The sequence below is a fragment of the Sander vitreus genome, chromosome 2 (genome assembly GCF_031162955.1).
Source record: "Sander vitreus isolate 19-12246 chromosome 2, sanVit1, whole genome shotgun sequence".
NCBI classification, from domain to species: domain Eukaryota; kingdom Metazoa; phylum Chordata; class Actinopteri; order Perciformes; family Percidae; genus Sander; species Sander vitreus.
In genome coordinates this window covers 4,263,287-4,406,700 of record NC_135856.1, presented here as the reverse complement: position 1 = coordinate 4,406,700, position 143,414 = coordinate 4,263,287, and the positions used below count along the sequence as shown (strand labels likewise).

At 41.5% G+C, this 143,414-nt stretch overlaps 8 protein-coding genes and 1 long non-coding RNA gene across 11 annotated transcripts in view; 4 read left to right on the top strand and 5 right to left on the bottom strand.

The window, feature by feature from the left end:
* The window catches only part of slit1b (slit homolog 1b (Drosophila)), an 80,665-nt gene extending 80,207 nt beyond the window's left edge, over positions 1-458 (bottom strand). The window contains exon 1 of the mRNA XM_078273884.1: positions 1-458. This exon is cut by the window's left edge and continues 269 nt beyond it. Coding sequence (XP_078130010.1) covers positions 1-54 — 54 coding nt within the window. The 5' untranslated portion in view covers positions 55-458.
* An 8,775-nt stretch (positions 459-9,233) lies between these two features.
* On the bottom strand, positions 9,234-19,522 carry arhgap19 (Rho GTPase activating protein 19). Of its 3 annotated transcripts, none has more exons than XM_078273861.1 (12): positions 19,438-19,522; positions 18,098-18,372; positions 15,593-15,673; positions 14,940-15,149; positions 14,402-14,628; positions 13,894-13,980; positions 13,716-13,781; positions 12,256-12,462; positions 11,977-12,090; positions 11,387-11,500; positions 11,037-11,138; positions 9,234-10,777 (listed from the first exon to the last, which is right to left on the bottom strand). In XM_078273861.1, the coding sequence occupies exons 1-12, from the start codon at positions 19,479-19,481 to the stop codon at positions 10,718-10,720; spliced, it is 1,587 nt and encodes a 528-aa protein (XP_078129987.1). In that variant the 5' UTR covers positions 19,482-19,522; the 3' UTR covers positions 9,234-10,717. The 3 variants fall into 3 exon arrangements, with proteins under 3 accessions (XP_078129987.1, XP_078129978.1, XP_078129997.1); XM_078273852.1 differs by having other exon boundaries at positions 18,098-18,375; positions 19,438-19,514; XM_078273871.1 differs by having other exon boundaries at positions 9,234-10,774; positions 18,098-18,375; positions 19,438-19,514.
* A 4,937-nt stretch (positions 19,523-24,459) lies between these two features.
* LOC144532885 (pregnancy-specific beta-1-glycoprotein 7-like) lies at positions 24,460-32,233 on the top strand. The gene is made up of 10 exons (XM_078273840.1): positions 24,460-24,879; positions 25,474-25,551; positions 25,623-25,711; positions 27,528-27,884; positions 28,012-28,224; positions 28,337-28,591; positions 29,057-29,305; positions 29,565-29,652; positions 29,787-29,841; positions 31,367-32,233. Exons 3-10 carry the CDS (start codon positions 25,642-25,644, stop codon positions 31,481-31,483), a joined length of 1,404 nt encoding a protein of 467 aa, XP_078129966.1. The 5' UTR covers positions 24,460-24,879; positions 25,474-25,551; positions 25,623-25,641; the 3' UTR covers positions 31,484-32,233.
* A 10,298-nt stretch (positions 32,234-42,531) lies between these two features.
* On the bottom strand, positions 42,532-44,742 carry LOC144529140 (rho-related GTP-binding protein RhoU-like). The gene is made up of 3 exons (XM_078268105.1): positions 44,472-44,742; positions 44,224-44,282; positions 42,532-43,020 (listed from the first exon to the last, which is right to left on the bottom strand). Exons 1-3 carry the CDS (start codon positions 44,740-44,742, stop codon positions 42,532-42,534), a joined length of 819 nt encoding a protein of 272 aa, XP_078124231.1.
* A 14,345-nt stretch (positions 44,743-59,087) lies between these two features.
* dla (deltaA) lies at positions 59,088-65,850 on the top strand. Its single transcript, XM_078273830.1, has 11 exons — positions 59,088-59,758; positions 59,914-60,216; positions 60,505-60,565; positions 60,665-60,922; positions 61,952-62,012; positions 62,121-62,251; positions 63,056-63,225; positions 63,537-63,753; positions 64,167-64,947; positions 65,042-65,150; positions 65,262-65,850. Exons 1-11 carry the CDS (start codon positions 59,690-59,692, stop codon positions 65,265-65,267), a joined length of 2,166 nt encoding a protein of 721 aa, XP_078129956.1. The 5' UTR covers positions 59,088-59,689; the 3' UTR covers positions 65,268-65,850.
* Positions 65,851-69,660: 3,810 nt separating this feature from the next.
* zbtb45 (zinc finger and BTB domain containing 45) lies at positions 69,661-80,829 on the bottom strand. Its single transcript, XM_078273797.1, has 6 exons — positions 80,508-80,829; positions 78,019-79,385; positions 77,520-77,654; positions 75,696-75,836; positions 73,323-73,593; positions 69,661-71,085 (listed from the first exon to the last, which is right to left on the bottom strand). Exons 2-6 carry the CDS (start codon positions 79,096-79,098, stop codon positions 70,673-70,675), a joined length of 2,040 nt encoding a protein of 679 aa, XP_078129923.1. The 5' UTR covers positions 79,099-79,385; positions 80,508-80,829; the 3' UTR covers positions 69,661-70,672.
* On the top strand, positions 79,915-83,126 carry LOC144532873 (uncharacterized). Its single transcript, XR_013503383.1, has 3 exons — positions 79,915-80,593; positions 81,175-81,279; positions 81,754-83,126. It is a non-coding gene; the product is annotated as an uncharacterized LOC144532873 (long non-coding RNA).
* On the bottom strand, positions 82,364-105,095 carry LOC144532848 (hexokinase-1). Its single transcript, XM_078273786.1, has 18 exons — positions 104,671-105,095; positions 102,188-102,350; positions 97,528-97,676; positions 96,081-96,200; positions 95,641-95,736; positions 95,281-95,380; positions 94,778-94,961; positions 94,040-94,195; positions 93,592-93,825; positions 92,547-92,851; positions 91,713-91,861; positions 91,352-91,471; positions 90,872-90,967; positions 88,631-88,730; positions 87,861-88,044; positions 87,567-87,722; positions 85,191-85,424; positions 82,364-83,661 (listed from the first exon to the last, which is right to left on the bottom strand). The coding sequence occupies exons 1-18, from the start codon at positions 104,731-104,733 to the stop codon at positions 83,511-83,513; spliced, it is 2,760 nt and encodes a 919-aa protein (XP_078129912.1). The 5' UTR covers positions 104,734-105,095; the 3' UTR covers positions 82,364-83,510.
* A 14,879-nt stretch (positions 105,096-119,974) lies between these two features.
* Positions 119,975-143,414, top strand: part of myom2a (myomesin 2a) — a 41,515-nt gene continuing 18,075 nt past the window's right edge. The window contains exons 1-13 of the mRNA XM_078273811.1: positions 119,975-120,041; positions 126,434-126,526; positions 127,530-127,668; positions 129,280-129,434; positions 129,974-130,066; positions 132,583-132,671; positions 132,779-132,817; positions 135,664-135,828; positions 136,180-136,341; positions 138,524-138,665; positions 139,652-139,851; positions 139,937-139,990; positions 142,529-142,656. Of these exons, the coding sequence (XP_078129937.1) occupies positions 120,007-120,041; positions 126,434-126,526; positions 127,530-127,668; positions 129,280-129,434; positions 129,974-130,066; positions 132,583-132,671; positions 132,779-132,817; positions 135,664-135,828; positions 136,180-136,341; positions 138,524-138,665; positions 139,652-139,851; positions 139,937-139,990; positions 142,529-142,656 (1,494 nt within the window). The 5' untranslated portion in view covers positions 119,975-120,006. The remainder of the gene's footprint in view (positions 120,042-126,433; positions 126,527-127,529; positions 127,669-129,279; positions 129,435-129,973; positions 130,067-132,582; positions 132,672-132,778; positions 132,818-135,663; positions 135,829-136,179; positions 136,342-138,523; positions 138,666-139,651; positions 139,852-139,936; positions 139,991-142,528; positions 142,657-143,414) is intronic.

The window sequence follows — 143,414 nt, the reverse complement described above, 5'->3', positions numbered from 1 at the left end:
CACTCCAGCACACTGCAGAAACCAAGCGACAGATCCTATCCCCTCCTTTACCATCCTTCTCCCAGGGATGACTGACCACCAGCACCACCAGGAGTACAACCCCCTCCTAAAGTGGACGAAAAATGCTTAAAGTACAATGAGTAAAATGTTTGAAGAGGCTGAGACAAACAGCAGCACAGTCAGGTGAAGTTTAGCACGGACTGAACGGCTGCCACTTGATGCCAAAGTGGCCTTTCAGAGAGAGAAAGACAGACGGGGTGGGGGGGGGGGGAGAGAAAGACAAGTATATCGTCTTCTCCTTCTTCTTGTCCCCGGCTTTAGAGCTCCTTCCAATTGGCGTCTCTTCTTCTACTCTCCTGTGTTCTCTGCTCTCTCTCTCTCTCTCTCTCTCTCTCTCTCGTGCAGCCGTACAGTGTGTTTGCCTCTCCCCTCCACTTTTCATTGAGTCATTGTGCACTGAACAGTGAGCCACTAGAAAAAAAAAAAAGGAAAGGGGGGGGACTCCCTCACTCCCTCTATCTCTCACACACACACACACACACACACACACACACACACAGAGCAATCATCCATCAAAAGCTTTTACAAATAACAGCACCAAGACTCCTCCCACGCCACCACCACCCCCCTAGTCACACATGTACACACACACACACACACACACACACACACACACACACACAGCAGCAGCACCCAGAGTGAACTCACATCTATTCAGTGACAGCAGTAGCGGGAGCCACCACCTCCAGTGACGGCAGCCTTTTTCTCTCTCTCTCTCTCTCTTCCCCTCTCCCTGTGTTTGTCTATCTCTCTCACCCACATGCGCTCTCTTCTCTTGGAAAAGAAAAGAGCCCAAGGCTGCAGGGACATGATGAGAAGAGAGAGAGAGAGGGGGGGGGGAAGAAAGGGAGAGAGGAAATCGTGATCACATTGAAGCATTCGACCGGGAAGCCCCAGCGAAAATGTGAGGACAGAAATGAAGAAACAATTTGTGGAAAGAAAAAAAAATGTAAATGTGAGATTAAAGAAGCAAGGGAGGGAGTTCTGCTGCTAAATGAGATAACATTTTTTTTTTTTTGCAACAGCCCAGTGCCAAGAGAGCCCCCCCCGGGGCTGTAGGAACTTGGATTGGTTGGGAAGGGAGGGGGGTTTCTTGTGAGACTGGCATAACTGGAATGCCATAAGCTGCCACAGAGCTTACTCAGAAGTCTTTTATGAATTCACTGGCAAGGCTCTGAAATTCAAATGGAGTGTGGCTGAGTTTTTATCTTCACAGAAACGCTGGCTTCAGCTTTTGTGATTGCCATATTACCAAGAAAAAGAGAGGAGGAGAAAAAAAAATAGGAATCACCAGGAGCGCGGTGGAGGGTAAAGCCACTGAAAGCTGAGCCTACCACTAAAGAAGATTACTACCTTTTTGGGCCGTAAATTGCCAGAATTGTAAAAATGGACGCAATTTTCTAGAGCTCAAAGTGATTCCTTCATATTGCTTATTTTGTCCAACCAAAATTCAAAAGACGTTGAATGAATCGATATAAAATGATATAAAACAGCAGAAAAGCAGCAAATGATCACATTTGCGAAGCTTAACCCTGCAACTCTTTGGACTTGTGACTCTCTGCCAATCCATCAAGTAATCGACTGACCTTACATCGCAAAAAAGACTATGATAGTTTGGAAGGATAGCAGCGTGAGCCGGCTAACTTTTATTTTTTGATGTTTCTGTTTGTAGCACTTGTCAAATTTGTCACATCATCAGTGATTTGTACAATTTATAATGGCTCGATGGTGTTTTAAGCCCCCGTCGACTTCAAGGCACCTAACACTAACCATTGCCTAATTGTAGTCAGCGCTGCCTGGAAGACGACGTTGGGGGCTTTAACACCAAACACCTTTATAATGCGGATATGTGCAGTGCACTGCAATTACATTTTTTCGCTGAACAGATTTGATGCAGCGTTCGTTTGCAGGATGATGATCAACAACTGGAGGGCACAGTTTGCGAAGCTTTTTATTCATCACCATACATGAGTGATTATTGCTTGTGGCCTCACTTTGTCTTCTCCCTGCAGACTCAGTCTGATGGGTTAATTTAACCAGGCGCTTTTTACAAGTGATGGAAAACAAATTGGCCCCTGCTGCAGCTGAATTGAATGACTCATTCGGGCGATAATCAGCAACAAAGGAAGGGACGAGATGTTGACATCTCCATGGGGGTGGACCCCCTTATTTCTGGGGACATAATAGCTTCTGAGGCAGGGGTGGGTGATGAGGTGGTGGGGGGGGCGGCTCTTTTACTCCAGACGCGTCTGAATTGATTTCTGGAACGGCAGACCAGATGCTTTGGTCTCAAACGCGTCAATTCACAAAACCTTCAGATCATTTTCCTGCATTTAATATCATTTGGCCCAAAACAATTCAAATCTGATTCACAAGACTTTTCTATTGACAAATTAGCAATGCCGATAACAATAAATATGTGACGTTGTGACGAAAAGAGAGCTGAGCCAGAAGGCAAAGCTCTCAATCTACCGGTCAGTTTTTGTTCCTACCCTCACCTATGGTCATGAAGGCTGGGTCATGACCGAAAGAACAAGATCCAGGGTACAAGCGGCCGAAATGGGTTTCCTCAGGAGGGTAGCTGGCGTCTCCCTTAGAGATGGGGTGAGAAGCTCAGTTATCCGTGAGGAGCTCGGAGTAGAGCCGCTGCTCCTTTGCGTCGAAAGGAGCCAGTTGAGGTGGTTCGGGCATCTGGTAAGGATGCCCCCTGGGCGCCTCCCTAGGGAGGTGTTCCAGGCACGTCCAGCTGGGAGGAGGCCTCGGGGGAGACCCAGGACTAGGTGGAGGGCTTATATCTCTAACCTGGCCTGGGAACGCCTCGGGATCCCCCAGTCGGAGCTGGTTAATGTGGCCCGGGAAAGGGAAGTTTGGGGTCCCCTGCTGGAGCTGCTACCCCCGCGACCTGACCCCGGATAAGCGGATGAAGATGGATGGATGGATGGATGGATAACAATAAATAAATCATTTGGGTTAATATGATCACTTAAGACACCAGATAAAACAGATGCCAAATGTCCTCCTGGTTTTTAGGACAATATTCACACGTCCCACTGTTGTCGAGTGCAGGTGCAATGAAAAATATAAGGTTAAGATATTGTTTAAAGTGCTCATATTATGCTCATTTTCAGGTTCATAATTGTATTTAGAGGTTGTACCAGAATAGGTTTACATGGTTTAATTTTCAAAACACACCATGTATTTGTTGTACTGCACATTGCTGCAGCTCCTCTTTTCACCCTGTGTGTTGAGCTCTCTGTTTTAGCTACAGAGTGAGACATCACACTTCTGTTCCATCTTTGTTGGGAGTCGCACATGCGCAGTAAGTACTGCTAGCCAGTCAGAAGCAGAGTATGAGGGCGTGCCCTGACAGTACCTAGGTAAGGACTACTAGCCAGTCAGAATCAGAGTATGAGAGCGTGCTCTGACAGTAGCTAGGTAAGGACTACTAGCCAGTCAGAAGCAGAGTATGAGGGCGTGCCCTGACAGTACCTAGGTAAGGACTACTAGCCAGTCAGAATCAGAGTATGAGAGCGTGCTCTGACAGTAGCTAGGTAAGGACTACTAGCCAGTCAGAAGCAGAGTATGAGGACATGCCCTGACAGTACCTAGGTAAGGACTACTAGCCAGTCAGAAGCAGAGTATGAGGGTGTGCCCTGACACTAGCTAGGTAAGGACTACTAGCCAGTCAGAAGCAGAGTATGAGGGCGTGCCCTGACAGTACCTAGGTAAGGACTACTAGCCAGTCAGAAGCAGAGTATGAGAGCGTGCCCTGACAGTACCTAGGTAAGGACTACTAGCCAGTCAGAAGCAGAGTATGAGGGCGTGCCCTGACAGTAGCTAGGTAAGGACTACTAGCCAGTCAGAAGCAGAGTATGAGGGCGTGCCCTGACAGTACCTAGGTAAGGACTACTAGCCAGTCAGAAGCAGAGTATGAGGGCGTGCCCTGACAGTACCTAGGTAAGGACTACTAGCCAGTCAGAAGCAGAGTATGAGGGCGTGCCCTGACAGTAGCTAGGTAAGGACTACTAGCCAGTCAGAAGCAGAGTATGAGGGCGTGCCATGCTAGCAGCTAGGTGAACATTATAACGTGTGTTCCAAAGTGACCACGTTTGTCTCTGAAGTAAAGGCTGGACTACAATAGAGCTGTTTGGAGCAGTTTGTGAACAGTGTTTTCTGTTGGAGATGGTAAGTCCCTTTGGGGGGGACTTTGGGCTTTTTCACTTTGTAAACCTATAACATGCACAAAAAAGATATATAACACAATAAAGGAAAGTGAAAAAGCCAAAAAGCAGAATATGAGCACTTTAATATTCTGGCATGGCACCTTAATTCATTCAGCTGGCAGACATTTCTAGAGCGGAAACAATCAGTGGATTAATTGAGAAATGTATTGACTATTTTGATGGCGATAAAGTAATTTCTCAACAAAAATATCAACCATTGACTAGTTTTAGATTCTCAAATTTTAAGGATTTGCTGCTTTATTCTGTCTTATGTAACAGTAAACTGAATATATGGTGGAACAAGTATTTAGATCCCTTACTTAAGTAAAAGTACCGTTAATAGCAAATACAACACTGTAAAAAGACTGTGTTACAAGTTAAAGTCCTGCATTGAAAATGATACTTAAGTAAAAGTATGTAGGTATCATCAGGAAAATGTACTTAAAGTACTAAAAGCAAAAAAAAATCCTCTCATTTTAGAATCTGGAAACGATCCAAACAATTCTGTCAAACAACAACAAACTTCTAATCTGCTAATCATTTCAGCTGTCCTTGTAGGTCTATATATTGTTGGGTAGTTTAATTTATAATACAACATTGTATAGAATAAACTACATGTATTTTGTGTACAATATTTCTCTCTGAAATGTAGCGGAGTAGAAGTAGAAAGAGGCATGAAAAGAAGAGACTCAAGTAAAGTACAAGAACTTCAAATTTATACTTAAGTGCAGTAATTAGTTACATTCCACAACTGGTTTTTGGACTGTTGGTCGGACAAAACAAGCAATTGTACTAATCAGAATTCTGATTAAAGTTTTGTGTTCATTATCAATGTATGGGTGACATAAAAATGAAGATCTGGTGAGTTCTACTTGTGTACATTTGATTTTTAAGTTGCACTAAAGTGCCTAAAACAAGATGAGCTTCAGCACAGAAATTAAGAGTCTACAAAAAACAATCATATCGTGGTGATGGGTTTAGTTCTGACAACAAAACCTAAATAGCTAAAAAGGAGAATGTTGTGTGCTGGTAATGTCACATCAATGTACACCTCAGTGAAATGTTCTTTTACTGTGTAACTACATCAAAATCTTACTATTCAGGACCCTGGGTAGCTCACCTGGTGGAGCGCGCGCCCGTATGTAGTGGTTCACTCCTCGACACAGCGGCCGCAGGTCGGAGCCGACCTGCGGCCCTTTGCTGCATGTCTTCAGCGGTCCTATTAATGAAGGACTAGAAAGCCCAGAAAACAATCTTTAAAAAAAAAAAAATAATAATAATGTTACGCTACAATATATTTTCCATGCAGCGCTGAGCATTACACCACGATGTATACTACACTGGAAATTTTGTAGTACTGTTGCTTCAATCATGAAGAGGTTTTATTAAGAAACAGAATTGATTTTACTCCAGGGGAAAACCCTAATGCCCAGTCCTAATAAAAGGAACATGTCAAACCAGAAAAAAAAAAAAAAAAATCTATATATATATATATTTATTTATTTATATTATTTATTTAGTTCATACTATAACTGTGCTTAAAGCTATAGTGCGTAGTTTCTATCGTCCCCATGAGGAATTCTAAGTAATGACAACACTGTCGGTGCGTCCACATGATACAAGCCTTCCGTGATCGCGCACCAGCCCCACCCCTCCTCCAAGCAGTTGCTAGTAGCCAAGGAGGACACGGAGGATTAAAAAAACACGGACTCTTCAGAAGAGGTCATTAAAAGGACAATTCCGGCGCAAAATGAACCTAGGGGTTAATAACATAACATAAAACAGTCGCGTGCAGTCAAATCACGAACGCTGCGTTTGAGCTATGTTACTGGTCGCACGGCGTTCGTCTGCTCACGACTGTTTTCCAAGATGGCGCCCGCATGTAAACATGAACGCTACTGTCTTTATAATCTCTCTTTTTAATAAACTGTCTGTACACTTACAAAGTTATCAATGCTTCGGTTTACATGTAGGGACCATCGTTATGCTACTGTTGAAGTGTGGTGATATTTTGAGCCTTGTTTGTGGTATAAAATAGCGATTTACCATCTGCCCCAAAATGTAGCGTTAGCAGCTAAACACCCGTTTGCGGTAGCTTGTTTAAAGGTAGACACATTCGATTAGCATGAAAACATATCCCAGAGAACGTTCGACTCGGTACACATATGTTATTAACCCCTAGGTTCATTTTGCGCCGGACTTGTCCCTTAATTATCTTTAGCTTCTGCGCGCGAAAGTCACCGGACGACTTCAATTTCTAAACATAGCCATACTGAGAATAGATACAGAGAGTTTTGTGGAGCCAATAATCTTAATTTGCTTTGCAGCAACTCATTTGGCATTGGCTTGAATGTAACAGACGTTCATTAATATAAAAAAGTTATGACTAAAGCTTTAACTTTTGGCATTGTTCTTTGTTTTCTAGAGATGTGTATTTATTTACTACATTACAAGTAGAAGTAGGTTCGGAGGTTTAGGAGGCTACTATCTGTAAACCAGAGGAATCACCCTGACTGCACTGCTGAATCCCTACCAGCTCCTGGGACCCTTCACTGGTTGAGTCTGACCTCTGACCTTCCTAAGGGGAGAGAAAGAATTTCTCAATGGGTAACATGTAAAATATGATATTGCAATTATTATAATTAGGTTTAAATATTGATAAGTAGGAGCTGTCAAGATGGGCAACCGAGTAAATGATAATTAAAACTCCCAATATAAAAACAAAAGCATAGCTGCAACTCCGAACATGGCTCTTATTAGAACAAGATCAGATAAAATTAATCAAAGATTTAATACATGATAAATGACGGAAAATACTGTACGTTGCTTGTGAGGGCTTTTAGGACACAAGAAACTTATGTCTTAGTGATATTTTTAAAATCAGACTTCCACCTCTAAGTTATCTAATATCACCCTCTAGTGGGGAAACCAAAGTACCGCATTGATGTAAATCCTTATCATTAGGTACTTTGTTACAGTATCAGGTTCTGATGGGCAATTTTCTTCTCATACCGACAACATACTGTAGAGTAAACACTGGGAAATTAAAAAAATACTATGAAATCAATTGAAACATTACAACAGACTTTCTTTAGGAAACAAAAAAAGTTTTAATCCAAAGCGTTCGTTTTGCCAAGGAATCCAATGTACTGTACAAGGTTAACTTATTTTACACTAAAATACAGAAAACAAACAAAAAGGTTACCACAGTTTGAACCAGGCGGTACAACACTCACAGATGAGTTCATTGTGACACTGGAAGAATTGTGCTTGGACAAATGAGGAGGCCGATAACCCAATAATACCTTGTAAAAGTGATGTTTCTTTACGTCTTATTAAAAAAGGAAATAAAGTGCAAATAACCATTCAGGTAAAGTTTAAGTTCAAGTTCAAGTACTTAAATCCCACCCACTTTTGTCACATTTAACTTTCTGTAATTCTGTTGTCCTCAGTGTATAGAATAACTCACCAGTGAGCATGTACAGAAAATAAGTAGAGATCAGTAACTAAAATGGTTCACATTTAGGTAAAGAGAAAAAGAGAGAAACAAAAAAACTGACGGGCAAACAGACAGACTTAAATTGCTTCAAATATAAAACAGCATTTCCACTAAAAGAACGAGAGAAAAAAAAAGGAAAGAGTTTATATAAAAAATGTTAAAAAAAAAAAAATAATAATAATGAATGTACCTTAAATCTAGTTAATAAATTTCATCCACACAATACATTTGTTTCCCAAACAGCAATAAATATAACAGAATCCAATTAGTGCTCAGGATTGTAAACCTGCAGTCAACAGAGAACTGAAAAGGACAAGGAGACGTCATGAGAAGAGAAAAAGATGACGTGAAGAGATCCCAATTCAGTTTCAAAAGGCTGCCGAGATTATTTCAGTGAGTGTCCTTCAAAAATAAAAAAAGCTTGCGTGCGTACTTTTGTACAAAATGACAATCCGAATGTGACATATTGTGACACAAAAAAGGAGGCTAAGTATTTAGTGTCCATCTGCACCTGACATGTCAGTCAGGTTATACACCTCAATCACTTTCTACAAGTCCCATCGTTACGACATCCACAACACTTTCAAAACAGGATGCACCAATAACAGACTCCTAACACAAGAGTGAGGAAAGAATACAGGCATTTCAAACCAAATGATATAGCATGAGACATGAGTTGCACATCATCAATAAAAAAGTAACAACTTTTAAGACTTCTCCTGCATCATTTTTGGATTCTACATAAACTGATGAAACCTAAGCCAATTGGAGTTTTGGTCCATGTTGCTGATCAGGGAAGTGGATCCTAACCAGCTCTGTAGCTGACCTCTGACCTCCATGTGGAGGGGTTGGACAGCCAATGAAAAATGGCTACGTGGGGGGGTAAAACTAATTCAATTCTCGGTGCTGAAATTTTTAAACTGGTACTGGTGCATCCGTATTCGCGATACGACAAAATGGGCAGATGTCAGTTGAGTCAAGCCATGAAGAGTAAAGCTGAAGGAACTGAGAACTGTGCATTAAAAAAATGACACACTGCCAAATATTTAAAAGGGGGCATTAAGTAATATTTCCAAACTCTACAAAACACAACTGAAAAGGGAGTGGGCTATAGTCGACATCTATGCTCTCGTCAAAGTCAACACAGGAGTTGGTGGTCTACTGCTGCCTCGGTTGGTTGGTTTGTTAATTCCCTAACAACAGTGTTAATTAACCTTTTTAAAACATCATAGTCGACAACAACAAACAAACTAACTGATCAAGGCAGCGGTAGACCAGCAACTCCTGTGTTCTGTGTTCTGCAAGGTAAAATTAATGTTTTTGGCAATGGAGTCTGGTGGCTTTGATGAGAGCATAGAATGGCTTCAGTTCCCTCTGTGTAAACTTCAACAGGGCTGTCTGGAGGCAAGTTAAGGCTGTGATAATATAGCATACACTTAAACTGATTTAGATTTGTAGGTGTCTAAAATATGTTTAGCTGCTGTCCCCGATCACAGCAGTACATTGCTTGGCTTCTGTGTCGTTACCCCGGCCTGCTTTTCCAAACTGGGGGGCGTGCCGACGGCCATCTACTGTAGGTTATACACAGGCTATGGATAAGTAGCTCATACAACCCCACTTCAAAAATATCCAACCTATGACTTGAAGTTCCTTTCTTACTTTACTCGGACTCATGTCTTGACAAGAGCGTGGCCTCTTCTTAACACAGTTGGCCTCACATACACACCATGTTGAGAAGAGAGGACCAGACTGTAACAGATTACTGCTCATTTCAACCGGAGTAAATTCATACAAAAATCACTCCTCATGCTTTCATTTAAACAATCAACATAACAAATCTCTCAACCACTTGACCCTTCCATCATCCAGCTAAAAGGAAAAAAAAAAAAAAAAGGAATATTTTAAGTCGCATGAGACATTCTGGGAATGTAACATTTCATATTTCACAGACTCACAAACAGGGATCCCATTCAATGGTTTCATATTAAACAAGTCTCTGAGAGTAGTAAAGGTGATTATCAATTAAATCATGTTTTCCATATCCGGATGAAACGTTTGAAAAATAAAAAGTGACCTACTCACTGATTCAATATTCAGTAGCACAACACCGAGCAATTATCATCAAGTAACCAAAGAGTTACAACACGTCGTACAAAAAAACCCAACATCACAGTTCCCAAATAAAAGCAAAGTTTAAAACCTTAAAAAACACACACACAGAGACAGACTGTACAACATGTATACATAGTCTACACTCTACAGCAGGCTGTAAACTCAGCATGCTAGTGGTCATAGATGCTGATGGTAGCAAACTAAACCTGTTTCAAGTGATGACTGGCACAAAGAGGTGTGAGCCAGCGAAGCCAAACCAAACCCAAGACCATGCTCGCTGTTTAATTTAAGTTATTCACATTAAGGTAGAGCTATAGCAATAGCCCCAAAGTTCAGACGACGTTTAATCAAAAACAGAGCAACATGCAATAGGATGAGTGTTAATGCTTCTATGTGAATCATTTAGCACATTTTAAAACATGATCTTTTAGCAAATCATATAATGCCGACTTATCGCCTGATTTCAAAACTCTTACGTTTGAAAGATCCCAAAATACTATTGAAACCAGACTATTGTGTGGTATCAAACAACAAATGTGGATTCGTTTTTATCCACATCATGCAACTTTACGTCTAAGAGCAAAGCTAGCAGTGGAGGATTTCATTCAGCTGTTGGTACCGGTTTGTAACGCTCACTCCCGTCTTGAAGAATGTCCAGCGGTAAGTTCCTGGCTGTTCTGGCCAAGGCTAACGCTTCTGTATGTTAGTCACAGTTAAAAGAGAGACGTACTACAATAATAAAAAAAACATGATGATAAACAAGAGGAATAATAATGAATACACTGCCCAAGTCCTGTCCGCGATGAGGAAGAGGTGTGGGGTTTCACAGTGAGATCTCCTGAGCAGGAGAGAAACAGATCCTGGTCACAGGCGGAGAGTCCTGCTGAGAGACGAATGGAGGGAGGAAAGAGAGGTGGAAGGATGGATGGGGGGGGGGGTGGGGAGTCATACAATTATAGTTTAAAACGCTGGCAAAAAAAAAAAAAAAAAATCAAATAAGGAAAAAAAAGTGCCATCAAGTCAGCACAACACAGATTTTACCATTCAATGTATTTTTGTATTAACTAATTAACTATGGAGGACAATGTGAGTCTTGAGTGGTGTCTCTGTTGATTTCCTTTGGTTGGAAAACTGTGCCATACCTTGGAAACCTTTAGCGCTTTGTCCTTCTTGAACGTCAAGTCTGGGTTTTTCACTACCAGCCCCGCCTTCCCCAACACAGGACCATTCAATGGGCTGTTCACCTAAAATATAACATTATGATATGACAGCAAGAGATAATTAAAATGTTGGGTCATCGGCTAATTTTTGTAGATGGACGAAAATAGAAAGAAAGGACTATCATTCAAACACAACGTCAGAGCCAAAAAAGGCGATAACACAAAGCGAGTAGTCACCATGAAGAAAGAGTACAACAAAAATATAAAAGTGCATTGGATATTTACATTGGATATTGTCTTTTAAAAAAAAAAACGATGAAAGAAAGGCTTACCCCTTGCCACATGGCGTTCTCTTTACCAGGTTTTCTTTCTGTCTTGGTGACAATATCAGGGGAGATGTGTTTGAGCCGCCTTTCCGCTGTCAGCTGCTCACCACGAGCTTTGCGCTTTTATCGGAGCATCAGGTGGGAAAACAAGTTGTAAAAGGTAAGTTTAAAATCAGAAAATAAATGTCATGTTAAGTCTGAGCAGGTTGGCAAAAATGTGTATGTGGTAGAGCGGTTTACCGATAAGACATCACAGGATTTCTATACAGCAAAAGATTTCTCAAACCGCTTTCCAGCTGCAGAAATATTCCACATGAAGAGCTACCAGCAAATGTTTACCACATATTTGATAAGAAATGTAAAACTACTCATTATAAAGTTTGATCTGGCATCATTGATTTGGTGACTAAAGCATAGCGACTAATTATTTGAGCACTAATTTAAATTGCGAGCCAAAAACTAAAAAAAGTGGTCGCTATTACAAATATGGCCCCAACAGCCTTTCAGCCTTAAAAAAAAAAAAAAAAAAGATTTTGTGCAAACTCCCCATCCTCCTCTGGTGCTCCTCATTGTGACTTTCACATACGGTTTAGTACCTTGATGAGGCCACCGAAGGAGCGGGAACGCGGATGTTTCTTGCTGGGAGCTGGGAGGAGCAGGTGCTGCTCTTTAGTAGGCGTCTCTGATGGATTGGATGTCTGCTTGACTAACTGCACATGGGGGGGGGGGAGGAGAAACACTTCCATTTTATATTAAAAGACTTTTAAACACACAAAGTGAATTGCATTCGGGAGGATCAACAGCAGAAGCAGCTCAGTTTCTACATGTATCAGCCAGTTGAAATCTAGGACTGTAAAAAAGACCCTGAGGGGAACCTGTCGGACGAGTTTCTTCTTCTTGGCGGAGTCTGGCATGTTGTGGTTGACGTGTCTGAAGAGCTCCTTCAGAGCCTCTTCTGTGTATTGTTGAGCTGGTGACTGGAACTGCTCCTGAGAGCTGGGGCCCTGAACGGCCGTCCTCTTCAGGGGCAACACTGTCCGCTGAGCAGGAGAGCTGCTCGCCGCCAGCAGCTCCAGCTCATCCTGAGAGAGGAGAAGGCGGTCAACTTCAGATGGAGTCTATTACACGTGCGTGAGCAGGCAAAATGACGGTTTATGATAAAAACAATAGAACGCAGCATTTGGCTTTGATCGCCACATTGTTTGCAGCATAGCGACCCAAACTTGAAATGGTCGTTCTCCTTCACTGCCCCAAAATATATGGAATACTATCACTGTTGCTAAACATTTTTCACATTCTTTTTTACAATAGAAGCGGTTTCTCTCTTTACCAACACTTGAGGTATTTATCTACTTCAGGGGGTCACCAACTGGCGGACTCCGGTCCAAAACCGGACCGCAGGATGCTTCCATCCGGACCGGGAAGCCTTTTGATACAACTGGGAAGTATATACAAGTTATATGGGTATTTATCTTGTCAAAAAAGGAATTTTTAACAGGCAGAACGAGGCCAGCTCTGTAGAGCTGTATGGGTCCTGCGACCGCCTGCGACTGTTGCTAGCTTGCAAAAACACGCGAGCTGACCGAGGTACACAATACAATAGAAGAACACGGCATTATCAAAATATAGAAAAGCTGACAGTGAAAACCGAGTCTTCCGAGGGGAGTGGGCAGAGAAGTACGCGTTTACTCTTCCTGCTACGAGTTCTACGAGGCCGGTGTGCCTCATTTGCATGGAGTCTGCTGCGATTGTCAAAAGTGGAATTATTAAAAACGCCAATATGAAACTAGACACAGACACTTGGAGAAAACGTAGCCACAGCAGTCTGAGGTCAAGACACTGTGTGCAATGTGCCCAAAGCCCAATAAGGGCGATCTATATGAGTCCTGTCTCACTCTCTCACAGCGGGCATATGCGTGTTTGTTTTTCCATTCATCATATGCTTGTTTAATATAGGCACTGTACTTTTGCCTTTTTTTAAGCTAGGAACAGCATTTTTGCATCTTTGAGTTTAAAAATGTTGACTAAACTGATCCCTTTAGTATTATGATTAGTATTATTAGTATATATTTGTAGGTATCAAATTCTTCGGACCTATGCGGGGGCGGAGGGTTGACTCACTGGACCTCTTGCACTTTAAGATGAATACCCCCTATTTTTTTAGATTTGACATTTAGAATGTTTTCACAAAGTTCACCTTCTCTAAAAGCAGGGAAGAGAATCGATGAATTAAATGCTATTTTAACAGCAGGGGACGTGAGGACAAAGTGCTGGACATGGTCTGGTGTGTTTGTGTTGGAAAGGTGGTGCTGTGATGTGACCTCCTTCCACTAACCTTGGTCTGCAGAGCCTTGGAGCCAGTGAAGTGCACTTTGGCATATTCCCGCAGGTAGACTGGAGCCTGAACAACACGCAGCAGACACCAGTCACATTTTATGTACCTAGAGCACAATTTGTTTCTGTGCATCATTCTCAGGGTATTTAATAATAACAACAGCAGCAGCAGTAATCACCCTGAAGAGTTTCTGCGAGTGTTTGATGAGGAAGGCCATGCTGTTGTTCAGTTTCTTCAGATTGTCTTTCAGGTCACTGGCTGTCATCTGGAACAAGAGGGAACAGAAGTCAGACAACACCCAGTCACTTAAAGCTGCATTCAGAGATTTTTGACCACTATGGGGCAGAAAGACAATCTCAGCTGAAGTGAGATCCATCAAAAGCTAGCAAAAAATATGTTGCGTCTGTTTTTCGGTTTCTTTTCTGTGCTTTTTAAGGCATTTTATTGCCATATTCACAAAAGAGTAGCAGCATGCTTGCTGTCTGGCACAGCATGTGGGGGTGACGAAAGTGAACATTTTCAAATTCTACACAGAGTGGCTTTAAGGAGAGCGTGTAAATATATGGCAGTTTTTAGGCATTTTTCTTTAGGGTGAATGAATAATTGTGGTGAACAATTGTGCTCCCAAATTGAGCAAAAATAGTCTAGATCTTCCTTGAACCGTAGTTATAAACAACAAATCTTACATGTCTGGGCCAAAGGACATGCGGGGCAAACATGAGGGCCAGGTTAAAGGCGGACATCTTGTTCTTGTCCTGCTGCTTGGCAGTGTGGTAGAGCAGGTCCAGCAGGAGTTTCAGCAGTGAGCGGTTGGCCTGGGGTAACAGCAGGAAGAGGAGCTGGAGGGCCTCTATCTGACGCTCCTTGTTGGGTAACGCAGTCTTGTTGCCGTGTTCGTCAAACAGAGTCATATCTGGGAGAGGAACACGGGTGGAGGAAGTAAAGTCATGAATAGATTTACTAAAATCACAAAAAAAAAAAAAAAAAAGGTGTTGCCATTTTCCTTTTAAACAATAGCCCATGACAAACAATTCAAAACAAATCATCAGCATTTGTGACATCTTGACTGATGCATTTCAGATGTCCTGCTTTTTAAAATATGCAGCATTTTATGTTTAATGTGGAGCAATCATTTGCTGCATCTTTAAAAGTTTGACAAAACGTGTGACTGTGTGTGTGTGTGTGTGTGTGTGTGTGTGTGTGTGTGTGTGTGTGTATTCCTACCAGCTATCTTGAGGTGTGCGTGGAAGTGTCTGTGTGTGAGCAGGGGCTCGGGCAGCTCTCCCAGGAAAGTCTTGAGCAGCGTGGCCACGTCATTGGGGTGAAAGTCCCCAGACTCCAGGTCGACTTCGGCCCCGCTGTTGAGGAGCTCTTTCAGGGTCTGCTGGCGAACACTGTTCCCCGGCACCCGAAACAGACCCTCTACGTGCAGATCTGAGTGCGTAGAGTTTAGTTTATTCAAGTATCCTGATTAGAAGCACACGTATTTGCCTCTAGTCTTCCTGGGGGTCCTGAACAAGAGCAGGTAGGAACCAGCAAGTAAAAAAAACTTCTGACGTCTGATAATTCCAAACCAGTTTGGGCTATTTATTTGTGTGCTCACTCATTCTTGGAATTTGTCTTTTTTAATTCTAGCTAAAGAAGAAAACATGACATGCACACTACTCCAAAACAAATAGGTAAAATACTATCCACATTCATCAGTGGTAGGACTGAGGGTTGTTCATTGTTATAAAAACCAAAAACAAATGGGGTTATGTTAAATTCCGAAATTTTCAGAAAATGTTGTTCTTCCCCAGATAATAGTTAATGATGTTGCTTTTCAAAGTTTCTGGAATGCAGATGTAAAAACAACTTTTATTATTTAGAGGACTCACTTTTGCTGAGGTACTCAATGAGCTGGTAGATCTGGGCAATGCAGCTCTCTGTCAGCGTGGTTCCAAACACAATGCCTTTATCTGTGAAAGTATTAGAAATGAGAGTGATGGATATAATCAAAAGTTACTGAAGGAGCTCTTCAATTTCGACAAAATGCGACTTAAAACCATGCAGTGCATCACAGACGGGCAGCGCATCACAGGTTTAAAGCTGACACTAACACTAAAGAACAAGTCCGATGGCATCTCATACGCCACATTGAAAAACCTATACATAAGATCAAACAGGCTAGAAAACAAGCAGGTTGGCCTGTGTCTATTTAGTGTCAGCTGTTAAAATCCAATGTTAAAAATAGGAAACGGACCTGAAGGGAGAGCCCCCTCTCGATCAGCACTGATCTTGCAGAACTGTTCCGAATTACATTTGCACGCATCCTGTCTTTTCGGTGAGAGACAGAGCACGACGCAATCCTCACTTCCACAACACTGACGTGATCCGTGCAGTTCATCATCATCATCGTCTCTGGTGTGCTCTGTGTTACAGTGACACAGGGTCAGAAAAACTGGGGAGGGACTTACACCTCTATTAAGATCTGCGCCGTAGCAGGATCAACCGTGGCCGTACGCTGCAGCTACACATACCCACCCAGTTGCAGAAACATTGTGGGTCATTAAAAAAGGGAGTGATTTTTGCACCAGTGGATCTGACAACAGATGCAGAGTACGCTGGGCGTGTACAGTATCCCTGTGATGAGAACGGCTGAACTCAGAGAATAAGAGACAGTGTTTCCTCTATGTTGATTGGCAAGTGGCGGTCCGCCACGGTTAGATTTCTCCCGCCGCGGTATCAGAAATGTACAAAAAGCCGTCTGCATCTGTATCATTTCATACATTCATGTCCCGAAACATATTGGGGGTTAATTCATTCAACATAATTCACAGCCAAATAACAATTAAAAAGTATTGTACTGTTATTTGAACATTTATAACCTAACCTAACACTGCCTCCGTTTTGGTGTCTGCTGTGGCGCGCCGCTTCCCTTTTTTTTCCTCCATAAACTCCGCTCTCAGCTGCTTTGCCAGTTGCTGCATGAACTTCCTCCGGGACATTTTACAGCTGGTGCACTCCTTGGAGAGGATGTGTGCAATGACTCCAGCCAGTTGTAGCATGTATAAAAGTTATATGAACACGTAGACAGCCACCGGCCGTCTACGTGTACCGCGCCTCTCACAGAGCGCGCGCCCGGTGCTTTTCTTCTGATTCAGAACGGAGTCCACCCACGCTGTAGTGGCCTACGTTACGTTACCGACTCTGGCTTTGCCTTCGGCCCATCGGTGGTGCCCACACTTGTTACTCGAGACCGCTAGTTACGTTTCTCTGACAGAGACTATGGTTATTACTAAGCAACCAAGATGCATCTTCAACCACGCAAAAGATTAAAAACAAAACCGCGAAAATCCGAGCGGTCCATATGACCGTGTATGGCCAAAATAGGTAAAAGGGATTGTATTTTCTTTGCCTTTTGTGTAATGTATATAAAAACAATTTTAAATGAAAATACAGACTCTTTTAGGAAAAAGTCAGGTACCAGCAGGATTGTATTTTTTTTTTTACAAGATTGTATTTATTTATTTATTTTTAAAAGTTATTACACATATAAATTTCAAAACGGTCAAAATGACCGTCCTGGCCGTTCTAGTGTTAAGGAACAGGCCGCAGGGGGACCATCTAGCAGCATGTAGGCTACTCAGCATCAATGGGCCACATCTTTCTGAATTCCCCTATAACCGAGCCTTGGAGTTATTTTTCCAAAAGCCAAGAAAAATCAAATGCACACAGCAAGGCTGCCAACTTTGCCACTGAGGCCAAATATGCAATTAGTTTCATTATGAATGGTTTCATACTATAGCCTACTTTGGGTTTTGGTTTCCCTATGAAGAATTTCTTGATTTCTTGTAAAATTCATTTTGTAGACCTACAGTTCCTCAAAAATACAGTTCAATCAAAACAAAATGAAAATATGCCTCATTGTGTGTGAAAAGAGGTGAATAAATATATTTGTTTGTGTTGCAGCGAAGTGTCAGTTCCGTTTAATACGTAAATGGCCCATTTGTGTGACGTGCTGTTGTGTTATTTAACCCCCCCCTAATGTAGCACAAGTAGACTTTATATTTCACAATTATTGTTTTCCGTCAGATCATTTATGGACCTTGACATTTCCAACCGCACTTGAAGGCAACTGCATTTCACAGTGATGGAAAGAAAACAGACGGCGGGAATGTTCCTAAGCAGATAAGTGCTTGTGTTTTGTTTTTTACCCTCATAGCGTAACCCTAAACTTTTTTTTGTGGCAGCGATAAAGTCAGTGATGACGCAGTCAGTGTGAATGCAGGCTTAATGTCTATGTTGCCTAATATCAAATTGTATACAAAAACAGAGAGGGAGATTCACTGTGGTTAATTGGCTCTTGGTAATTTGTAGATGTCAACTGGTTGACCTCTGACCTTTGCGTTTGAGGAAGTTGAAAGAGCGAAAGAAGCCTCCATTTCCACCTGTTGGGGTCTTAGGGCCCTCCTCACCAAGGAGCTGTGCAAACTCTGTCCCGGGTAGATCAATAAGGCGAGTAATGTTACTAAGGACCAGCTCCAGGAAAACATCAGGGCTCTCATGGCGGAGTTTCTCCACAAAAAAGTCCGGGCTGAAGAGGACTTGTGGTCGGCCAGCACGGGCCCCCCCTGGTGATTCCTCATGATTCATCACCATATTGCACACTGCACCTCTGCTGGGGAGAGACAGCAATGTTTTAAAGACATTTTTCTAGTAGTATGGGAGAGGACATCACACACACTTAATTATTAGGTAAAAAAAAAAAACCACAGGCACCCAAGTCTGCTGCATGATGGATTTGTTTACACTTTAACAAGTAGTGGACTTTATTAATATTAATTAGGGATCTTTGTTGTATGCCTCTGCTGAAAAGCAACAGCATTGCAAATTAAAATGTGTATACACAGGATATACAGACTATGTTCAATAGCCTAAGTTAATATTACCTGATGACACAGTTAGGCTTATTTTCTCCCTCCAGAGCCACAGTTGACATTTAACAACTGTTTTCACAGGCTGCAGTACTAATAACAAGTACATGTAACTTAATGTGTAAAATCGTTTTAGTGCCTCTTTAAACCTCATATTCACCCCTTCTGTGTAGCCAATTCTGACAAAACCATTAACATCCACAACCTCGAAACTACACTTCTGACCATTTCAGCAAACCTTAAAGCTAAACAAAGGCGCTATTGATGTTATGCTCCTTCCTTTACAAACGTTAACGTTATGCGTGTAAAGAAACGTAGGAACAGTGGGTTATAATCACAGTACTGCACCACTAACCTGGCTAGCTAACGTCAGCTAAAATAACCTAACGTTAGCCAACCAAAACTGTGTTTAGCTCGTGTAACGTTAACGTTAGTTTGCCCAAACTTAGCTCACGTTAGCTACATCAACCCACGATCCCTCAGCTAACGTTAGCTAATGCAAGCTGTGAATTCCCACGTAACTTAACTCATTTTCGAATACACATTACAATTGTTAACAGCAATGCCTGGCCACCAAGCTGTAGCTCACTAACGTAATTTTCATCTTTGAAAGCAGCATTAACATTACTTCGCTTGAGCTGACGGCTAACGTTAGAGTGACAGCCCTTGTCAATCAGTCTCACTGACGAAACGCATGTACACCAGTCTAAAATGTCTCAAGTTCAGCTTAAGACAGAGTAACGCTAACTCTGCGTCAATGTAAATAAGATTAACATGTATCCTTGTTAGTTTCCATTCGTTCTTACCTTCTATTTTGTTTGTTTTCATCGACATCTTTACCCGCAGCCATGTTCAGTTTGAATCCTCCGCTGTTATCCCTCAGGCCCCGCCCACGATGTCAACCATTGGTCGTTTGTCGAACGTGGGCGTGACATGATGTGTCTGATTTGCCAATGTCCCTTACTGTGATTGGTCGGTTTGAATTCAGTAGCTTTTGTCAAGAGGAAAACAACATCTGTAAGGTAAGCAACATCCGGCAACATCAAGCGAAACTCTGTGCAAGTATACAACGATAACACAGTGGTGGAAGAAGTATTCACCACTATTATACTGTGTATAACACTCAACAACACAAAATGCAAAATCACATTTCATTACAGCATTTCAAATGAATTTTTATTTCACACATATCTAGGCTACATGTTCTTTATCATGTCTCTTTCTTTGATTAGGAAAATGGAGTAGACAAAATATAGCAGTGGTACAATTCCAGTGTAGAGAAAGTTACTATAAAGTTAAACTACAAAGTTGCAGAGCTACAAAGCAAAAACAGAATAAAATAATAAGTGCAAAACTGACTTAATTTAAAGACAAGAGCAGCAAGTTTAAGTTTATTAAATGGATGGGTTTCAAGCAGAGAACAAAATAGTATGATACATTCTGTCAATGATAAAGGCAACCCTGTTAAATGGATCTCTTTCTCACACATTTGCACTTTTACCATTTTTCATCATGAACATCAACAAGAAAACTTGGTCTGTTACTAATAGTTAGAAGTGAAGGGCTCAGTCCTATGATCAGTTCTAAAAAAAAAAATCATCTTTACATTTGTTACACAATTGTCTCTCAGTTTTGAGAGTCAGTAACCATATGAAAGATTTTGTTTGTTTGACTGGATGTTTTGCAGGACAAAATTCACTTGCATACACGTCTTAACCTTTTGTCACAACCTGGCTCTTAAGGCCATGACTAAGTGGGAGACACACTGTTTCAAAGAATAAAGTCAATCATTTGACAAAAGTAACTGAATTGTATAGGCCATATAACTAAACATCAAAAGGCATGATGGTGTTTGAATGTTTAAAAATGCATAAAATAAAGGAAACAGGTGGGAAAAGGTGGAACTAATGCTGCCACATAACAGCTGGATGCCTGCAGGGACGGAGGAAGAGAGCTCAGCAACAGAGCCTCGATGTTATAGGCTGGAAACACCGGGCCCAAGTGTTACCAGAAGATAGGGGTGGGAATCAGAGGCCTCACGATACAATATCATCAGGATACTTATGTCACGATACAATATTATTGCGATTTTCAACATATTGCAATAATCTGCAATATATTGCAATTTATTATCTTTTTTTCCAACTTCAAATGTTTCCCAATCTCAAATGATGTCCCCAAAAGGAAACGTTGTCAACATCTGTTTTACTGTATCTATATGTATATCTATATTGTTGTCTCTATTGTACAGTATGTGTCTATATTACTATTTGTCTGTTTACTACTACATGTCTATTTGTTGAATGTATAGAGAGTTAACACCTACCAAAGTCAAATTCCTTGTGTATGTAAGTATACTTGGCCAAAAAAATCTGATTCTGATTCTGAAATCTGATTCTGATCTAAAAAGATGACTTTCTCTATTTGTTCATCTCACTTCCAGAACTGCTTTGCAATTACAGCAATTGTGTTTAAAACGTTTTTTTTTTCTTTTTCAGGTGCCCGTAAAACATGCTGCAACAAAGTGTCCTACACCAAAAGAAGCATCTGTGCCCTCAAGGGCTCGTCCTACTCCGTGGACATCTCTTGCTCTTACTTTGCTAATGAGGCAGGCTTACATGTTGCATACAAATTCTGGTTCAGGCCTGGACGTAGTCATTCCTCACAGCCCGAGGACTCTACTAAAGACTCCCAGTATGCAGGTCATGTTCAGTTTTCGGGTATCGGGGGAAGTTGCTACAGAGAGAGGACTTGCCACTCTGAGCATTACTGACCTGAGAGAGAACGACTCCGCCGAGTCCATCCATCCATCCATCTTCATCCGCTTATCCGGGGTCGGGTCGCGGGGGTAGCAGCTCCAGCAGGGGACCCCAAACTTCCCTTTCCCGGGCCACATTAACCAGCTCCGACTGGGGGATCCCGAGGCGTTCCCAGGCCAGGTTAGAGATATAATCCCTCCACCTAGTCCTGGGTCTCCCCCGAGGCCTCCTCCCAGCTGGACGTGCCTGGAACACCTCCCTAGGGAGGCGCCCAGGGGGCATCCTTACCAGATGCCCGAACCACCTCAACTGGCTCCTTTCGACGCAAAGGAGCAGCGGCTCTACTCCGAGCTCCTCACGGATAACTGAGCTTCTCACCCTATCTCTAAGGGAGACGCCAGCTACCCTCCTGAGGAAACCCATTTCGGCCGCTTGTACCCTGGATCTTGTTCTTTCGGTCATGACCCAGCCTTCATGACCATAGGTGAGGGTAGGAACAAAAAACTGACCGGTAGATTGAGAGCTTTGCCTTCTGGCTCAGCTCTCTTTTCGTCTAACGGTGCGATAAATTGAATGTAATACCGCACCTGCTGTGCCGATTCTCCGACCAATCTCCCGCTCCATTGTCCCCTCACTCGCGAACAAGACCCCCAAGGTACTTGAACTCCTTCACTTGGGGTAAGGACTCATTCCCTACCTGGAGAAGGCACTCCATCGGTTTCCTGCTGAGAACCATGGCCTCCGATTTAGAGGTGCTGATCCTCATCCCAGCCGCTTCACACTCGGCTGCGAACCGATCCAGTGAGTGCTGAAGGTCACAGGCCGATGATGCCATCAGGACCACATCATCTGCAAAAAGCAGCGATGAGATCCCCAGCCCACCGAACTGCAACCCCTCTCCACCCCGACTACGCCTCGATATCCTGTCCATAAATACTACAAACAGGATTGGTGACAAAGCGCAGCCCTGGCGGAGGCCAACTCTCACCTGAAAGCGAGTCCGACTTACTGCCGAGAACCCGGACACAGCTCTCGCTTTGGTCGTACAGAGATTGGATGGCCCTGAGAAGGGACCCCCTCACCCCGTACTCCGCAGCACCTCCCACAGTATCTCCCGGGGCACCCGGTCATCGCCTTCTCCAGATCCACAAAACACATGTAGACTGGTTGGGCATACTCCCAGGCTCCCTCCAGGATCCTTGCGAGAGTAAAGATCTGGTCCGTTGTTCCCACGACCAGGGCGGAATCCGCATTGTTCCTCTTCAACCTGAGATTCGACTATCGACCCGAACCCTCCTTTCCAGCACCTTGGAGTAGACTTTACCGGGAGGCTGAGAAGTGTGATACCCCTGTAATTGGCACACACCCTCTGGTCCCCCCTTTTTTAAAGGGAACCACCACCCCGGTCTGCCACTCCTTAGGCACCGTCCCAGACTTCCACGCAATGTTGAAGAGGCGTGTCAGCAAGACAACCCCTCCACACCCAGAGCTTTAAGCATTTCTGGACGGATCTCATCAATTCCTGGGGCTTTGCCACTGTGGAGTTGTTTAACTACCTCAGCAACCTCCACCAGGGAAATTGATGCCAATCCCCCCTCATCCTCCAGCTCTGCCTCTACCATAGAGGGCGTATTAGTCGGATTTAGGAGTTCCTCAAAGTGCTCCTTCCACCGCCCTATTACCTCCTCAGTTGAGGTCAACAGCGTCCCATCCTTACTGTACACAGCTTGGATGGTTCCCCTTCCCCCCCTCCTGAGGTGGCGACGGTTTTCCAGAAGCACCTTGGTGCCGACCGAAAGTCCTTCTCCATGTCTTCTCCGAACTTCTCCCACACACGCTGCTTTGCCTCTTTCACGGCAGAGGCTGCAGCCCTTCGGGCCCCTTCGGTACCTTGCAACTGCCTCCGGAGTCGTCTGGGATAACATATCCCGGAAAGACTCCTTCTTCAATCGGACGGCTTCCCTGACCACCGGTGTCCACCACGGTGTTCGTGGGTTACCGCCCCTTGAGGCACCTAAGACCCTAAGACCACAGCTCCTCACCGCAGCTTCAGCAATGGAAACTTTGAACATTGTCCACTCGGGTTCAATGCCCCCAGCCTCCACGGGGATGCACGAAAAGCTCCGCCCGGAGGTGTGAGTTGAAAGTCTGTCGGACAGGGGCCTCCTCCAGAAACGTTCCCAATTTACCCGCGACTACCCGTTTGGGCTTACCAGGTCTGTCCAGAGTCTTCCCCACCCCCTGACCCAACTCACCACCAGATGGTGATCGGTTGACAGCTCCGCCCCTCTCTTCACCCGAGTGTCCAAAACATATGGCTCAGATCAGATGAAAGCGATTATAAAAAGTCGATCATTGACCTTTGGCCTAGGGTGCTCTGGTACAAGTACACTTATGAGCATCCCTATGTTCGAACATGGTGTTCAGTTATGAGACAATCCATGACTAGCACAGAAGTCCAACAACAAACAACCACTCTGGTTTAGATCAGGGAGGCCGTTCCCTCCCAATCACGCCTCTCCATGTGTCTCCATCATTACCCACGTGCGCGCGTTGAAGTCCCCCCAGCAGAACTATGGAGTCCCCAACTGGAGCCCCCATGCAGGACTCCACTCAAGGTCTCAAGAAGGCCGAATACTCTGAACTCTTGTTTGGTGCATATGCACAAACAACAGTCAGGATTTTCCACAACCCCGCAGGCGTAGGGAGGCGACCCTCTCGCTCCACCGGGTTAAAGCTCCAACGTAGCGGCGCCAGCCGGGAGGCTTGGTGAGTATCCCCACACCCGCCCGGCGCCTCACACCCTGGGCAACTCCGGAGAAGAAAAGAGTCCAACCCCTATCCAGGAGTATGGTTCCAGAACCAAGACCGTGCGTAGAGGTAGCCCCACCAGATCTAACCAGTAGCGCTCCACCTCCCGCACAAGTTCGGCTCCTTCCCCCACAGAGGTGACATTCCACGTCCCCAGAGCCAGCCTCTGCTGCCCGGTCTGGTCCGCCGAGGCCCCTGACCTTCACTGCCACCCATGTGGCAGCGCACCCGACCCCAGCGGTTCCTCCCACAGGTGGTGGGCCCATGGGATGGAGGGATGTCCGCCACGTAGCTTTTTCGGGCTGTGCCCGACCGGGCTCCGTGGCAAACCCGGCCACCAGACGCTCGCTGACGAGCCCTCCATCTGGGCCTGGCTCCAGACGGGGGCCCCGGGCTTCCTCCGGGCAGGGTCACTTCATCCCTTCCTCGATTTTTCATAGGATTTTTGAACCATTCTTTGTCTGGCCCCTCACCTGAGACCACTTTGCCTTGGGAGACCCTACCAGGAGCACAAAGCTCCAGACAACACAGCCCTCAGGTTCATAGGGACACACAAACCTCTCCACCACGATAAGGTGATGGTTCCCGGATGGTACTCCGCCGAGTATCATTTCAAATTTAAAGTGCAACCCTTTAAATGGAGGAGCAGTTTACCTGGCACAACTCTGACTGTCCCAGGTACTAATCAACCCAAACTGTATTACATTTAACGCAAACACATCCCCAATACACCATACACCATATAAGATGTAGAATTGTTTTATTGTTAACCTGATAATTCATGTTTTTTCCCAACTTAAGGGACACTACAGGTGGCTAGGTAAACATTTTTTAGCTAATAGATATCACCATGAAACGTCCCCAGTTGATTACTGAACTTAAAACTTAAGACAATTATTTTTGTATTACAAGTTTTCTGAAATTCTATGTTTAAATATGCAAATTAGGCATTATCTAACTTTTGGTGAATGTAGGAGAAATCCTACACAGGAGACATCATGTGGTGCTTTGAAAGGATGTGAGGATTACCAATCTTTATCAGTGTGTGTGAGTCGACTCCACTGTATCATTATGCAAATTGAAGAACGTCTACTATAACATACACTTTTAGATATGGGCATCCAATAAAATACCCTGTGTCACTAAAAAAAACTCACACTCACACGTCTTTAAGTTTAAAGGAGTTGTTTTCTCCTCCACTCACTGACTGCATGCATATTGTGCATATTATTGATATATATATGTATCCTGATTTGACTTCCTTCCTCTTAGCAGCCTGACTTTCTGTCTTCTGCGTACCGCACTGACCCCAGAGGAGCGTTATCTTTGAAGACGACATCGCTCTTGGTTGTAAGTAGATTGTTTTATTGATGCGATTGCTATTTCTTGCAGACATTATTTACCTGTTGATGTGTTTTTAGTTTCTCTGAAGTCCTGCAGATGAGAGGAGCAGCTATGAGTTTAACTGCAGCAGCGAGGGGATTTGTTGTCTTCCTTCTCTCTGTGCCAGGTACTGTTTATCATTCATTTACACATCATACATTTACACTGTAGGGCATTTAGTACACTTATTCAGAGTTTTAAAAAAGTTATAATTTTTTTTTTATTGAATTCCTAAATCATTGACTTTTCTAGATTTCATTTGTAATGTGATGCAAACCAGTAAAGCACATTCACTTCTGTTTCTTTGTTGCATCTTGTCGTAGGTAATGATGTGTTTCAGACTCTTCTGTAAAAACATTTACGCATGCAACACCCCCTGTATACTTTTACCTGAACATTTAAGGGTTGTGTATCATTGCACAGTAATGGTAGTGCTGCTTTTTATTTAACTGTATAACTGGAGCTGTTAGCGGTTCGTCTGAAGGATTGAGTCATTTAACCCTTGTATGGTGTTCGGGTCTGTGGGACCCGTTTTCAATGTTTGCTGAAAGAAAAATGATGCTATTTATTATTTCTTCTAACTCAAACTCATTGGCCTTACATATGAGGTGTTCGGGTCTACTGGACCCGAGTGTAATAATTGTGTAATAATAGTGTAATAATTGTAGGTGCTATGAGACTCAACTGTGTCCTCCTTCTAACTGGGCCTGCTGTGTGTCCTCATCGCAGTTGCAGCACAGTGGATGTGACTAATATTAGTGACCACACACAACACACACAACACACACACACACACACACACACACACACACACACACACACACACACACACACACACACAACACGTCTAATAACACTTCATTAGCAGCATCTTTCCCACTGAGGTGCTGCGGGGGAAATGGTAAGATGTTTATTAGAGACAGACAGAGAAAGAGACAGAGGGAGAAGCTGAGAAACGAGGTGCACGTGTGTGTGTGTGTGTGTGTGTGTGTGTGTGTGTGTGTGTGTGTGTGTGTGTGTGTCTGTGTCTGTGTCTATATTGTCTGTGCGTCTCTGTGTGTGTCTGTGCGTGTCTGAGTGTAGGTGTCTGTGTGCGGGAATGTTCTAAGAAATAAGCACCAATAATGATCAAAAATCTTGTTTCTATTTTTTTTAACCTTCTTTATAATTGAATTTCCTTGTTTTCTCAGACAATCTTAAATTTATGATAATCATATTATCATTAATGTGATCTCACAGGGGTAAATAGCAAATATGAACCATAAATGATGTATATAGCATTGGTAATTGAGCTAAAGTAAACATCTGTTAAGTATTTTTACATAAAGTGTTATGGCTGTATTGATTTAAAAGCCTAATAATGTGGTGGGTCCACCAGACCCGGGAACATCGGCTGTGTAACAGAAATATGAACACCACACAAGGGTTAAGGTCAACTATAAGTGTATGTCCTTTTCTAAGAGAACAAGATAACATCTATTAAGAGTTAAAAATACAAAACACACTTACACATCATTTTGTTTCTCACAGAAGGTGTGAGGTTTCAGACACAAGACATACACACAGACAACCTCCCCCTCTCAGTTCCTTTAAAACTGCATTACGATTCACACCTTCAATGCATTGCTGATCACTAAGCAACACTTTGCTTTTGGACTTCACATCTGTGTTCACTGTGGCTTAATGCAGATACGACATAATGAAAGTCAGACATTTTTATGCACTTTTAAACTTATAGTATTAATAACATAAGATTCCATATGAAAGAAATATTTCCCCAAAATGCTGATGTAAGACATCTTTGTCTTATGAACATGCAGTGAGATGTTCTAGAGCCAAGTAGCTTTGGTCAAAGTGTTTGTCATCTAGCAAGTTTCCATATCGGTGAACTTACTTTTATGTTCTGAGTCTGACTGTGCTTCCCGCTGTGCTCTGTGTTGCAGTGATACAGGGCCAGAGTGACTGGGGAGTAACTTACTCTTCCACTCCGATCTGTGCCTTAAAGAGCTCAACCGTGGACATACCGTGCACCTACAGATACCCATCCACAACAAGTCATCAAACTATAGAAGTTCGAGAACAAATATGGTTTACTAAAGGGCGTATTAATGCCCCTGTGGATCTGAAAACAGATTCAGACTACACAGGTCGTGTGCAGTATTTCTGTGATAAGAAGAGCTGCACTCTGAGAATCACAAACCTGAGAGAGAGCGACTCGGCTGAGTATAAGTTCCGGTTCATAACTAACCATACACTTGGAGGTTTTACTGGTTCATCTGGAGTCACTTTGTCTGTTACTGGTAATATTTTATTGGAATATTTGTTTCCAATTGTTTTCCTGTGAATCTTTTGTGTGTCTGTTTGCATGCATGTCATTTAATGGTTTAGTTTGAAATGACATTTCTGTCTCTCTGTTGACCTTTCCAGACCTCCAGGTGCAGGTGACAAGATCATCGACCCACGGAGAGCTGAGGTGTCACAGTAGCTGTAATATATCTGATAATCCTTCATATGTCTGGTTCAATAGTGAACTAAAAATGGATGGAGAAACATCTTCTTCTCTCAGAGTCTCTGTTGAAGATAACAACAGCTATTCCTGTGCTGTTACAGGATATGAAGATTACCGCTCTCCTCCAGTGTGTGAGTGTGTGTGTGTTACACACACACACACACACACACACACACACAATTATACCACACTTCCCAACATTTTCTTATTAAAGTTAACTTATTTTCATGTTATCTTCTCCAGATGCTCCAAAGGTTAATCCCCCGTCTCTGACTCCCACTGGGGAAATCACAGAGAACAGTTCAGTGACTCTGAACTGTAGCAGCGATGCTAACCCAGCAGCTAACTACACCTGGTACAAGAATGGTAAACCTCTAAATGGAAAGGCACAGCTTGTCTTCAGCTCCATCCAGTCCTCTGACTCTGGACAGTATAACTGTACAGCTGAGAACCAGCTGGGGAGGAGGACATCTGAATCCATCTTTATTGATGTGAAATGTGAGGAAACAGCTTTAATATAATAAGCAACATTCCACTGATTACTGTCAGCTTTTTTTTTAGGCGTACTTTGCTGATCATACCTGCTTTCTTCAGCTCTTCACAGTCACAGCTGTAGGTCACTGAACAGCAAAATGGGTAGTTTTAGTTGCTGTTGGCATCAGTTAAAAGAACAGCAGTCACATAACTCTAATTTATTATAATTCTTTCATAAAAGTAACATTAAATTACTGTTTTAACAGGCCTAACTCAGTTTAAAAACTGGTTTCCAGCAGGTTCCTGTTCTGCAGAAACATAGAACATAGAACACAGTTACGGCGGTTAATATTTCAAAAGTTGGCGGCCAAGGAGCGTAACAGGCTACTACCCCACCTTACTTTATGTCAAATGGAGATTTATCCAACCTTTTCTATAGAACATTTAAATGTTCATATTTCGTTAAAACGCAAATGTTTTTCCCTCCAGATGCTCCAAAGCTCCCCTCTGTGTCTGCTGAGATAGTAAAAGGCAGTTCAGTGACTCTGACCTGTATCAGTGATGCTAACCCAGCAGCTAACTACACCTGGTACAAGGAGAATGAAGACTCACCAAAAGCATCAGGACAGATCTTCACCATCACTGACTTCAGAGCTGAACACAGTGGGAATTATTACTGTGAAGCCCAGAACAGCAGAGGACGTCAGAACTCCACCTTAAATCTGATTGTTGTAGCAGGTAAGTTTTTCCACTTTCACCTGCACAAACACCTGTTAACTGCACCAGACCTGATTCACATGTAAATATGTAGCAACCCAGAAAATGAAATTCCATGTGTGCATATCCAGACTGTTTTTGTGTAGCTGTGTTCAGGGAGGAACCTCCATCATGTCAGAGGTGGATGACACTGACTGACTGACTGATTAACAGACAGCAAAGTGATTCATCAATCTGATCCTATTAATGAGGAGTATCATGTATTTATCTATATTTCCAGAGAATTCAACAACAATAATGCATATCATCTGGCTGACTGTGGTGGTCTTGATGCTGATTCCTCTGCTGCTCCTGAGTCTGTGGGCGAGGTAAAACAACACAAATCCATCAGTTCAGTCACCGTTGTTTTATTTTCTTCTTCTAACTTCCTTTAGTTTCTGTGTTGTGAATTTCATTATGTTGCATTCTTTATTTGTTGTTGTTGTTGTTGGACTCAATTCAGGAAGAAGAAAACTCTGAGCTCCACCACTGAACCACATGAGCCTGTAGAGATAGAGGTGAGAGAGAGAGAGAGAGAGAGAGAGAGAGAGAGAGAGAGAGAGAGAGAGAGAGAGAGACATACCCACACTCATACACACACTCGCACACACACGCACACATTTGTTATAGCGCTTTAAAGGGGTGATAGAATGATTATATAGGGTATTTTACACTGTTCCTTAAGGTCTCCTAATAGGGTATGTAACATTGGTTGGGCTGAAAATTGCGCAAATGCTATTTTATTAGGCCCTTAACTACCCTGTGAATATAGCTCTATTTGGAACAAGAGCTTTTCTTCCAAATATGGTCTGCTCATGAATATTTAGATGAGCTGCGTGCTGATTGGTTTGAGTGAACCACATAGAAACACATTGGAGACGAGACAGCAGGTCTCTCATATTTCAGACACTGCAAAGTTATACGTTGTTTGTCGGGCTATTTCGTTATTAAATTCACTTCTGAGACTTTTTTATGCGAGAAAGCAACTATATAAAGCTCAAATATGGGCCGTTTTACGAAACTTGATGGCTAATTGCAAATTTGGTAAGACGTGTCGGAGTTTAGGAGCTCCACACAGTCTGACGAGAAAACGGAAACCTCCATACCCAGTGAAAGTCACCGTTTCTTGGTTACTGGACTACTGGGGCTCGGCCGGCATAACTAGAGTATATTTACAGTTTGAATTTCGTCACGCCACTTATATAACATCTACCCCAAGGTCTTATAAAGCTAACAATGGTGTCCGATTTCAATTTAATGCACTTTTGTGAACATTAGCTAGGGATTTCGTTAGCTGCTACTGTCCCTTCAATCCTATGTGTACAGATTGCGGCTAGTTAGCTTCACTTTCAGCATAATTAAAGTATATTTACAGTTAGATTTTCGTCACACCACTTATATAACTTCTACCCCAAGGTCTTATAAAGCTAACAATGGTGTTCGATTTCAACTGAATGCATTTTTGTGAACATTAGGGATTTCGTTAGCTGCTACTGTCTCTTCAATCCTATGGGTAAAGATCGCGGCTAGCTGCAGGCCCTGGAGCTCCATCAGGGCCTCGGCATTTTGTAGTCCAGTAACCCAGAAACGGTGACTTTGCGCGGGCTTCCCTTCGTGACGGAGATCCAGCTAGCTCACAGCGAGCCGGAGTCTATGAAGTAGGACACGCTGGGCGGCGAGGCAGCACCGGCCGCTGTCACGTAGCCTGCTGAACTCCGACACACAGTCGGACAAAATTTGCAATTAGCCATCAATTTTCGTAAAACGGCCCATATTTGACCTCTACATAGTTGATTTTGTGAATTTAGTAATTAAATAGCGGACCTCTGGAGATCTGCATGACCTAGCTAGATTCAGAAGACTAAGCCGACCTCAGGTCAGTGGTGTAGCCTATGCAAATGTTGGGGCGTGACAAAGACTAGGAGTTGGGATGCTTAATAAATAATGTAAATAATTTACATTTAAACATGATAAATATAATGTGTTTCTAATATATGCAGTTATCATGAATGAGGTCCTCATTTTGTTGTCTCTCCCCAACAGTTAGACTCTTGTCCTGTGTATGGGAACATCTCACACACTGCAGCAGACAGAAGAACCAGAGGAGCAGGAAGACCTGGTGTGAAGTCCAGTCAGGGTAGAGCCTCCTGCAACAAATAAAACAGGCCCACTTGAGATTTACAGTCACAGTTCCATCCATAACTTTAAACGAGTTTCATGTGATTTTGTAGAAGGTCAGACAGCTTTGAGTCTGCTGCATAGGGGAGGGGGGGACAAACTCAAAACAATTTCTGAGAAATAACTCACCAAAACGTCATGTGGTTTTCCTCACATGCTGTCAAACCAGAGGGAGACTCACATGGAGGAAAAGAAAAAGAAGTCTTTAACTCCAAACGTTTTCATGTTTTTTAGAAGCAGCAGGTAGCAGAAGATTTGAAAAGAATGCAGCTTTATTTGTACCTGTGCAGGTACATAACATAACTGAACTCAGTTCAGGATTTGACTTGGTATGCAAAGTGATATTTTATGTAGTAAATGACTTTTAAGAAATATTGTTCACCCTTTCACATCACACCTGTCCTGGCAGAGAAAGCCAGTAAAGTCCAACTATTCCACAGCATGTACAGTAGATCTTAAATATTATATTTTTACACATTGAAAAACATTAGCTCATCTCTGTCAAACTTTGCTAGTTGTTCATTTGTATTGAATGAATTGTATTGTATTGCATGTATTGTAGTCTGAACATCATGCCAGTTCCCTCTCACTGCTGCAGAGGGCGATAGTGTGCAGGTGTAAGCTTTTGATTTCAGCTTTAAACAAACTCTTTTTGTGTTCATTCTTCAGAATGAAGTTTTTATTGATCAGTAATGAGTGCAAATACAATTTAAATCAGTTGGTATGCTCTGATGTATTTCTCACTTGCCCAATGTTGTCCATCTGTAAAACTGGTCACAGTGTAAAGTCTGGTGAACAACCTAAAACAGCAACTGCCTGATGGAATCAAACTGACTCTGTCCTTCTACTGCAGCTCAACACTTCAAGGAAAGAGCTAATTACATTCTAGATGTCCACGTGATTTGTCTAACTTGAACACCTAAAGTCTTATATTACTTAATTAATGGTTAGTATGAACAGGTGGAATTATTGCAGAAACCATAAACCTGTTTCCGTGCGTACATATGGGCACCTGACTATTGTTTTAAGATTCAGATTCAATACTTTATGACTTTTATTGCCCTTTCAACATAGCTGACAGGAATTTTGGTTTGCTGAGCTCACACGAAACATAAATAACCCCAGCTCACACTCCATATCCACCTGAGGGGATAAAGTTAAAGTGCTCATATTATGCTCATGTTCAGGTTCATAATTGTATTTAGAGGTTGTACCAGAATAGGTTTACATGGTTTAATTTTCAAAAAACACCATATTTTTGTTATACTGCACATTGCTGCAGCTCCTCTTTTCACCCTGTGGGTTGAGCTCTCTGTTTTAGCTACAGAGTGAGACCTCTCACTTCTGTTCCATCTTTGTTGGGAGTCGCACATGCTCAGTAGCTAGGTAAGGACTACTAGCCAGTCAGAAGCAGAGTATGAGGGCGTGCCCTGACAGTACCTAGGTAAGGACTACTAGCCAGTCAGAAGCAGAGTATGAGGGCGTGCCCTGACAGTAGCTAGGTAAGGACTACTAGCCAGTCAGAAGCAGAGTATGAGGGCGTGCCCTGACAGTAGCTAGGTAAGGACTACTAGCCAGTCAGAAGCAGAGTATGAGGGCGTGCCCTGACAGTACCTAGGTAAGGACTACTAGCCAGTCAGAAGCAGAGTATGAGGGAGTGCTCTGAAGTAAAGGCTGGACTACAATAGAGCTGTTTGGAGCAGTTTGTGAACAGTGTTTTCTGTTGGAGATGGTAAGTCCCTTTGGGGGGGACTTTGTAAACCTATTACATGCACAAAAAATATATATATAACATTATACAGGAAAAGGAGAAAGCATAATATGAGCATTTAAAGTTAAAACATAAGTGATACATTATTAAAACAAGTATTCCCATATATATATATATACAGTTTAATAAGTGAATCCCTTTTTTGTCTACAATGTGGCGTTGAGTAAAACATGGATATTATCCATCTCTGCTGGTGATCAGTGGGTATTACAACAACAAAAACAAACGAACATCAAACCTCAGGACCACATTTCTTTAGGAAATTAGACTCTCCACTTTTTACCCAGTAGACTTTTTTAACTGAGTGCTCATTTCATGCTACAGTGCGACAAGTCTTATTTAATCTAAGTTACACCTGAGTTCTGTTTGCCAACATCAAGGGAAATGTAAAAGAATCAGAAAAGGTCTCATTGTCACAATAAGTACACTTATGTGGAGTTTGCCTCGGTGAAAGGTGCATACACAAACAAACAAACATATTAAACATGAATATGAAATAAACAATAAATACAGAAAAACATATATTTACATACAAAGTACCAGCTTCGACTGCCCAGGGTGAGAAGCTCTCCAAGCAGAATATTTTTTGTTGCCGTTTGATTTTAATAAAATACACATCAAGTCTGAAACTGTCTGAGTGTTTAATCCCACATGTTCTGCTGCAGCATGTGTCTGTTTTATTTGTATTTGTTTTTTAGGTTTCATTTTACCATTTTTCTGCAAAAAAATGCCACTGAGTGAGCATAACATGCAGTGGTGGAATGTAACTAAGTACATTTACTAACGTACTGTACTAAAGTACAAAATTGAGCTACTTGTACTTTACTTGAGTCTTTTCTTTTCATGCCACTTTCTACTTCTACTCCACTACATTTCAGAGAGAAATATTGTACTTTTTACTCCACGACATTAATCTGACAGCTTCAGTTACTAGTTACTTTACACATTAAGATTCCTGCACACAAAACACATGTAGTTTATAAAATATGACGTTATATTATAAATAAAACTAGCTAACAATATAACGGCCTATAAGTCCAGCTGAAACGATTACACCATTAAACACATGACAGTTTGGATCGTTTCCAGTTTCTAAAATGTGAGGATTTTTCTGTATTGAGTACTTTTATTTGTAATTCCTTAAGTACATTTTCCTGATGATACTTACATACTTTTACTTAAGTAACATTTTCAATGCAGGACTTTTACTTATTATAGTAAGTGAGTGTTTTTACAGTGTGGTAATTGTACATGTTGTCCTCGGGTCACATTTGACCCGTTTTCAAAGTTTCTACAACAGAAACATGGCTTTCTTTTCAACCAAATTTCCTAAAAGATGGATGGTTCCATGCGCTAATTGATGACCACTACTTTTATGGTCTACCCGGGTGAAAATCTGTGATCATCCATAAACATGTTTCTCTGACCTTAATTATTAGTCAAGATAATTCCTAATTGCTGCTTATTTTACTCAAAAATTACCGATAATTTCATTTAAATGATGTTTATTCACCATCAATTCCATAAAGAAGTATAAAACTAGTGGCAACAACTTATTAAGTTGGCGAAAAAGTTATAACATGCAATTGGGTAATCATTAAGAGGCTACTTTATGCTTTATAAACAGGCAAACCGAACCGGAGGACAACAAGACTAGTGCATGGCTGACGGGAAGACAATACGAGGGTTAGGAACTGAATACTTCTTCCACCACTGACAACATGAAAATTGAGTTCTGTATGTATGCATGGATTTTTCTCGTTATAACATGTTAGCACGCTTGTTAACAGTTTCAGTCAGTCTGAACGGGAACTGCCACCTCAGACAGATGATCAGTGGGCCAAATCTGGCAACATGAAGCTGAGCCTGACAGCAGGTGTCTTTCTTCTGTCACATTTGGACCAACATGTTTGTTTTTTTTGTCTCACTAATAAAAGACCCAACAAAAGTGATGCTCCATCTAATAACTTTGGTATTAAATCTATAGTGCGTAGTTTCTGTCGCCCCCATGAAGAATTCTAAGTAATGACAACAACACTGTCGGCGCGTCCACATGATACAAGCCTTCCGTGATTACGAGATTCCAGAGTGAGAGATGTTCACAGCTACTCCACCAGGGGCAGCTCTACTGATTTTGTACCTCCTAGAGTTAAGAGTAATTTAGGTAAGGAGACCTTTTTATATGTAGCAACATGCCTGTCCAACAGCTTGCCAGGAAATCTAAAGATGTCAGAAGTTTAGGAGGTTTTCAGCAGGCACTGAAAAACTGGCTCAGATGCCAATCTTAGTATGTTTTTCGATTACTGTATTGTATTGTAGGATCTATTTAATATATGTATGGATGCGATGATGCTTGATCTGCTGCCACTTGCTCTGCCCCCCCCCCCCAACCCTGCCTGTGCTGAGTCAGCTTTATAAACGGCTTCAGAGCACCATCTGATTAACTCTAGTCTTCTTTAATGGGATTTATTATAGCAAAGGGCAGAAATAAAAGATGACTAATGCATGTAAAAAAAATGATATGTTTGCAGGTTACAGTTTTTTCATTCAGAAAGATCCGCTGTATAAAAACATCAATGCTCCTGAAGTGACCAGCAGCAGGAGCCAAATGCTCAGAGAGGGAACCACACCTGCTGCTCTGTGAGGGGAATTTAGGCCACGTTAAGTGTGGTCACCTGTTAAACTTAACCTGTAATGCGTCTGGACACGGTGCTGCTTACAACTACCATGAAACCAAGGAAGTTAACATGATGACTTTTCTCCAGTGTTAAATCAAAATACTCGACATGCTTAATACATTTTATGAATTAAATTGGATCTGACTATCATGGTGGTTTCTTCTCGTTTTCTGTATCAAGTTAGGGTGCAAACGTCTTTATTTATGTAAAGAACTATAATAGGTTTTTGGGGTGGGTTGCACTGGCCAGTTTTGATTATTTGGGGCCTCGCCCCCTTTTTTAGGGTAACAAATTTCAGTCCTAGCAACACAAGGCATTACATTTTAGGGTTTAGTTTTAGGTAAAAGTTAGCATACGGTTTGGGTTAGACATGTAGTAGTTATGGTTAAGGTTAGGGTAATGTCTCCAGGGAATGATTATAAGTCAATGCAGTGTCCCCTGATGATGTGTGTGTGTGTGTGTGTGTGTGTGTGTGTGTGTGTGTGTGTGTGTGTGTGTGTGTGTGTGTGTGTGTGTGTGTGAAGCCATTTGTACCCTCAGTTCATAAAGAAAAGTGTTATAAATAAAATGTCCTGGCTTGCAGGTTGCACATAAGAACTAGATAAAATGAAGGTTGACGAATGTGCCTCTCCTTCCCTTTTGAAGGTGTGAGGCGTCCACAGGGAGAGAATCAGGCTCCATATGCTGCTTTAATCCAGCAGGTGGTCCTGTCTGCTCCCATTAGAGCAGAGCAGCGACTCTGAATCACAGAGGAAAGCCGAGCACAGCGGTGATGCTCTGCTTAGCCCGAGATTACAGGAAAATCACCCAGGAGACAGACTCTGTCTCTGACTGCCTGACTCCAAAACTGTATCTGGAGGTAAGGATGCATTTTCATGCACGCAGGCAAGTCCGTCTAAGTCTGGTCGGACTGGGTCAGTAGTTGATTGAGGCTCTGATCCTCAGCTGATGAGACAATCAACGACGCTTGATCCCTATTAACTCTCCAACATGTACTGTTTTTGCCTGGTGAAGGATAAAGAGCAGAGGATGTGGGACTGAAGCACTGTTTGAAGTGTTTGCATTTAATATTTCTTAGAAATAGACAGTAGTTCCCTAAATCAGTGGTTACCAAAGTGGAATCCACGGACCCCCACACTGTGAATTAGTTGACTTTACTAGAAATTTGCATGGAAACCCGTTGCCTTAAACAGTTAAAGTTTTTACACAAGGTGAAACTTAACAGGTCAAGTTGTATTAACACAGAGTGGTAAGTTGATGCAGTAGACAAATCTAGTTCACATTAGTAGTCATTACTAAAAATCATTTGTAAACATAAGTTACTTTTATGATGAAATAACAAAAGTAATAAATATGAAATACTAGGCTTTACTTATCAAAACAATAGAAAGAACTTGTTATAGATATGTTGTTTTCCTTTGAGGGTGTATGATTTTAAGAACAATGTAATTTAAACATTTGTTCCAACAATGCAGAAAGGATCGCAATGCATGGCTAGCAATTCCCAATGTAATCTGCGTGGTATATTTCACACAGGAAAGCATACAGGTTTTTAAATTATTTCCTCACGGCCCAGAAGCCATCAGTGCCCACCCGGGTCTCGGTTATGGTGCAACAATAAATGTAGATAAACATGAAGACTGAATCAATAATACAAAACTAAAACCAGAGAATGTCTAATAAGGGGAGAACTTACACTTTCGGGATACTCCCGGCTTCTGAACTGGTTGCAGTTCCACTCTGGTTCCATATAGGGGGCGCTCACAGACGGGTGCAGAATGAATGGAGGTCTATGGAGCTATACTCCTCAAAATCCACTTTTCTCAGGATATCATTTTTTGTCTAGTAATTTGAATGTTGCATTTGAAACGGGAGGCTAAGAAAATACACACTGCTGGGTGTTAGATTTTTTTAAAGAGGCTTTTTTGTTCTAAAAAGCATTTTAAAATGTCAGTGACGTCATACACATATACGGCCAGAGATGCTGCTTTACGGCAAGCTCTGAGTCGCTTCCTTTGTTCTCTCGAGGCATCGACAACACGGCTGACAGGTTAGACTCTCCCTGTTAATACAACACAGCTGACAGGTTAGGCTCTCTCTGTTAATACAACACAGCTGACAGGTTAGCCTCTCCCTGTTAATACAACACAGCTGACAGGTTAGACTCTCCCTGTTAATACAACACAGCTGACAGGTTAGCCTCTCCCTGTTAATACAACACAGCTGACAGGTTAGACTCTCCCTGTTAATACAACACAGCTGACAGGTTAGACTCTCTCTGTTAATACAACACAGCTGACAGGTTAGACTCTCCCTGTTAATACAACACAGCTGACAGGTTAGACTCTCTCTGTTAATACAACACAGCTGACAGGTTAGACTCTCCCTGTTAATACAACACAGCTGACAGGTTAGGCTCTCTCTGTTAATACAACACAGCTGACAGGTTAGACACTCTCTGTTAATACAACACAACTGACAGGTTCTCCCTGTTAATACAACACAGCTGACAGGTTAGGCTCTCCCTGTTAATACAACACAGCTGACAGGTTAGCCTCTCCCTGTTAATACAACACAGCTGACAGGTTAGACTCTCCCTGTTAATACAACACAGCTGACAGGTTAGACACTCTCTGTTAATACAACACAGCTGACAGGTTAGTCTCTCCCTGTTAATACAACACAACTGACAGGTTAGTCTCTCCCTGTTAATACAACACAGCTGACAGGTTAGACTCTCTCTGTTAATACAACACAGCTGACAGGTTAGACACTCTCTGTTAATACAACATAGCTGACAGGTTAGACTCTCCCTGTTAATACAACACAGCTGACAGGTTAGACTCTCTCTGTTAATACAACACAGCTGACAGGTTAGACTCTCCCTGTTAATACAACACAGCTGACAGGTTAGAGTCTCTCTGTTAATACAACACAGCTGACAGGTTAGACTCTCCCTGTCAATACACGTGCTAGAAAGAGTCCACCTTAACATTCTCAGAGAATGCCCGTAGACGGGTTCTGACATTCTGGTTCCACCATGGATGCCATCAAGCGGGATATCTGGTCGTAATCAGTCCTTCACTGACCAATCAGCATTCATTAGCAGAATGCTAGCGTGTTATGGGCAACAAGGACTCAACCTGTAAGAAATGGAAAGGACACAAGTACTCGTTCATTCAACTTTCGACCTATAATCCATGTTGAACTTGCAAAAACTACAATCAAATCTGAGATTTCTCAATGACAATCAGGCGAAAGAGACAAATTTAGCCATCTAGCTCCATAGACTCCCATTCATTTAGCACTCGCCAGCGATCACCCCCAGTGGAACTCTAAATAGTAACCTGACTCCGCCAGATGGATTGCTTGGCATATCCATCTGGGAACTTTCCGTTGGAGAACTTGTGGGAAGGGGAGAAAATACTGGTTAGCTGATTGGATAAACCATCTGTCTATCACCACCTTCTTCACGACTAGCGGAGCCAGTTGATATATCAAACTCTTGCCGAAACAAGTCGGGAGAAGAGCAAAAACATCTTTTCCTCCGAGAAAAGCCTTCAGTGCCGTTTTTTGCTCTTCTTTCAATGAAGGAATACTTTCTAATTCGGATAAAACTTGCGCGATAGCTACGCTCATCTCATCCGTGGAAGCCGCCATGTTGTTTAGACTGAACAGTCGCTTCTCGTTGCGTCACACCTAAACCCGCCTCAAAACCAACGCTGATTGGTCGGTCGTTTGGCGAACGGCTCCAAATTTTCTCTATCTCAAGATGCCAGACTGATCTGCGAGTGGAAAACTGGAGCTTGCGAGATCAGCACGGTCTCACGAGGCTAGCTAAATAGGGAGTGAACAGGCTCTTCGTAGACGGACTCTGCTAAAACCGAGATAACATAAATGCACACCCAAAACATTACATTACACGTTACAGAACATGGTCAAAACACACTTTCACTAGGACAGAAACTGTGTTTTTTTTCATGAGTCTTTGCATCGCTGGGCGACCTCTAGCTCACCCAGTAAGAGCCCTATGTAGGCTGAGTCCTTGGCAGTGGCCGGGTTTCGAATCCGACCCGCGGCCCCATGTCATCCCCCATTTCTGAAAAGCGACCCCGCCCCTCACATACAGAAACTTGACATCCTGAGTTTATCTCTGCTTAATATGATCTGTGCACTGCGTACTTGAGTTGATTATTACAAACAACTAATATGATTTAGAAATGACTATGGTTTTTAACAAAACGTGAAAGAATAAGTAGTGACCACTAAAAGGTTTAATTACAACTAAATCTGGGTTTACAAAAATAACACAATGACAACATGTTTGACTATTTTAGTTATGGGTTTTTATACATATTCTGTAAAAACACCTAAAAGCAAAAATTCTATCAGACGGGGGACCCTGGGACCAAGTCTGATCAAATGGGGGTAAATTTGTGTCAGTTTAGGGTGAAAACGTGTGAAAACGTTTAGGATCCACTGGCCTAAATCACACCCACTGAAATGTTGCTGCAAATATCTCACCAATATTGAACATGTTCCTTTTGTTAAATGAAAAGATACTGTATACAGTTATTATAAACTTTAATCAAGGCTTCTGAACATATTCCATGATCAGTGGTGGCAATGAAAAGTACAATGAATAAATATAGCAACAATAACATAACTACAAACTGAGTCAAACAAAGTACTGGTAATGTTGGGGTGTAAAGTGACAAACAACACACATTGAGTAAAAAAAACAAACAGTCAGACTCCTCGTATTTTACAAACCTGGGTCTGATAACATCTGTTGGGTTTGTTTTAACCTCCTGGGAGCCTCAGACGGGTGGGGTTACCACCCACATCACGACAAATTCAGAAAGAATCAGATCAGGTAGCAAACACAGAAACTCCTATTAGGTATCCTGTGGGTTTTTTGAGCTAAAATCCTTATTATAATATAGTCCCTGCTTCAAATTCCAGCAGTTAAACAGATGTTAAACAAGCCAAAACAAAGGAAATTATGGAGAAAAGAAAGCAAAAAGATTTAGGGTACAAAATGTAAGAGGTTGAAACATTATTCTAGCAGCTGTTTGAGGTGATCAGCAGTGCAAAGTTCATGTCTTGTGTAAAGTATTTCATAAATCAACAGCATGCAGGATTGGCCGGTGACATAGAAATTGAACTCATATTCTGTACTTTTAAAGCAGTCTCTTGCCCTATTGATCATATTACTGCTTATCTTTTTCTCTGACTGGACTCATCTGAACCTGCAGACCAGAACAGCCACATTATCAAACAGTGTTTTTTAGCAGTTGATTTAGCATTGTTAAAGGTCCAGTGTGTGGGAATTTCTCCCAGCTAGCGTTGAGATCATATATCGCAATCAACTCTCTCGCGCCACGCAGTTCAAAGTACGTATTACAGCTACGGTAGCCTTCACGCTTTTTTCTGATGACACTCTTTTCAATATCCTTTTTCTTTTTCTGGGCAAAGAAGGAGACTCCTGTTCCTGAAATTTGGATTTTGAATACGTGTGGTCCTCCATGTTTCCTTCTTCAAGAAGCTACGATACCCATTAGCAGCGTTAGCAGCAGCTGTGAGTTTATCATGTGACGGAGAAAACGTGAAAGGCGGAGCAGTATGTCCTGTATGTCACTTACCGGCTAACGTATTTCAAGATGGAGCATGAACATGGAGCGTCTCCCCCAGTTCATGCAAATGCAAATGTGAAATTTCAAGACAATAGGAATACTTGGAATTGATGGTGGTGGTAAATAGTCATGAAAAAGATTTTAATAACGAACAACTAAAAACATTACACACTGGACCTTTAAGGGTTTACTCCAGAAATGACATACTGTACTTATGTTGTGTTGGGGGACTTGTGAGAGACAAAAAGAAAAGAAAATTTTAAAGCACCTGAGGTCGAGATATCCTGACTTTTTAGTATGAGTTAGGCTTAAAACATTGTGGATACTACACTTCCCAAAATGCAACTCAGTAGAATCTTTCATTAGAACCTCTCTGCCTGCTAAATGCTCACACTCTCAGTTTGTAACCAAGTCTTTCAGCTATACATTTAAAGGCAAGTCGTGATTCTCGCGAGATTTGGCGGGGCGCCACCTCTCAAACCTGCATTGCTGGTTTTGCCAGCAGCGTCCCCCCCCCTGCTTTGCTATCGGGATGATTCGCCCTACTACGAGTTCGTTTACCATCGAAATGACTTTGAAGCTGTTATATTAAGGTACAAATCTTGCATAGTGTGCCTTTAATGTCTTACGCAAGTGAGCAGCTGTCAGTCTTTCAAAAGCTTCTGCAGAGCCACAGAATACATTTTGTCTTCACAGACTGTGTATTCTCCTCGATACAAGTAAACTGAAAATGATGTGTAAAATCAAAGTTCTCCACCCACACTTTTCCTGTCAGTCTGGGGACATGAACAGCCACGTTGTGAGTCACAAACCTGCATTTCTGAGCTCTTTCTGGAGCTTGTTGTGTTGTCTCTCCCCACCCATCTGGCACCTTCTGCCAGCAGGCTGAAACAAACCAAATCTTTGCAAAAATGATCTGACCCAGGTTTGTAATTATGCAGCTGTTCACTTCAATTCACAGCTCTGCTCTCCCATCAGACAGTTGATCTTCCTCCACCAGGTCTCCGAGAGGCTCTTGAACTTATCGGGCGTCTTCTTCCTCAGAGGCTGGCTCTGCTGCTGGACGCCACAGCTGTCTGTCTGTTGGATGCAGGCCAAGATGGCTGAATCAAAGGTGTCCTTCAGGTTCTTCTGGGTCAGCGCAGAGCACTCTGCAAAGCTCACCACCCCGAGCTCCTGGGCGAGCTGCTGGCCCTCCTCCGTGCCCACCGGCCGCTCCTGGTTATGCGCCAGCTGAATCAGCACCTGGACGTCCTCCCTCAGGTCCAGCTGGGTGCCGACGAGGACCAGGGGCGCGGCGGGACAGTGCTGACGGATCTCAGGAACCCACTTCTCCATCAGGTTGCGGAAAGAGCAGGGACGCACCACGCTGTAGCAGAGAAGGAAGACATCGGCGTTCTTGTAGCACAGAGGTCGGAGGCGCTCCAGCTCGTCCTTCACGAGGCAAATGCCGGAAGCAGAGAGGCCAGGTAAGAATATAAACTTACAGGACGAGGCTTATTCTATGTCTGATTGTCAACAAAAACCCATGAAAAGAGCAAAAACAACAATGTGTCTCTCAGTGCTTCCTGATCTAGACTGTTTAGTTTCAGTTTTAAAAACATCTCAGTAATTTCACAGCTGGTTGGTTGTTTCAGCTGTATTGTATTATTCTCCTTTTTTTATTCATTGTGTAAGGAAGACTGGCAAAGCAAGCTTTTCATTGCATTGTGTAAGATGTCTTTACTTTTCATATGAAAACATATAAACCTCTTGAATCTTGAAATAGTGCATTTGTTAGGGACTATTTTCAGCGGCCGATCAATACACATTTGGTTTTCTAGTATGTATTTGTGGCAGCAAGGTGTGTGTGGGTTTGAGTTCAAATAAAGTACTGTGTGTGTGTGTGTGTGTGTGTGTGTGTGTGTGTGTGTGTGTGTGTGTGTGTGTGTGTGTGTGTGTGTGTGTGCGTGCGTGTGCGTGTGTGTCCATAATGAAGGAATATGTCAGCCAGTACAACAGTGTGGCTCACTGCTGTGTTTTTAATGGAGCTCTATGGCACAAAGGAAGAAGATATATCAGGCGGTGATACACGTGACACAATACTTGTCAGTAGAGACGTTCATTGTTGGTTGTTTTGGTCTTTCGTGGAATTAGTTGACAATAAGTACATATAGAATATCATCAGCTTCATACTTTGACATCTTACTGAGCCCCCACTACTTCAACCAAAAGAGGGCAATGGAGTACAGGGTGATAGAGGGGGCAAAACTTCTTAATAACAAACTTGGAATTTTCCTGCAGGGGGCGATGTAAGATGTAGAGTTACAGGACTACTTGTCACTGGGAGGCAAATTAGACTAAAGGGGGTCTTAAAGGATTTCAGTCCCGGACAAAAAGTAGGCTGCAGGGGGGGGGGTAACAGCAAATAGTTATTGATAACTGATGACTTACATTGATTGGTCCATCAGCCAGTCCCCATTTCTAAAGTGACAAAACAGGAGGAGAGAGAAATGCAAACAGAAGTGTAGCTGAGTGGTTAGAGTTCCACTCAGGGAACCTAAAGTTGTACAGCTGCCACATGTTCAGGTATGTTAAGTGCTAGTTTGTTTATTTAGGATAATATTTCAACTCTGAAAGAGAGAACGTGCAGCTCACCTGTCCAGCCATGTCACAGAGCTGCAGTCTCACTGGTTTTCCGTCGACCACAACCATCACTGAGAAGATAAAGAAAGCAATTAAAGAAGCGGCCATGGACACCATCTTTAGGCTTTAAAACGGACAACATGGCGTGTAGCCAACTTAAAGAAAAACTAATTAGACAAAAGCTTCAAACGTTAACTTCCAGGTGTGCGTAAAACGTGTGCGTAACGCTCAAAATCAGCTACGTTGATGTCAGACGTTACCGGTAAAGTTGTCAAACGCTGTTGGAACATATTGTGTCGGGTATCCGTTGGTGGTGTAGCTGACAATGAGGCTGGTCTTGCCCACCGCTCCGTCTCCAACCAGGACGCAGTTCACCTTGCGCTCAGGTGCGGAGCCGGACCGCCGGCGCTTCGCGTTCAGAGGGAAGTCCCGGTTCTTTAAGCGCCGAATTGGGACCGGGGGACTGTCCACCCCGCACATCGGTTCCGACACACGACATGGCTTTTGCTTCCCGACATCCTGAGGAAGCATGGCTCTGCCTTCAGATAAAAACAATGATTTGTTTTCTGTCGGTTCAGAATCGTTGGAGACTCCCTGCGCGCTCCATCTCTATGACAGCTCACGCGTTTCTGCTGCTGTTTTAAGTGTGTAAACTGCAAAGCATAAGCATAAAGCGCCTCTGACGATATCTGGCTGTGTTTCGTGAGAACCGTGGCAGAGATTTGAAGCGCGCAGTGGCACAGCCGTCGGGTTTCTCCGCTCAGCAGGAGCTCCTGATTGGCATTCTCCCTACATCTGCTGTGGCACTGTGATTCCTAAGAGGCTTACCGAGCAGAGCACCATATGAGGCTCCAGAGATTTCCAAGTGAAATGAACTAAGCTTACTGGAAACCTTTATCCCTTAGAGTGGAATATACAGCGCGTCTCCCTCTTAAGCCAATTAAAAGATGTAGAAATAGAACTCTAAACTTTCATATTGATTGCTGATTTGTACATTTTGTTGAGTATGTTTCTGCAACAGGGGCCAACAATCAATAAATACGTTAACTTTAGTCCCTTTTAAATCACAAAAACCCATGGAGAGGGATTACATGCAGTGCAGCTGTCTACCAACCGTGTTTTTTTTTTGTTTTTTTTTTAAATAGATTATATTTAACTATAAAAATCTGCCCAGATTGAGCTCCTTGAGACAAAATCTGCTCCTTCTGCCAAGTAGGCTACATCTGAATAATGTTAAAATAAACGAGTGAATAGCCTACATTTCAATAACACAATATTGTGGGTTTTGTTTTACTTTATCATTTTGACTCACTGCTTCGGTCCTAAAACATCCATTCATTCATTCAATCAAACAGCCCCATGTTTCACTTCCACCAGGCTGAATATTGGAAGATATGTGGCGGTGATGTGGCGGACTGACGCCCCCTAGCGGTGGAATCACGACAGCTGTGGGGACTGAAGATGGAGGAGTGGATGCAACATGAATCATCAATCATGAGAGAGAGAGAGAGAGAGAGAGAGAGAGAGAGAGAGAGAGAGAGACTGGAGCTAAGAAAAGATTGAAACATCAAAAGAGAGAAGAGGCTGCAGTAAACACAAATCTCAAGCCAACAAGGAAGGGGGGGGAAAAAAAGGATTTCTGGGTTAAGTGTGTTGTTTTTATGGACCGTCATCAAACAAGAAATGAATGAGTAATGCAAACAAAATACACAGCTTCATAGTTTCCTAATCCAGCTATTTAGTGGTCTCTGACATGTGAGGGAATTTAATGATGTGGGGTTTTTGAGGGCGGAAACAGCTTCACTACAAATGTGACCCCTTTGACACTGTAAAGAACTTTCCTCTTGTTGAGGTGTACACACCTCTGGAACTGCTTTCTTGAGCATCTCTGGACACTTAAAATCTCTGAAACAGACAGGACTCCTTGATTATTTGACAGTTAGCAGCTCTTTCAGGCATCCACCACAGCCATCCTGTGCGATTCATTGGCCTTTTACATTTTTTGGATAATTATATGACATAAAATGCCAATATAGTATGAAGAATTTAATATAGAAATATATCGGTTTTACAGAACTTGCAGTTGTCATGTATAGGAACCTTAATCACTGAAGAAGATTACAGGCCTGATATATTTAAGTAATCTGGTTTTATTCTCTCAATGTAGACAAGAGGAGTAAAAAGAATCATGAAACCGAGAGAGCTGTGTGTGTGTGTGTGTGTGTGTGTGTGTGTGTGTGTGTGTGTGTGTGTGTGTGTGTGTAGCCATTTGTACCCTCAGTTCATAAATAAATGTGCTATAAATACATTTTCCTGACTTACAGGTTGCATATAAGAACTAGATATAACCTTGGACGATTGAGCCTCTCCTTCTGTTTGAAGGTGTGAGGCATCTGCAGGGAGAGAATCAGTGTGTGTGTGTGTGTGTGTGTGTGTGTGTGTGTGTGTGTGTGTGTGTGTTGTGTGTGTGGGGGAGGCAGAATGTGTTGCCATGCATTAAACAGCACCTAAAAAACACCAGTGAGTGGGAGTGAAACCATACGCACAAGCAAAGAACCAGACACCTTTTCACACACACACACACACACACACACACACACACACACACACCAGCTCCACCATGTGTAGATGCCAGCGTGTCATTAAATTGTCAAGTCTATCCAAATGTCTACCTTACCCTGCTGTTATCCGATGTACCAGCACATTTAGTTTGGGTTATATTTGCCTCGTCGTATATGTTTATATGTTTTCACTCTGGACTATCTGGACTAACTTTATTTCTTTTAAAGTGCTACTATAGACCATGTGGCTACAAGGTAATAACAGAATAAGAAAAAAAATTACATTTTTCTGAAATACAAGGAAAAAAGGTTTTGATTTGATTAAAACTTATTCTAACCTTAAACCAAGTCTTTACACTGCTAAAAAGAAAAATGCCCTCACTTCCCAACAAAAAATGTCCTCACTCTCAACATCTCAAACTGAAGCTGTTCCTCATAAAGAAATAAAAAGACATACGAGAGCAAACTGTCTTTCCGCTCTTCGACAGTGTTAAATCTTCTAAAAATAATCTTTAACCAGACGCTGACATTGCTGCTTAACGGGATTAACGAAAGAGTCAGAGTGAAAAACAACAGAGATCTACAAAGTCTGTGAATGGAGACATCAGGCTGCCCCTACTCCAGAAGCTGGCACAAAACCCATAAACCCTGTCAACACACACACACACACACACACACACACACACACACGTAACATACAAAGCTATTCTCCTCATGTACAAACTGTTTCCCTCCTCCTCTTCCAACATCTGATAAACTAGACACCTAATCAGAATCTTTGAGGGACCCCGGGCCTCCTATTGGAGTTTTCAGACCAGGCAAATACATTAACTCAATTTAGAGTTGGGATTAAGGACCCACCCCTCCCCCCTTTATATCACACACGCATGCACGCATGCATGCACACACACACACACGCACACGAGCACACACACACACACACACACACAGATACAAACACACAGCATCAACCCTCCTCCTCTGCCTTTTCTCCTCTCATCTCTCTTTTTGATGGGATCAGCTGTGCGCTACATTCTCCTCTTCCTCCCCTGCACTCTCTCTCTCTCTCTCTCTCTCTCTCTCTCTCTCTCTCTCTCTCGCTCTCTCCCTCGGGGGACCAGGGTGCTCGGACTCTATAGTTATGGGCCGGGGCCATCTGTCACCGTGCGCATTCACGCAGCCACCAGAAGGCCGCAACATGTGCAGATTTAAATGGAGAACCCAACTTTCCCAGGACACACAGGCCTGACCCCGGCAGCCGCGGCAACCTACCCCCCCACCCCCCCTCCGTGCCTCCATCCTCCTCCTCTTCTCTCCTCCGTCCCACGACCATCACCACCACTACCACCATCCAGCACTATATTCGTGGGGTCCAAAAACCAGGAATACATTATACTTGTGGGGTCCGGACAGCTTTGTGGAGCCAAAATGCTGGACCCCACAACTTAAAGGGCTGTTTGAGGGTTAAGACTTGGTTTTAGGATTAGGGTTAGAATGAGGTTATGGTTAGGGTGAGGGTAAGGGTTAAGGTTAGGCATTTAGTTGTGTTGGTTAAGGTTAGGGTAAGGGGCTAGGGAATGCATTATGTCAATGACGGGTCCACGTCATTGACATGTGTGTGTGTGTGTGTGTGTGTGTGTGTGTGTGTGTGTGTTGGGCAGCAGTGCGAGTGTGTTTTGTGGTTGCGAGGAGGGTTGGATGAGGGGGGGCGAGGGGTGGGAGGGTAACAGGATTGGTCTTGTCTGTGGGACCCATGGGGAGGACAATGGGACCGGCGGGGGTGGGGCGAGTGTCACACACTTTTGCTTTGTGGCTCGGTCAACAGGCGTGTGCCACGGGTGTCGTCTCGCCTCCCCTCGCCTGCTGTCCGACTCCGGGGAAAGCACCGGCAGCCATGAGAACCGGGGCCCTGGGCCCTTTAATGAGGGGCGTGCTGTTTCTTATCAAAGATGGACAAGCCATCATTACAATCATCATTAGAAGCTGCACAATGGAGCACGCCTCCCTTAGCTATGGATGGGAAAATCCTCCTACAGAGCTGCGGCGGTGGTGGGGGATGAAATAAACAAAAAAAAGAGCACAAAAAGTCTCAGTGAATGTGTGTTTTTTGTGAATCTGCAACAGTTACGTCTGGCGAGGCAGCACGGATCATTCAAGAAAGATTTCAACTTTGATTAAACATGAACAGTGACATACAACTTTAAACCTACAAATGCACTTATTTGTCCTGGAACAGGGAGCCATCTTCTGTTGCTCTTTCTGAGATGTCCTTCTCTTATTAGGTCGAGTTTTTCATTAACCGAATTGAGGGTCTGATGGCGTGTTCAGGTCAATCGGGACTCGTGGTAGGACTGGTATTTGATGAATTTATGATGATGACTTTGGAGCGTTTACATCACAAGACAGCTCAAGATATATGAGTGCAGAGTTGGTTCTGTGAGGGTTAATATACATTCATTACATTTGGGCTTAATTACCTTGAACGTCAGACTTTGGCTGATGTAGAGCTTCCCTTTTTGCTAGCTTTTTCAGACAAAGCATGAACCTGGTAAAAGGATCGGATACAATTAATCAATTCAAGTAATAGCATGCTCTGTGACAATACAGACCCAGATCTCAACCCAATTAAACATTCACTATTGGAGATTGGACAGTGCTCTCTAAGCCCTAACCTTAGCCATCATTAAAACTGGGAATATCTTTGGTTTATCTCTCCAGTAGAGCTCCACAGACTTGAGGAATCTATGCCAAGAAGCACTGAAGCTGTTCTGGAGGTTCATCTGGAGGCCTAACGCCTTATTAATACACTTTATGTTGGTATTTCTTTTAATTTGTCTCCCATTTCATGGATTTAGACTCGTCTTCTTGGTCATCCAATAGCAACGCACGGCACAGTTTACTCCTGAATAGATGGAGGTGCATGTAAAAGAGATGGATAGAATTGATCTGACTAGATAAGAACCGCGTCAGTGTTTGCATAATGAAAGATGACCTTTGCTACTATGTTTTATGGTTTGAGTCTAAAGGTTAGAGTCTAAATGAGATCGTATCGGATACAAACTTCTTCTTAAGTGCTGACAGTGGAGTCAGTGAAAGAAAGTGAAAGTTCAACTATTAAAATCTCCTTCGACTTGGAAGAATTGAGAAGGAATTTGCAGCTGGGATCTTTGAAGTGAACAAAAAGGACCGTTGTGGACCTTCCAGTCCGGCATCAACAATCAAGCTTCCTTTTTTTCCTTCTGAATCACAGCTACAAACTGCAGTAAGTTTTGCACCTTCACACAGAAATTAAAATCTCTCTTTCTATCATTCAGTGCTTTGTGTGAGTAGCTCTGAGGGGGCTGGGAGTCACATTCGTCCAGGTTACCGTGTCGTGCACCGTAACCCTGCTCCGAGTTTGTCATCATTAATGATCGGCCAAAAAACATGTTGCTCCGCTGTGGCCTTTCTCAAGAGTCTCCTCCAAGTCCTTTTTAATGCTCTCCATTGGCCTGTGGCCCTGGCCGCAGGGAGCATTGTCATGGTGCTGAAGGTGGAGGGTATACTGGGAGGAGGTGTGTGTGTGTGTGTGTGTGTGTGTGTGTGTGTGTGTGGGGAGGAGGAGAAAGAGGAGGGGGGGCATGATGCTGCAGCAGTGGCAGCTGGCGGCCCAGCTTGCAGGGGCCATCTCTTCACAATGGAGAGCCTTCCCCCTGGGGCCAGTGATTTAGGACAGGGCTCTCTGGACAGGCCCCTGGAGAGCAGGAGAGAGGACACTGGCTTTGGAGGAACGCACCCTCCCTCCCACCTCCACCTCCCCTCCTTCGCCTTGTCTTGTCCTCTAAAGCTTCCCTGCTGGTTCCCTTGCCCCCCCCAGCTCCTCCACACACACTCCTGACACCCTCCCCTCATCCCACCGTGGCTAAGCTCTCTCCTGGGACGAGCAGCCCGGCCTCTGCACGGGGAGCATTCCTGAGGTGTAGCACGCTAACGCTAGCCGGACACAATAGGGGGGGAGGGAGGGGGGGGCAACAACAGGTGCGTGTGGATCCTCTGTCGTCCAGCGGCAGCTGAGAGATAGGGACGGGGGCTATTATGGCGCCATTATCCGCCGCTGCTCTACCGGTGGGCTGTTGGGACCTCTTTCCTCGAACAAAAACAAGGCTTTTTATGTGTAACCTGGTCTTGTACCCACCCTGATCCGACAAGTCTCTCTTTCATCCTCTTACCCCAGCTAGCACCTGCCACCCCCGGGCCCTCCAAACCAACCCCAACGGCCACTTATCCCAAGACAGGATTCAATTCAATCGAACCCCAACTGCAAGAAAACCTGAGCCCACTTGTTTAAAACACCCACCACTTATATGCACCATATTGAAGCCATAGAAATTATCCAGGCAGCAGCCACCTCTGTACGCCACCCAGACCCCCCACCCCCAATGCTCCCTCCCTCCACTGTCCCTCTGAATTATGTTATGTCTCAAATGAGCAGTCATACAGCAGATTGTGTGGTGCAGCCACTTGATATAACTGGTGACAATGCCTCTAACAGAGCGAGTGTCCTGGGGGGATAGGCAGTATTTGGTTACTGCATCCCTGATCTCTCCCCATTGTGGTCGGCTCCGGGTCCCATGGAAGGTTGAAAGGGGGTTCAGGGAGGGGGACATGTGCGCATATGTGGGCACACAACGCAGGTGCCTACATCTGTTCATTTCTGGGCAGATGCTCATGGTTGTAGAGATAGAGAGGGAGAGTTAGGGGGAGAGAGAGAGAGAGAGAGAGGGGGGGGAAGACTTCCTCCATTTACTCTCTCATCATTCATACTGGTGATTAAGCCTAGATGGAACAAAACTAGAGTAGAGAGTAGAAGGGTGACAAATGGAGAATTGCACTTCTTCTGGGCCCCAAAAAAGGATGCAATATCACCCATGTGTCAAATAAAAAAAATGGATTTTTCTCTGGGGTTGTTTGGAGTCAACCCCTTTAGCTCCAAAAAAAAAAATGCTACAGCATACAATAGTACTTTAGACAATTGAGTGCATCCTTTGTATCAAGAGTTTGTGTTGGCCCCCCATCCATCGATGTAGAAATGTTTTTTCCAGTTTGTTGTGAAAGATGTTGACTGACCTGAACTGGTGCTGAAACCATTAGTAGGTTCAGTTTTCATCAGTTTTGATAACAAATTAATTGTTGAATCATTTATCAAGCACGAAATGTTAAACATTTGCTGTGTCCAGCTTCTCAAATATGAGTTATTCCTTACTGTGTGCGTTTTATTGTTTCACGTTTGATTGGAAATCTTTGAGTTTCGGACTTTTGGTCCACGAAAATTTTTTTCTGACATTTTATAGCTTAAACAATGAAAAGATTCATTAAAAAATAAAAAAGAATTGATAGTTGAAATACCCCAATTGGAGTGCTGGCTGCGATCTCAACATAAGTGATGGACATCGCTAATGCTCTTGGGAGCAAATCTCTACAGCCAGGTTCCAAAATCTGCCGGAAAACCTGAAACCAGAGAAGTGGAGGCTGTTATAGTAGCAGATTAACCTCCAATTAGGTGTTCAACAATCACTTGCGGGCGTCCACATACTTCTGTGTTTATAATACAGGTGACTGCACATGAAAAGTTCAGCAGAAGAAAAGATAAGTAATTTGATTGGGTTTGATTTTTTTATGGTATTGAGGTACAATAAAATCATTAATCTCATCTTATCCTCTCCTCTACTTTTATTTTTTACAGACAGACAGTAACGTAATGGTTGTTATCTTCGTCGTCGTCAATGAATCATTTTTCAGCCTGCAGCCATACTGTAAGTGCCCATTTCCTGTAAATCACATCAGATGAGAGAGACAAATTATATGAATGCAGCCCAATTATAGACTGTGAGTCATGCAGATTTTAGCAAGCAAACGTTTACTATCTTAGTTTAGCATGCTAAAATTGGCTAATTAGCAAGGCTGAGGCTGATGGGGTTAGTTTTAAAGGTATTTGGCAATAAACCAAAGTATTGGACCAAATTAAGTTTGGAACTGATGATAGCGCTAGATCAAAAGTCAGAGGATCAAAGTTATTACAATTCTTCCTGAGGGGGACATGAATGTCTGCAGCAAACTTCATGGCAATCCATCCAATAGTTCTTGAGACATTTCACTCAAAACCACAAGAGTCCACCTCAAAGTCAGTAGGATGTATCCTCTGGGGACCATGAATGTCTGAAGCAAACTTCATGGCAATCCATCCAACAGTTCTTGAGACATTTCACTTAAAACCACAAGAGTCCACCTCAAAGTCAGTAGGATTCATCCTCTGGGGACCATGAATGTCTGAAGCAAACTTCATGGCAATCCATCCAATAGTTCTTGAGACATTTCACTTAAAACTACAAGAGTCCACCTCAAAGTCAGTAGGATTCATCCTCTGGGGACCATGAATGTCTGTGCAAACTTTCATGGCAATCCAATCAGAGTTGTTGAGATATTTCAGTCTGGGCCAAATTGTTATGGTCCTGACACACCAACCCGATAATCGGCCGTCGGAGAGTCTGGCGAGGTCAGTGACTCGAGTCTGTTTGGTGTGTTCCGTGCCGTCGTCCGTCAGTCTTCATTTTGGCCGACCTGACTTGCTGGGTCAGAGGGCGGGCAGTCGGACTCAATGAGTCAATGGTGGAGTGCTAGCCCTTGACTAGCGAATCAGCGCACTTATGTTAGCGTGACGAACAGCCTCTCCAAATCTGACGAAAATCTTTCAAACTGACCTTTGTCGATCTGAAATGAAGACAGATTCTGCACGGCCTATTTCTCGCTTAAAATGTTTTCAGAAACACATTTCGGTGAACTATCTTTGTAAAATATGAGATTATATTCTGAATGAGCCGCCATTATGCTCGGATGTAAAATCCAGGAGCAGCCAGACCCACGTGTCGCGTTCGTCCAATCAGCTGCCGGTTTTCATTTTTTGGGCGACAATACAGATTAGCACCGCCTGCTGTTATGGAGACGTATTACATCTCGCGCACGCGCAGAACGTACGCTCAAGTCGGCGTCGCTTCGGTGTGTTCCGAGGCACTTTTTTGACCAACTCGGGGAGACTGATCAGTCCGACTGCCTTCTCCTGACGGTCGGCTGTCGGGTATGTCAGGGGCTTCAGGCCGACTGACAGACCAACACTGCCATTCTTAAAGCCATGACGCTAGCATGGCTGAAAACACAAAGGTGTTGGTCCACTACAACAGCTTCAGTGCTCCTTGTCATATATTCTCTGCTGGAAGGATGTAACACCCTTCTGTTAAAAGATATTCCCTCATTTGGTGTTAAAATGGAGAAAACTGTCTGACATGATGCTCCATAAAATCTCCCATAGGTGATCAGGTATAGGCTGAGATCTGGTGATTGTGAAGACCAGAGCAAATGCGTTACATCATTTTCATCAAACCATTCAGCAAGCCGCCACGCTTTGTGGATGGGATCTTTTCTTTTTAGACCTTTTCCTCTTTACCATATTGATGCAAAATCAAGGTCAACAGGGCCTCCTCAGCATTTCCATACATTCACAGAGCATCATGGGATGTAAGCTGCTTAATAGTATCATGCTATGCACCTATACGGAAGCATCTGCATTTTTTTTCTTCTTTTAATTCTCAAACAGAGTATTGGGACATGTTTTAATACTTTTCCAAATGAGACATAGATTTAGTAGATATTTCTACACAAACGTGTAAATGTGACGCTCATGGAGCTTACAATAACTGCATTTGCTTTTTAATCCCACAGTTTAATAACCCTACAATATTCTTAAAATAACCTAAATACCCAACCATATACCATGATAGAATATATTCCCCATAATAACCTTATAAAACACCACATTTATTAGGTTTTTTTGTTGATGTTTGTTTAACCCTTTATCTCTTCATCATTATAGCAGGCTGATCTCTCATCGACACTAACTTCAGTATTTGTTGTTGCGGGAAAACGTGTCGTTGCACAGTATCAGTTGTTGAATTATCGATTTTATTCATAGGGACCCGCATATGTTGTGGTGCGTCACCCTAGGGTGCGCAGCAGATGTGTTTTCATAAACATTGGCACGCGACTGGCCACGTACAGCTCCCTCTCTTTACCCTTCCCCTAATGACCCCAGTGTCTGTGTGCGCGCAAACACACACACGAACCACCCCCTCCCTTCTCACACACACACACACACACACACTTACAACGCGCGCGCGCGCACACACACACACACACACACACACACACACACACACACACACACACACACACACACTTGCAGGCGCGTCTCTGGGCCCCCCACGTAATTACGGCGGCACTCTTCCCATAAACTTAAGCTCAGCACGTCTCCAGTAACAGCACGTATGCAAATGAGACAGCAGCCCGGACCGGGAGCCTAGATGAGCCGTGGGAAGCCGTGGGGAGCCTGGTGGAGCCCTGAAGAGCCCTGGGGAGCCGCGAATCTGGCTTGTGGCCCCCTCTACCAGCAGCTGGCCACAGTAATCTGATCTGGACACAAAGGAGCCTGTTGATCTGTGCGTTTCAGCAGGTAAAACGGGCGAACCAGACTGGAAGAAGACAGACCAGGTCTAGTCTGAAATCATGTGTCTCGAAAAGATTTAAAGCACTTTTAAAAAGGATGATACGCCACATCACGGCAAATATCTTACAAAAGAAATGAAATTAAAACGGAATTAAATACAGTAAAGCACCCATGAAGTCACTATGGAATCATTTTAATTTCCCATGTGATTATTACAGTCATTTTTCATCACGTTAACGACAGTTTTATTTAGTGCATAATCGTGATTAAGGACTCGGGGGAAGCGTGCGTAAAAGCATCTCCTGAGAAAGTGCTGGTTCAAAACCATTTCCTTGAGGCTTTTCATACGAGCCTACATTTTAGCATGAGTGGCCTCTATGAGACACCCCTCGCCCCCCCCCCCCCGTCCTTCTCTACACCCTCCTCTCAACTCCACCCAACCCAGCAGTGGTCTGGTGCCTTGCTCCTCCTGCATCATTCAGGAAATGGAACCACCAACCCCTGGCGTCATCACAGGCTCAACTGCGCTTCACTGAGAGGTGGAAGCTTTCACTCCGGGTGAAGATGTGTCGATAGGTATCAGTGTAAACTAAATCAATTGATCCTCACAAAGTAGCAACATCCCTCCTCCCATTCCCCAATCGCAGCTTCATATGATCGATATCGTGTGATGCGCGCCGTGTTTACGTTCCCACGAGTGACCATGTGGTGTCTCATCTTCGGGGACCAGGAGGAAAAAAAAAACCCTCCTGGCTTCCCCCTCGCCATATGGCCCCGTAGAGCCCATACCGTTACAGGTCCTTTAACATGCTTCCAGTTGAGTGTAGACGGAGCCCGGTGGACAGAAGCGCATAGAGACGTGCGCTTCAGGCCGGAGGAGGGAGGGAGGGAAGCAGGGAAATTAACGTCGTTTTCTGGATGTGGAAGGGGTGGGGGGATGTTAGTGGCAGATGGCTTGTAAGGGTCTGTCCGCGTCTGAAGGCGTGTCGTGGTTCTCCACTGAAAACCCCCTTCCTCCCTCCCTCCTGCATTCACAATCAATGGAAATTATAGCGCAGAGAATGGATGAATAGTCAGACCCCGAGTCACCCTTTTTTGTTTGGCGCAGCTACTGGTGGGCAGGAGTTAAACTACAGCAGCCCCCTACAGTAGCACTTTAGTTAAACAGTCAGAGCTCAGCCAACAGCTTCTTGGCCAGGAGGGGGAGGTTTGACAGAAAACATACTGTATAGGGACAACTGTGTCTGGACAGAGTTTTTATTTCAGTTTTACAGCTTGGTCCTGGTTGAGTTTGATACCAAGTTATGTTCAGATTACTTTCAGTGTTGGCTTTAGTTTAGTTTCAGGTTTAGATGCACTTTTAGTCTAACACTTTGATTATGTGCAGTCAAGTGCACAAAAACGGACTGCAAAGTGTACTGATCATGCATTGATTGCTATTTGTGAGTCATAATAGACAATTGGCAAATTATTAAAGTCAGTTATTTTCTGGGGAAGACTTTTTAATCTTTAACTTTTCCCCATTGTGCCTAGTTTTTTGTGTGTGTGTGTGAGTCCAGTTTACAGACTTGTAATACCTAGTTTGAAGCTTATGGTTAAAAGCTATGATCAATACAAACTACAGGATTATATTGGAGCAGCTCGTCGTGACTTAAGTCCAGTTATTTGAAAGGTTCAGTAGCACCGAGCTAAGTTTGGTTCTGTATAAAAAAAAAAACTGTATAGAAGCTGTAAAACATTTCTAACTGCCTCCCTTTGAAGACTAAAGAAGTCTCTTCTTTCTCCGAGGGAAAATTGTATTGATTTCTTTTCTTTTTTTGTCACTTAATTGTGATGGTCACGGTTCAGCCGGCGTTTGGTTTGAAAAATAGCCCGGTGTGAAAGGAGAGCTGGACAGGTTTATTAATGGAGGAGGTACTTTGTTTGGTTGCTGCTGCCATTGATTAGAGTTATTAAGTAACTATACGGACATCAACCATGTTATGTCACATCAGAAGGGAAGGTACTTTGGATGAGAAAGGGAAAGCATGTCACTTATTTTAGGGAGGCGGTCCACCCCCCTTCGGATCACAGCAGCAGGTAACGAAACGGACACCGGAGAGACGCCCGAAAACAGCAGCCGTGACGTGCATATCTGAACCCAGTGACGCAATGTACGCGCACGGTATGGTAGCCCGCGCGTGCGGCTTGCTACAGGCCCCCATTATACAGCAGAAGAAAAAAAAAATCACACTTCTAATGAACGACCTAATTAAGAAACAACCCCCCCCCCCCCCCACCACCACCACCACCTCCTGCTCCTTATTCATACACGCGCGCGCGCACGTGCAAGTGCAGTGCCCACACCACCTTCACACAGAGACACAAATAAGACTTTAATGGAGTGTTATTTTCTTTGTGCTGGTCAATATTTAAAGAAGGAAAGAGAAGGGGAAAAAAAGCAAATATGCAGTTACGTTTGTTTGATGTGAAGTGAAAAGTGTGTGTGTGTGTGTGTGTGTGTGTGTTTTGAGGGAAGTGGAGAGTGTATTGTGTATGCGACGTGTGGGTGCGCGTTCAGCGAAGGGAGGCGCGCACACGCTATTATTGAGGGGAGAGCAGGTGCTGGCCGAATTACCATACAGCTGAGGGGGGGGGGGGAGAGAGAGAGAGAGAGAGAGAGAGAGAGAGAGAGAGAGAGAGAGAGAGAGAACTTATTCCTTCACCACACACACACAATAACAAAAGTCCCCCCTCATGTTGGCCACGCGAGCGACTCCGGTGCGCGCGCGCCCCTTTGCATGCACATACACACACATCCATTTTTTTCTTCTCATCTTAGCCCGGAGAATGAGAAGAAGGGGAGAGCAAAATGAAAAAAGCAGGAGTCCAGCCCCTCAAGTCGTTTACCTCACCACACAGCTCTGCCAAGGAATGTTTTCTTTAGTCTTTTGAGTCGATTCAAAGCTAATTCTTCCCATAACCAGAAATACCAAAATGTAGAGTGTGTAAAGCAGAGAAAGAAAGAGGGAGGAAGAGAAGAAGGAGGAGGAAGAGGAGGAGGAGGCGGAGGGGTGTAAACAATTAACTGAGTCAGGGTTTGACCAAGAAACTTTTTTTTTTTTCTTTTTCCCCGAGAACCTTTGAATCAACTTCAAGCAGTTTCTGGGTTGTTGTTTTTTGGGCACTTTACCAAACATCTTAAGACGCCAAAAAAACAAAGATGTTTGGCCAGTGAGGCAACAGCTGGAGGGACCAAATCAACCACATGCCATTATCCTGTCAGAAGGAAACATGGCGTGTGTAGGCTGTGTGTAACATTTTACATTCTGGTTCGGTGCAACTTTTTGAATCTACAGAGATCGACTGGAAACACTTTAATCATTTCATTTAAAGGAAACTACAGTATGATCTCCGAACAACCGCTAAAGTCATCAAAACGTCAATTGTATTTCCTATTAATCCTGTAAATGTTATGGTTAGCCCCTCAAATCCAATGAGCTCTCTGCAACCTGTGAATTCATTCAGACAGATTTGGCTAAATATAACAAAAATGGAGTGCAATTTGTATTCATCCCTATTCCTCAACAGGTTATCTGACAATCTTTTCCTCCGCCTGTAGGAGTCTCGCAGTTTTTTTTTTTGTTTTTGTAATGTTTCACTTCTTATTTGGTCGAAATACTTTCACACGTCTCCATTTTGGGCTCAGATATTAACGCTGTATGTGCTGGAGGGGTAACAAGGAGGCTGTTGGGGTACTTGCATGGGATCCCATTGTGGAGAGCCGAGCCAGATTGGGAGGTGAAGTCGGGGAGGAGGGGGACATTTGCATGTTATTACCATAGCATGTGTCAGGCCGTATATAACAGGCTGCAGGCGGCCTTGGCTAGAGACAGACGCACAGTTCACAGAGAGGAAAGACATTAGGAAGAAGAAGGAAGCATGTTGGACCAGTGACAAATCCGTCCTTGGGTTAGACGAAGACCTTCACACAACAAGCTACTTCCTAAAAAAAATTGTCACTTTCTTAAGAAAACAAAAACAAGGAACCCATCTTTTTTTCCACCCTTTTTACGCACTGGATTAACGCTTTATAACGGAACTGGACTGGACTTCTCTGATTTTTTTTTTTGATTTTTTTTTTTTTTAAATTCCCTACTCGCACAAGTTCACACGTCTTGTTTTGTGATTTTATTTTTTTTAAGGTTTGGGATTTATCCTTTTTTGTTCCTCGGGACATGAATGAGAGCGGCGTGGCTGACAGCGGCAGCATTTGATGAGAAAACCCCGTGAGGCGACAGAAACGTGCTCAATGCATCTTCCCCAGAGGTATTGAACAGGAGGAGGCACCCCTGAGGACAAGCCGAGCCCCGAGACTTTTTACTCTATTTATTTATTATTTATTATGTATTTATTGAATATGGGGCGCGTCATCCTGCTGACTCTTGCCGTCATGTCCATGTTGCTGTGCCAGGTAAGCTACCGATTCTTTATATTTCTTTCTAACAATGAACCATCACCCCTCACCCCCTCCCCTCCCATCCCATCCCATCCCATCCCACCACAACACACGTACACGAGCGGTTCTATGTGTATAGTTAAAGATAATAAGTTTCTTTTCCTCCGCAGGGGTTTTGTTCGGGAGTGTTTGAGCTGAAGTTGCAGGAGTTCCTAAACAAGAAGGGAGTACAGGGCAACAAAAACTGCTGTAAGGGAGGCCTGACTTCGGCTTTCCAGCAGCAGTGCGAATGTAAAACCTTCTTCAGGATCTGTCTCAAGCACTACCAGCCCAACGCCTCCCCGGAGCCTCCGTGCACCTACGGCGGCGCGGTGACTCCCGTGCTCGGCTCCAACTCGTTCCAGGTCCCCGATGTCATCCCGGAGAGTTCATTCAGCAACCCCGTCAGGATTAACTTCGGCTTTACGTGGCCGGTAAGTACAGCCATTCATGTCCCTTTCACTACATTAGAATTGAAGGCAGCGAAATCGCGCCATTTTTTTGTTGTAAATCCGTGCGTAATAACGCGCTGATGCACGATTTCTGACCACAACTTCAGGGCTGAGAGAACACAAAGTTGACTGGTATTTAGTTTCACGGGATCAGGTCAGGCAGTTTGCATTCAGCAGTGAGTGTATGGCACAATCGCCTCAGGCCTTTGCTTGATGTTATCGCCACATCTCCGCTGGCCACCTGTCTCATGAAGCCATTTGTGTTCCCAGGGGACCTTCTCGCTGATCATTGAGGCATTACACACCGACTCCAAAGACGACATCTCCACAGGTAGGAAATAAACACCCTTTTCCTTTTTCCAATTTTTTTTTTTTTATCACATTCTCGCACTTTCCCATCCATTAACCCCTCTCCACATGTGCATTTTAGAGAATCCAGACCGCGTTATCAGCACCATGACCACCCAGAGGCATCTGACGGTGGGAGAGGACTGGTCCCAGGACCTGCACACCGGAGGCAGGACGGAGCTCAAGTACTCGTACCGCTTCGTGTGCGACGAGCACTACTACGGGGACGGCTGCTCGGTGTTCTGCCGGCCGAGAGACGACGCCTTCGGCCACTTTACCTGTGGAGAGCGCGGGGAGATTGTGTGCGACTCCGGGTGGAAGGGACAGTACTGCACAGAACGTGAGTACCACAACTTTGTTATTGTGTTAGGAGCATGTGTATGCGTGTGTGTGTGTGTGTGTGTGTGTGTGTGTGTGTGTGTGTGTGAGGCTCTGGAAATTTAGTAATCTCAAAATCAATTTTAAGACATAATGAATGTTCTAATTGGAATTAAAAGGGAATACTTTGAGAGAGAAAAAAACTGCATGAAGTTGCTTTGAACTTAATGTAAAGAGATTACAAGATAAAGTATAATAAGTGTAAAAACTGTATAAAAAGTACATTTCTATGTTGGTCTGCAATCAGATCCTCTGAGTGCCGTTAGAAGGCAACTTGTGCGTAAACACCACACGCATCTCCATCTCCTTCTCCTCACACACACACACACACACACACACACACACACACACACACACACACACACACACACACACACACGACCACTTGATTTATTCTAAGGAAAGTTTTGGGGAATAATCTCACGCGTGCCATAAATTTACATGCTACCTTCCGATTCGTTACTCTCGGAGTGGGACGGCCGCTGATTGGCCGAGGCGGGGGAGGTATTGTTTGAAGTGGGCAGCTGCCGGCAGAGAGGAGACAATGGAGCAGCTGTCGCGCACTGGCAACACACTCGCCAGCTGTCCACTCTTATCTGCCCCAATCCGAGACATTAAGGGGAGTGTGTGCACAGAATGAATAAAAGAGTTTTGACCCGCAGCGAAGAAGAAAAAAAAAAAAGAGGGTGGTGGGGTGGGTTGAGGGGGTCTGTGTGTGTGTGTGTGTGTGTACACTCTCTGTGGCACACACATTCACACACTCCCTCCTTTGTCTCAGCACTATGTTAAGCAGAAAATTCTTCCACGGTGATAAGGAGAGTTTATAAGGTAACAGTTTATGGGATTAGGAGCCCCTCCTTTCCTTAATTTTAATGACTTTGTTGAGATTTAGGTGATGAGGTTTTTACACCTTCAGGTGCAAAACCAAACAAAGAAGCTGTATTTGAGTTCCTATGAGTCTAAAAAGTTTCTTTCTCTTCTTCCTGTACAGCGATTTGCCTGCCAGGCTGCGACGAAGAGCACGGCTTCTGTGAGAAACCCGGAGAGTGCAAGTAAGTTTTTTTTCTCCACCGGTTCACTGGGGCGTTAATTAATTAGTGGGACACATGAGGTAATGTGAGTGGACTGACCGGTGTTCCCTCCTAATTGGACAACAACAGGTGCAGAGTGGGATTCAAAGGCCGCTACTGCGATGAGTGCATTCGTTATCCGGGCTGCCTCCACGGGACCTGCCAGCAGCCATGGCAGTGCAACTGTCAGGAGGGCTGGGGGGGACTCTTCTGCAACCAAGGTGAGGAGAGAGTGTGATGAGGTTGGTGGAGGGGGGGGGGTAACGAGTGATGAGGAAACACAGAGAGCAAAGGAACCAGAGAGCACTGATAGGGTGAGTTGTTGGTCGAAAGACGGAAAGTCTTGGTTGTTAGGTTAAAAAGTGAACATTGTTTAGAAGTCTAGGTTACATTAAACTCTTCATTCAACAGCATTTTGATGAATATATTTCATTAAGAAGCAGGCCCCAACTACATTTGGAAGCATGCTAATTGAAATGCTGTTTAAACAGAAGTTATACGTCTAAAACACCCTGACTTTTCAACCAAATTTAGCCTCATTTTTCTCCTAGATGCCTCGACTTCTTTTGACGGGTAACCTCGATTGTGAATAAATAAAGTAATGCTTACTGGGAAGAGAGTGTTAGGAGTATAGAAAATGGACAAAGTGATCTTGAGGAAAAGCTTTACAAAGTTTTGGCACAGGATCTTCGCAGTATGTCACCTCTCCAGTCATTCATCGTTGGAAACATTTAAAAGTCTGTAAAGGAGACAAGAGATGGGAGAGGAACAAAATAAGACGTCACGATAGCAACATAACGGCCATGAACACTGTGGTAAAGAAACAACAACAGAGCAGCAGTTGTCTCCAGATGAACAGCAAGAGCAAGGGGGGGGCACAGGAAACAAAACAGAAAAAAACACTGGAAGAAGAGAAAGAGTCAAGTGTGCCAAGAGGACAAAAAAGACATTCTGTGTCGCTGCTGCTGTTGTCCTGCCATGTGTTGTGCTGCGGCTAATCCACATGTGCTGCTGTGTCTTTCCAGATCTCAACTACTGCACTCACCACAAGCCCTGCATGAATGGAGCCACTTGTAGCAACACTGGTCAGGGCAGCTACACCTGTTCCTGCAGGCCCGGCTTCACTGGGGCCAGCTGTGAGATCCAGGTCAACGAATGTGCTGGAAACCCCTGTCGCAACGGAGGAAGCTGCGCCGTAAGTGTTGTTTGGTCTTCTTAAACGAATTTTGAATAAGAAAGGAGACTGGGATTAGGCTCAGTGCCAGCGATGTTTGAATGCCTGTAAAGAGACAAGAGATGGCACATGCCTTTCTCCCTTCCCTTCCATCTTTTCGGTCTTCACCCATTCTTGACTTTAAACCAGAGAAGCTTTAAAAAAAAAAAAATGTAGATATTATTAAACAACATAACAGATGCAGCATACTGAGATTCAAAAGCGTACAGCGCGTAGCAGCCGCAGTTGCATCTTGATCTTGATGTCGAGCCTGTTCTATTTTCTCACCACAGGATTTGGAAAACACATATACCTGCACTTGCCCTCACGGTTTCTATGGCAACAACTGCGAGCTGAGTGCCATGACGTGTGCCGATGGGCCCTGCTCCAACGGTGGCCGCTGTGCTGACAACCCTGACGGAGGCTACTTCTGCCAGTGCCCCACAGGATACGCGGGGTTCAACTGCGAGAAGAAGATTGACCACTGCACCTCCGGCCCCTGCTCCAATGGTAAGAGAGACTGGCCCAGTGGCCCACTCTTCAATGCCAAACATTAGGGGTGGGGCTAAAATCGATAAAGCATAGTATTGTGATATTTTCCGTGGCACTGTATCGATACACGGACGCCAAGTATCCATCTTTTATTATATAAAATGCACATAAGAATTGAGCTTTGTGGTACGGTATGAACAAATCTTTTTAGATTATACAGATGTTGACAAAGTATTTCAGTTGGGGACCTCATTTGAAGTTGGAAGAAAAGTTAACAAATTGTAATATATCACAATAATATCGTACGTATTGCGATAATATCGTATCGTGGGGCCTCTGGTGATTCCAACCCCTACCAAACAAAAGATAGGGTTTGCCATTCCAACATTCGGACCAAACATTTATGCCACTCCTCATCTCTGTTCTAAAAGGTGCACGCTGCGTGGATCTCGTCAACTCGTACCTGTGTCAGTGCCCAGAGGGTTTCACTGGCATGAACTGTGACCACACTGGGGACGAGTGTTCCATGTACCCTTGCCAAAACGGCGGGACGTGCCAGGAAGGTCTTGACGGTTACACCTGCACCTGCCCACCGGGATACACCGGCCGCAACTGCAGCTCGCCCATCAGCCGCTGTGAACACAACCCTTGCCACAACGGCGCCACCTGCCACGAGAGAAACAGCCGCTACGTCTGCGCGTGTGTTCCTGGCTACGGCGGCAGAAACTGCCAGTTCTTGCTTCCAGAGCACGCTGCGATCCGCGGGTCAGACGTGCCCTGGATGGCCGTGGGGTCCGGCGTGGCCCTGGTGCTGCTGCTGTTGGCCGGATGCGCCGTGCTTGTTGGATTTTTCCGATCAAAAGTCCAGCGTGGCGGTCAAATAGAAACCGTCGGCGAGGGAGAGACAATAAATAACCTGACCAACAACTGTCACCGCAGTGACAGGGACCTGGCGGTCGGCGTGTTGCCGACACCCGGCGTCAAAAATATCAACAAGAAGATGGACTTCTGCAGCAGTGATCCTGATGAAGGATCTTCACCAGAGAGGAGCAGCTACAAGAGCCGCCATCCGCCCGCGGACTACAACTTCGTACAGGAGCTCAACTACGAGCAGGCGGCTAAAGAGGCCATGCTGGAGGCAGCCTGCGAAGACAAGTGCCAATCCCTGGACTCTTTTGAGTTTGAGGAGAAACGCAGCAAACGTTTAAAATGGTAAATATCTGCTACTGAAAAAGTCGACTCAAAACTAAATGCTGAGTCAGAATGATGAAACTAAAAACGTTTTTTTTTTCTTGCTTTCCTGAAGCGATGCATCAGAAAAGAGAGCCCCAGAAATGTCTGCATGTGCGGACACCAAGTACAAATCTGTGTTTGTGATGTCAGAGGAAAAGGACGAATGTATAATTGCAACTGAGGTGAGTTTTGTACGTTTTACTTTGGTTGACCTTTCAGTGTGAAATAGGATTTGGTCTGTGGTCATTTAGCCAACAAACACTAATGTTTTTTGTCTTTTTGTGTCTCTCCAGGTGTAACGAGCCACCAATGGGCTGCCCGTTGCTTATTTGCTCTATGGGAGAGTTTTTATACTCCTTCAGATGCTGCTCTAACCCTAGGGGGAGGTGTCCCGCCTTGAGACTGCTGCTGATACTGAGACGTTTAACTGATATTCAGAGTGAGCTGGTTCTCTACTGGAAAATAAGCGCAGGCAGCGGCGGCCTGTGGGATAAGAACTGGCGGGGTAAAAATAAAACTGCCACTTAGCTTTCTGTTCTGTCTTTTATCGGGGAGTGGGGGTAAAAAAAATAACATATAAACGGACACTGTCTCGTGGCGATAATGCGCGACGCTACGATTTTAGTTTTTGCAACATTTGCACCCAGGCCTTTTCTCTAACCCACACGCCGTTGCTGAGCGCAGGAACTGCATCAAACGGTGGATGTTTGGCCATACTGGCCTGTTCTTCACGAGGCTGTTCACATGGGCTGTGCACCCATCATTACTCCTGTGAAGACTGTATGTATTCTTGATCACTGTGTTAAACTGAAGTGCGTTTTTCTTCCCTTAAGCCCTCCAAACCATTTATGACATAGTATTGTTCATTTTTTTTTTTTTTTGGGGTTTCTATATGGGACATGGAAACTCTTGTCTTAATTTAAAAATAATATTGCTTTTTGATACAGATTGTCCTTTTGTAAAATAAAGACAGAAAAAAAAACAAGAAAAAAGTTATGATTTAAAATTATGATTTAATTTAAGTTAATTTAATGATTTTGTGTTATTTTTATTTTGTATTGTATATTTGTGATGTTTGTTATGATTATTTAAGTTGCTTTTTTTAAACGATATTTGCAAAGGCACTTCAGGTCAATGGGACTTTTTTTATTTTATTTTTTTTAAGAAAAATGTTATTTAAGAGGGATTGTACTGTACAAATTGTTATGTTACCGTCTCCTTTACCGTTTCTGAATGAAGGAATTAGCCAAGACTATTTTTCCAAATAAATATTGCTAAACTTGAAAATTTTAATTGCGTCCAACTTTTGTTTTGTCCATCTGCAAGCACTCTGAAAAACACTTCTTTAGGGGTCTGTGAGCAAAGTTAATCAGTAACATCTGTTGTCTTCCCCTGGCGACCCCATAGTGGGCTTTTCTATGCCGACACTGTTGGCTACTGCCAGAAGTTGAAAGTGTCTCCCTGGAGACGGAAGAGGGGGCCTATTCATAAAAAAACAATGTCCCTACGCTAGATTTACCACTCCTATTTCTCCTCCTAAAGAACAAGTCAGGTAATTCATGGCTCGAAAATTCAGATCAATGTAGAGTAACGCCTACTGGACATTCAACCCTTTGGGTTTTAGTTTTTACACCCTTCCTGCTTCCAGCAAAAGCTACTTTAGTGGCTTTTTTTCCCCTCACTAGTATCTGAACGCAGCCTTCATGTAAGAGAGAACAAACTTTATCTGCCTACATTTCTACGTTTCGATTTTTTCCATAATTACCTCTTTAAAGTCTCAGTTTTCTCTCTTAATTGCCCCATAAACACGCTGATTGTATTTAGACACAAATAACTGTAAATCATTAGCCCGGTAAAGTTGGCCTCTGAAGGGGTTTATAACCCCCGCGGCATTATGGGAACAGACTTCAGCAGACAATGATGGAATTGACAATAGCGCACACAAAAGGCCACCCTTGGGAGAGGCCTGTGTGTCCCTCGGCATGCTGGGAGAAAGAGAGTAACAGGAACAGATGTTGTTGAGTAACAGATGCCTTCTGGACAGAGTTCAGCCACGACCAGCCAGACCTTCAAAGGCCTGAGCTGCAGGGTAAAAAAATAAAAAAAGATTATCTATGGGCCTTCAAGAAAAGACAGCTTCTACACTGTGTTCATGATCCATTTGTTGGGAGTTTGAGGGATGGCAGAGATAAGAGAACAACTAAGAGGACTTTTGTGTTGAGCGATGAATACAGCCAAGGAAACTACAGTACGGCTGCAGGAACGCAGAACAAAAGTTAGTTTGCACATTTGAAAGTATACACAACAAGAGTTTTAGGAGCTTTGCAGGGCCAAAATATCACATAACAAAAAGGGACCATGTAAATATTTCATACTGTATCTTTCAAATTGTTTTCTTACAATTGCCAATCATTTACTTGTAATAAAGTATCTTTACAATGTGGTACAGCTACTTTTAATTAAGTAAATCTGAATTCCTCTTCCACCGATGCTTAACACAAACAACCACACAACTGATGATAACCACATTTTATCAGGCAACAGCTGATCAAATAACATAAACAAGACAAAGGATTTTAACAGACCGTAGATACAAACTTGTGATTATGTGATTTTGACTGACACACTGACACACACACACACACACACACACACAAGAATTCACCTCCGTGACGAGCAGCTGGCCTGGAGCCATAAAAGACTTTTTATTTGGAGAAAGAAATCTTTGAAATCACTCATCTTTAAAATTCAATTAATGCATTGAGTACGACATCTAAGCTCTCAGAAAAAAGTTAAAATCATGCCTTTAGTCTTTTTATACAATAAAAGATGTGGTTTTACGATGACAAGTGATTTTTTTTTCTTCTTTTTTTCCTCATTATAAAATGACAGTTTCTTCTTCTGACATATTTAACCTCTGAGAAAGAAATATTAATGTAGAAAAACAATTGTCAACTCCCCGCCCAATAAAACAAACAAACAAACTAATAAAAAGGCATAACAAAGTACGTTACAATGCGCTGACATGGCTTCAAAGCACAAATATTACAGTACTGTACAAGGGTCCGCCTCAGACAATATGCACCAAAACCACTTCCACTGCTGAGGATAGATCAAACCTCTGAAACAGCTCAACACTGCTTATTTACCAAACCCAGACCACAGCATGGTGACGGCAACTCATGGTAAATGAGGTAAAAATCCCCCCCAAAAACAAAAAAAGCACCAAATGTTTGGCGTTAAATTTCATATATAGCTTATAACCAACAGTGAGTTGGAGGACTTTTAGTCCAGCTTCTCTTAAACTCTTATTTAAATTCAGTTCATCCACAGTGCAGACGAAACGTACTTCTGAGTCTGCAAAGTCATTTGCAATGTTCAGAGGCCAATGAACTCACGCTGCCAGGCCCGCTCCGTGTAAATAAGCAGTTTTTCCACATTTAAATGGGACACTGAATGTCAATATTTATAGTGAAGTCCAGACGGAAAGGATTTCAATCTGCGTCTTCGCTGGATCCACTCATTTAAATGAAAATACGTTTCGATTAAAGTGATGTTTAAGTCAAATTATCTCATCCCTCGCAAAGTTCTCAAGCTCAAAACAATGTCTCACTTGTTGAAGTGAGGTCCACTTAGGAAATCATGTCAATTAGAAGGCTCTGACAAAGCTTAAGATAACTACTGAATATCATATAATACGCCGACTGACAAACATGAAGGAAAATGAGCAAAAAGCAGGGACACGTAAGGTCTTTTTAAGATCACCTTTTAGGTGGGAAAAAAAAAAGGGAAACAAAAACAATCTTAGGCCAAATACTTTAGGGGACAACAACATCTAGGTCTAAGTAATATGATGTGCAAACTTAATTGTGCATAGAGATCAAATTGTAATAAATATTATGGTGATAATTCACATTATCACGAGTTTGACTTTGTCAAAACTTGTAGGGGTGATTGTACATTTTCATGATTAATTTAGTTTTACTGAAACGTTAAAAAGTTGTTTTTTTTATAGTGCTGCGAGAAAAGCTCTTATCGTTTTTATTTTTTTAAGCAACAAACACTTCCCATTTATTATTAACCAGAGCCCCAAAAGACAAGCACAAACACTCATTAAAAATCCTGATAAAAATCACTGATTTGTCATAGTTATTCAATGTTTAACTTCATCTGAATGGCTCTTTCACTTTAAAAGTTTTTAAGTTTTTTTAAATGTTCTGCCTTATTTCTGCATCAAAGAATCACATGAGCAACAAATAACAAACTGAGCGTCATAGCGATGTATAGGAATTTTACACATAAGTACTTTAGTAAGTTTTCAAAAAGGTAAACTGATCTATTGTAGCTTTAGTTTTCACTGTTTCTTCGCTTGATGTAGCTTTAAAGATGTGAAGCATAATGCCTGTCTTTGGACCACCGAGGTAATTGTAGGTGTGTAGGTGTGTGTGTGTGTGTGTGTGTGTGTGTGTGTGTGTGTGTAAAACATGCTGAAATGTTTCCCAAACATTTCAAAAGAGCAAATAGTGTCCCTCCGAGCCGCCGGGGGCTCGTCCTGGTTCGAGGTATATGATCCTGGGGCCGACCAGTGGCGCCTGTGGAAAATGTTACAAAGCTGTCTGATGGATGATGGGGAATTTCATTCATGCTGCTGTGCATCACGCCCCCTCCCTCCCCTCCCTCCCCTCCGTCCCTCCGTCCCTCCCCTCCCTCCCCTCCCTGCTGTAGTCTCACTCTGCTCGGACTACTTTCCTTCTTCATCAAATTATTCATCAACAACCTTCTTTGTCACCCTGGTTTGCTCATGAATAGCTCCGGACTTCATTCACGTTCAATTCAGTTAATTCAGGGCGTGCTTTTTTTTAAAAAAATTTTTTTTATTATTATTCAAAAATGGGAAAACTTGTAAAACTATGAGGCTCTTAAAGTTGGTTTAAACTGAATGGGAAGCAAATTTTCCTTTTTAGAGAATTTGAATTTTGATTTTATGCACTTAAAGATGTGAACAGGACTGAATGAACTCCAATCTTCAACTTCAATTAAATGAATTGAGGGTGAATAAAACCCTGCAACGCCCCTCCCCACTAACCCTTACTTCCCTGTATTTCCCCTAACTTGCATCTCCATATTACTCCAATACCCACCCCACCATCACCTCCACGTAGAAACCCTACGACTCCCCTCACGGCCTCACCTACTCCCAAACCCGCTCTGCATTCCTAACCTCTTTGGTGACTCTCTGGTGTCTTTGACAACAGGGTTCCTACACATTCTCCGTTTCAACAGTTTAGACTCGCTTCTACCAAAACTCTAACTTTTTGGCTGGATTCTGGATGGCTGTTCAACAAGGTGTGTGGTTATTGGCGATGTTGCTCTACAGTCGTCACAGCAACAAATGTCACAACACAGGAAATGACAGTAAGACTACAACTACTTAAGATGGGTTTCTGGGCGAGGGAAAAACTACTTTTTACAAACTTTTCCAGGATTCTTGGGCAATTCCAATCATTTTTAAACTTCAAAACGCCTTTCCAGCCCTGTGTAGGAACCCTGATTGATAAGCCGATAAGCTAAAACAATGGGAACCTGTAAGCGCTGTTCCCACCAGAACAAAAGATCAACAAGGTTGTTAGGACCAAATAAGTGTCGGTTCAAGGAATGGGCTCACTGACCTCCCCCCCGTGTCTCCCCCTCCCTCTCTCTCTCTCTAGGTGGAGGAAGCTCCGTGGCTGGGCATGTTGGCCATGCTGCCGACCATGCCAGCCGCGCCAGCCATACCTGAGGGCCCTCCCAGAGCCGGAGGACTGTGCTTGGTAGGTGAGGTCATGTCGGCTCCACGCCCCTGGCCTTGGCCCTGGGGTGTGTGGTGGGCGTGCTGCAGGGCGTGGCGCTCCAGCAAGGTGCGGTGGGTGAAGGCCCGGTGGCACACGTTGCACTGGAAGGTGCGCTCGGCACGGTGGGTGCGCATGTGCACATTGAGCGAACTTTTCTGGGTGAAGCGCTTGCCGCACATGGAGCACTGGAAAGCCCTGACGCCGGTGTGCACCACCATGTGTTTGAGGAGGTAGTCGCGCAGGGAAAAGGAGCGCCAGCAGATGGAGCACTGATGAGGTTTCTGACCTGGAGGCACAGGTATGCACAGACAGTCAGTCATACAGTATATACATAGACACACAAAACATGTGTCAGTCCATCTGAATCATTTTGCTGTTTTTCTTTTGTGCGTGGAGGGTAAATTACATGAACTGAATCAATTATAAATGATTCTAACCAAATTGTACCTGAAAACTAACTAAATCTGTAATTGAGGATTCTGTTGTGTGAATAGTTTAGCAATGGAACACAGTTCATTGCATTTAACATCAATTTGACTATTTCATATCTAATCTTGTCCACATTTGTCATATACCATGGCCATAATGCCAAAGAGCAAAGTAGAACCCAACAGATATATACTTTTGAACTCCAATATTTTTCATTTATGCCGGCACTATTTTTTTATCCAATATCTAAACATTTTTCCTCTTCTGACAGTTTTCAGACTATCACAGAAATTGAAATTCATGTAAGACAGGGGAGGCAATCCCCTGCTTTTGAATTAAAATTAGAAAGGAAATATTGATCAAATGTTATAAGAAGTTTTATTACAGGTTTTGCTTGTGGCAATTTTGAAGTCCATCACTCTACTTTTCGCAAAAAATGCAAAACTTCTTAAACCTATCTCCTCCCACATTTTTGTTTCAATTGACACCAAAGTTGGGCAACTTCATCTCCAGACTGTCCTCCACAAACTTTCCATTCAGAGTTTTGATATATCAAAGATTGAGCCCACAGTGCATTAAAACGTTTTACTGCATACAGTAGTGTAAATAAATACTGCAATTTCTTCCCAACTACAGTAAATCTTTGACGTTCATGGAAAAAACTCACATCATCCAAAGATCACTGTAGATTTGGTGTGCAAAATTTCTGAATTTTATCTCAAAAAGTGAAGAAATTTTTTTTTTGAATTGTGTCCTCATCTACGCATTGCAGTCAATGCAAAATAGAGCATCTTTGAACATCAGTTTGGCATTTATTGATCCTTGTGAAAATAGATTACAGGCATCTCTTTGTTGTCTTAACCAAGTACACAAATTCTCAGAATTTTCTAATGAATAAATTTTTTACAGCAGCTTAAAATTCTGCATTTTCATGCAAGCCTGCTCCTTGTCTACTAGGCGTTGCAATGCCACTTGTGACGTCACCCAGATAATAGCTCCCTGAGATCAGAAACTGCCTATGGCCGCAGTGGTTCTGAGTTTGAGCAGCGCAAGATGATCATACATGTATCTAAATCAGGCATTGTGCTGTGGACAACCGCCCTGCATAACACACCTGATTCTGATTAACAATCAGTCCAGTTGCAGTGTAAGAAAATCATGTTATTGAGTCAACCCAATAGCTCACTGAGCTCAGCGTTTGCCTTTGGACCCGAAGATTGCGAGTTCAAAGCTCAACGGTCACAATGTCATATCTTATACAAAATCAGCCATTGTGCTTTGGACGCCTTCCCTGCAAGTTTAAAAAGCTCAGCTCCGACCATCGCTGCGGAGCAGCTATAATTGCATTTATCATTGCATTATTGAGTAGTTGTGGCTAACATGATACCAAACAGTTGCCTACGAATTTGCACATAAAGCAGACACAGAATTTTTTTTTTTATTAATTTGGAGTCCACATTGTGTCCACCTGATGAGAATATTCACTCTCCCTTTAAGCTCATGTTTGGTCTCCACCACCTGAGAATATAATATCTAGCTGCTAGATATTCCAGTTTCTTCATCAGCTAACTGTGTCTGTCTGCCTTTTGCCGCTGTCCCATAACAGGGTTTGATAAGAACGACTCTGATTCAAAACAGAGAGTAGATGTGCCGTAAAACCCAAACAATGAGATAAAAAGGGACAGAAAGGCAGAGTTGGTGATACTTCTCAATGATAATCTCTATTTTTGTCACTGCAAACGATAGGACTGGGGTAAAAAAAAAAACTATTCTTAGATGCTTTGCGACTCTCTCTTGAAAGATCATGTCTCTATGCAGAAAAGTCAATAATTGGAAAATTTGAAACCAAATTCTTACCTTTGTGATCGCCTCTAACATTTTTTGTAAGACCGGGCTGTACGTTCCTTACGGCTCAGGCGCCATTGAAAGAGAGTCTCTCTAAAAGGACACTGGGCTGACCCAACTGGATGGTGAAACCTAACGGCCATGTTTTCCACGTCATTTGATTGATTGTTTATATAAAAGATAAGATATTATTAGGAAAGAAAGAAAATAAAGAAATAGGAAGGTGGAGGAGAAGGAGACGCGTCTTACCGGAGTGGATGAACATGTGCTTGCTGTAGTTCTTCCTGGAACGTAAAGATTTGCCACAGTGCGTGCAGTCGAACGAGGTCTCAGATCCCTGGGAGGAAGGGGAGGGGCCTGCAGAGCAGGAGGAGGTGGAGGGAGGCGGGGCCGGGGTCATTGGTGCAGGAGGCGGGGCCTGCTGAGGCTCAGTCCCCGCCATGCTGTCGATCCCACCCATGGGCCCGCCCACATAGAACGGCGCTGGCTGCGACTGGCTCACTGGGTACTGGAAGAGAAGCTGAGGACGAAAACAAAGTCGGATAAAATCTCTTTCCATTACAAGAATAAAAGTGATAATCTGCTGAACTACTGAACTGTATACAGGTGTGTATATTCCCTTCTTTGTTTTTATATCTACAGATATGAGGGATAATCTTAGGGATATGCTGGCACTGTGCTGTTTTGCCCTTTGTTGCGTTTTTTGGGGAAAATTGAAAATCAATGAACATATTTAATGAAAATGATAGTCACTGAATTTGTCTTTTGCATTGTATTTCATTTCCACATCCCCAGTAATTATATCATAACTTAAAAGTCTGATGCAAAAGACAAGTTCACATTTTAAAGTTTCGGTACACACACTGTCTGCCAATATTATTTTCCAAAGTATTTTTGTATGTGTTCTAATGTATTATTCATTTAATGTACGGTCATGTATTCACTTATCTGTATTAGCTTTCAAATGTCTCGTTGTCATGTCTCTTGGTTTTTCTCATTTCTTTTTATAGTTTCTAATTTATTTTAATTAGTCTTTCTACACGTTTTTCGTCTCTTACAATAGTTCATCTATGTAGACCTTTGAAAAGTACATTAATAACCATAATTCTACACTGTAAATATAAGTTGCAAACTAGATTTGAAGGTTTTTCTTGTCCCTGTCATTTAAATCAAAAACACAGTTTCAAAAAGAAGTTTATAATTCTAATTAAATTATCTTTGTCAAAAGGTATTTATAATTCACTTATATCATTAATATTGTACAAGGTTGACAATTTAATGGCGGTGGCTCCGTTTACATCTACCTTCCCACATATTCATGCGTCTCTTCTACAAAACTTCAAATGCAAAACGCAAACCCTCCTTTGCATTTTCATTTTCAAAGTCAACACATCTGTCAATCAAACTGTGGAGGCAAGGGCCTGGAAAAAAAAACATATCCATCGAACTAAAACTGAGGCTTCGCTTGGTTTTATGTTGTCTTTGTCTCATTGTTTGACTGTTTTTCCTTTTACTTAAGTTCTGCACTGTGTTTAGTTCTGTTTTTCTGTCAATCACTTGAGCATTGCAAAAACTAGAAGAAATACAGTGGATGTCTCGGCTTAATGGACAGTCTCTTAGAAAGCGTTCAGCTTTTGAATTGTATTACCGTGTCCTTGTCTTTCCATATGTTGGGAATGCCATACTTTTATTCATTCAGTCATGCTCAACCTATTGGCATCCTAACACCCTTAAAAGGTAGAGAACCCCATCCATACCTGGAGCTTTTTTGAGTGCAAATGTTTTAGTCGTTTGTAATATTTCAACCTCAGATATTTCTGATTTTAAACAGTTTTTTCAGTTTTATTGTGTCCAACAAAAAAAAAAAAAAAAAGAGAGTTGGTAGTGGGACGTGTAAATCATCTTCATAGAAAGATTTAAAAGTGTTGTTGATTTATGTATTATTCCATATTAACACATTTGAACCCTTATCTTTCACGGTTATTGTTGGTTTGGCTTGAATTCAAAACTTATTTGCTATTAAATGAAATCCTTTATTTAAATAAAATCTATGATGTTTTTTAAAAGTAAGAAATCATAATGTTTTGCATAATGCGGACAGTTTGCCTTCCAACGCTCGTAAAGATTTAAGAGATATATTTCTTAGCGTTTTTAATCTAATCAGTGATCTTTCTTTGCTGAGAATGAAATTAAAAGCATCCCAGATGAAAGCAGGAGTTGTTTTGTTCTTCCACCATATGTGTGATAATTAAGTGATCTATTTTCTAATTAATATATCTTATGAACTCTGCATCTTTAAGATGTGCTCTATTCATTCTCCAAACTCATTTTATTTTCTGTTGGCACAAAAAGACAATAAACCGGAGAATGATCTGATATCACAATTTATAGAGTTTTGAGCCCAATAGATCATCATTATTTATCTACAATAGTTTACAGCGAGGAACTAGCAGAGCAGATAGGGTTGTGGTGTCTGTTTTTTTCAACTGTAACACACTCTAACTGTAACTGTGCCTCTGCCAACCTTTGAACTCCATACCCAGTTTGTAGAAACATTTTTGTAATTGCAGTGGAGCTTAAATGTAATCACGGCGTATGATATGAGCCACTGAGCACACGGACCTGGTTGTTGATGGACTGCGTGGTTGGAGGCGGAGTCAGAGGCTTGTTGACCCTTCCTCTGGGGTTGAAAGCCATGGCCTGCGGAGGCTCACTCTGGGGCCAGAAGCTCTCCGAAAACACCCCCTGCTCGTCGTAGAAATCCTGAAAAGACACACACAGGCACAATTAAAAGATCCCAGCACACATATCTCAGATGAAAAAAAAAAAAAATCGGACATTATGTTTTGGCAGCAGTTTCAAGGATTGTTGCTAAAATAAATCTAAAACCCCTCCTGTTTAATACTTTTTTTTTTTTTTTTAGAAAACACTAAACTCTCAGGGTCTCCTAATGACGTATATCTTATCTTTAAGCAGGACACTGCACACTTACCTGCCACATGGGTGTAGATCTTGCCTGTCTATATGCTTCTTTGCTGAATGTGTGCAAAAAGAAAAGTCCTTAACTACAGTTTTTTAGTACTCCGCTTTGTCTCCTTTCATGTACAAATATGTACAGACCACATCCAACAATGTTTGCATTTACAACCTATTTCATACGCCAATCCTATAAATGCATGTATGCAGACGTTGGAAAGATCAACTTGCACAGTGCGGTCCGACCAGTCGAGCTACATTACTATGTCAAAACAGCAGTAAGATCACAGTTGATATATGGCTGGGGAGATAATCTGGGATGAAATACCGGCATGGGTGGAGCTTGTCTAAAGTAAAGGAGCAGGAAATCCCAACAGTCAAAACTTTTTGTTTGTCAGGCTGATGGGAGTTTAATGAGACACATAGCAGAAGGCAATATGGATTAAAATCTCATTCACGGTATATGCATTTTCATATGCATTATTATTTGGTATATTTTCTGGACATTTATTGGAAAAGCCACTCTCAAAAAACAGAGCGAAATGTCTGTTTTAGGTTAACTGACTGAATTACATACCTATCAAATCAAGACACTTCATACTAATACCATGCTGTAAATCCAATATGGTAATAAAGAGTGGCTCTGCATATGAATTTGCAACATTTCCACCTGCTATCACCATGTGACCTGCAGCTTGACAGCTTATCAGGATGATGACATCTGATTACAGATCGTTACTTTTAGACCATAGACTGTATAATTGTTTCTGTTTTTCTTCTTACACTTCCAGCAGTGAAGAGCAAATGCAACGTTCTATGATAAATTGGGTTTCAAATAGTCGGTACTGAGATATGCAGGTAAAGAAACCGCTTCACATCCTGTCATGTTAACTAAAGAGCACAACTGAAAAACTGCTCATAGACAGAAGATCAGATTATTTCAAGCAGTGGTGGGTAAATTGATGATCACATGCTGTGCTTTGCATGAAAAACTGAACCTCCTAAATTGAGCGGATTATTCCATTTCCGATCGTCACTTACTCTGCAGCACTTTTGAGAAAACTGACAGGCAAAGCCGAATCCTTTTGACTGTGTGGCAGATGTTCCTCGTGTACTCTGCAGGGTATAGCAGGCTGCGGCATAAATCCGCCCCATCATGTTTTTTTCCCCCCTCTACTTACTTCAGGACTTGTGACAGAAATGCTGGGAATACATTTTTACACAATGGAGGTAATTCTAAAAGTTTCCTTCTGAAGCACATTTTTAACCAAAGTATTCCCTTGAAAACAAGGCACAATCTGCATTATGTTTTTAGCTCTGAATGTTGTCCTTGTCCAGTAAGCAGTGGTCGATAAATTACTTAAATGTTTAGTAAAAGCAAGCTTTACATCATTAATAAGGTCTTACATTTTATCATTTTCTTTTTTCATTGGCTGCTATAGCTGCAGCTCAGCTCTGAGCTACACTCACCTGTCCAAAGCCTGCCATGGAATCCTGGGAGCCCTCCTGCTGTCCGTCTCGGCTCCCGTCCTCCAGGGCATAGACGGTCCCATCCGGGTCCTGAACCCCTTCATCTTTCACCACCACTCCTTCTCCTCCCAGCACCTAGAGAGAATAAGATCAGTTTCAATTTAAAGTAGTAAAGAAATTACATTTACAACAGTGGCAAGACCTAGAAGGCAGGAAAAAAAGCAAATTGACCAGGCCACAGCCCCTCCAAGCAGGTAATAATAAGTTTAATGACCTACAGTAAATATGCAGAAGTCCATAGGACATCAACAAGGCAATTACTGCTGAAGTTGAGACGAGAGCTCCTCTTCAATTGTGCAATGTGCAGAAACATCTCGGCGATATACGCCAATGCAGTGCGAGAAGAGGGAAAAGCAGAAAAAGGAAAGAAAAGCAAGCCGTTGCAGCTCTGCATGCCTTAAAGCTGTAACCATGGCAACCCTTCCCCTTATCCCCCTACCTGGAGTCTTAGCGGCTGCCTCTGCTTGCGACTGTGGCCCGCCCCCCTGTCTCTGTCTCCGTCTCTTCCCCGCTCTCTCCCGTCCAAGTCCTCCTCCTCGCTGTATCTGTCCATCCCCACCAGGTCATCGGCGAGGTCAGTCGTGTTGCCGCGGAGGCTCTCCCTGCCGATGCTGTCCACACTGCCCACACCGGAGCTGCAGCCCGCGGAGAGGTTCCCTGTGCTACTTGTGCTGGCTCCGTTGGCCGTCTGCGCCAACAAGTCTCGGAGCTTGTACCTGACGTCCTGAGTACAGCTGGGGCTCTGCTTCATGAGGATTGCGCCGGCCCCGGAGCCCAGTCCTTCGCCGCACATGGAGCCGGGGCCCATGTCGCCCAGTGCCATCAGACTCACTGCGTTAGATTGCTCCATCGGGCCTGGGCCGCTCTCGCTGACGCTGGCACCCCCCAACCCCCCCCCCCTGTTACTAGCCCCGCATTCAGCCATGAAGTTAGGGAAGTTTGCGTAACCTCCGCCTGCGCCAACAGAACAGCTCCCACCACCACCACTCTCTCTCCCTTTCCCCCCGCCACGCTCTTCTTGTTTGGGGTGAACTCCTCCGAGCATCCCTCCTCCTCCTCCTCCTCCTCCTCCACCTCCTCCTGCTGCTGCTGCTGCTGCTGCTGCTGCCGCCGCCGCCGCCGCAGCCGTGGCCGCCGCCTTCCTCTGAGAGATGATCTGGGTGCACTCGTCGATGACCGTCTTGATTTGCAAGATGCTGGCGGCGGTGAGGATGCAGAGGGCCTGCGACTGCAGCACCACCAGCGAGCCACTGTACATGAAGTCCACAAGCTGCTTCACGGTTTCGGCGGGCACCAGCGGTGGCACAGAGATTTCAGAGTGACCCAGCAGCAGCTTGTCCTGGAAGAAGGGGCTGCCAGCTGCCAGGACGCAGGCGTGGGCGCGCAGCGAAGCGTCATGTATCCGCACGGTCACGTCGCAGAAGAGGCCCTCGCGCCGCTGCGTGCGCAGGGCTTCCAGCACCGACTGGCTGGAGTTGTGAAGGTGGATGTAGTGCACGGTTTCTGTGCCGGACACCATGGCGGGAGGGGGCGAGTCGCTGGGGATGGGGTGGGAGTGGGGGTGGGGAAGAGGGGGTAGGTGTCTGGGGTTTTGCGTCAGCTTGAGGGATAAGGAGGACAGGGAGGGAAACGGGTACAGTGCATGGGCCACGGTGGGTCCTCGTCCCCTCAAACAGTCATGAGTCTGACGGAAGCTTGCGGCTCTGCTGTGGTTTAAGTGTGAGAGGAGCTGCCTTTGTTCTCCTGAGAGCGAGAGAGCGACGTCAAGAGGTTGTTTCCACCAGCTTCACTGTCTCTCTTAAAACCCTGTTAAAATAAATCACAATGACGGCGATCATGCACTAAGCAGTTGTATCAAAAGCTAAAATATTAAGTCAATGAATTGATGAATCAATCAACAAACTTGATAGACTAATTTATGAAGCAAAAATACCAAATATTCCCTTATTCTAGCTTGTCAAATATAAAAAAAAGTATACTTTTCTTAGCTTTGAATGACTGAAAATTCATCGTCTTTGGAGTTTTGTACTGCTGGTCAGACCAACTAAAACAGTATTTTTCACCATTTTCCGAGATTTTGTATACTTTAGTTATTTAGTTATAAATACTCAACATATTGTTCGATACTGCTAACAATCATTACCGTTAGTTGCATACATTTTGTACAGTGATTTGTGTCATTTTCGAGCCAAGTCACACAGCTGTGGCTGAAGGTGACAACTAAGAAGCTGCTAATAACCATCAATTAAGTCGCGTGCATCATCTGGAACACCTGTTTTGGACAAATGACAGCACGTGCCGTGCGCGAGTCTAGTAGCTCCTCGGGTCAGTTTATTTGGCTATTCTGCTCAGCGGGTGGCCGGTAACGCAACACCAAAGACAATTTTAGCTGTTAGCGACGCTAAAAAGACGAACCAATAGTGAGATAGTAGAAGCTGAACAATTAAAACACCTCATTAATCAAATTTAACTGCCAATTCAAGTAAATAGGTTACTGAGCAGCCGACGTTAGCGCCAGCAACCAGCAACTAGGTTAATAGTGACAGGCTAACGTTAGCTAGCGTTAGCTGTTGACATTAGCCGCTTAGCTCCAGCACGGAAATCTGCACGAAATGTACAGATTTCTACATGCAAACAGAGCATCGCCATCGACTAAAACACTAACGCGAATTGTTAAATATCGAAAGGTAACTGGCAACGTGCCTAGCATAACATAAAAGCAGCTAACGGAGCTCGATCCCACGCTCCAATACAATGCTAACACAGCTCGGTTACTAGCTAGCTAGCGCAAATTGTACAAGGAAACAACTAGTTAAGTTAGCCTGCGAGCTAATGGGCTACCACCCTTTTTTCTGTACAGAGCGCGTTAACGTAACAGTCAGGTAGTTGTCCCGTGTCATTGCATGCTGTTTTATCGTGACTACATACCTGGAATGTGCAGTGACAGCTCTGGGCTTTTTAGTTTCAGGCAGATGGATGTAGCAGGAACCCCCCAGTATAACGCACCCAACCTGGTGAGAGCTGGAAACAAACACACATGCACACAAACGCACTCACAGACCCGCGCATACATACAGAGCTCGGCACAAAAAAGGGGATGTGGAGTTTCTCATGCTTCACGCCAGCTAAACCATCCACAAATGTGCATGCAGCGCTTCTCTCACATAAAGGTACATACGGGCTCACATCCTTTAAAAAAGTAGGACAAATGCCTGCACACAAACCCACGTTAAAACACATCAGCCATCAGACAGCAAACACACCTTTACACACCCACGCACACTGCAGGAAACACAGTAACAAAAGAATGATGCACATACACACATATCGTATTGTTTAACTCTAATATAAACATGTAATTGTAATGTGTACTCATGGGGGAGTTCCTTCATGGCATCAGCATAAAGGAGGGAATTAATACAATACTATGAATGTATTGGATAAGTACAATAGCAACAATTTAAGATTCATACTAGTCCATAATGAAACCATTGTTGACAGATATTTTGGCAGGTGTTCAGATATTCAGGGTGCACACAGTGTATTTAAGGGCTAAAAGCCAATTGTACAGTGAGTTATCCTCTCTGTTCTGTAGCCCTGTTCCGGGTGGATAAACTTCAGTGACCGTGGCAGCAGGTCTGGTGAACCCAGCACAGCGAGATCCAGGATTAGCTTGTACTTTCAAGGACGAGCACTTGAAGTGAGTACAATGCAATGCTGCAAATGCTAAACTAGTAAGAATCAAGTCAGTTACAGCCCCTTTGCCAGATGATGAGCACATGAGTCAGGTACATGTTTGCTTGTTTTGAGCATTTTAAGACCTATAAAGATTAAATGGGTAATGATTTACTCATAGAAATTGTCCAAATAATTGTGCAATGAAGAAACAATTTTTTTGTACCTTTTTTCTTAGAAAAAAATCACCTGCAGCTGATAAAGAGCACCAAAACACAGCACGAAAACTCTGCTTTTGCAGACATTTAGTGGAAATCTTTGACAAATGGCGTAGAGCTGCAAAGATTAATCGATTATTTGTCAACATATTAAATGAATCGTCAACTATTTAAAAAATTGTTTCAACGGTTTCATTTTTTATGGGGCTAAAAAGTCAAATCTCGGATTCCAGCTTCTTAAATGTGAATATTTTCTAGTTTTCTTCTCTCCTCTGTGACAGGAAACTGAATATCTTTGAGTTGTGGACAATACAAGACATTTGAGGACGTCATCTTGGGCTTTTTGGGGAAACACTTCCACCATTTTCTGACATTTTTATAGACCAAGCAACTAATTAATTAATTGAGAAAATAATCAACAGATTGATCGACGATGAAATTGATCGTTAGAACGCAGCTCTAGAATGTCGTTAAGCTTGTTTCTAGATTATATCAAGAAACAAATCAAATATCATGGGTACAATTTGCAGCCATGATATTAACCAGTTATTGACTTAATACTGTTTCATAGAAATAATATAATCTATTGAGGGAAAAGAACCCTTGATGGTGTCCTTTAGAATAAACGGGACCAATTTTCTTTAGAAGACATGTTGTGGAATTCCATGAGAAACAACTGGTTGTATTACCAATAAATATTTTTATCTTAAAGGCCCTGAAAACCCACACAGGTGTGGCTCCTGAACTAAGCCTTATTTGAAACACATTTTCTCTTCCTTTGTGTCCGATAAGTGCCCCCACATTGTCTGTAATAACATGTCTGCCCGTGAGTATTACAAGTTTGTGCATGCCTCCGCCGCTGCTTGATAGTTTAAAAAACAGACACCAGGATTTACTCCACAACAAAATATAATTTAATGAATTCACTTTTCACTGTGTCGATCACAAATCTATATTGATGTAAAAAAAAAAAAAAAGAAACAAAAAATGAAAATGATCCAATACTCTGCTTTTGTCTTAATGTAAGGCATGCAGTCACCACCGAGCTTTGGACATTGAAAGCTACAGGTCATTACAGTAAGACTCAGCCACAAATACACACAAAAGCGCTCGTAGGATCCACTCCTTTCTTGGGGCCCAATAAACATTTATTCTTTGCACATACAATGAGTAGAAGTGGAATTCATCACAACACCAAAAATATAGTAGTTCACTAACTAGCAACAGGATACGCTAACACTTCATCTTGGGCCTTTACTACCCTCTGATCTCTGGAGGAATAAATGGTATGGTGATGCTGGAATACTTTAATATGTGAGTTACATTGAGAGCTACACCAAAAGTGGTAAGTTGCAAAGCACATTGTGTGAGCATGTAGCACATAAATGAGGATGGTTTGAACAGCCGTGACTCTTGCATTCAACCCATTTCAGTGAGACTGTTTTTCTGAACCAGTCAATCAATCAAACAAGTGTATCTGTCACATTAAATCGTACAAGGTACATTTCCAGTGAAATGTAATCCCATCAGCTCCTTCAAATTGTAAAAATGAGTTTCGTCATTCGGTGAGGACGTCCTTCATTTAAGGAAGTAAGTTACATTTAAATGCTGCGTTTGTAACTCATGTAAAAGGTGCCGGCATTTTCTTGTCTAAGGTGAAAACTGTTAATGACCTCTGGGATGTAAAGTGGCCTCAGCTTTATAAATACAATTATATATTTGCCTCCATATAAAAATAAAATTAGCAATACACAAATATTGCACACCTAAGGAGTTTAGATTTATTAGATTACTGACAAGCTATTGAGGAAAATGTACAAACATGGAAATAATAAACCATCCGGTGCAGTACAAATGAACACTTCGATATTTAATTCCCTATTCATGCAGCATGACTCTCTGGCTGTGGGAGGAGGGCCAGGTAGGGCAGAGGTGGAGTCACGGCTGCCATGGGGAGCTGGAGTTGGGCTGTGCGGCGGGGGGTGAAGGTCAGATTGGAGCAGCAGGTAGTTCTTCAGGACAAATGGGGCCGAGCACCTCATTGCTGCTGCGCGTCTAGCTCTCTCTGGCGGCAGCCCACGGCAGTGATGAGGGCGGCACCCTTGCCGCTGCCATCCTCAGATAGCAGGAAGATGACGTTACATTTTGGGGCGAGTTCCTTGACCGTCTGCTGGAAGATCCGAGAAAAGCTGAGGGAGGAGAGCAACAGGAAACGGTGGTTAAGAGGCAGTTCACAACTTAAATCAATTTTACTTGAGGAAAATACAGATTAATCAACATTTCTGTAAATGTGCCAGTGTTAAGCCTCCTACACATGATCCGCGGTAAATCCGCTCTGTGGTGGTGTGCGGTGATGCCGAACTAGGTGGAGTGCTACCCTTGGCGGCACGCTTGGAATTGTTGCAGAGCGCTGCTCTCAAAGTTCAAATTATTTCAACTTTGACCTCGTTGCCGTTGACCTTTTCAAGGCGCAACCGTAATACATCCATGGGCGCGACCAATTCCAGAAGCAATGATGACATTTACCTGCGCAGCCTCTCTGCTCTGCACCCTACCTCGTGGTTTTACCGCGAATCATGTGTAGGCAGCTTTATCCAACTGGCTAATTTTCAACTGTAGTCCTTTCGGGAGATGTATTGAGAACATAGAAACGGGAAACGGCGAAGATATTAGAAGTTAAAAAGAGACATGCTTTCTAGTTAGCAACAAAAATGTTGCTCTCACTCGAGCTTTACAGCTCGGATGAGCAGCAGGGTGGAGCAAGGAAAGTTCATTTAGGGCCTCATAAAGAAGTATTATGACGCTGTCTGGATAGTCCAGTTAAAAGAGCTCTTTTGGATGTTACTCGTTGCAGTTGTCCAGCAAATTTTGTAATCCTGCTTTATGAGACATTCCTCTAAAAGCCCTTTAATTTGAAATGCAACTAAGATGCTTTTGAGAAAAGGGGCTTGACCAAATGCAGTGCCAAGGTTTCTTTTCTATGAAAAGTGGCAATTAACTTGCAAAGACAATAGTGGGATCACAGGTGGCGGGGTGCAGGACTGTTAAAAAACTGTCTTGATTAGGTAATTGAGGTAGCAGTAAGTAATTCTGACTCTAGTGCCTAAAAAAACGGTTTCTGAATTTGTTAAACAAGATCAAAATAGCAAGTCAACATTAAAACCTGTCCTGCCTCCAAGCTATTTTTTTTTTTATAAAAAAGATTCAATCACCTTTAGTCTGTTATTGGAAATAGTGAAAGATAATTGCTTGTTTTGTCAAACTAACTGTCCAACCCCTCCTCCCCCCAAACAGAGTAAAGCAGCAAATCCTCATATCTGACAAGCTAAAACCAGCAACTGTTTGTTGTTCTTACATGATAAATTAATAAATTATTCGTTTCTTTCAACCAACTAAAATAAATGATTTTACTAATTGCTTTAGTTTTCTCAAGGCCTATGAGTTTGGTGCCCTTATGAAAAGCCTTCATTGTCAGTGTCTTGAGATTTTCGGGGCCCCCCTTTGTGTAGGCTGACCGTTTTAGTTTTTTTATTGTGAGAAATGGTATCATTCAATAAATTCCCTGCCACTTGAATCAAGTGCTAGCCACTCTTCAGAAAATGATTTATAAAATAAAAGATTCAACCTTTTGCATTCCGATGGAAATTCAATATGTAGTGTAGCGTTTAAGAATGAATGAACCCCTTTCCCCACAAACGCGTCTCCTATTATGTCTTACTGTGGGTGCAGCTTGTAGAGCGTGCCGTCCACGCCCACGGTAATGTCCAGGTGGTCCAGTCCTCTGTTCTCACGGATCTTGTCCACCACTGCAGCCATCCCGGCTCCGCAGATCTGAGCGGCGCGGCGGGACACCGTGCCACACACCTCCTTGACAATAATACTGTCATCACAGGTGCTGTCGAGCCCCAGCTGCTGCAGGATCGCCCTGACCTGCAGCAACGCCAGACGATCGCTGTGGAGCAGGAAAGGGGGTGCGGAGAGCGTGTCAGAGGTCAGCCAACAGCAGAGAGTCACCGGATACCTCACAGCTGTTCCCAGAGGCTAAGGTAGGCTTAAACAAGTCGTCACATTGCATCCCCCTCCTCCTCTCATACCTGGAGGTGTTGCCCCCTTAGATGTTACTTTTCTGTGGACAATGATACCTAAGCATGTGCTTCTGTGTGCTTATCCTCTCAATCATACTACTGTTTCTATGTTTTAGCCATTGGCTGTATATAAACAAGTATAAAATCAGATATTTTACAGCAACAACTTTGGTTTTTCCTAATGTACCTCCAGGCAGCCACCAGTTTCCATTCATTTCACTACGGTGTGAAAATCAACAATCATGAACCTGTTTTATATACATAAATAATACATCACGATAAACACGTCTGCTTTGACATAACCATTTCAAGTACTGCCCCCTTTTCAGTCGACTAATCTGTCGTTTTAGTCTTAGTCGACTAATGGCGCTTACCCACTGCTAGTACCAGCTCTGCTCGGCTCGACTCGGCCGCGGTGCCCCGTCCTCCATTTTCCATTGCAGACTTAGTACTGCCTCATGCGTGAGGCAAGCGTGGCTAATCGTCATAGCGACGCCGCAGGAAACTGCTGTGACCTAACGTGACACACACACCGAACATGGAAGGTGTGTTGTTTTTGATTCTCGGCATGTAGCTGTTGCCACAGCCAGAAGACAAATTTAGTTTCAAAATAAGCTGGGGGCAGCAAAAAAAACCACCGCTGGCTAAACTATTTAAAAATGGCGGGTCTGTTCAGGACACCCCCGTCTGTCGCTAGCAATGATGACGCCGTGATTAGTGACGATTCTCTCTGACCAGTCGGTAGTCTGCAGGTTTTCATGTCACCTTTTGGTATCGCCTCAGCTCGCTTGGAACCTCAACGGAGGTGATACTAAAAAAAAAAGTACCTGTTAGCAGGTACCAGGGACTTTTTTTCATAATGGAAAAACAAAAAAGGTGAGTAGAGTCAGACTTTCATTTAAAAGCATATTTAGGACGGAAACGCCACTTTTAAGATTTACCGTATTTTCGTTTTCCAGTCAAATGGCCTTTTGAATGGGAGAGTTAGGGGCACTTCTATGATAGCATCAAAAAAATCACTATTTTTAAAACACTAAGAAGGCTCGACACAACATGAAACTTTGCTCGTAGTATCACCAGGGTCTCTACACCTTAACGAAAGCATTGAGAACATTGTTTGTGTACACAGAGTTTACTAAAAAAGGTTTTGAACAACTTGTTCTTCCGGTCGCCGTCCATCTCGCAAGTCAAAAATAGTCGAGCGAGGAGAGTAAAGATGGAAAGATCGGAGAAATGGAGAGATCGCCTATTTTGGACTGAGAAAATGGCGGATAGTGTAAACAACTGCTAACGTGAGTTGCTTAAAACCTTTCTTTTTAGTAAACTCTGTGTACACAAACACTGTTGTCAGTGCTTTCGTTAAGGTGTAGAGACCCTGGTGATACGTCGAGCAAAGTTTCATGTTGTGTCGAGCCTTAGTGTTTTAAAAATAGTGAGTTTTTTTTTTTGACGCTATCATAGAAGTGCCCCTAGCTCTCCCATTCAAAAGGCCATTAGACCGAAAAACGGTAAATCTTAAAAGTGGCGTTTCTGTCCTAAATATGCTTTTAAACGAAAGTCTGACTCGGGTACATTCACAAAAAGACCCTAGGTTGCATTTTGGCGAGAGTTACGCTTTAAGTTTCTTACATAATCTCCACCCCTGCTGCTATCAAAGGAGAAACACCTCTTCTCTCTTTACTAATGATTATTCCCTGTTGGGTGTAGAAAATTAGTGCAAATTTACAGTGATCTAAAGCTGAGCCAACAGCAAAAAAATGTTCTGCCATGAAACTTCATTTTAATTGCATACAAATCTGAAGAATAGTTTGTAACAGAAATAATTTGCTTATCTGTTGAAATAAGAAAATGTTACCACCAAAAGGCCCAAAAAATATATTTGAAGGTGGATTTTACCTTGTAACAGACACACTAATGCTTTGTCAGCCTTTTGGATTCGATGTGTCAAAAGCCACTGCATCAGCATTGATGAATCACCCGCAGTAATGCATGTTAAGTGATTAACTCACCTCTCTATCTGTGACAGGAACTTTGTCTCGAAGATGCCCCTGGTCTTCAACGTCTCCGAGATTTGTCCCCGGAAGAGGAAGCCACGCTTTGTCAGATCAATTAAAATCTGCCTGACGATCTCTCCAAGGTACATACCGCTGCACATCTTCTCATATCTGACACGTATAAGAAAGAGACCCATCTTAGTTAGCAGTATCTTCCATTGTTTGTTTATATCTGTTATATTATGTGTGTTAAACTAGCAATGAAAGTCCTAAGATATACTGTATATTTAATACTGGAGGTGTCTTCACCTTTGTTTGCCTTCGTTGAGCGAGTTCTCATCCACTGCCTGGTCGTACTTGGTCCTGATGTCATCCAGGCAGCCGTTGTCTCCAAACGCTCCCCACTCCATATTGACACACATACGGCCCTCATTTCCCTCCACTATCTCGATGTTCTTTGTCTCTTCCATGTAGCAGGCGTTACTGCCGGTCCCTGAGAGGACACAAAGCCTGTCAACCTCAAAACCTCTGAACGATATCTCATTTTGCAAGACTTTCTGTTTTAAAACGTACAAATCTAAGATAAACCAACTCTAAATAATTTTTCCAATTGACGCTCACAAAATTGTGAGTATACAAGTTTACCTAAATGTTTACCAAACTGGTGCAGTGCCTGTTCAAAATGTCTGTTTGGAACAGGCCAATTGTTTGGCCTCTGGTATTGCTGCTTGCAGCTTTCTTGAGAACCGTTCATCCAAACAACTTCACACTCGACACTGCACTTCCTTGGGTCCTGAGCAATACACCTGCCATGACGGGTCATTGGCAAACAGTTATTCAGGACCAGGCTACAGTGTAACATCTCTGATCATCTGTTCTTGAATGTACTGTGCCTCGTAGATCTCAAGAGCTCGCACTCGACGCTGCACTTCCTTTGGTCCTCAGCAAATCGTCTATCGCATGAACGATTGTCGTGAAAATTGAATGACAGACAGACTCCTTCCATTTTAGTTGGATACTTTCAACTTAAACTTTTCTTTAGATCAAAAGTTCCTTAAAAAGCAGCGGCGTTTTCTCACCTGCAATCAGCCCAACCTCACAGTTGGGTTCCTCATATGCACAGGTCATCATCGTCCCCACTGTGTCGTTCACTATGGCAACCACATCTAACTCAAACTCCTGTGAAAACGGTTAGAAAATTAAATCACAGGCAGAAGTTACACAAGTCTCACAATTCAAGATGCTCTGTGTTACAATCCATTTGTCAATGTACAGAGTAGAGTTCAAATCATGTTATTTTTAAATTATTAAACGCCAGATAGGTAAAAAAAAAAAAAAAAAAGTCAGATGATTTTTTTTTACCAAAACTAACTAAAATATTTTGGATTAAATAATACCATTTATGTTTCCAGGTTTTCACTCAACATTACAGCAATGTTAAGTCCACATTTTATATCTAGCATTGGTTTCTGAATGGGTGTGTTGACAGGATTAATATCAGGCCTGGTAACTTTTTAAATGCCACTCTGAGCACAGTGCAGTTCAGTCACATTCCTAAACCGACTACACAATAAAATGCACAAGCTGTTTCAGACGGCTGCAAAATTCCGGAGCCTTGCCAAACACACAAAATGCAGAGGATCGTCCATGTCATCACTGTGCTAATTCTGAGTTTGAATGGAACACCCGCACTGCAGACGCAGACACACACTCCACAGTAAAATAGGTTTTCCAGGTGTTAAGACAACAAGTGTGTTAAGTTAACAATAACCACACACTGCTGCAGTCCTGCACTGCTTTACCTGCCAGTCAATGATTTACAGTCCCATAATACTTACTGGATTCTCAATCTAAAAGGGTAAAATTGATATGAGAAACTCAAAAGTGTGGATGAATAAACAAAACTTCTTGAATACAAAACCGATCGATAATCACAACGAAGATGTGTTGGTTCATAATAATATTTGTACAGAATCTTTAATACAAGAAATGCAGCACAAAGTGCTTTAAAAAAGGACATGATGACAAATTGAGCCTAAGAACAGGGACTCAATATGAAATAAAAACATGGATAGAATACTATAATTAATGAGAGACAGGATGGAAATTAAACACCTGACAACAGCAAAACAAGATAAAATATACATGAAAAAGGAATGCATAACGTATGATGGGAGGTAAAACCCACTGAATAATAGAAATAAAGTAAAAAATATCAAGATTATTTTGGGGCTTTTTGGCCTTTTATTGATAAGACCGATGAAGACAGGAAAGGGGGTAGAGAGACGGGGGTTGACATGCAGCAAAGGGCCGTGGGTCGGACTGAGCTACCAGGGCGCCCCAGAGATTTGAGATTTTTAAGACCGAAACTCGGGAAGTATTTTGCCTCGACTGCTACTTTCTAATTATTGGTGCCCAGGTCTCTGAGTTTAGAAATAAACACAACAGAACCTACTTTTCCCATCTATGACACCAAAAAAGGGCATTTTTCTCAATAAATAATTAGCCAGCTGTATTGTATATGCCAGGACATGATAGGTGCTGTTAAGATGTTGGTTTGCACAGTGGGGGTGAGGTAAAGTGTCTTTATGATGAACTTTATGTAGTTCAGTCCAAAGGAATGCCAGGAATAGCATCGTATGTTACTACTCTGTTTGCCCAGTGAATTTCCTTAGAGTTCCTTTTTTTTCCTGCAGTATTTCAGTATAGAAAGCATTTTAATTTTATACATAGCAACAGTAGTTCTGTACAGTAGAAATACAGTGGGGAGACAAAAACCAACACGTCATGCCAAAGGACTTCAGATCTGAGATCTCTTAATCCCATTTAAAAAACATTGCTACAGACGGTTGAAAGCCAGTTAGCAGCATCTCAGACCTTTTTATATGTTGGGCTTTAAAGCAACATAAGGCAACCTATCTGAGTTACAAAGAGGCCAAATTATACAAGGTGCATTGGTCCAAAAAACTAAGATGAAATCTTTCTTATCTGAAGTTTTTGATGACACATTCAAACAAAACTGCATCGGTGTATCAGCAAAGCAGCAGTCCACAGTTAATTTAAATTAGCAGGAAGACGGCAGACAAGGAAAGCTAAATGTTTTTAGAAGTTTTTACATTCCTTTAAGCAAGCCCTTACTAAAATCATACTATTTTATTTCCGAATTTTCTCCCTCAATGGCAGTAAGACTGATTTGTCACATTTTAAATGTTGAAAACGGACAAAACTGTGGTGTTTGTACAGCATTGATGTCTGTGTTGCTGCAGTTCAACTAACATAATACCTAATGATGATTGGATGTTCTTCCTGTTTGCCATTACCTCTTTCCTCTTGATCGCTTCCCGAAGAAGCTCCACCACATCTTCACCCTCACAGTCTGTGGCCTTGAATCCTTTGGTCCAGGTTACGAGGATACCCTGCAGAGCACGTAACACTTACTGGGGAAATATCTAACAAATACGGTCTCAAATAATGACTTTGTAGGTAAAAGGGTTAGAGCAGCCTTCTGACTAAAATGAAAATAAAACTCTTGAAACCCTTAAAAAGGATGAGAAAATATCAATGGAGACAATGATTAGTCATACTAATATCAGTGAACAAGGTTCTACTTGCTCCCAATCAGCCACATCCAGCTGCCAGCAGGAGAAGACTATTCTAAACTTTCTGTAACTACTTGAACTTTTTGCCACCATTTGCATTGATATTTCTCTATTACATTCAAGGGACTCGTCTGTTTCCTTTTGCTTTCTATTTTACAAAAAGAGGTGTGCTATTTTTGAGATAATTGATAGAGAACATACTGCGTCCAAGCTGGTCTGATGGCAGGGGAAGGAGAAGGTGAAACCCAGCGGCAGGCGAGCACTTTTCATTCCCATGTAGTCCAAGAAGTCGGAGATGCAGTACACAATGTGGTCAAAGAGCTGAAAAGAGACAGGATTTTAGTGGTTTGTACACTGCGAGTGTGGTTAGTTTTGCTATCGCATCATTTTCTATGGCGAGACAAAAATGTTAAACGCATCCTCTAAATGTTCTTTGTGTCTATTAGATAAAGCAGAAATAGGAATAAATCTGTCAAAAATAGAGAAAGGAGTACCTATGTCCACGCAGAAAAGACTTATTTCCTAATAAGCATGAAATCCTCAACAAAGAAACAGTCATTACCTCTTCTCCTGTGCCCTGCATGACTTCTATGGGAATGGCGTAGATTTTATTATGCATCTCCACTGATCGCTTCTTCCCGCTGCGAATCTTCACCAGGAGCACACGGAAGTTTGTTCCTCCGAGGTCCAGAGCGAGGAAATCTCCGTTCTCTGTAACGCAAGAAAAGCCTTGTTAGCTGAAGAACCAGCAAAACTTGACCTGTCATCAGTGAATACGTTTTCTTCATATGTATTGATTTTAATTAAGAAAAAAATATTGCTCCCTGATGCTTACATAATACAGTTTAAAAGCATAGGAGTATGCCTTTTGAAAGTTAAGGATTCACAGTAACATATTTCAAGTTTTACTGCCATATTGAGAATTTCTGATTAGTAGGTAATTCCTCTTGGCTTTGAAATCTTAATGTACCTGTCTGAGCCCGTCTGTGACGTTTACCCCTTTCCCTGCCAAGATGCGTCGGTGACAGTGTAATTTCTATCCCGCCATAAACTACGGCAAAGAAGATGACTGAGAATTTGGTTTAAGTTGTTTCATCTCTTCGTTTATGTCATATGTTAAAACCTGACCTGGTAACATGAGCGCAAATGCACTTCTGTATGATTTACAGAAGTGATGTTGACCAGGAAACGTGCTACCCAACAAACCTGATCAACATTTCTAAACAGCAGCAGCGTCTCCAATCACAGTAAAACCGTTTTTAGTGTTTCAGGAAATCTGTTGATGGAAACCAACGTTCTGATCCAAATTATTGACGAAATCACAAGTTGCACACGGAAACGAACTCTACCACAGGGTCCTTCCCGCCCACCTGTCTGCATATTGATATTCAATCACCTGTTCCATCTGGTGTTCTTCGGACAAAAGTAGGCAACATTTTGACTGTAGCTTCCTTGTGGGTGTCCTTCTTGAGGCCTCTTTCAATCTCCACCTTCATGCGCTTCTTCACTTCTAGCAGCTGCGCTTTGCTCAGCCGGAACTCTGCCATCGTCTGCTGAATCTGGCGCGCTTGCTCCGTCAAACGGTACGCCACTGCTGTCACCATGGCTGCTCCTTTCGCACTCCCACTCTCAGACAGCAAGAAGCGGACATCTGAGTCTGGGACCAAGCGACGCACGGTCTTGTGCAGACGGCGGGCATATCTGTTCAGAGAGCAGAAGATATTCTAATGAGAGAGGCTCGATCGGTATAACATCAAATACAAAATGTTAATCTTTGCTCATCATTCAACACCAAATCTTCTCGGGATGAGGACACAGACAGGGTACAGGTACAGTATTTGAGATGGTCTTAGGTGGTATTTTACACAACTCTTTTCACTGTGAACTGAAACATTTCATAGTATTGCACTGATACTTTTATTATTTTATTGCCTCCGCAAAGAAGGCTGTGTTTCCGGTTTGGTTTGTTTGTTGCACTGTTTGTCAGCAGGATTACAGATAAACTACTGGCCTGATTTTAATAAAACTTGGTGGAAGGGTGTAGCATTGGCCAAGAAAGAACCCATTACATTTTGGAATGGATCCGACTCATGTGACAGATACACAAATTAGGTATTTTACGAAGAAACATCAACCTGACTTAAAAACTGCAGAAGTGATTTGGATATGTGTGTCTTTGTTTGTTTTGAGAACTGAATTATGGGAACACCTTCCCACCACTAAAATGAATGTCTGTCTGGTTTGCATCCTCTATATTCCTCAGAGGATCTTGTTTGCCTTGATCACTGAGTATCTCATTCTTGGTTTTGATGGGGGTTTTTTTTTAAAATTTTTTATGGGGGAACATTTAGGCAAATATGAAGGCTAATGTAGAGACATGAAATCCCAACTTTCAGTATTCAGCATTACTGTCTACACACTTCTCTTTAAAGAAAACTCACTGAGGGTGCATCTTGTAGAGAGAGCCGTCGATGCCCACAGTGGTGCGTAGGCGTGTGACTCCTTTGTTTTCCTTAAGACGACAGAGGATGCCTCCCAGTGTTGAAGCAATCAGATTTGCTGAACGGAAGGATACGATGGTGCACACGTGCTGCACAGCCAGACAGTCTTCATCTGAAGGCTCAACCCCAAGCCTTGTTAGGATTTCCATGCATTTCTTCAGCCCTTCTTTACTCCTAAAATGACAAGTATTTTTTTGTGATGAAAGATCTCATCCCTGCTGCTGAAGAAAAACGATGAACCAGATGATCATTTTTATGCCCTTTTTAAGGCAACAAAGGAGCTTTATTTTTAATTCCTGTGAACACTTTCTGCAGACCATTCCCAGAAAAATCAAGATGATATATTTTTTTCTTGTGCATTACTCTGAAAGTCATTTTCCCAACTCACTTTTCAATGGCAGAAACATGTTTTGTCTCAATCTTTCCTTTCGTCAGGAGCTCGGGGGTTATCCGTCCCTCAAATAACAGCCCCTCTTTGGCCATCTTAACCAGTATGAGTCGAACCAGCTCTCCTATGTACATCCCACTGGCCATCTTTTCAAACCTGAGCAGAGAGAAACACAGTGTGTGTCACAGATACAGTTTGCGTCATTCCATCTTCTCTTCAAAGACCCGACATTCTGCTTTTGCTTGTCAGGATGCCATTTTAGAAGACATGTAACCTCTTTCTCTATTTCTAGGATGAATCTTAAAGTTGCACTTTAGAAACAAACACAGATCTTTTCTAGAATACGGTGTACTTAATAACACAGAACAAAGGAGCTTTATTGTAGCGGATTAAATTTGTTGATGCAGCTACATAATTATGAACATGACGTTCAATGTACATAAACATTTCTGTCACAAAAGTACGTAAGCCATATAATATCCTTTTTAAGGTCTACTGCACTTTCAGTGTTTTATTATTCTGCAACAACGGACTTACCAAATGGTAGCTCTTTGCTGCATGTTAAAATTATACAGTTTCAAATGTTTTTGTAGCTGTATTTTACATAACAGTTACTGTGTATTTCAGCGTTTGAACAGTATTGTGTTGGGCGGTAGTATCCTACAGTTACAGAACTAGAATCCCTGAACCCGCTTAGAAATTGTATTGAATAAATAGAACTTTGAAGGAAAATCTTACAGCTGTTTTCCTGGGTTGATGGAGCCTCTGTCGATCTCGCGGTCAAACTCTGTGCGAATGTCCTCTAGGGACCCATCATCCCCGAAGGCACCCCACTCAGTGTTTATGCACATCCGTCCTTCGTCTCCTTCCACCTGGTCAATGTGACGCAATTCCTCCATGTAGCAGGCATTTGTTCCCGTTCCTGAAAAAGATTCAGAGCTGCATGACTCTTGCTCTGTGGAGCTCAGTAGACAGACTGCATTGTCCTAATGATGCCAGGGTTAGTGTTATAATACCTTTGGCGCCCCCACATGTAGACCTGTGCTTATGGAACTGTAAAGTGCTTTGGATATATGTGTTGACTTTGTCTGCTTTTTCAAAACACATCAAAACAGACCACTTTATAATTTTATGAGCAAACAATATTAAGTCAGTCCCCAATGTTGTTTTTTCATTGGTTTGTATCATCTACTTTATTTGCCCTTCCAAGGTTCTTGGTAAAATGTAGTCTGTGTCTTTACCTATGATGATGCCCACTTCACAGCGCTGATCGTCAAATCCACAGGTCATCATGGTGCCAACTGTGTCATTCACCACCGCCATGATGTCTGCCTCGTAGTCCTGGAAAAGATAATCATTCTGTATTATAATAATTATAATCATCATCATCACTAAGTTTGGACTCAACAGACATTTTAAAAAGTATACCATCATTGTTGGTACATCATTTTAAAAAACGTATTTCATTTTGACTGGTTAAATTAAAATATTTAGTGTATTTTGAAATGCCTTAAACAATGAAACATGACAAAAAATTGTTTTATAGTTTTGTAAACCCTATGCAAATGGTTAAGTTAAAAGAAGAAGAAAAAAAAACTCACCCCTCGTTTCTTGATAGCCTTGTTTAGAAGACTTACAACATCTACGCCTTCTACACCACTGACTTTAAACTTCTTTGTCCACGTCAGTAAAACCGCCTATAAAACAAGGACAAGCTTCAAGTTGATGTCTGTCCATTGCTATTCCAACCACGGCATCACCTTCCAACAACACTTCTTCCCAATGGTACTAAGAATACAATTACATTAACATTTAGCTTTTCTGAGAAAGCAAACATTTGTGATGCATGTTTCATATACTTTGTCTCCACAAGATAAAAGAAAATGAAAAACATTCTCCAGCTCACATTTGATCTTAGAACTTCAAGACTTGAAAAAGAAAAACTCACCAAAATATTGAAAAGTAATAGTCTGAAAGTTGACTGTGGCACTGTGTATCTCTTTAACTTCTAACTCAACAGCACATTTGTTCGAGTGTTTACCTCATCTAGTTTTGTTTGGGCACAGGGGAAAGAGAAGGTAAATCCCACAGGAAGCTTTTTATCCTTGATTTTTTGCTTCTCCATGAAGTCGCCCAGGCAATCTGCAACATGGCCAAAGAGCTGCAGACAGAAAAGAGACTTTTACACTGCCGAATACCAAGATACTGTAACAAACAAAACCCTTTGACCAACATTATATTAACACACATTTGACATTTTTCTTTAGAAGTAAAAGTTCATGAGCTACTCTCTCATAACCATCACTTTTAAAAGCTGAACATTATAACCTTAGTTAAAGTAGGATTTATTGCAGGACTGGTGCATTAGACTGCATTAGTTTTTTAGTTAGGTGTACCTCATAAACTGGCAACTGAACTGAGTGTGTAACGTGTAACATGTTAGGAGGCCAGATAGATTGATGAGGAAAGAACATCCACACAACACTCAACAGCACTATATTAATAACTTGACACTATTTAGAAAATGGCTACATTTCTTTTGCGAGTTTCACTGTTTTCAAGGCTGTTTTGCTTCATATTTATGTTTATATTTTACCAAATCACTCTCTTTTAACCTGTTCATATAACACATGACATTTGTGGGCAGCTGTCTCCTTGACATTTCATTCAACAGCATCTGTCTTTGCTCTGTCTGTGCAAGTCATGGTCTAAACCAATCACACAGCCTCAGACAGCCTCTCATGTTTTGGTTATCAAGTTACAATTCGCCTGCCAGCTGTTCCCTATAAGTTCAGTGAAGGTCAGCGTCGGTTCTGACTTCGCTGTCGTTACCCTCAGCGTTATTAGGGGCGTCATTTTACACATATTGATCCTCGACCTGACCTCAAACTACTGAGGTCTGTATGAGTGGAACCAGTTTTGTGTCTGACCTTGGTCGTGCGGTATTTGCTAAGTATTTGTTGATCATAGGGATTACGATGTGGACAGTTTAGACAGATGAAATAGCTGCCTCCATCCATTTCTTTTTTTTTTTTTCTTTACGGTAAGGGAAGAAGGGAAGAAAGAATTCTTGAATTTTAAAAGGGACCTTTATTTCTAGTCGGTTCCGTTTACACAAGTTTTGCTGCTATCAAAAATTACAACACAACAAATACATATATATTAAAAAAACTAAAGAAATTTGACTTGCAGAGTTGTGTGGATCATAGAGGAAGAGAACATGTTCTCCTAATCCCTGAAACTATATAGTAAGTAATGTAAGCAGTCTGGAATGCTGATTAAACAGATGCTGACAGATGTTTTTGTCTGCCAGCAAAAAGGACAGCCAGCCTTTGGGCCAGGATGGAGGTGCACCAGATATCAGCTACTGGTATATCCAGTATCCTCCACTGGAGGTCGCCTGTCCGTTTGTCGACGGGGTATGTTCAGAGGACAGTGCCTTGAGAGAGGAGAGAGGGAGGTACATAACGAGGGATATTTGGGCTTACCCGTGACCCGTTGCCGTGAATGATGTCATCAGGGGTCTCATAGACCTGGCTCTCCATTTGAACCGGCTGCTTCTTGTCCTGCGTCACTTTGACACGCAGGATCCGAAAGTTCGACCCCCCGAGGTCCAGCGCTATGAAGTCCCCCTTTTCTGTCAAAACAAAAATACAGATAAACGTTAGAGATTTTAAAATCTCTGAAATTCTTTATTTTATTTACTTATTATTTAACGATTGTCAGGCCAACGAATTTGATAGATTTTCTGTTGATGAAGTTTGAGTTTCTGTAGGTGGAGCTTTCCTATTCCCCTGTACAGCTATGGTGGCTGTCACATCCAGCCTCTCTTTTCAGTTTTAGATTTTCTGTTTGTTTATGATCCTCACCGTTAACTGTTTACATCTCTGGCATTGTGTACATTTGGTTTTTGCACCTGTTACGGCCCCAGCAAACAAACACAATTTAAATGTGACCGTCAACATATCTACTAACGCCAAACCCGAGGATAGTTAAAGTAAATTAAGGTTTATTCACAAATGAACTATTATTGACTAAACCAAAATTATGGGAGTCTGGAGGTCTGGCCAAAAAGAACAAAAGAAGGGAAAAAGCCTGAAGAAGAAGCCAACCAAGGGCCGTCGGACCCAGAACCTCAGAATATCCTGACTATAGCAATATTCCGACTTCATGACCTAATTACCTGTTACTTTTGGGAGCTGTTTAGATGTGCACTCCTTGAATGTAAGAAGATGCCTAATCATTTCTGATATTCAGTGCCGTGGCTGGCTTCAAAAGCAGTTTGAATTTAGATTAGAATGATTAATTTAACTTTCAGGCATTTAGCTGAAACAGATCTGAGTGAGTTACAATGAACGAGTAGAGAAGGATTAAGTTTCTTGCAAAAGGACACTGCACCAGAACACACGATAGTGTGCATGGATGTGCATTTACTGTTGCAAGGATCCGACCTGGCTGTGGCCGTTCAGTTACAAGTAAACAGCCAGGACATCCTGCCTCCCAACTAAACAATGTTCTTCATTTAGTAGTTTGCTGCATTGAGCTCTTTATCTCTTTGACCTGACTGGAATGAGATATGACCGGTGCTTGACACACAGAAGTGTTACTGATTTGCTGCAGAGCATGTGTCCCACTATATAACCTCAATGCTGAGTTTGTGTACATTATTATTTATACATTATTTAAATGAAGTCCTGTCAGTCGTAAACTATCGCAAAATAAAACAAAGTTGTACAAGGATTTAATATAATTTAGTTTAATCCTGGCTTTAATTTTGGCAACACACCCAGGGGTTTACTCAGTTTTCAAAAGATATAATCCCTAACATTAGAGCCAGCCAGAGCAGGAACAGATGAAGGTGTGCTCACATTCTATATTTGTATCCCAAGAAGTATCTCTTTGTCTTTGTCTCCTCACACTTTCCCAGATTTCAGGCTGTGAACTTGTGAATCTGAACAATCGAAAACGCACTTGGCCGCAGAGCATTGTTTCCTGTTCCACAGTAAGCTGGTCACTGAGTATTGATTATGTCTGGCTTAATGTTAAAACCTTTGACGGCACTCACTTCTGCAGTGTGGAATTTATTTTGGGGAACGGAGTGAATTTGGTTGCACAAGTGGTAATGTGACCAGGCTTCACCCAGTGTTGAAGTTGGACTAAACCACTGAATTGAAGCAAAGCAAGATATTTTGCTTTGCTTGTTGTGGTCTGGGGTAAGGGATATCCTCAATGGACGTAAACCAAGATTACTTTGCAGCCTGTCGCCAATCAACAGATGTGACAGATGGATTCCTTCAGATGAAATATTAACATTACTCTATAGAGTCTGCCCTGAGGGATCAGATGAACTGTTACTGAAACTAGCCTACATGAAAGTTATCTTTTACTCTTGTTGCTACGGTCATCCTTCCCATCATGTCTGTTGTTGCTGATTAGGCTTTCAAATGTTTATCAGTTTTAACTATCGCCGTGGCTTCAACTCTGCCCTTTGCGTGGTCCCTTTGACATCATGTAGATTTTGAAACCTGAGGCTATTTATAATGTAAGAGCAGGCAGGAGACGGGCAGCGCTGCCTCTGCCTTTCTGCTGGCCTTGTTCGGGCCACAGTATATCTGACAGCCACTTGATGTTATTTCTGTGCGTTGTTTACTATCCAGGACAAGCCATGATAGGCAGCAAACAGGCCGGTTTGAGGAGCGAGCCTCTTGACTTTGGCCAATGGGAATCTAAGAGTTGTTCTGAAGGGCGTTTGGTTTCTCTCAGGACATTTAGCTGATTAAAATAATCCTGCATCTACACACAGATTCAGACAAACTTCAAAATGATAACACCATTCATTTTCTATTTCTTGTTTGTTTTTGTTTGTTTTGTTATTGTCCCCTATAACACGATCAGGCACTTATCTACGCTACGCGACACTTACACGCCAGGTGTGTTCCAGCTGTTAGACTGAAATATGAGGCTCATAATACATTAATAGTCACCGTCAGTGTGGCAAATTGCTAATTGATGCGTTACTACTGGTGGATAGCTAACATTGGCTTGAGTGGGAGGCTTCTGCAGTACAGCAGCATCAGACTGTTGTATCCAGCTAAATCTCAGCCAACAGATGAAACAGTTGGCTATTAACAGGTTAATTATTTACAGACACACTAATGATACCTGGCCGGAGGAAGACTCAAGAGACATGATGGCAATCAACCTTAATTTATTAAGGTATTGTAAATCCTCGGGTTCAGGAAAGATCGCCAAATAAATATTAGACATGTCTATAAAACAAATGTTTGTTAAACAAGAAATAAATGCATACAAACTTGTCAAAAATATTATCCATGTGAAATTGCATTGACATCTAGAAGATCTTCTGTTTTCTGTCCCCCCCAAAAGGGCGCCGGTCTTATGTGCTGAACTGGTTCATTACATATTATGACAGACTCCTCATCTTAAGGACGATAACTGTAATATTTAAATGTGAACTTCTCCATCTTATTATTTTAAAGTTAAAGGTGCCGTAGGTAGGATTATGAAGATCCAGGACTTAGCCAATCAATTGGAACATCGACAACTTCTCAGTCCCTCCCCCCTTTCTGCTGAAGCCCAAAACGGTCTCCTAAGCCCCTACCCCCCACAAGGGAGAATGAATACGTGCATGAGCAGTGATTGACAGCAGTTAGACCCCCCCTCCTTGACCCTGTTTGGTGCATTTTTTTAAATGACCTGCTTCATGTAGTTCTACTGGAACATAGGGTCAGTTTCAGCAAATATGACAGAAAGTTAGTTTTATAATATTATATTTACCTACTGCACCTTTAAATTACACTGCAGCTATAGTATATTAGAGAGTCTTAATCAGAATATAACCCCATAAGTATAGTTACACTTATTTGACATTAAAGTTGCCAATCCTAATTTTTAACAAAATAAACATAATGTAATACAGTTTGTATGCTACTTCTGTCTGGCAAAAGCTTTAGCTGATAACAGGCCAATCCCCACACTGGCAGACATGGATATTTAGCAGGCAAAAGGTTTTGAATGGATTATATAGGTCATTAGATTGTCCCTAAATTCAAATCAATAAATCTGACATTATGAGGTCTTCATCCGACGGCGTTGGCTGCATGTTATCAGATGGGTACAGAGCGTGAAAACAATAGTGATCTACTGAGCCCAGATCCAGAGCACAACACAAAGAGGCTGTCGTCACACAACGATTTCACCACATCAGCACATTGTTTATAGACCGACAGAAACAGGATGCAACAGGCACGCTTACAGTATAGATGGACTGCATATAATATAACATAACAAAGACACTATAGTCGTGTGAATGGGATCACTTTGCCTTTAATGCAATTGATTTTGTCATCCTCATGATGTTGCTTCTTTCGCGAAACCCATTCATTCCTTCCTTCCTTCCACATTCCTCAGTTTTCATTGTTGCTTGTTCAGTCATTAAATGATGGACGTTCTTACGTTTTCTTAAAACAATATGGTATTTAAAACTCTTAATTCTTGTGATGTTTGTATTTTTGATGCTCATATGTTCATTTTATTTAATCCTGCTCTAGTCATCTCAGTGTGTTAAACTTGAGCACAGTTTGCTCTTTTGAATATACATAATACATCTATAATACAAATGTATCACATATAATTACATTATTCATTTGTTTTTTGTACTTTCTAGCTGTTGTTTGCTGAATCAATGGGCTCATCCTACCATGGGACACATCAGTCACTCGACACCAGGAAGTGAGTGGCAGGTAATTCAATATTGACCTAATACTTAACCTCCTGCTGAATATTTCAAACAGAACATGACCACACCAAGTTCTTTTTACATCAAGTTGTAAAAGTTTTTTTCTTTAAGATGCACAACATGTTAAAGCTACTCCAAATCCATAGTTTCCCCCTCAGCTCACTATTTGCAATGTTTTGAAACCCTGAAAAATATCAAAAGTGAACTGGGCCCTGTTTCCCAAAAGCATCTTAAGTCTATGGGTTAAGTCTGTCTTTAGATTCTTTTGCGCAGCAGAAACCCAGAAAGGTTTTGGTATCAGTGAGTGGTGTTGGGCACTTTAGGATACTCTACCTGATTATGGTAAACGCACACGTTTTGTTGTCATAATACGTTTTTCTACACTATACCTGATCCGTCAGGGATGGACCTGACGAAGGTGGGCAGCATCTTGATGGAGGCGGTGGGGCTGGTGTCACGGCCGAGCCCGTTCTCCATTTCCCTGCGGAACCGGTTCATGATGTCCTTCAAGGTATCATCGGAGAAACGCATGGAGTAGAGGTACTTATCGATCTGAGGAGCAAACACGGGGTGTCAGGGAGTGGTCGAAATGTGCCAAATTAAAAATGAGTTACCACATTTTTGTACATACAGTAAATGCTTAACAACAGATTTGAGGATAACCCCAGACAAGGGGGAGGGGGGTGGGGGTCAGTTGGATGTTGTGATGTAAAATAGAACTAAAAACAGTTTAAACATACTGCATACTGTAGATAAATCAAAGTACAAGGTATAATGAACTGTAGGTTACCATGGCAACAGTACTGATGTTTCATGCTATGTTAATGACAGTGGTGGAAAGTAACCAAGTACATTTACTCAAGTACGGTATTTAAGTACAATTCTGAGGTACTTTACTTGATCATTTCCATTTTTATGCTACCTTATACTTCTACTCCACTACAGTTATCTGACAGCATTCATTACTGGGAACCTTTTTACTACTGTTTACTATTCAGATTAGTAATACAAAACATCAAACAACTAGTAAATCATGAAGTATTATTATGGATTAAGCTACACAGCGGTATATAAAGTAGTTAAAATAAGCTCCACCTTTACAAGCTGCAATATTTAAGTGAGGAACACATTAATGCATCAATTATATCCAATAATATAATGTGTATTATTCTGAAATGAGGCGTTCAGCATAAGAAAATGTGGCGATACTTCTCTCTAATGATTAAATAAGGTGCCTTTTGTAAAATGCAATAAAAATCAATGCAGCATAATCATCGGTTTGTTTAAACATTGCATGCAGTTTAATTGCAGTTAAAGCATTCAATTAATGTAATGTTTGTTCCAGGGGGGATTTCCCCTGCACATTCCCTGTAATTGTTACGTAAGTCATACCATCGGGCACACCACAGTTCAGGCATCCATTCTGTGCCATGAAACACAATCGTGTGGACTTTGTTTCTCATCGGGCTGCTCTGTGTGACATTGCTATTATTAGCCTCTGAAAACGACTAACGCAATGTGGAGTACAACTTATTGATTGAATAGTGTATTTCCAGGAAATCTATTCCTGTCTTTCACTGTCAACCTAGTGTTGCTCTGTGCCAAGACAGTTTGATCATTTTGTAATTCTTTCTATTATTCGGCTACTTTAACTCTCTAATTGTTCTCCTTTTGACTTTAATAAATAAACCGTGTCACCAACATTTAATCAAAGAGATACTTCCTCATAGTGGGTTAAATATATTTAAACCCAAGGTGCCATGTTATTTATGGCTGCACCATTACATCAAATGGAAATTTTACATTTCCCCCAAACTTGAGCCTGACATATTTATTTTCCCGGGATACTTTTGAATCCCCACCACTTTTAAATAAACTGTTTTGTACAGTGCTTGGCTTTCTTATTGGCTGCTGCTGAATTTCTGAATATGATATGCAGTGTACCAGTCATATCCAGGGTAACTTTCATCCTTTCAAGGATCCTGAGTCACCACAGTAGACGCTGTTGTAAATTCCACTAACCCAGAGGCACGTGTATCGACTGCACTGTGATAAATCCCCCACTCCCCCTCGGGAACATCTAACCGGTCTATCATCAGCCCATTTCTACTAAACCAAAGGTCAGATTCTTTACATGACCAGAGGAGACAGTATTTTTCCAGCTAGGGTTTCGTATGTGTTCGGCTAATGAGTGCATGTCGTCTTTGCTAGAGGTAATAAGAGAATGAGCGAATTAAAAGAGGAAAGAGATATTTTTTTATTTTTTTTTTATTTTTTTTATTTAACCTTTATTTATCCAGGTAAGTCGATTGAGAACAGTTTCTCATTTGCAACGACAACCTGTCACATTCACACATTCATTCCTGGAAGCTGCCCAGTACAACCCCAGTCTGATCTGCTGGCCACTGAGCAGCTCCACTGGAGCGTTTGGGGTTAAGGGCGAAAACGGGAGAGAAAGAGAGGATGCAGCGAGAAAGGGAGGAGCTCACGAATTTCCCCAACATCCCCCCACAGACACCTGTCTGCTTCAGACGCCCTGGCAACCGAGGCTCCGGAAAAACTCTCTACGTATAACGAGGGCCTGTCTGCAGCACATCTCCACCATCACTGACCACAGCCCTTCTCAAGGGCATCAATGTCAAACACTGCTAACTCCAGAGCAAGCTAAAATAGAGTCAAATGCAAATTAGAGTTCATCATGGCCTCCTCCTCCTCTACTTTCCAAATGCTGCATCCTCCTCTCCCAGCCTGATACGCCCCACAGACTCAGTGCTGACATGCAGCTACTGTTAACCGGCGTCCATGGCTGTCACATTACAAAACTCTTCAGTTCAACATAAAAGGACCACTGTGGCACCTTACTTTCACTCACCTTTTTGAGTTGATCATCCTTCAACTCAGTGAAGTAGTAGGCCAGAAGCTGAGCTGCTATCATCCTGCCTGCACGTCCGCCAGGAGCTGTCAGCGACTATGAGGTGGTAAGAGAGTAAGGAGGAGGGGAAGAAGCCTGCCGTGCGTTCTCTCTCCTGTTCCCCCCTGCGCTGATCCCTCTTTATCCTGAAGTGGAGGAAGAAGCAGGCCCAAGCTAAGCACCGTGGCAAGGCAAGGTTAAAAAGAAAAAGTCTGCTAAAACAAGAGTGCAGCAGCCGTTCGTGCTAGTCTGCAACACACACACACACACACCCACCCCCACACACTTAAACACACAACACACACAGAGGCTGGGTTTGAGCGTGTCTCCTCCCTCTGTGCTGCTAGCTCCTGTTAGCTCTGGGGAGATGCAGCAGCTCTGCTCTGGAATGGTGGCTCTACTAAGCCCTGCCCCCACCAAGCACTCTGATTGGCTGAGCTGGGGAACGTGAAGGAGATGAAGAAGGGGAGGAGTGGGCTTCTCCTACAGCAGCGGGGGAGTGAGGAAGAGGGAAAGAGGTGGGGGGATTGTAAACAGAAACAGGAAGCTGCATCTGCATGATAACCTGCTGCTCTCTCCTCCCAGCAGCACACAGAGCCAGAGACCCCTCCCCCGGCTGGCACGTCTCACACGTTGCCACGGCACCCAAAAGTGTACGTGCTGATGGGCAAGGCGGCCACATGATGATGTCATAATCCCTCTTACTGCTGCATCACACGCAGCATCAGCTACAGGCTGAAGGGCATCAGATACAAGCTGCAACGTCCAACTGTCAGCTCCACACATACTACAGTCAGAGTAATGGGCCGGCTGTCTCTTATCTCCTGCAACACTCTCCCCTCCCACAGCAACTACTGCCATGTTCCCTTCAGCAAGGCACCCAAAGACACGCTGGACACATGCTGACACGAAATTGCTTGAAATTGTGCTTGATAACTACAATATCCAAACCTTTTACTATAGATTATTGAGCATTCATTCTTGACATTGGGAAGATGTTAAAGATTCTAAATGCAAGGTTCAATCACTTAGCTTTTATGGGAGTTTTCAGCTTTACCATTTCTATAAGATGTTTCTTTTAAGCACAGCATGTTGTATGTTTTTACTAACTCACCAGTCTGTGGTGTTTAGACAAAAAAAAAAACAAGAGGACTAACTAAGATAACATAAAGAGGAAAAATACCTGCTCTTCTTTCCATCACAAACTACTGTTTAGGGCTATGGTTCTCGCTCAGGGGTCCCTGGTTCAAATCACAGACAAGCCCCAAATTAATGTTGCATCCCTGACTTAGGGCGACCTAGCTATTACTTGTCGTGTAGAGACTTCGTACGTTTTTAATAACCTTGGAAGACCAGCTTAACATAGCAAAAAGTGAGAACAATGCTCAAAATAACAAATATAATTTAAAAATATACCAACATATTGTAATTTATCAACGAACCTAAAGCTCCTCAAACCAAAAACCATGAGAAAGATTTGCTTGAACAAAAAAGGATTCTCAGTTATTTCCTGTTTCCAATGACTTGCTTGATACTAACTGGAGCCATATTTTGTTGTATGTTTTGTAAGTTTTTTTTAATTTTTTTTATTTGCCATCAAGCCCACACAAATTGGCTACCTTTTTATAGTAACCTTTTTGTCCTATATAACAGAAATATAGGAGCTACTCACAACTGGGGAAAAAGTAAAAAAGTATGTGAACGGTTGCACAAAAGCTCTGTCGAAAGCAAACAAAACAAAGACATGCTACTTACTGCCAAAACAGTGCAGTTAACATTTGTAGGTGACTTTCTGTTCTGCCAGAAAGTTAATTACGTGTAAATCAGTGACTGATTAGAAGACTGTGGGCCTCTAGAGCAGAACTGAGAACCAGTGGCAAAGGAGACAGATTGTATATTACTCTGTTTTGCTTTTTTTTACTACTGTTAGTGGCAGTATTTTTATCCATAGCAGTGGCAGTGTTTCTTTTCTCTGTATCCGTGGTCTTGATCCCTACTAACTTGTGTGAGCCCAGGTTGACCTCAGCCCTGCTATAGAATCCAGCTAGATGTCAGTGAGACAATAAGCATCCCTCCATCCTCTCAAATGTGCTGATGTACTGTATGTGTTGTCCTCAGTAATATTAATTAAATTTAGAAATTATGTTCTGTTTTCTAAACTGTATCACTTTTAGAAAACTAAAAGTCCCCTTTTAGTTAACAGATGGTTTGAAGCCCGTCTTCGAATTGCTGATGAGGCCTGATGCAACACATCTCAGCACGCCCTCTCCCCCCGCAGCTCAGTTACATCACCGCACTCTGCGTAAAATGACCCATGTCTGCTGACTTAATGACGTGCAAAGCCTCTGACGTCCTCCTTTCTTCCGCCCTGAACCGCTGAGATTTAGGACTTCCCTCCTTGATTCCCTTCTATCCGGCCCACAATCCCCCTCCTCCTCCTCCGTCCAGTCTTCTGCCGGCTGCAACCACGAGTCAGTAAGGGAATGAAAATAACAGCTTCCCTGTACTGTCTTCCCCACAGTACCCCCCCGTGCCTCAAAAGAGCAGCTCAAAAAGGAGAACGAGAAGAGGGAGGGCTCCGCATTCATTCACTCCCCTCTGATCAGACTATCCTGCCTGGTGTCATGGCTGCTTCAGACTGACTTTCTTTAGTGACCTTCACATTTGTAGTGAAGACTGCTGAAACACAAACCCAATAAACTGTTATTAATTAAAGTAATTAATTGATGCTTAGGCAACAAAAATAACAATTGCGGATGAGTCAAGGTCAAACTCCAGAGTTTTAACCTATGAAATTTGACTGACTCTAATTTTAGTTTTTAAACGTGAACAATTCAGCTTCTCAAATGTGAGGATTTGCTTTTCTTACAACTTTAAGTATCTTTGACTTTTGGGAGTGTTGGTCCTCAACTTGGGCTCCACAAAGTTGTGATGGACAATGTTTTACTATTTTCTGACACAAGCAAGTAATCAGTTAATTGAAAAAAATAAATGCTGCATTAAATTATATTGAAAAGTAGTTAGTTGCAGCCCTAGCTGTGGGGATCCATAGAAGTGTGTCAGCAGTGTTTATTTTATTTTAAATACAAGTGTTCATCCTCTTGAAAACATGAATTTGCTTAGTCAATTTGATGGCAATTTACCATTTACCAATTTGCCCGAGCTAAAGTGTCATTAGAGGGAAATTTTGGCCTGACAGTGTGTCAAAGAAAATATCAAGCGGCCACTCAAGTTATTTGCAATCATCCTTTTTGTAGGGCCATGAATATCCAGACCAAGTACCATGGAAATCCGGCCTTTAGAAGTGAAGATATCTTGCTCATGATCAAAGTGTCGGACTGATGAATGGACCAAATGACAAACCATCCCAGCAACTGCTACTGGGATAAAGAAAAATTGATTGACCTATTCATTATCAAATTACAATATATTGGAATGTCTCCTCATTACTTGAGTCACAATCAATATAGAAAAACAAAAGTTATCGAGCATGTTTGGAGTGGATGCAGCTGTTGATACTAAAACGGTCTAAAAGTCCAAGAGAATGTGGTTGTGCAGTTGTGAGGCCCCTCAAACTTGTGAACTTACTGCTCATCATATTATCATGCTCTAATAATCTCTTTTATTCCCACTACAAACATGCTGTGCACTGGGGCCAGAGAGAGGAAGGAGACTGGAATCCAGCGGGATATCTCTCAGACACACACACACAAACACAAACACACACGTGTGTCAACCGGCATAAATACAGGGGGTGGAAAAAAATTCAGCAGCACTGGAAAAAAACCCAGCAATTAGTAGAAGCTGATAATGTTGTAGGACAGATTCAACATGATCACTTTTTTTTGCAGCCATATGTCCTCATGTTAAGCACATATCAGTCAGTGTTAGTGAGGTTCTGCGTGCTGTGAGCGTGGTCTGCACTGCAGTAAAAAGAAAATGCCTGAGAGAGCATGGGTCAAAGGGTAAAGCAACACTAACTATGCACCCAATGCACCACACTGCTCTCTGCCTCTCTGCCAGTACAATGGAGATAAATGTTTTGCGATGCTCAAAGCTTTGAAAACTCACATTTAAAAAAGGTTGTAAACAAACATGTCTATCATTATGTATATAATTTTAGGAAATGTTTATTCTCAATGTCATTTAAGCATACATTAAATTCCTCAATTGTTCCATTTTGTCACCGTTGTATTTGTTTTATGAGAGGAGCAGTTTAAATAATGTTTATCGTTATCACCAAAATTCTGACGATCATAAGGGTCAAGTCCTGGCCAATTTCCCTGTTTTCTATGAGCTTCATGAGTAAGAGAGAGGAACCAAAACATAATGAAGGCAACAAAGGATTTATTTATAAGCTGACGGTCCACCGCAACTTCCAAAAAGTAGACACCAGGTGGCAGCATTTAGCAGAGAATAACGCCAAACTGGATTTAAAGGGGCAGTCCACTGATTTTAAACATGAAGCTTAGATTACTGGTCATGGTTACCAGTGTTAATTTTGACAGTAAATTCTGATTTAGTCTTAGTCTTTTGAATAACACACCATTTAGTTTTAGTCTTATTTTAGTCATCTGAAATCTTTTAGTCTTAGTCTAGTTTTAGTCGACTAAATATAATAAGAGTCTTAGTCTAGTCTTAAGTCTTTTAGTCTTAGTCTAGTTTTAGTCGACTAAATATAAGAGTTTTAGTCTTAAGTCTTTTAGTCTTAGTCTAGTTTTAGTCGACTAAATATAAGAGTTTTAGTCTTAGTCTAGTCTTAAGTCTTTTAGTCTTAGTCTAGTTTTAGTCGACTAAATATAAGAGTCTTAGTCTAGTCTTAAGTCTTTTAGTCTTAGTCTAGTTTTAGTCGACTAAATATAAGAGTCTTAGTCTAGTCTTAAGTCTTTTAGTCTTAGTCTAGTTTTAGTCGACTAAATATAAGAGTTTTAGTCTAGTCTTAAGTCTTTTAGTCTTAGTCTAGTTTTAGTCGACTAAATATAAGAGTTTTAGTCTTAGTCTAGTCTTAAGTCTTTTAGTCTTAGTCTAGTTTTAGTCGACTAAATATAAGAGTTTTAGTCTAGTCTTAAGTCTTTTAGTTATAGTCTAGTTTTAGTAGACCAACTATTAGCAGATTTTAGTCGACTAAATCTACAGCGGACTTAGTTGACTAAATGTTTCTCCAGAATTTTTGGTCATTGGAAGTATCCATCAGTCTGTTATGGAATGGTATTAAGGTTTGAATATGCAATACAGACACAGATTTAACGGTTCGTCCTAGACCTAGCTCTGACATTTCTGTTGTTCATGAGACGTGTCATTGCCCTCGGACCGGGTGCACTGCAAAATGTTAGCGTGTTGCTAACGAGCGAAGTCAACCGAAATCAGCCAAAGCTGTGTAACTAAGACTGTGCAACTAAACACAACTAAGTATAATGTAAACAACCTAACTGTTGTGAAAACGTCCTCGAAACTGTGCAAAGTTCTGCAAACTCGTCCTCCTGTGTAACTGCTGCTGCGTTTGTTTAGCTGTTGCGCCTGCATGTGCCGCGGCTTTTTAAAATGGCTGTGCTGCTTCCGCATAAATCAACCTACCCTCAAAGAGTCGCTCTGATTGGATTTCTTCCCAACTTGTCCCACAAAAAAAGAGTGGTTCTGATTGGATCTCTTCTCTATTTTCGTCATATTTTTACTTGTTGACTAAAGTGTTATATTTCGTCACAGTCTTCGTCATCATATGGTTACTGCTACTACTCAGCCTATGAAAACAGTATAATACATTATCATTTATTAGTTGATTTATATTTTGTTTCAATCTGACAAATAACTAGTAACTCATTTTGTCGAAATAAATGTAGTAAAGTGCAAGTACAAAGTTGAATAAAATTGAAATATGCAATTACAAATAACGTACTTCAGTACAGTACTTCAATTAATGTACTTAGTTGCATTCCACCAACGCAAGTATGGACTAAGTCAGTGTATCTCGGCCTCTGAAGTGATCTTAGATTTGTTTCTTTATATTAAGTGTCAATGCATAATTTTACCACTTTAATACACTTGGTGTAATGTATGTATATCTGTAAAGTACTGTGCAAACACTGATGTGTACATCTGATAGGAATTACCCTCTAACATTATTATAAAATTATCATTATTTATTAATTTATTAGGATAATCCAAAGGTATTAGTGGAGGAAAGTGTTTATGTCGCATGCGTCAAACTCAAGGCCCGCGGACCAAATCTGGCCCCTCGCAGACTTTGATCCGGCCCACATTTCAATTTAGGATCCCAATAAATTTTGGCCCACCTACACTGTACAAAAAAAAAATGTAACCGTCAAATGACAGTAAAAAAAAAAACTTACATTTTTTTACAGGAAAATTCTTTTTTTTAAATACAGAAATTTCCTGTGAATATTTTCTGTATTTTTACAGTCTAAATATTGTAGAATTAAAACAACTTCTTGTTATAAAACATTTCTAGAATGTTAAACAAATGTATAAATCTTTATCAAAACTAAGAAATATCGCAGAAATACCTTAAAATTACATAATTTAAATAAACTGCTGTTTTCATACGGTTTTCTTTGGTAAATTCACAAGATTATCCAATCCATCCACAATAACTCCCTGTTAAAGTACAGATTTCTGGATATAAAACACACAAAAATCACGTAAAATGACTTTCAAATACCCTCCTTTAGGCGTTTATTTTATGATTATCCAATCTATTTACGCTAAATTCCTGTTTAATACTGTTGTTTTACTGTACAAAAAAGAGAAGATAATGGGATAATACCTTCCAGAAACGTTGTAATAATAGTCATTACTTTATATAAACAATATTTGAGAGTATTTACAAGCAACTCTCCAATATATCTACATACCTTTACCATTAATGTACGTTGTTTACTTTAAATAAACATTCATTTATAGTTATAAAAGACAACTCTCCAATATATTTACATACATTTACCATTAATATGAGGTTTACTTTATATAAACATTGTTTTAGTTATAAAAAGCAAATATCCAATATATCTACATACTTTTACCATTATTGTATGGGTGTTCACTTTATATAAACATTATTTGACAGTAATAACAAGCAACTATCCAATATATATACATACTTTTACTATTAATATATGAGTTTACTTTATATAAACATTGTTTTATAGTAATTTAAAAGCAACTCTCCAATATATACATGCCTTTACTATTAATATATGAGGTTACTTTATATAAACATTGTTTTATAGTAATTTAAAAGCAACTATCTGGTATATCCACAGACTTTTCCTCATTGAAGTAGGGGGTTTACTTTATATAAACATTTTTTGACAGTAATAACAAGCAACTCTCCATTATATGCACATGTTTATTTTATATAAACTTTATTTGACAGTAATAACAAGCAACACCAATATATCTACAGACTTTTAGTGCATGGGATTTACTTCATAAACATTATTTGACAGTAATTACTATTACTATCCAATATATGTTCACAACTTCCTCATTAGTAAATGGGGTTTTGAATGTACAAAAACCAAAAGGGCTATGTAAAAGTGCATTTGCATCAACTACTTTTACACCCAATAAATATATACATTTTTCTGCTGACATTTTACAGCATTGTCCAATCCATTCACTGCAGATCCCTATTTGAGATGTATGAAATTTTAAGATGTATCATAACCAGAAAGTATCATAAAATGACCATTTACTGCTTGTTTTACAAAGAAATGCACTATTTAAACAGTGCTATCCTTAAAGTGCATGTACGAATAAACGTATGGGAGCAAAAACTGTCTGGTACATTGCATTATAGCAAAAGGGGAACTATGGGCAATTTCGGAATTCATACGTGTGTTCAAAATGTCAGTGAACATCTCTCTCCAAAATCCAAAAACTCAAATTTGTGATGTCATCTGATATAATGTCTGGAGCTTTTCCAAAAACAATGAATTGAGAAAGAATTTATAGATGACACTGAGAACACCCAGGGGGATATTCGGAGGTAACGGGTAGAGTTTCTGTTTCAGAAATGAAACGCTAACATAGAATAAACCTCATTTGGGTTTTTTTATATTCTACAAAATTAGTTTCACATTCATTGTCTATGAAGCAGCTTAGTAACCTGATGACATCATAGTTTGAGTCTTACATTTCTGGTTTGTGGCTTTGCGGGAGAGTAGCTCTTAATCAAAAATATCAGAGGTGAGATTAAAGACCGTTGCACACCAGGGACGATTATTTCGCATGTCTATATATTTTTTCGAACTGTTGTTTTTGTCACAAGTAGTGTTTACTTATGAGGATCACCAAACAACAACACGGAGGCTGCTGTCCCAACTACAGACTGTACGTCAGCAAACTTTATTACTCCTTTCAACCTTTACAAAGGCAGCACATGCCGGAAACATTCTTTCCGTTTTTACCTTTCACAATAAGCCCGAGACATATGCTACACTGTTTTGCAGAGGGAATTCAATTGAGTATTAACTGTATACTCAATTAGAGTTGGAGAAAATCTTAATAAATAGCTTACAGTAGCTTAGTGTTACAGCTTTTCCTGGGACATATCCAGAGCTAACCCCCGTCCCTCCACACAGCAGACAGGACACATTTTGGTGCTTTTGAGGAGCTGCTGCATTTATTTGTTCTCAAACTGCAGAATCTAGCTGCTGTACAATCACTTCATATCTTCACCACTAAACGTTAACTCTCCTCTGCTCCGACTGCTCTCTCTTTCTCGTCCGCCCACACCACATCTTCCGTCACTTTCTCTCTCTCTTCAGCATCTGTCCTACTGACATGGTAGATGCGCTGGCGCGAATATCCAAAACTTTTATTGAAAACTGTCGCAAATTTGCATCGCTGCCGGTGTGAATAGTTTTGAAAATTTTGAAATATTCACAGGCGATTATTTTGCATATTGGCGTCGTTTATTTGTCACGCCCCCGGTGTGTAACTGTCTTAAGTCACACATGTGTAAGTCACAAGTCTTAACCTTCACCACTTGAACAAGTCCCCAGTCACTGTGTTTAGACTCAAGTAAGGCTGTACCAACAAAAAGGGGCGTAACCTCTCGGTTGTTTTTTTTTTGTTTACAAGCACAGACCAGGTAAAGCAGCCGTTAACGTTAATGCAGGGGCCCGTTTCAGGAAGGAGGTTTAACAAACTCTGAGTCTAACCCTGATATCTGAGTTGATTTACCCTGAGATGGAAAACTCTGAGTTTTCGGTTTCAGGCAGCATGAATGGAGCCATGATACTACAATTTACCATGGTAACAACCACAAACAAACTGGTGGGCGGAAATACTCATGCGCATATACAGCAAGTTTGAACATGTATTTAGTTAAAAAAGCAACACAGCGGCTGCTGCAAAAGAGAGAATTTGTGTGGGAGAAAATTGCTGCTAGAGTAAATGTGTTAGTTCCAATATAGTGTATATCATATTTAATCACAAGTATAATATTACTGGTGAAATGGTATTGAACCTATAATCTATAAAAATCCTAAGCCTACTAATCCCATTCTGAGGCTGCAGCACCATCATTAACATAATTATAATTCATAAGATTTTATTCCAAAGGGTTTACATCATTCAGCTGCAATACTGTGGAACTCTTTTTTAATGGCTCTTACTGGTTTGTGTCCAGGGAACACTACAAAAACGTTTAAAAAAATGTTTCAGAGTGAGTCACACTGCTTTGCTACAGAGCTACAAATATGCTCCGCATCACCAATGTTGTAATGAAAACTGCCGTTTGCAAAAAAATCTAATGTGACACAAAGAATGTGCTGGGATGTAGAGCATGTCCACAATGGGTGACGTTAGTGATATGAGGACGGATAAGGTTAGGTAGGCTACATAACTGATAGAAGAAAAATGATACCGCTCAAATAGGAAGTTATCTAAAAATTAAAATGTCAGGGTTTCAATATTATCTCCAGACGTATGTTTAACTCCCTGCGAAGTAATACAGCTTCTTCATCAACGGGATCGTCGACAAAAGGAAATGCCATGTTCGAGAAAAAAACGTTTCATAGTCTGCCTAACATGGTTAATAAACCAACCCTGTTTTTTTTATTCATGCAGATAACAAACTGCGCTAAAATGAGCCTGATTAAGACTGATAAATGAATGATGAAATGGAAGAGTGCTGTGTCAGAGGTAGGAGACTGAAAGAAGAAAACCTGCTCCCGACCAGGTTAGGTTCACAGAGTCCGAGGTTAAGTTACCGCTCTTTCTGAAACGGAAAACCCAGAATTACCCTCATTTCAGGGTTAGCAAACTCAGTTTTCACTAAACCTGCTTTCAGAAATGGACCCCAGATGTCATTCGGTACCTCCTTCAGCTGTATGTGGGTTTGTGAACTCCTTTGCTGCCTCCTTCTTAGCCTCTGCTGGGCTCCCTCTTGCTCTGGGCTATCCTTTTCTCAGCTATCTGATGCACGAGTCTTCAACTTCACCCAGGTTATTCAGACCGTAAAGCAGGTTCTCAGGCTGGCTGTGGGAGAGCTGTCTGGTCTGTTGATCCTTGTCAAACTGAACACAGAATGAGAGACATGACATGGGTGAGAAAGATGTGGTAAGGTACAGATGATAACGTGTGATACTGCATGGTGAACATCTATTTACTTTAGCTATCTTTATCTCCTTGATCTTCTTATCTTGGTATCCTCCTTTCTTCCATCTTGCCTAAACAGGGATTAAAGAATTAGGGTGAGATTTGAAAATTACTGTAACAGTACTATACATAGATTTATTTGTGGAGGCTTCCCAGCATTGACCACCAGGTTTTTATTTATTTAGATTTACAGCAAAATTGAAACTTAAAATACATATTTAATTACAGACTGAGTGCAATTGTCTGGAGGGAGAACACTTATAAATAGAGCAGGTAGCCTATATCTTATTTCTGAGTTTGTTCAATTCCCTGTCCATTTATTTTCATGTGAAAAGCGAGAATGGAAATATTCTCTCTGGAAAGACAGAATGATAATGTTAAGTTGGACACACTGAATCATGAGTGAAAATAACGATCACGTTCAAATTAAGATGTTGTGGTCCACAAAGCAGACTCTCCGTTTAATGTCATGTTGTAACTTGTTACACTTGTAAATCTTAAATGAAGCAGGGGTAAATTGTTAATTACAACGTGTGGTTCACTGTTCATAAAGTAGAACCAACTTAAAGTTAGTCAGCTGAGATAGCCTATTGAAAATTGAGGCATAACCTGGTAACGTTAAACGCCGGTTTACCGGTTATAAACAGTGATGTTAACTACCTAGCGTTGGGAGCAATGGAGCGTTATAAAGTTTCCTCTATTACTAGTATTAGTACCCAGCTAATCAAGCTGACCTGCTAAACTGTCTACTACTAACCTTACGTTACTTAGCAAGTTAACGTTACTAAGTTAACTGCCACCTGTCTTTGTCAGGTACGTGTTTGCACGAGGAAATAGGAACTTAAGTTAAACATGGAATGTTGACGTTACTAAATTAACGTTAGCGTTGTCACTGCCGATGTTAGCCGAGTCAGACCAGCTCTGGTCGAGTGCAGATGTGAGTTGCGCATGCTCAGATTGAAACAGTTTACTGCGTAACGTGTCTTACTGAAATTTGTGAAATCCATAAAATAATAAACGTTTCTCTTTACATAAAATAACAGAAGATGGTAATCATTTCAAAAACGTTTTAGCTATCTATGATTGTTAGACTGCTAACGTTAGCTCAAACGCCATTCAAGTGACAGCCTTTGTTGTGTTTGATTGCTAACTTGTAGCTGGCAGTCATTTCGAAAAACTGCATGTAAATAAAAAGAAAAGTATTACTTTACCTTAAGTGAAAGCTGAATGTGAATCATCGTGGAAAAGTCAAAGTGACTAGTGCATTACGTTATTATCCACACTGTCTCTGCATCGAGATGAGTTTGACATTAGCACGGCCCCCCCATGAAGTCAAACAATATCATTGGTCAAGATCGTCTCTGCCCGGCATGATTTATCCAATGATTGTGCAACATTCAATTATTTGAATCTGCGCGCACTTTCTTGATATCTGAAGCACATAGACTAAAGAGACAATTTCTGTTTGCATTTCTGTTTTTTCAACCATTTTAAGGTCTTACATCACTTCACACCCAGATTATCAATGTTCACGTTGATGCTAGAAGCCTTGGTTGAACTGTTGAGCCCTAGCATCCCTTCCCAGTCTTTCACACATTGCATGTATTGCTAAATTAAAAAAAATATATATAGCACACCAATGTAAAGCTTTATTCATACAGTGTCCTCCCTGTCGTTATTCATCGTATATTACCTCAGCCCACGAAAAACTATTTGTTCCCTTTGACCTGTAGAAATTGGAGAGAGGCAAAATGATTTGAGGGAGCAGTAGACTGCACAATGACCTTGCATTTTGTTGAACACTGTGACTCACTTTGGGTCTTAATAATAAGAAACAAATGTTTTAACAACAATTTTAACTTCATAAGGAAAAGAACATGTATGCTACATATTTGAAGTACACCAAATACATAAAAAAGAGGTCTGTCCCGCATGCATATTAGTTTCTGACTGTGGGGAATTGGGAAAAACAGTAAAAAACCCAAATTTCTGAATTGCTTATTTTGCCTAAAACAGTTTGGAGCTTGTATTGGAAGACTCCAACGTTTTTAAAGTGGATTAACAGCCTTTTATGAAAGGCCTACTCCTTCAGTTTTGAAATGAAATCATAGATAATTTCTCAAATAAGCATAATGTTGCAGATGTCCATACTGTTTGTCGGTAGGTATGACTTTCATAGGAGGGGACACACTTTAAATGGGTAGCCGCACACAATTCAAGATTCCTTTATTGTTACATTAAATTACAGGTATAGGACCATATCAAGCAACATCTGACATTACACATATGGCTCTGTTGTGGCATATATCAACGCAGGGTTGAATTAAACTGTATGAGGGTTGGAACTAGCGGAACAAGTTAGGTTAGGTGGTGTGCAAGTTAGGCAAGCAGGTACATATTTGAGGTACTGGTGTGCATTAATATTGATTTTCCACCCCTTATAAAAGTGTAGCATAGCTGTGGCACAGGCAATCCATTTAACATATTAATGTTACACCTAAATGAAACACACATTGCCCAATATGTGCATCAATGCCTGTGTAACCATTGCGTCAATGGAAATGGTAGTGTAATTTCAGAGGCAGGGGTGGTCAGCTCACCGAGGTCTTGTTGAGGCATTTAAGGTACCGGACATGCATGAATATTCATTCTACCCCACATAAGAGGGAAGCTCATGCTCTGAGCTGTTTGCATGACATAGACAGGAACAAACATCAAAAGCCAGAGTGGACACAGTATAAGACATCACCGCAGACATCAGCAAAGTAAGCAGTCAATGGAAAAAGATGTTGGGCCATGAATCTGAAATAGGCCCATGGCCTCCATGGAAGTGAAATGAGGCAAGAACATCAGATGCCCCCTAAAATATTAGAATGGTGAAGATGTAGGCTGCCTGGCTCTCTGTGTACTGTATTGTCATCCTGTAGGCCTATAGGGTTGTGGGCCTATGTGATGTGAACTGTGGGTGCACGATTCTTTTGTTAAGTAATTCGCCAGACCAAAATATGATTATATAGTGATGAGCATATCACAGACTTGGACTAAAATAGACATCATGTACATCCAAGGCTTGTAGTTTAGGTTGACTTCTTGTCTCTTATGCATTCGTTTATTTTTACAAAGACAGATCTAAATACAGCATCTTTGTCCGCATTGGCCCCAGTGGTGATTTGGTGCAGTACAGCTTTTTAAGCTTGTGTGCTGCCAAGTTGTTTTACTGTTTGTATTACCATAAATATGCTTGCAAAATATTACAGTAGTGTAGTTTCTAATATAATTACATTGATCCAACTATAATTGAGAACAATTGCTTGTGGGTTTTTGCTGTGGAGTTGTTGAGGACATGCAGTGAGGGTTCATGTCAGCCTCATTCAATGCATTAAACGGGTATGGCTGGTCCTACCTGTCTCAGTACCTCTGTTAACCCCTCTTCAAATAACTGCAAAGCTAAATACAAGTCCTACTCTATTGCTAGAATTTACTTGCATTAAGAGATACTGGACATGATGATGTTTGACAGCGATTAAATTGAATAAGCTAAAATGGACCCTACATTATACCAATATTTACCCTCTGAAGAGTCTCTGATGCATATATTGGATAGTTAATTGTAAACATTGTCAAATGTTTTTACAAAGTAAACATACAGTACATTAATGGGATAAGTCTGTAGATATATTGAATAGTTGCTTTTAATCACTATAAAGTATTGTTTGTATAAAGTAAACCTGTTATATTAATGATTAAAGTACAATATTAGTTTCTTTTTAACACTATACAATATTGTTTATATAAAGTAAACCCTTATACATTTACAGGGAAAGGCCTGCACATATTGAAGAGTTGATTGGAATTACTGATAAATGTTTATATAAAGTAATGACTATAAAATAATGGTTCTGCAAGTTATCACATTTTTTGTACAGTAGAAAACCAATATTAAACAGGAATTTACTGTAAATTGATTGGATAATCATGTAAAATAAATGCCTAAAGCTTTTAAGATACGGAAAAAATCCGTAAAGTTATACAGTGAATTCCAGTGAAATAACTTTTTTTTTCAACGCTTTTTCAACGTTTTGACGCTTTAAAAAAAAGTTTTTGTGACTATTGCCCACATCTTTTTGTTACATGTTTTCTGATGTTTTTGGCGCTTCTTTCGGTGTTTTTGTGGCTTTGTTCGACCTTTTTCGCCGTTTCTTTTTTTTTAATGATGGCTAAGGAACTTCTTTGCTGACTTTTTTAGGAAATTGTCAACCAAACTGTAATTGAGAAGACTTTATAAGACCGGCAGTAATACAGTCAAAGATATTTGACTTTTCTCCTAAATAAAAGCATGTCTAAAAGCATTTCAGTAAACTCATTACTACATACATGTCTGGCCCTTGATGTGATTCTTTTTTTCCAGTGTGGCCTTTAGTGAAATTGAGTTTGACACCCCTGGTTTATGTAGAGTATCCTGCACCAGATATATATATATAGATATATATATATATATATATATATATATATATATATATATATATATATATAGCATGTTTACAGTAAGATGAATGTATTAAACAGGTATTAAACATAGGTCTTGTTTTATATTGCATGTGTAGAAGAATCGATTGTAAAGTAAGTTTGTTTTTTCTTTGAAGGAGTGGCATCTTGTATAGAGGTGGGAGGTAGATGATCCTCTGGACACAGTTCATCAGGACCTCGCAGTAAGTGCCAGTCCAACAGTCACTGATCTAGCATGGGTTTCTCTTCCTCATGTCTACAATTGTTTTAAGTTGCATAATTGATTTTGCAGGCAGTTTCTTGTTTCACCTCTTTTTATTTTTAAACTTTTACTTTTCCTTTCTTTAAATTTTAGTTTCTCATAACTCCACCTAAACCTTCCCAAACTGCATCTCCTCTGGTCAAGTGAAAATAATAAGTAAAATGTATGTTTACACTGGCTAAATTGGACCTCCTGTGTCCTCCTTCAGGCTACGGCTACACTACCACGTTTTGGTTTAAAAACTAACTAACTGAACGCTGCTTCCTCCATGTTTAGTTATGTTTAGCATTGTTCCTCTTTGGCTCCAAAAACAAATACCTCAGTTTTGTCTTCATTTAATTTAAGAAAGTTTAGTCATATCCAATCGTTGAATTATTCAATGCCCTTACTGAGTGTTTGCATTGGACCATAGTCCCCTGGTGATATGGTTATGTAAATTTGTGTGTCGTCTGCATAACTACGGTAACTTATTTTGTTGTTTTCCATAATCTGAGCCAGTGGAAGCATGTGGGTATTACACAGAAGAGGCCCCAAAATGGAGCCCCCATTTTGGTTTGAAAACTCCGGGGTTGCGTTTTAGTCTGGACGGACACAAACAGAGACCTTTTGGAAACGATGAAATCAGTCTTATCGGTTAGGTAGTTTATATACCTTTCAGTAACAGTTTGGCCTTGTCGCTGGCCCAAGCAAATAAATCCCATGTCCTACTTTTTACCATTGTTGTTCTTTCTCAAAAGTTTTTTTCTGTATTTTCAATTTATACATTAATGATTTTCAACCACAGACAGTGTTGGGAAGGATACTTTCAAAATGCATTCCGTTACAGAATACAGAATACATGCCCAAAAATTTAATTTGTAACGTATTCCGTTACGTTACTCAATCTGAGTAACGTATTCTGAATACTTGGATTACTTCCACATTGAATTGTTTTTTATAAGTAGGAATGCGGCCATCACATACAGCTTACTAAACAGGCCTATTCTGGTGTGTTCTTCTGGTCCAACTGGCTGAATGTGTACCTGAACAAGCAGATTTTTAGATAGATTGTTGTATTTGTAGTCCTGAACTGCATACTACAAAAATCTAATCGCAGTCTAAGCTACCACGAGCTAATTTTAGCTAACGTTAGCTAGCATGTCAAACGGGGCCAGTCAGTCTTTCAACGGCTCTGGAGCTAGTAAATCAGCACGTAGGAGAATGTAAAGTCGCACGTCAACTATGAAATAGCAAGGTGACGAGTAAAACTACAGCAGACGACTACCCTTGGCTAATTAAAAAAAAAAAACTTACTTTAAGATGCTTCTTCAGGTTGGAGGTGGAGTAATCTGGACGCTGAAAGGAGGTCGATTGCTGGTAAGCAGAGGTTGCACTGCAGTGCACAGTTATATTTTGTTTTCCCCGTTCTTTTTTTAATGTGAAATGCTGTTTGAATTTCCAAGATAGAAACACATTCCTGCCCTGGCTCTGTTGTTCCGGCTCCATCTCTACCTCTATCAGTGATCACGCAAATAGCTCATTTTTTCGTTTTTATATTGGGGCTTCTGGGAAATGCATGGAGTTGCCTTAATTTATTCAGAGTGAATAAACTCGTGAAACAGAAGTATCGTCATGTAATCCATTGATTTCAACAATGTAACTGTATTCTAAATATCAACTATTTCAATTGTAACTGTAACGGAATACAGTTACTCATAATTTGTATTCTGAATACGTAACGCCGGTACATGTATTCCGTTACTCCCCAACACTGACCACAGAGTAACATCTGACAATCTGCTTCCTGTTAACACCAGCATGCACATGCCCAGTCTATACTTGTTAATATGGACGCTGATTAGTTTGGCTGCTGGAGCTAAAAATGAAAATGTAGTAGGGTAGATTTAGCCTTAGCCACTTTACCAGTCTTTACATGTGGTGTCAGTATGTTGATGTGCACAGATGTCTGCCACAGTGTCTAATGATACTACCACTAGGAGTGGTAGACAACGTGACATTTTTAAATCCTGCACTTTGGTGCTTTGGGGTAGACATGTTTATAATGTAATACATGTTTTAAAGGTGTAATGAGTTCATGTTTTTTAATAAATATCCTTAAAATGTCAGCAAAGCTGTAGGCCCGTCTCCTCTAAACAGAGAAGGGGAGGCGACCTTTTCAGTGAAGCCACATGGCAACAACTGTAGATCAAATGGTCAATAAACCCAAAGCCTGCTACGTCTTTTGAATTCACACTGTTTTTTTGTTTTTTTCCCACATCTGAGTTTCACCAAATCGCCTCATGAGTTTCTTTCTCTGTGTCTTCAGTCATTTTATTTTTAAATGGACTTGTGTGAATGAAAATAGCTGCGAGGGTTCTTGTACAGTAAGAATCGGGTGTATCACTGTATCAAAGGACTGGCTGTTAAAAATAGCCTGACTGCTGCCCACAAGTGTTGAGCCAAGGAGGACAGGCTGTCTCGAGAAACCTAAAAAGGTCTCATAAGGCTTTCAGTGTTGGGATTTGCCAGCAAATTGTGTCAAAAATGTCTTTGTTGTTCTTGGCTATATGCATATTTGTGAAATCTAAAGGTGAGGGGCCTCTTTATTAATCTTGTTAGAAAAGGAAATCAGTCTTCATGCCACCAATGAGAGAACTGGCAGTGTGCCATTCAAACATTGATTTAAGGACTTCCAAAATGAGTTTTTGTTGTGTGGAAACAGCATATCATTTTAGAAATTCAGCCCGCGTAAGCATTTTACAGACATTTAAAATCTTCTTTTAACCTTTCACTAAACGTCTCTGTAAAAAAAACTTTAAATTTAATAAATGCAGGAGGGGAAACATACCTCTAAATAATTCAATAAAATTGCCGGTACGGATGCACACTCTTCATCTCCAAAGTGCAGAATGAGAACAAAATTTGGGGGTAAATGCTATATATAGTCTTAAGTGCGTCCATACATGGGGTGGAAGGGGAACAGCATTCCCTGGGTGAGAGGGTAATATTTTTGTTACCATCAGCAAGTGCTTCCCAAGCGGCATCAGGCTGGTCTTCCACCGCTTTGCGCTGTTTTAATCTCTCTGGGTAAGTCACTTTTCCTGATATTTGCTCATTAGGCTAATTAGGAGAAATAACTTTTGCCAAGTTCAGAGTAGTAGGAGAAGTTATCGAGTGTGGAATGAATGAAATGTGTTGCTATAATGAATGGTTGTAGTTAATCTGTCTCCTGTGTGGGGAAGCAGCAGCAGTCTGTTGTAATCTCCCTGAGCAGTACTTCCTTACATACCAGGGCATTAAGAGGTTGCTGACCCTCTTGTCCCAAGTTATATAAGCTTAAAAAAACTCAGGTAAAATGTGCCTATGTTGAAAGAATTGATTATCCAGAATGGAAACATAATTAGCCAAACGTTTGTATTTGACAGCTGGTCTAGTTTGTTAGTCTTGTTCCATTTAAAAAAGCCTGTAGAGCTATTAATCTAATTTTCTGCATGGTGGTTTTAATTAAATAGAGAGGGGGCTGTGCACTGCTGGTAATTACTCCATTTCTTCATTTCTCCAATCATGGAATAGGCAGACTGCTGCAAGCTATTCATAGCTGAGCTGTGTGAGATTGTAAGGTGAAACATTTGAAGTGCTGATCTCTGGTGTATGTTGGAACTGTCCTGATTCCTCTTAAATATTGGACTTTGACATGTGTGCCTCTGAGATAAAGATGTTCTTATGATATTTATGTATTCTCTGAATTTCTTTGTTTTAGCACTGGTAATTTATCATGTATAATATGACTACATAAATTAATCTTGAGAAAAGCAAAGAGAGATTGTACTACTGAGGTGTACATTTAAAAGATGACAGCACATGTAGCAAAAAACAAATGAATCACAGAGACTTCATAATGGCTGCAGTAAAAATAATGTTAAAGGGACAGACTTGTCCCTTGTTTGCTTTCATGGCTAACACATGTTTGGTCTCCCCCTCCCCCTGGTGCTCGTGGCCATGTCTCCTTGAAGTGTTCCAGTCATGCCTTCCAAAGTCACACCTTGGTATAAGAAGAAGCGTGTGAGCCAAGTTAAAACTGATTACGCTTATGACCACACTAAATGTGTGTGTGCCAAGCAGCAAACGGCAGTAAGGTATGAAGGTTGAATTCACCTGCTACTTTTGACTGCTTCGTCAGGTAGAGCAACAGATATGCCTAGAGCCGCAGCTGACAGGCGGTCTTCATATTCCTGCTGCATATGCGTCTGCTTCCTAGGTGGCCATCCATTTGCCCTCAGATGTCAGATAGAGACGGAGCGCATCCTCGTCAATTCTGACTGCTGGCAAACATTTCAATTTAAAGAACCCATAACTTACACAATAAAAACTGAGCTTTTATGAAGACAAAAGTGGCAATACACATTATTAAGTGGGAGACAGAGTTATATTTGGATTCATATGAGAAGTATTTGTCCTTCGTGGCAGCTTTATTTTTAGTTTTCAAAGATTACATTTTTTATGGGACAGTTGACAGAGAGAGGAAATATGATGCGAAACAAAGACTCCCAGCTGGAATTGAACTGGCATGTTATGTGGCATGCACTTTAACTATTTGGCTACCAAGGTGGCAGCTTTTATTGACTGTAAATCTCAAATGTTGTAAAAGCAGACTTTGTGGTGTTATGTTTTTGTGTTTCTGGATGCAAAAACAGGTCATAGACCATACATTGACCATACATTATTTCATGACTCAAACTTAAGGCACCAATGTTACAAGATTTTTTAGAGAGAGTGAGACTGCATAGTGACCGAGTTTGTGAACTTTTTTTTATAAAGCACATTTAAAAACGACAGATTACCTAAGCGCTGTACAATGAAAGATAACAAAAAAAAGAACACAGTAAAAGCACAGAGACCATAACAAAAACACAGTAAAGAATGAGAGGCTGATCCAGTTTTGAACATGTTACTTGGACCTAATGTTACATAACTTAGTAGTATTCATTGGGAATTCATATTTATCCCTCTGTGTGATGCTTTTTGTTCCTCTGCCGAACGTTGATTTAGTTTGAGATAAAAGATGACACATGTTCAATCTAAAGCACTAGGAAGGTACCTGAAAATATTGCATATCCAATGTCAAAGGTGCATAGCTTGAAGATGCAGACCTGCAAAAACCAAACAAGTGAAAACACGGAAGAACTCTGGCACATCTCAAAAAATCACCAGTGAGTCTTTTCCCTGTGGGGTCCAGAAGCTCTGGAACTACATCACGTGACAGGGCTACAGATAATGCTACTGCTAATGATGCTCTTCAGCTTTTGGCTGGTTTTATTACTCAGGTCATAAGACATGTCTGTATTTTACTAGATTGCTGTAGAACACTTTTTGAAAGCATTGTTCCCTACCTGGCTCTTAGTCCAGCTCTGCTATACAACATTAACATGCATAACTTGATACTTAAGTTGAAGGCTGCGCTAGCTTTGTTGTCACTAGTGATGAAGGCAGAACATAAGAGTGCCTCAAACGTCCACTTCAAGCCAAGTTCAGCCCCTGCCTTATGTCAGAGGCTGCATGCCACTCCCCTGAACCTGACCTACATCTGAGGCCAGTGGTCAGGGCTGTAGGTACTGATATCAGGTTTCTGACCAGGTTTATCATGAAGTTTCCCATGAGAGACATTTGAAAAGAAAAACATGGAGGGCTAAGTGTTAGTTTTTATACAGAATATGTCAATTTTCTGTCAATTTCACCAACTTAATTTATCCTTTAAAAAGAGTCTTTGTCCATGTCCCCAATGTTCATTGGTCAAATTCACTTCATGTGTATCAGACACTAATCACTATCAATCTTTTCACAATAGATTTGAAAGTGTACAGTGAATGAGGACGTGGCAGCGAAGCAAATATTACTTTGTGGTTGCTATTCTGAGCAAACGTTGCTATTTGTTTAAGATGGCCAAGATGTATTTGTGTTTCATCTTTGTAAATCAAATATGTTGATATAATAAGAATGGATTCATCAAGATACTGTATAGATAGTCCAGATTGCATTATATTGGCAATGCAAAGGAGATAAATGGGTCACCAACAATGGGTACAGGAGGAGGAATAGTGTAAAAGTTTAAGATGGATTGGCAACATATTCTGTTCATCTATATTAAAGACAAAACATATTACAGAGAAGGAGACCTTCATTTGTGAAAATTTGGCACCAATTTTTACTAATTACTAAAACTTAAGAAAAACCTCAGGTGGAGCTTGGGACATTTCAGCGCAGCAACCTGCTTCTGCAAAACTAAAACCCAAAAGTCCATTATGGTGTAATATTCTTTCAATGCCTGTTTTATAACGATGGACATCTTCCCGACAGGACATCAAGCTCTAAATCGGTGAGCCAAGTGCAGGCCCAGGCCACAGTGGCTATGGCAGAACCAGCTTATACAATACCTGCGTTCCGGCAGAGGTGAGTTCCCATTGGCTGCTGTCATATGTCAGGCTATTTTAGATGTAAGGTTATACTGAACTACAGTCTCTACTAGCTGACTCCAGTCAAGACAGCACATTTCCTCAGTGTTACTAGCACATTTTTCAGTGATTCTTACTTTTTTATTTAACCTTTATTTAACCAGGCAAGTCATTAAGAACATTCTTATTTACAACGGCGGCCTGGCAAAAGCCAAAGCCTCCTGAGGGAGGAGACTCTGTCTCTCTGTTTGTCTGTCTTTCAATTTTTTCGAATCGACAACAGTTCACCTGATCAGCTTCACACTTGGCGTGTGTATCGCGCAAGTTCTTGAGATCCACAGGACACATTCGTTAGTAGTTAGTTATGTACACACTGTGTAGTGTATTGAGAGGGCAACTCTATTAACTCTTACACTGTAGAACAGCATGCTGGGTACCACTTGCTCTCCATACTAGTATTTATAAATCCCAAGAGGTTGAATCTAATTTGCAGGTGAACTGTATTCTTCCAATTTCCAGTTTACTTACTACTTTATTTTTAATTGTGAGATCAAAACTGCCATGATTAGGTCAAAGGGATCGAAATGAATTATTTTAGTGCCCATGAAAAGCACACAAATAATAAGTAAAAAGTTTCAATGTTTCAGAAGTTATTTTCTATGATGTCTGTATAAAATAAAATGAAAAATCGAATGGTAAAACTTTACTTGCATGTCACTGTCATGACACATGAACCCTAACCATAACTTGTCATGACAAAAACCAAATGACACTTACTAAAAGAAGTGTTATGTCATAAACGTTTATGACTTGTTTATAATGTTTACGACCCTTTCATGACAGTGTCATGTCACTCTTATGTAGATACCTTCAAGTAAAGTGTAACCAATCTAACTCGTGATTGACATCTTCTGTAGTCACACTGAAATTATTAAATATATGTATATAGCTGGTTCCTAGATTAGTAGTGGATCAGTTTAAGTTGTGTGTTGTTACTGTAGGACTGCTGATGAGGGGACTGAGGAGTACCAGCGGGTGAGCACGAAAGTTGGGAAAGGACTGACTGTTATTCAGGAGGAGCTCCACAGGATGAGGATGACCACCAAGGCCCAAGTGGACAGTATTGCTATTCAGAGAGAGGTAAGCAGCTTGGAGTGAAATGACACACATCAAATCTCGTAAATTTCATATCACCCATATGCGTATGACACTCAACTGTACAGTTATGTTTTACAGACCACCTTGTCTTGTTGAAACATTGCACTGACCAGATTATGATTGGATATGTCATAATGGTCTCCAGTTCCATAGGCACAATATTGAGTTAACTGTATTGGCTGCTAATTCATACCAACATAAGTCTAAAGCTCTTTTCTCTCTTTCAACCTGTTGCTGCTAGAATTTTCAGTAAATAGAACTCATCACGCACCGCCTCTTAATGTGTCGTAGAATAGAAATTGAGTTACAGTATGATGAATCCCTAGATTCTGCAGCTTTATAGCAGGAGACGTAGATCTTTGACATGCTTGTACTGAAGGATACGGACCTCTCAGGTCATCGTGAAATGGTTGCTTGCTGTTTTTAATATGTGAATAAAAGGGTGGGAAACTCCTAAGCACCTCACGATTCGATTCAGAGGGCTGCAATGCGATTGCATCTTGACGCATCAAAAATGTTGATATCTATACATGATTTGTTTTTTCTCACTGTGTGACTAGCTACTACGTAGCGTATTTGTAATGATCCATAATTAACCTTAACCCATTCTCACCAAGAAGTAGCCTAGCTTAGAACGTAAACATGACGCACATGTTTGCGTCCGTTAGATGTCACCGGCAAATTTGTTCAGCCCAATGTTAAGAGAGTGTCTCTTTCAATAGCGCTGGTTCAGCCGCAAGTAACGTACAGCCCATACTTGTTACAGGCAATCACAATTTCGAGAATTGGGTTTTTAATTTCTGAGGATTTTTTTTTCTGCATCGAGACATACTCTTTCAAGAGAGAATTGCGTTGCATCTAAGAATCGATTCTTTCCCCCACCCCTTATAGTTAGTTATTTCCTGTGTTTGTAGAACAAACTGCCAGTGGATCTGAGATGCACCCACACCTTGACCACCTTCAAAAGCAGGCCTATAACGTTTTTGTTTTCCAATTGCCTTTTAAATTATATAATTTGTATCTCTATTTGTTTTTACTGCATGTTTGTGTTTCCTTTATTCTGTTAAAAGCTGCAATCCATATTTTTTTGCATAGTCTATACATAGCAATGCTGATCAAGCATGTAACGTCCCGTTTATTGAGTTGATTAAGCTCATTATTGGTATGTAGTGGAAATATAATTAACTGATCAGCTGCCATGAACTCTAATATATCATATAGCATTATATATGTCCATTTTTTATCATATATTTATATTCTGTATTAACAGTATATTAATTAAAAACATTATGGAGTACTGGGATATCCCCACTCTGTATGGATGGTGCTTATATAAATGAATGTGTTTTGCCCTGCCTCATCTTGCTGTAAGAATGCAGACGGATGATGCTGAAGTTAAAAGTTGTTGTTGACTGCAGGACTAACTTCTGCCTGCTAACCTCACCTCTTTAATCCTTCTGGTCCGGGCAGATTCCAGATCTGTTGATGATGGTGATGTCAGCAGGGAAATGTTGATGATGACAACATGTTAGCATAGAAGGGTTATTATAATGATGTCTTCTTCACTGTGCTATATACACGCACTCTCTTCAGGTTAGGAACATGATGTACAAGAAGACGGATGTGTTGGAGGACATCCCAAAGTTGCCGGACTTCCTGGTTGCCCTGCGGCCCCACACCGTGTGGGAGAAGACTCCCGTCAAACTGTTCTGCACTGTGCAGGGCAACCCAAGGCCCATTGTCAAATGGTCAGAATATTCACATCTCACGGCAGTGGTTCTTAGATTTGACTTCATTTATGTCAGAATAAGCAAAGGCACATTTAAAGTATGTGTGTGTTACATGAAGTGGTAACACTTAGTTTATAAGAGCTGATGTTACTTTTATCAATTATTCAAATAACGGAACAATTTACATATAGAAGACGAGCTACAAAACACACCAAACACTGTTCCAAATTAACTTAATTAGTTACCGTATGTTTTACTGTTAATGATTGTTCTTGTGTTTTCTTTATCAGGTTTATACCTAATTGTGGTAGACTTGTATCTAGTTTAGTTGTTTTATATTATGCTGGGATGAAATACAGCATGGATGCTTTGATCTCCCCCGAAAAAGGCATTCCTTAATCCCTTTAATCTTTAATGTTCAGCATACCCTCCCAGTATAGCCATCACTTGTCAGATGGACAATCAGTGAGTCATGTATCCCCACGCACATGCTTATTTTACCAAACGTGAGAGCGTGTAGGTGTGAACAGCACTCACTGACTGCTGGCTGTTTGCAGGTATAAAGGCGGAGTGCCGGTCGACCCACTGACCGCTCCAGGAAAGTACAAGATTGAAAACAAGTATGGAGTCCACAGTTTGATCATTAGCAGGTACGGCACAAACACAACTCTGCAGAGAATACTCTGAATTTTCTTCAAAAAACACACTTTGATTTGAAGAGGCAAGGATGTACCTGCCAAATGTTTTTTATATTTTGCACCAAACAACCCATCACCCTATAATCACCCATCCCAGTACAGTCAGTATTATAACCCACACTCATAATCACCTTTCTTGATTAAGTGTTTTTATGCAACTTTTTAAAACTTGCTTTAAAGGTGCTTTACACAATCAAGTTTAAAAAAAGAAGAATAAAGTTACATTTTAAAAACTGTTAAAAAGACACAGGTAAGCACAATAGAAAAGTATACAGTTGAATTAAAAAAAGTTAAAATAAAAGACACAGATATGAAGAATAAATAGCATAAAAGAAAAAAGTTTCAAAAGGCTAAATAATTGTGAAATTGTAGTGCAGATCTAACAAAGTGCAACTTCAATTAAAAAGGCCAGCTGCACTAAAAACTGGACTTTCCCAAGTTTTACTGTAAAAAAGCACCCATTTTTACTGCCTACCACACACTGCAAGAAATATGATAGTGTCATACACTTGCAATAAATCATATTAACACAGGAAGAGACTCATTCCTACACTGTCTGTACCTCTTGATGCCATTTGGAGATACAAGTGCATCAACACACAACCTTGTCTTGTGCAGTTTTACAGCACACAAAATGTATGGATCCTTTAAATTTGTAAATTGTAAAACAACCTGTGGTGATGGAAAGCAAAGCAGCAGAAGGGGCTTAGAGTTAACTATTGCAAGATATAATTGTCTCCTTTTTGAATCTTTAGTGCTTTACCTAGACTTTCAGTGTCACAACTTAAAAGACGGGTGGCTCGAGAGGGAGGACTGTTAGATTGAGCGGAACGGCCCGGCCTGCTGGCCTGTATGTCATCTTCAAGACTCCTCAGCTGTTCATGTATAAGTGCTGACCTTTGCGTCATTCGAGCCATGAATTCCTCCCACTGCGCGCTCTCTCTCTCTCTCTCTCTCTCTCTCTCTCTCTCTCTCTCTCTTTCTCTCTCTTTCTCTCTCTCTCTGAGGCATTGAATATCTCCGGTCGTCAGTCAATACATTGTCAGCGAGGAGACCTTATGTCCCTGACTTTGTAAAAATGAAGGGTTTTCTCATTCAGTGAAAAGCTCTATTAGAAGCAGAGCACAGTCTCTTATGTCCCCACAGCTGAGAAAATGGATCATCTTTTAAAATAGTCCAGTTCAGGGTGGAGGTCACATTTCTTCCTTCTATTCTCACCCGCCCAGCAGACTCCTGCCACGGTACACCTTCTTTTCAGCACTCTCCCAACATGTGAGGTCATTTTTTAAAAGATGGTCATGGTACATGGTCTCATGTGCCGTAGGAAAGCATTGACTTGGAGAGTTTACAGCTGCCCTTGTACTAATGTTTGACAAAACTTTAAGACGGGCCTGTTGTTGCCTCTCTTGCTTAAACCCTTTTTGTCTGTCAAGTAAAATATGGATATGCCACCCATTATTATGGCAAAATATTCTTTCTTTGTGGATGGGAGGGACATGTTCTAAATCATCAAAATCGTATTTTCACCCTCCAATTTTTACAGTGACATCATAGGTTAGAGCTTTTTTCCCCCTTTGGTTTCACCTCTCAGGACACATTACTGCCTGTCTTACCTCTGATTAGTGTTGTGACTCTTGGGTCTATATGTAGCCTGAGAGGGTACAGGACTAAACAAAATTCTTTAATCTACATTATGATTCACAGGAAACAATGTGTAATTATAATATATGACAGACATGGCAGTAAAAGACGGTGCTCCCTTTAGTAAAGATGCAAACTTTACAAATGATGTATTTACGGTCTCTGTCGATGTTAATAAGATGGGCTGATTTGGAGGAAGGAACAACTAAAATCTAATTAACACTACAAGTTCATTGGAATTAACTAATTACAACAAATTGAACAGTGTGTCCATTTTACTACATAATTAGTATCAAATAACAAAGTTTTTTCAAGGAACCTTCAGATGAATTTACAGTTATATTACAGAAATTACAGAAACTTATGGGACCTGTAAAATAAAGTGTAACCTATATTTCAATGTTATCCCCTTCTATTTCCCCTTACGTAGCATTTAAGTCCAAGAAATTATTATATTCTGTCCAACATCATCATGTATATATTTTGCATTGGCTTGATCGTTCCATCAAATGTAAACATTATTCATGTCAGTTTGGAAAAATTGGCCTTTGCCAGACTAGAGTTTCTATTAACATCTGATATATTAATTTGAATTGAAAATTAAATATCTCAAGTAAGAAAATGCTATTTGAAGTTTACAAAAATATGATGTAAACCACATCAGTAAGTTTATTGAATGCACATAAAGACAACATTCAAATCATTGTATTGTAATACTGAACATATAAATATAGACTATTTATTGAATATGGCAAAGCTATGGATAAGCATTTATACAGTTGTTTAAATCACGTTATGACATCCTTCCTTGCTGTCTGGTCTTGTAGGTGTGCTGTGAGTGATACTGCCGAGTACAGCGCTGTGGCCACCAACATTCATGGCACGACTACCAGCAAGGCTACAGTTACTGTAAAGAGTGAGTTCATTTTCTTACCCTGTCTCTGTCATTATTATCGTTATCATATTGTACCATTATTTAGCTCATGTTCCTCTCTGTAATCATAATTTCCTTTCCCTTCACAGGAGCAGCAGGATCCGGGGAGCCCTGCCAGCTTGGTTTAGGTGAGGGGGGAGAGAGGGGGCAGAGGCTGAAGAGCTAGCTGGAGGGGGGGTCTTTTTAATTTTTTGTTGGAATCAGGCCCAGACACAACCAGTTCAACCACATGGGATCAGTTGGCTACAAATAGCAGAGCATGTGAGAGGCCTGATAAGCAGTGGAAACTATTGTTAGAAGCTGTTGTCCTTGTCCAGACGCAGACAAGAAACCTCACACTAAGTAGTTCAGCCCCTGATGATCTAGTTAAACATTCAGATACTTTTACTAAATGTGTTTGTGGTTCAGAAATTAATTCATGTTTAAATTAAGCAAATCATTTCCTCCACCATTATTATACAATGATTCTGTCTGCCCCAAGTCCACAATGTCTTGACCTGTTGTTTAGAACATGTTGAAACACATTCAATAGACTTTTGGGAGTCCATATTTTTTTTTTAATTGGACGAGCTGTTATGCTAGCCTGGTCCTACCAGACTCTCATACATTTCATTTGTACAGAGAGTCTGGCCACTCTCCATTGACAAGTGTTAAAGGGATGGTTCAGAATTTTGGACATAGGACCTAATTTCCAAGTTAGCCAGTGTGTTATTTATCAGTGGAGACCGTTTTCAACACTTTCCATCCAGTCCTTCCAGTTGCAGAGTTCGCTGGTGCTAGGCTAGCGCAAGTCAACAGTATCTGCTAGCCTGCCACTAAAAACAGTCTTGCCCACTCCACAGTACCTCCGAGGCAAATAAATTATAACGCCAGACTATCGATGTCAATGTCTGTTGATAGAATTATGTTAGAAATAAAACTACCTAGGCTACTGAGAAAGCCGGTTTCCATGACAATCACACACGTTTATTTACCTTGCAATTTGCATGTAAACTGTCCGAGCTTACATTACTTTTCTGTCAGCAATTACCTAAAGTTAGCGATTAGCCCAACCAGGTATCTACCAAGAGTGTAGCTATACCGGTAGCTAACGTTGTCACTTTCCACAATGCATTGAACTGTAACGTTATCTCCACTAACGTTGTCAGTCTCAATCTATCAGTAGCCGCTAGGCTAACGTTACGAAAGGGGCTAGCTTTATTAGCTAGAGTAGCCTACCACAAGTTATTACCTGTTCATCAGTAGCTGTTGGTGCATCTGGAAAGACGGATGGAACCACATTCGTTGTGTGAAATGATCACTACACATTTGAGTAGAGTCTCCGCCTTGATGTCCAAGCCAGCAGCAAGAAGAGACAGTTGGTTTCTTTCTGGATCTCCCAATGGAAATTTGTGGAAACTTTGTGGTGCCCATCTGTTTGGTTTATTTTTACAATTTCTAAATGCATACTGAATCACCATGTTGCCTAGTCCTTAATTTCCAATCCAATGCTTCAATACCAATGTACTAGGCTACTACTAGGTGTCCCAACTGTAGTGCGCTTCTCTGTTTACTTTTTGGCACAGTACTACTAACCGCAGCAAAGTAAAATTCTGCCGCTGCTGAGAAACTAGTCCCTCAAAATGTAATGCGATCATTGAGATGCAAGGGTAGTTTTATTTCTAACATTATTCTATCAACAGACATTGACATCGATAGTCTGGCGTTATAATTGATTTGCCTCGGAGGTACTGTGGAGTGGGCAAGACTGTTTTTAGTGGCAGGCTAGCAGATACTGTTGACTTGCGCTAGCCTAGCACCAGCGAACTCTGCAACTGGAAGGACTGGATGGAAAGTGTTTTCGGACTCCACTGATAAATAACACACTGGCTAACTTGGAAATGAGGTCCTATGTCCAAAATTCTGATCCACCCCTTTACCTTCCTTGAAGGCGGGTACTCTGTTGAAGTTTAAAACTATTGGATCTGCACAGAGCCACTCTGGATCTGCCATAACCAATCGCTAACGTTTGGTCGTGACGTCGGCTTAGCATCGCTAGCGTTAGCCTTAGCATCGCTAGCGTTAGCCTTAGCCAACTCCTTCACCACTAACGGAGCGAGCTGGAAAATAAAACTGTTCCCGAACTCCGTGGGGAGGAGGGCCACAACATCATGGCCACCAACACAACTCAGCAAAGATTGTTCTTGCTCGGGCTTTAACATCTGGATATTCGGCAGCGTTTCCACAACGGACTGAGTTGCTTCGCTCGCATCTTTCTCTGCCACCATTACGGAACTACAACCCAAATTAGCGCACAACCTCAACATCCACCTCTAAGCCACTCCCTCTGTTCGCTGATTGGACCGGTAAAGATTTGACTGGAGGAAACCCAGACGGAGTACTGAAGGAAAATTAAAATTGAGCGGAAGTACGTAGGAGGGCGGAGCCAGGCTACCGTTATATTGCTCTCTTTTAGCAAATCGGCAACATTTTTTAAATGCCGGAACAGGGTGACAAGACACATTGATGCTTTCATTTTCCTGAAATTATGACATTGTTGAGGTTTAAGTGACAGGTGAGCGGGAACAAACACTGTCAAATGTAAAGAAACCAAAGAATCCAGGACACTTTTGATCACTTAAACTTACTTTATTGATACTTTCTTCTCCTCAACCTCACCTACACTAAGTAAAATAAAAAACGTTATTTTTTAGAATTTAAAAAATGTATTTTCCTGATGAAGTTTTTAGGATTTGACCGTACTATATTCTTTGGCTTCCTTCTTTTATGTTCTTAAAAAGTGCAACATCCACTGTCGCACAATGTTGCACATGATATACTGACTATAAAGCAAATGTTGACATTTGTGGCATTCGAGGCCGAACGATGAACCGGGGCTATTCTCTTAACTATTGCCTTTAAAATAGGCCATTCTCAATGAATATGTTATGCAGTGTTAATGGTTGTTAACAGTGATGTTTCACTTCTTGCCCAGTGCCCCATCTGACTGAGATCTATCCCAGTAAGCTGGAGGTCAGCATGCTCGATCGGTTCTCCGTGAGCTTTGGTGTGGAGGGCGGCTCCATCAGTCTGGTGTGTACCCTGGTGGTCGTCCCCGACCTCCCCAACCTCCCCCCCCTCGCCCAGTGGTACAGAGACGGTAAGACATTCATTCTCTCGTGAGTGTGAACAAATGTTGTTCCTTCGTGTTTTTATCATGCTTAAATGACGATAAAATGAATCCGAATCGTCCAGGAATAGAGGTGATGTCTTGCTCAAAGACACATCAGCATTTTTATTTATCTTCTTTTAATTTGATTTAGTTCAACTCAGTTTTCCTTTATTCTAGCTTATCCTAGTTATTTATATTTATTTGTATATTTGTGTTCTACGTATCTATTTATTTATTTATATTATATTTCTCCGTAGCTTCCTCAGAGTCAAACGGGTTGTGTGTTAACTGTGTATCTCGGTCACTTCTTACTATGTCTTTCATCCTGTCTGCTGTCAGATAAACTGCTGAAACCAAGCAAGCTGGTGGAGATGTCGGTGGGTGGAGGTGCGGCCCGTCTGACACTGCCTCACCTGGCCAAGGACGACGAGGGCCTCTACACCCTCCGCATCTTCACAAAGGACGGCACCACCGAACATAGCGCCTACCTGTTTGTTTCAGGTAGGATTCATCTCTCTGCATCATGTAGCTTTTTAACAGTTATAAAGCATCATCAAATTGGGTCAAAGTTTCTTGGAAATCTGCTTCTTTTCTTTTTTTTTCCAATTCATTGAATTCCAATTTGGATCAAACAACTAAACATTTATATATCTTTCAGTAACCAATTAAAACAATGAATGATTAATACATACACGTCAGCACTAACCTCTCTTTGCTGCTGCTATCTATATGTCCTGCTTGTTTGTAATATTATTCTAACAACTGTGTGTCCTTTTCCAATCTTTAAACAGCATGACCTGTTTTTGTTTTTGCTCAGATGTATTTTAGGAAGCCTTTTGTGACACCTTGATTAGGGACTACTGGTGAAAAAAAACCTCTTTCCTAATTCCAGCAATTTTTTTACCATGTGATTTTTTATTAATTTCCACTATCCCTTTTCAAATAAACTAATCTATTGCACAAATGAAGAGTTAAAGATTAAGTGGCTTAAATGAGCATTGATCCACCCATGGAGGAATTTAAACATTATCTCAAGAAAATCTGATGAAAATGAATTGGTTAATGAGGAAATGCTGAAACACCAAACCTGGAACCAAACCTGTAGAAAAAGAAAGCTGAAAATGAGCTTTTAGAGATATCTGTGGCATTAAAAGTGTTACCTCTGTTAAATAAACACTATATAAAACACAGTATAAAATAAATATCAGGAGTAAACTGATTCCAATTTTAAAATTGTGGTTATCAGGTTGTTTCCTTTTTGGTTCACAAAAGAAACTGCTTTAAATCAATTCTTAATAATACAGCCACTATTTAGCACCAGAGACTGTGACAGACTTCAGCATGTCTGAGCTCTCTTATATTTTAAAGAACTAAACTCGATGGTCTGGTTTGAAAGATGATGTATGATGACATGGTCTGTTTGTTGGCGAACAGTTGGAGGAATAACTGGATGGATGGATTAGTAGTCAAGGTTTTAGGACTCAAGCCAAATCTCAAACCTTTACAAATGTCAAATCAGTTATAAACAGCATTAAACAGACTCAGTTAAAGTTCACTCAGTTCTCACCAAACCTGATCTCAGGATGAGTCAAACCCTCGCTGTGCCAGACCTTCCTCCACAGCCCTGCGGAGGAGGCTCTGGCGAGTCCACACAGCATTCCGGGATGGGAGAAAAACGTGCTCTGGTTTATTGGCATATCTTTAAACCAATCACAGTCGTCTTGGGTGGTGCTAAGCACCGGGAAAAGCCACGTTGCCGCTGCAAAATAGCCTCGGGAAGGAACTTGTTTTGGTGGAACGTGTACGTTCAAAAGTTGTTTTAGTCGTACAACAGAAAACTCAGATTGGACAGATAGTCTAGCTAGCTGTCTGGATTCACCCTGCAGAGATCTGAGAAAAGGTTAACCGTAGTCCTCAGAAATCCACCGGAGTTTAAAATGCCAACACAAAGAAAGAGGAAGGTAACGGATATCCGGCCTAAATGAGTGAAATCCGGCGAAATTTCCGTCGGCAACGGAGCAATCCCAGAAGTGGAACGTCAAGGATATAGTCTAGGGTTTCTGCAATTCTCTAAATAATTGCTATGAGATATCTGGTTTAAGTTTTGATGCAAGTTAAAGGAGTAATTATTATATTGTTATTTATACTTATTATATTCAACAAGCACACACTTCAAACAGACGTGTAGAAATGGAAGCTTAAATATAAAGATCTGTTGCTTTTACTACCCTAAACGAAAATGACATATAAATAGATAGAAGGAAGCCTATTTATGATTAATTTCCTCCCAAATTCCTCCTTCCTTTTTCTGTAACACATTTTCTTCACCTTTTGAAAGCTGTGTTTTCTTCTACTGAAAGCTGCATCAACTACTGAAGAGTTTCTTGTCAGTAGCGTTAACGATAGAAGTATGAACAGAAGATGAGGTGGGATGGGATTTTAAAGGCTACCATGTAACTTTTCCCTCTTCGGTCCCCCTACAGGTTGTCTCATTGGAACTACTACGAGCTGTAGTTCCAATGAGACAACCTGTAGGGGACCGAAGAGGGAAAAGTTACATAGTATGCCATTAATGTTTCTAAGTTGAGAATTGTCTCTCTATCCAACTTTCTGTCTGCTATCCTCTTCCTGTCTTCTATCGTTACTCCTTCCTACCTTATGTCCTTACTTCCTTTTTCCCTAGATGCCGCCCCCTCTGCGCCCGGAGCACCTGGTGCACCATTAAGCGTAAAGGCATACGACATCAACGCGGACTACGTCCTGGTTGCCTGGAAACCCCCCAACACCGTCAATGAGATGGCAATCACCGGATACTTTGTAGATCGGTCAGTTTGCGCCCTGAAAACTCCTCAGGCTTTCTTTTTATAGCACAGCACACTAACATGAAAACAGACAAATAACAAATAACAGCCCTTTAGGCCAAGGACATTTTTAAAGGTATGATGTTGTCGTATTTATTTAAAGCTGCGCTCACCAGTATACTTTATATCAACTTTAGATCAAAGGAGTGTTATATAAAAGTGGTTGCTTATAATCACCAACAGTGATTACCAGCAGCTCTATGGAGCCGTTAGCCTCTTTTAGCTCGAAGTTTTACTGTTCAATCTGATGATTTATCGATAAGTTAATCAACAGAATCTAAAAAAATATATTTGCCATTCGATCGATTGTCTAATTAAATTGTCAAATCTTCTCAGGTTGCAGCTACAAAATATTTAAAGACGTTATTGGTAACTGCTAACCAGACTTCTGTGACGTTTCATAGATTAAAAGATTGATCAAAGACGGGATTGACAGATTGATCAGTAAAACAAAATACAGCTACTCACCATTTTTTTAGGTTTTAGGTGGTTTTATCTCAACATTTTTGTTTTCAGCAAGTGCTCTGCAAATTCTTTTTATTAGAATAAAAAACACAGGTTTATTGCCTAGTAGGTTTTTTTTTTTTAAATAAATGGAATTTCATAGAACCATAAACATAGTAAGAGAAAGAACAAACAAAACAGAAGTACTGCAAAATAATAAGAAGAAAGAATTATAAGAATATAACATTTTCAATTAAAAATATGTTTAAAAAAATATTTGTTTTAAAATGAAGAGGACGGAATTTGCTAAAAATTTCCTAAAGATGCGATTGTACACAGCACAATGAATATGTGCAATGTGTGAAAATAATAACATATCGTGTATATATATAATCACGCTTTCCTTTACGCAGTGGCAAGTTGGAAAAAAAAATTCTGTTTTTTTATTTATGAGTGAAAATGAATAGTTTGGGTGTCATTATACTGTCGATGTGTTCTCTGTGTAGGTGTGAATCTGGCAGCGACAAATGGGTCCAGTGCAACGATGCCCCTGTGAAGGTTTGTAAATACCCGGTGCACGGCCTGAAAGTGGGCCACTCCTACCACTTCCGGGTCAGGGCCGTGAACAGCACCGGCATCAGCAGGCCGTCCCGCAAGTCGGACAAAGTGACCGCCCTCGACGCTGCCGAGAGCGAGAGGCTGCAAGGTACCGATGAAGGTAAATACGAAATTCAAACCGGCAGGGTACGACTGTTACCTAACGGGTCTGTTGTTGTCGTTTCCTGCAACAGTGATTAAAATCGAAGGGAAATACGACATAGTGATCAAGGATGATGACCTGGAAGGTACGGTAGTATACAAAGACTGATCTGGGTTCAGAGATTTGCTTTTAATCCTTCTAAACCCCTTTTGTGTGTCCCTCTTTCCAAACTCATCAGCAGCATTGCATCCAACATCTTAAAAGAAGAGTTTCACTCTACATAAAAATGCAGTTAATAAAAAAAATAATTTATTCTTATCCACCTTAAAATGCTATCAACATCCTTATGCAGGCTGCACCATTAAATATCATAATCCAGTGATGTAATATACTATATGATTCTGAAATGGGTCATTCTGCATCCTGAGTACTTTTACTTTTTAATCTGCAGTTTTTTACTGATATTTTCTTTGAACTAACACAAAAAATCTCGGAGTGTCTATTGCGATGGCGATAAAAGACTATATATTGTGCAGCCCTACGTAAGGTAAATATGAATGCAGGACTTTTACTAGAGTATTTGTACACTGTAGTATTACTACTTTTAAATAGATAGTAAAAGATCTGGGTATTTCTTCCACCAGTGGAAAAATCTGTTATCTGTCAATCCTGCTCACATTTTTCATAGAATTCTGAATTCATTTTTTACATCACCTAATCTTTTTCCTTTACTCATATAAATGCTCCTTGATTCCTTAATTCTTTCTTTATTCTATAGGAGTGGTTCTCAACTTTTTTGAGTCGCGACCCCCTAGAATAATGAAGTTGGTGTTTGCGACTCCCCCTCCCCCCTCGACAACAACAGAGAGCTGCTAACCGCTGTAAACAGCTATTTCTACACGCCTCGCACTGTGTATTTGGAGCAAATTTTTGTGAATGCTCTGATTAATACATGTAAACAAATGCTTTGCTTTAATGACAGTTTAGTTTTAGTTTTAGCAGCTAGCACCTAGCCTTGTCCAATGTGCTCCAGGCTCTGTGGATGTGTTTCTGATTTGTTCTCTCCCCCAACCCACCTTCAGACCCCTTTCTGTGTTTCAGGACCTCCTGATTTAGAAATGTAGCTCTGAATATACCACATGAAATATACCAAACTCACACAGTAATGTAAAAGCCATTCCCCAGTGTAGAATGTTATTTAATGTAATTTCTCCCCAGCTATCTGCCGACCCCCAGACATTTTCTTTCGACCCCCTTGTGGGTCCCGACCCCCAGGTTGAGAACCACTATTCCATAGAATGTCTATAAAGAAAATAGGACTTTTCTACACTCTGACACCAAACAAGCTTCTCTCAAATGTTAAAACCTCTGAACACATCACGCTGGTCTAAAATGTATCTGCACTTTGATATCAAAACTGATCTGTCATCTGCTTTAACTTCTTCATTCTAATGCCACACAAAACAAACCATTTCCCCCCGTCTCCTCCGCTCCTAACTGTTGTGTCCCATCTTTGATTTAACTTCAACTCTTCCATTCATACTTTAATCGACTGAAGTGTTTTTTAATTGTTTTTTCTATTAAACCACTTAAAGTGCCGACATTTCTCTTTCTCTACTTTAACGCAAACCTTTAACACAAAAACTAAAAAACCCGTTGGTGTCATTTTATACAGCAGTCCACTGTAGAAGTCCCACATTTTGCTGCAATTCACTTCACTATTTTACAAACTTCCTTAGAGTTCAGAAGGGGTCACGTCTCTCTCTCTCTAGTCTATCTGTGCCTGGAGAGTTTTTCTTCTGTTCTAATTTCTCATCTTCCTTTTTAAAAAGCTAAAACATGATACTCCTTTTGTCTTGTGTTATAAATCCCGTTTTCGTTGAGTTACTGACTGGAATATGTTCCACCAAAATGTACCAAAATGTTGAATATAGTTTAGGAGTTCTCCGTAGGTTGTGACAGTGCACTACAACATATTCAATCTAATTTATTTTTTTCTTATTATTTGTTTAAATATATATTATTTTATTGTTTTTCAGTTGAATTTAAAATTTTAGTTTTTAAAGATTAAGAAAATCCACTGTTAAAAACACCGTGTTTTTTTTTCCAAGTTCAATAAATGCACCATCTTTCCAAAGTCAGTGAGTAATCATGTTAAATAATTGTGATATCAGTATTGACCAAAATAATCTGTCCATATTCTGAGATGAATGAGTATCTTCTTCTCCACCAGCTTCTAAGATTTGAACATCTTTTTATCTTTACAAAGCTAGAAGATGATTTGTTTCATTTGCATGCAACAGTCATCCCTCCCATGAGGTTTCGACAGCTCTTTAATGGCAATGGATACATTGTTAGTAGATGAGAATAATGACCGAAATATTCAGTTTTTTAGAAAGACAGAGAGAGAAGAGAACGAAACCCTGAATTGTCTGACTAATAGAGTATATGTCAGCTTAAAGGGGGACAGGACTCCAACTCTTTATTCAAATAAAAAAAATATATGCCCATGTCAACCAACTAGGGATTTAGCTCTCTAACTAAATCCATTTATATAATATATCATTATGAAAGACATTCTTTAAAACACTTAAGTTCAAAAAATACATACACTATGTGGGACTCCTGCAACAGGTGCTGCTGTATGTACTTTAGGCCTCAACACCGTTCACTCCCAATCTAGGCTATGTAACGATCCCGGGGGAGCCCACCGATGTGCACGCATCGGAGATTTTCAAATCGTATGTCGTGCTGAGCTGGAAGCCTCCCAGCCCTCGCGGACGAGCTCCGCTGTGGTACGTCATCGAGAAGGTGTGTGTCCCTTCACCTCTGGCCACCCGTTTCCATCAATGTAGCCCGAAGTTAAGCTCTGTACTGTACTGAAGAGATAAAGAAGACATTGACCTCTTAAACTCAGGGTTTTCCCTATCAGTGTCCCATTAAGTTTTTTTCATGTTTTTGATATATATTTTTTTCCAAACTGCTTGACAGCATCACATGCAGTTCTGCTCGTCCCAACTCTTCAGTGAAGCTATATAATGTTCATTTTGAAACTTTCATATATTTTTTTATGGCTGCTCCAATTATATCAAAATGTAAATATTACAGATGTCTTGCGCATCTTTTTAGACCTTCATTAGAAAAGGATATGTAGGTTTGAACAGCAGTTTTTTTGCTACACAACATGAGTATGCAATGATGGATTTACAGCTGAGTTTAAGAGGCTACATGTGTTTTTTTATGCTTATGTTAAATTCTAAGCACATGAACATTGGAGCACTAAACGCTCACCATGTGTCACGCACATTGTTGGGGCTCCACTTGTTTGTAGTAAATGCAAAATACAAATATGGCCAAAATAAAACTCCATGTGAAGGTCACAAACAATTTCCCATAAATAATTGACATTTAATCTGTATATTAGAAATGTAGATAATAAGGTAGCCCAAGTTATATATTGGCAGGATCAATATTGGGACAGATATATACGTATCTGCATACATGGCAGATATGCAAACATTTTTTTTCCATGTAGTGTATAGTTTAAACCTTATTTATCTCAGTTCACA

Excerpts from the sequence above, each read along its gene's own strand:
- LOC144532885 (XM_078273840.1), top strand. The coding sequence starts at position 25,642 with ATGAGAGGAGCAGCTATGAGTTTAACTGCAGCAGCGAGGGGATTTGTT. Across the intron at positions 29,306-29,564 it reads AAATCTGATTGTTGTAGCAG|AGAATTCAACAACAATAATG; the intron begins GTAAGTTTTTCC and ends CTATATTTCCAG. Across the intron at positions 29,653-29,786 it reads CTCCTGAGTCTGTGGGCGAG|GAAGAAGAAAACTCTGAGCT; the intron begins GTAAAACAACAC and ends GACTCAATTCAG.
- LOC144532848 (XM_078273786.1), bottom strand. The coding sequence starts at position 104,733 with ATGATAGCAGCTCAGCTTCTGGCCTACTACTTCACTGAGTTGAAGGAT. Across the intron at positions 93,826-94,039 it reads CATGTTTCTGCCATTGAAAA|GAGTAAAGAAGGGCTGAAGA; the intron begins GTGAGTTGGGAA and ends TTGTCATTTTAG. Across the intron at positions 91,862-92,546 it reads AAGAACACCAGATGGAACAG|AGAACGGAGATTTCCTCGCT; the intron begins GTGATTGAATAT and ends CTTGCGTTACAG.
- zbtb45 (XM_078273797.1), bottom strand. The coding sequence starts at position 79,098 with ATGGTGTCCGGCACAGAAACCGTGCACTACATCCACCTTCACAACTCC. Across the intron at positions 77,655-78,018 it reads GGCAGCCGCTAAGACTCCAG|GTGCTGGGAGGAGAAGGAGT; the intron begins GTAGGGGGATAA and ends TATTCTCTCTAG. Across the intron at positions 73,594-75,695 it reads CGCAGTCCATCAACAACCAG|CTTCTCTTCCAGTACCCAGT; the intron begins GTCCGTGTGCTC and ends TTTCGTCCTCAG.
- dla (XM_078273830.1), top strand. The coding sequence starts at position 59,690 with ATGTATTTATTGAATATGGGGCGCGTCATCCTGCTGACTCTTGCCGTC. Across the intron at positions 60,923-61,951 it reads GGGACAGTACTGCACAGAAC|CGATTTGCCTGCCAGGCTGC; the intron begins GTGAGTACCACA and ends CTTCCTGTACAG. Across the intron at positions 62,013-62,120 it reads GAGAAACCCGGAGAGTGCAA|GTGCAGAGTGGGATTCAAAG; the intron begins GTAAGTTTTTTT and ends GGACAACAACAG.
- LOC144529140 (XM_078268105.1), bottom strand. The coding sequence starts at position 44,742 with ATGCTTCCTCAGGATGTCGGGAAGCAAAAGCCATGTCGTGTGTCGGAA. Across the intron at positions 44,283-44,471 it reads AGCGTTTGACAACTTTACCG|TGATGGTTGTGGTCGACGGA; the intron begins GTAACGTCTGAC and ends TTATCTTCTCAG. Across the intron at positions 43,021-44,223 it reads TCTGTGACATGGCTGGACAG|GACGAGCTGGAGCGCCTCCG; the intron begins GTGAGCTGCACG and ends TGCCTCGTGAAG.
- arhgap19 (XM_078273852.1), bottom strand. The coding sequence starts at position 19,481 with ATGGCTGCGGGTAAAGATGTCGATGAAAACAAACAAAATAGAAG. Across the intron at positions 15,674-18,097 it reads CAACTTCCTCAAACGCAAAG|ATAAAGGCATTGTGTTTGGA; the intron begins GTCAGAGGTCAA and ends ATACTTTCACAG. Across the intron at positions 12,091-12,255 it reads AGAAGAAACTCGTCCGACAG|TTAGTCAAGCAGACATCCAA; the intron begins GTTCCCCTCAGG and ends CCCCATGTGCAG.